The 144,179-nt window shown below is 36.6% G+C and overlaps 1 protein-coding gene and 1 long non-coding RNA gene across 4 annotated transcripts; one reads left to right on the top strand and one right to left on the bottom strand.

Annotated features, from left to right (window-relative positions):
- The first annotated feature begins 41,327 nt into the window (after window positions 1–41,327).
- LOC104481836 (sodium channel protein type 2 subunit alpha) lies at window positions 41,328–89,756 on the top strand. Its single transcript, XM_086750863.1, has 27 exons — window positions 41,328–41,600; window positions 43,893–44,011; window positions 44,530–44,619; window positions 45,509–45,637; window positions 46,092–46,183; window positions 47,244–47,480; window positions 51,186–51,249; window positions 52,547–52,688; window positions 53,159–53,365; window positions 54,222–54,512; window positions 55,055–55,402; window positions 56,870–57,002; window positions 57,825–58,063; window positions 59,875–60,048; window positions 61,232–61,588; window positions 62,661–63,113; window positions 71,132–71,249; window positions 73,074–73,228; window positions 74,352–74,525; window positions 78,482–78,604; window positions 78,870–79,151; window positions 81,582–81,635; window positions 82,424–82,561; window positions 84,971–85,075; window positions 85,477–85,747; window positions 86,117–87,062; window positions 87,123–89,756. Exons 1-27 carry the CDS (start codon window positions 41,328–41,330, stop codon window positions 87,292–87,294), a joined length of 5,886 nt encoding a protein of 1,961 aa, XP_086606989.1. The 3' UTR covers window positions 87,295–89,756.
- Window positions 55,260–116,916, bottom strand: LOC147600200 (uncharacterized). 3 transcript variants are annotated; one of them, XR_015258909.1, is made up of 4 exons: window positions 116,632–116,916; window positions 87,158–87,222; window positions 68,519–68,637; window positions 55,260–55,393 (listed from the first exon to the last, which is right to left on the bottom strand). It is a non-coding gene; the product is annotated as an uncharacterized LOC147600200 (long non-coding RNA). The 3 variants fall into 3 exon arrangements; XR_015258910.1 differs by lacking the exon at window positions 55,260–55,393 and adding an exon at window positions 62,539–62,841; XR_015258911.1 differs by lacking the exon at window positions 55,260–55,393 and adding an exon at window positions 62,795–62,916.
- Window positions 116,917–144,179: the final 27,263 nt, after the last annotated feature.

The following is a 144,179-nucleotide window of genomic DNA, read 5'->3' as shown; positions in this document are numbered from 1 at the left end:
CTTTATGCTCTGAGCAAATTAAAGAGAGTTTTTAACTTTGGTTTTTTTTTTAATGAGAAATATTGACCAATATGAATGCCTTTCAGTGAAGACTGGTTTTGCTTCAGAATAGTTCTGCTTTCTGCAAATAACACAATGAAGTTGTCAAAACACCTTGCCCATTACTGTTTTAGAAGAATGTCACATCATAAGCAGGGTGAAATCGAGTTGTTTTGTTATTGTTGTTGATTAATTTACTTTTTTTTTTTTCCTTTCCAAGTATATAATGCTCCTTATATTTCCAATATAGCCATTATGAAAAATTCACAACAGAGACTGGGAAATCCTGGGGAAAATGTTATCCAAAAGAAACTTAAAATTTGTACTTTTAAAATAATTTTTCTATGAACCGTATTTATAGAGATACCCACCCTATAACTCTGTCTCAGTATGTATGTTTCATGAAAATCCTGTGAAAGACAACTTCTTTTGTAGTTAGTTTGATTCTGAATGCAGTACCTCTAGCAATAATGGCCTAAGCAGTCACTTGCGTGCCTTCAGTGTTTAAATAGCTGCACAGTCAATTTAACTCACTTTAAAAGTATCCATCATCAGATAGTCCATTGTGGTTAAACAGACAGTGGATGTTATGCAGCCTGAATTGCTGGGGGGGAGGAAATTACGTAATAAAAATGTGATGCTAAGTAATATGGCTCATAATAAACTGGTTAATGCTATCTTCTGAGGCCATTTTAACAAAACATGGTTATATTCTGTTTATTGGACCCAGAGAGTTAATTAAGTTGTACTATTTTCTGCAGAGGCTGGGGGCTTTTCCTTTGTTCCAGGTCTTATTTGATAAATCTGTAGGTAGATTTACATTCTGTCTGCTCAGTAGATTCTGCGTGTATCACTACTTAAAAGTTACTGCAAAAACTCAGGAAGAACTTTTCCAGCATAGAAGCTTGAACCAGAACTTTTAGTTCTTAGAGGATTCCTGTTGCCATGATCTTATACTGAAGACTCTTGCATCCTTAGCCTTGTCTTAATCTTTTGTTGTCCATTTCTAGGCTGCCTTCACAGTAGGTGTCTCAGCACTCTTGCTTGTGATGTGATTGTAGTTGTAGATGCAGTGTTCTGCAGATTAGGGATCACAGCCACACTAAGAGCTCAATAGTGCATTTTTTTTCCAGGACCAGAATCTCTGCTAGTAGGTTTTCATGGGTGCCAAGAGTCAAATCAGTAGAAGGAGCTCCAAATATAAGATGGCATGGCATAGCATAGCGTAGCATGAAATGAGACAATCTAAATTTCTGTTGTGGTTTTGTTTAGTGGGGGGGCTAAGGTGGTAGCTTCTGTAGGAAACTGCTAGAAGTTGCTCCCCTTTGTTCAGTGGACTCAGCCGGGCCTAGGGCGGACCTGCTGCTGGCCAAGGCCGAGCCAATTGGTAGCAGAATGTTCTGTGATAACGCCTCTGTGATAACATATTTAAGAAGGGGAAAACAGGAGAAAAAAAAAGAGAGGAGAAGATGTGAAGAAGCTGAGCAGGGGCAGAGGCACAGAGGGGGAGGCGCAGGCCTCATGGGCCTTGCAGACCTCACCCTCTGGCCTCTTGCCAGGCGGCCGACTGGGCCCGACTTGGCCCAGCCTGCCTGCAAGAAGTGGAGAGGAGATGAGATGGATGATGTGAAGAGATCCTGGGAGGTGTCTGCCAGCCTGTTGTGAAGAACTTTTCTTGTGAGAGGAATGGCTGCAGACGCCAAGGTCAGTGAAGAAGGAGGGGGAGGAGTAATGCAGCTCCTGGCCAAGATTCCCCTGCTGCCTGTGGTGATGACCATGGTGGAGTAGGTTATCCCCCTGCAGCCCATGGAGGTCCATGGAGGAGCAGAGATCCACTTGGAGCCCGTAAGGACCCCACACCAGGGGAGGTGGATGCCTGAAGGCGGCTATGGCCCATGGAGGGCCCACTGGGGCAGCCATTCTGGAGAGACTGCACCCCGTGGAAGAGATGACCCACACCGGAGCAGTTTCACGAAGGACTGTGGCGTATGGGTGGGACCGCACAGCGGAGCACGGGAGGAATGTGAGTTCTTCCCCTGACTATGAAGCAGTGGCGTAAAACAACGTGTGATGAACTGACCACAACCTCCACTTCTTGCAGCCAGGCTGGGCCGAAGCTTCACAATTTCTGGATTTTCCCTTTGATTCTGAATGAAAACTTTCCCAGCAGAATGAAATTTGAAAAGTCTGACCAAATCAATTTTGAACTTTTCTTCAAGTGTGCTCTCCAAAAGGCTCCCAATTACATGGAATTTTTTTTGCGCATCTCTTCCATTTCCTACCAAAAAAATTCCTTGTGTATTACTCTTTCCTTTTCCTTCCAGTCTTCCTTCTGGTTTGTCCCCTCAAACTTGCTCCATACAGTTTGCCTTCTGCCAAAGAACTGCAACTTGTTCTTTCTTTCATGATGTAATCAAAATTTCATACTGTATTGAAAGCATGATAAGTAAGTGATATTGTTTAGTTTTATGTTCTTACATATGTGTACAAGTCTCTCTGCGAAAATAATAACATTTCACCAATCAGAGGAATTTATGATCTAGTACCAGTAAGGGAACTCTCTGATTTGTGTGCCATCAAAGATTATTACTGTTCTGTTCAGAATGATTGAATGCAACTTTCTGCACAAGAAAACAAAAAAGTTCTGGTTTCAGCTAAATGTGTCTCTGTCGTCATAATCCTTTGATATTCATCTGGATGCTCAGGTAAAAGGCTCTCCAGCAGGACAGCAATCCCCTTTGAAGATCTAATTGTCGTTACATTCATAGTGCAAGTGCTTAGTTTTTTTCTGTTTAGTTTCAGTTTCTGAAACAAAAGCTAGACTAGAAAGCCCTTGCTGAAAGAAAATTCCTACTGGAGAATGACTGCTAAGAACAGTATCTCATTAAGTTTCCTTAAGACTTTTATCTTGCATTTACTAGCAGAAAACTCAAACCAGCTCATAACTCTCCTACACTTGGGCCTTTAAAAACATAGCCCTTTTATGAAACAGACTTTTGGTTGCTTTTGGTTCCTTTAATATGGGAACCCTCTTTGTCTCATGGCCTGCAAGTCTGTTCTTCATCTGTTCTTCATCTCCTCTCTGAAAGTGTAAGACCAAGTTAAAAGTAAATGAGAGTACTTATTAGGATTTCCAGTTGCTGAGAATCCCTAAAAGCAAAGAGGGATGCTGTACAGATGAAAGCTTAGGTCTATTACATGAAGGTGAATACTCTATCTTGATAGTATTGAATGGGCTGGAATAATTAGCACAAAAAAACCAAACAAAAATATCACAGTTGTACTTTAACCTTGTTAGAACCAGAATGGTTGTGCCATCAATGTGTTTATCTAGTGATATGATAAGAATAATTAATCTTGTCAATATGTAATACAGTATACTTGTCAGGCACAGAAAAGAAGGTAAAGTTCACATTTGGCAGATGCTATTGGTCAGTAAAGCCTCACAGGCACTGTTGAGCCAATCACCCTGCTGTATGGCTTCCCATCCCACTGCCTGAATTGAGTGGAACAAAGTGAGAAATTTGAATGTTCAGTGCGGGAGAGAGGAAAGCCATAAGCCAAGGGATGGGCTACCTCTTCACTGTCTTCGTTCTCTCACCTTCCTCCAAATTCAAATTTTATAGCAGTCCTTTCAGCTCTCATATCAAGTTCCTGTTATTTTTATCTGTCTTGCTTATGTAGGTAAGGCATGTCACTCATTTTTGCTGCTTGAAAATAAGATGCTACTCATCTCTGGGTAAGTAGGTCAAATTTGGTTTTTTATGATTATTGACATTCTCCTTATGGCCCTGCTGTTGTACTCTTGTCAGCTGTAATGCATACGTGGAAGCACTCAAGGTAACATTAAAGATAGATAGGATAATCACTACAACCTGCTGCTGCACTGAGAAATGTAGTGCCACTATTTTTGCAATGTAGGTCAGCTTCCAGTGGACACGGGAAGCACCATCACCATTTGTATCTCTGATCACTGGTTACAATGAGTTAGTATTGAGACTGAACTATGTGCCTCCCCAAGGTCCCCCCTTATCCTGGAGATAAGGAAAGCTTGCTTTGCTGTAGATCAGAGTTTTCTATCTCCAGGAAAATCGGTTCAATGCCTTCCATGACTACTAAAAGCTCTATGGAGATAAAAAAGTAAATGAAGTAGATTATCAGTTGCTGTCTGTTGGCAGTGTGGGTAAATTGGGTGGTTTGCATGTTCTTCTGAATTCTTTCTTTTTGTGTGAAAGTGAAACAAAAAACCTGAATAACAAATAATTTGTTTCATATTTATCATACTAGTAGTGGTAAGTTTGTTAGACTAATAGTATTTATGTGCTGCTAATGTAAATACACATGCAGTTACACATGTGGTTGTCTACCAGGTGCTGATAGTAAGATTTTTTCATAAAGGTGTAACAAGGAAAATTATATAAATAAAATACACAGAAGGGAATAATACAATACAGTATGTCAGCTACTAATGATTCTCCAGTCTCAACTGTCTGTTGCTGCTGGCTTTATTCTTGCATCGTACATATTTTTTCACAGTTTAAATACTCCTTAAATACTCAAAGTTCCCTAAAACTTACTTATTTTTGATGCTGAAATTACAGACCTACCTCATATATTACGTATGCATATGGCGAAGTGGGAAAACTTGTCAACCAGTCTAGAAAAAGTGATAGTCTCAGAATTAAGGGAACAAATACACATGCATAAATACTAGTACCAGTTTTCTCTATGAAATAGTTATGAGTTGAATGGTTCAAATTTTCACTTCTGTTGGATTTGGACCACTTAAAATAACTGATGTGCATCTTGGTTTAATGAGAGCAGAATGTGAAAAGAAATCAGGCCAAGTTAAGTTTGAGGCACAGAAAAAGTAGTTAACAGTACTCTACTTAAAAAAAAAAAAAAAAAAAAAAAAAGTAAGACAAGGTAAAACAGGCATCTAAAGAAACTATTGCTCAGCTCAACACAGCAGGGACATGAAGTTCCTTTCATTTGACAGATTTCCTGGCAGTAAATTGCAGCTACTGGAACTAATAATCCTTAAGAAAGATATTAGATTGAATGAAAACAGTTTTCCTTTGGAAATCGGTAATTTTATTCCTAAAATTCATCAGAGAAAACAAATACAAAATGATCTGTGACACTAAAAAATCATGATTAAAACTTAATTTACAATTCAAGGTCAAGTCATCTGACTTTACCTTCATTCTCATTTAAAAACAATTTTCAATACATTTACCAGTCTATTTACATAGGATGTTTAAAGTGAATTATGTTTGTGACTTGAGGCATGAAAATAACTGTCATTTTTTTCATTTTATTCTGCTTAAATCAGTGATGTTTTTCTTTGAACTACTGCTATTCAACAAAAGTGGTTCAGGGATTGATTCCGATTCAGAAAGGTTCCCCTTGGTATTTAACAGGAACGACTGAAGTCTCTTCTTAAAAGTTAGCTACACTACATAAATCCGGAGTAATAACATACTCTTCATTGCAGCTACCTCTGTAACTGAGATGAGAATCAGAGTCTGTAGGGAGATAGACAAGGCAATGGCTACAGATCAGACTTCATTTTAAAGAAAAACAGAAATGCAGTGGGCACAGAGCAAAGCATATGTAACTACAGTTTTGCAAAATCAGGAAAAAAAAGTGTACATACTACTGGGAGTGACCTAATAAACAGTGGGTTTGGCAATGTGTTCACTGGTTTGGTAACACAGAAATGGTACAACTTGTCTTGCCTTCAGTGTTTTGTATAGGAAATGCTGGTAAACACTTTTCACTGATCAGTAGAAATTTGTGACAATTTCCCATGTCAGAAGAGGGCATGTCTTACGCCCTTGGGATGGATGTTGGGGACATTTCTACTTAGCCTCCTACCTTTTTTTTCTGAAAGGGTAACCAACGTAAGCTCTTCCTCTAATAGTTTTCATCCTCTAAAAATAGATGACAGGGGAGAGATTTTTACCAGTGTCGTGGTAAAGCAGCCATCAGAGTTGTTTGCTCTGTTTCTGCACATGTGACATAGGTCTCAAACACTGAGCAGGTCGACTTCAGACTTAAGGAGTGATCCTGAGGTCATAACCTGAGGAAAGTGGAAGAAAAACCCGTCTGGCGAGAAGAAACAGCACTAGTCAGAAGGGAGCTGTAGCTGATCTTCTCCTATTAGCGATTCATGTTATCTTGGTGCTAAGCTTGTGCCTGTCTCATTCCAGGGACTCTGCTCATTTGTGTTACTGTACCCAGGAGATGATAACCACAAATGATGTCTGATCTTAAAGATATTAAATCTGGGGACAGGGAAAGTTGGTCCCTGGTTACATGTAGTCAAACTAAGTACAAAAGAAAGCCAGACAATGCAAAAGAGAGTTTGCAAACACATAAAGAAACTTGTTCTGGGACAGTCTGAAATGCCTGTTTAGAAAGTCTGTTCAAACTGCCTCTGCTAAGACCACACCTGAGTGGGGAAAAGCATACTTTGCCAAACCAAAGGTCTATGGGGATAAAAAAACCCAACCAAAACCCCCTGCCCTCTTCGTAGAAACAAATCTGTTGCTGGAAACTAACTGTGCTCAACCTTCCTGGGAAGAGTAACTTCAGTTTCTGCCAGTATCCTTGGAAAATTGCACGCTCCAGCCCGTCCCTTACAACTGTGCTTGCTTCAGAAGCCCAGTCCCATTGGTGTGAACAGGTTTGCTGTGTTGGGTTTGCCCAGCAAATCTGATATTCCTAGGGAGAGCTACGTAACAGGCAGAACATGAAGACAGGAAACGCAGGGCAGCATGCCACGTGGAACTGCTGCCTTTTCTGTGGGGTGCACAGCTCTTGCTCATGCTGAACACGCACGGTGCTGCAGCAGGCACAATGCTTTCCAAAATGCTGGGGAGTGAACTGATGTAAATGCCAGCAACTCATGTAGCTGTCAGACCACTCTATGTGCCCCAGAAACATCCCAAGAAGGGCAATGGCAAAAGAGTGACACTGGCGCCATTAAATACTCTAAATAGTCAATATTTGAAAACTATTATTTAAAATATATCTTTAGGCGTTAAGGGAAGGCAAATCTTTTTCTAAGGGCACAAAACCAGTGTGCAGATAGCTTAAGGTCTGATGGTGAAGTTCTGTTTTCCTTCTGCATAAATATGGCCATCAGTATTTTCTTTTTCTAGCAACTGTACAAACTGAAATTTACTGGCCCCTGGTTGGGTTATATTGCCATTCCCCTTACAGCACTCTGCATAAACATCCAATCAGTGACTTGTGAAAGATGTATTCTAGAATCCTCTTCATCTTGTTAAACATCTCTCTTAGATATGACCATTTTACTGCTGCATTAAGTTCCCCCTTCCAAACATAACCGTATTTCACACATATTTTGCCTTTTGAAAATGTGTGATGGCTTTGGAACTAGTAAAATGAGATCTTGAAGAGAATCTAGCAGGGGATTTTTTTTAAAACAAATTCTTTAAAAGGTAACTTCTGGGTTTTTTTTGGTATATAGCAGTATTTAATTGTGGGTTAATATTTAAATAATGAACATCTTTGTTAAAGATTCTGCAGCCTTGTCTTTTTTTACCAAAGTATATTTTCTGTATGACAGTGTTCCTCAATCTTCTTTCAACCATTATTGCAAGTAAAAATGTTATGGGGATGATGAGTGATAATGTAACTTATTTGTGTTTAAGTTCCAATATGTTGACAGAAAGGCTGTAGAGGTATCTGTGAAATGGAGGACAAAGGTTTCTTGGAACTCTTCTGATAAATCTGTATGGTTCATCCACCTAAAGCAAAACTTCAGCAATACTTTTCTTAAGTAGCTGTGCATAAGCACAAATTGGATCCCAAACACTGTATTTAGATATTCCTAGTCCTCTGATTCTGTGTATGATTAACAGCCATTGTTCCATTACATCAGTTTTTAAAACAACAGAACAAAACATGTAAAAAAGAGAACAGAACTTGTACTTATTTTCAAGACTTCGTGTATGAAAGTTTAATACAGATTATATAACTAAGTTATACTGAAGTGGTGAAAAGTATTGTAGAAGCTGGCAATGTGGAGTGGATGGTGAGAGGTGTTGCAGAAAGAGGGTGAAGTCTTCTGCAGAGAGTAGTTCAATGCTACACTGGGGAACTGGATTTTTCTGTTTGCCGCTGGCACAAATTTCTACTCCGATACCTGGCAAATTGCTAAGACTCCCATTTTCACAGAGCAACTTGCTTTGCCTTTTTTTTTTTTTTTTTTTTTCAGTTTCTGAGTGGATGAAATGAGACCTACAATCTGCTTTGAAAAAATGCAGAGCTGTTACAGCTACAAATTCTCAGTGGCCATATACAAAGTATGCAAAGCAGCTGCTTAGAAAAGCTGATGTTCACCTAATTTGAGAGGATCCCCAGAGACAAAGTCTGCCCTGCCTAAATTTCAATTGCCTGTTCCAAAACATGGTTTTCCATAAAAGTGGCTCAGCCAGCCGGCTTTAACATTTTAAAACACCAACAATCGTCTTCCTGGCTAAGAATTAGTCAGAAGTGGTATTTTAAAAAAGCTTTTGAAACAAGTATTCTACTACCAGTCCAATCCACTGTACCCAAACTCCACTTCAGGTATCCAGGTAACAAAAGAGAAACCTAGAATATATCCAGTTCAACACAGGCAGTTAGGACTAGTGCAAATTTCTTCTAAGTGGAAATTGTTCTGTTCTTAGTAGCAGGGAAGCAGATGAGTGAAAATTTTGCAATTTCTTGGCAGAGCAATAGGGTTTTTTTGCAAGACGCACACTTTTTACTATGTAAATGTTATCATTGACATCATCACAGACACCTCCGCAGTAATTGAACTAGACATAGCAGCTGACACTCTTGTCAATATTGGCTCCCTATCAACAAAATTAGAAAACCTGATAGAGGATAAAACAAAGGGGGCGGGGGAATGTTCTTGCTTGAGGATATGTTAGCTAGACTCCATTGCTCCTGCTGGCATGTCTGTCTTGGGTAAATAAACCTGTTTTACTAGACAATGCTAAAAAAGCTTTGTAATTCTGGTGACCTAATTACATTATTTTAACTTTTAAACTATGAGGAAATTTCAACAAAGTTGTTTTAGGAAAACATCAATATAGAATTAATACATGCTTTAAATTAGACTTGCCTTATCAGCACTAACATGATAATTAAGATAATTTAATTGCTTTTTCTCTCACTAAACTCTCCATAGGGTTTTCTCTCCTCCTAGAGCTTTTAGAAAGGCCGTTTTATTTTTTATATTTATAGTTTGTATGAAATTCAGCTGTTGAATAAGGGTGCCCTCTTATGGAGATTGTGGGTACAAAGTCTTGTTAAAGATTTCAAGGTTTTTTTTTTTTTTTTAATGGGCTTAGTAGACATTGTTTTCTTTACAAATTAACATACTGGACACTCAATAAACTACAGTAGGTGGACAAGTAATAAAACTTGTAATTTAGAAAGGAGACTTTCTTTGAAATAAGCACTTAGTTTCTTCATATTAAGCTCCTATGAAAATCTTTCTCTTTAGGGCAATTTTGCCTTTGACTACAACAGCTCTTTCATTCACAGACAGAAATTGTGCAAGTACAATTAAAACTGCGGGAAAGAAAAATTAGTCAACCTCTGGGGGAAAAAAAAAAAGACTTAAGAAATTTGAGTAGCTGGGGAAAGACTTGATTTAAATAAATTTTTAAAAGCACCTAATCTCTGCCCACATTCATTTTCAATATTAATATGAATTGATAGTTATTTAGGGTTTAAGTCAGAATACAGGCATACATTTCATATATGTAAAGTAGATCCAACTTGATCTGTATTACTCTGTTTTCCTCTTGAAAACTGAGATAAATGCTTACATTGATGTGCTTGTGACAGGGAGATTTAGGCAAACCATTTTATAAGTGGAAATATTTTCTTAATTTCATGCTAAAAACTCATTGTTAAAAAATACTTATTTGTTTTCTTTCTACTTAAAACTCCTTTTTAAATGGCAGTTAAAATACTATTAATATTTTCCAGCTATCCACAGGTATAATAGCACACACAGCAATACAGAAGATTTTTCATGTGGATGTGTCAATATAATGTGACTGGAAAGATACAGGCAAAATCCAAGCCATATCCAGCTGGGATCTGATGCTGTGATGCAGGCCAAATTAATCAGTTATGATACAGAAATACTGTATTAATATTTCTATTTTTATTCAAAATTAAGGAGAATGGTTTGGATGTTAGTGTTCTAATGAATTGCTTAACCAAGGCTTAAACATCTTTAAAGATCTGTATTCACTGGTAACATTGAAAGCATTGAACAGTGAAAGTAGGCTTACATCTTTTTAATATCTAAACATCTAAACACCTTGTGTCAAAGAGTAAAAGGAATTGCCTGAAGAGCTCTTTGAATCACTGATGTTGTATTTTTTGTTGCTTATCACTGTGTAGCACATTTTACCTTTTCCTTTATAAGAAGGGAAATAGAAAGCAGCGTTGGAGTTACTCTAACAAACAAATGCAATTTTAGTTGGACCAGTTGTGGAAAACAGTTCTACTGCCCCCGCAGCTGAAAGACTTAACAAATTTGTCCTGGTTCTGGCTAGGATAGAGTTAATATTTACCTGAGCTGGGAGGAGAACCAGAGCTGGTGGCCCCCATGGCTGGGGCACCCAGCTGGGATAGTTTACTAATTAGCCAACAGCTGGGGTAAGTTTACTCAAATTAGCCCAAGGGCTGTTCCATCCCATGTGACACCATGCCCAGGATATCAGTGAGGAGGGTGCTGAGGGGAGTTGACATTTGTTGTAAGCTATCGTACTGTATTTGTTTTCCATCACTGTTTTGTTTTCTTCTGTTACTGCTCTTAATTTTTTTTTTTTTTTGTTTAATCTCAACCCACATGTTTTTGCTGCCTTTTGTTTACCGATTCTCCCTTCTGTCCCACTGGAGGGTGAGGGGAGTGAGAGAGAGACTGCATGGTCTGGTCCTGATCGGGGCTAAACTATGACAAAACTGGAAGTGGGCAAGAAAATAATAGAACAAATAATTTGAAATCTGGAAAATATGTGACGTGATGGTAAGTGGCTAAAGAACTGTCTGTTGAGCTTGTCTAGAAGAACTGGCTGGTCGTCAGGTATTTAAGATTACAGATGATAATGCCTCTACTTTGAACAGACAGAATGGGATTCAGTCTTCAAATACCTGGCTAAGTGCAAGTTATGACACTTCTACAAAATATGTTTTTCCATCTACTTCACTGATCTTGTCTTACTGCAGAGACACCAGTGAAGCAGCTCCTGAAACAGCAATATTTCATGACTGACAGAAACAAGGATTGCTGGAGAAGAAAACAGGATCATTTTAATTTCACATATATCTAGTCCCTGTGAGGAAACAGTCACATTAATACAAGCATTGTGACTTTAACATGGCGCAGTGCCAAGCTGGAAAGGCTAGACTTTCTGAAGCCAATTATCGACTGTCTCCTTGCTAATCATGTCCATGAATGAAAAGTTAGCACAGTAATATATTATATGGCATAATACTATTTGGCAGGAAGCGTGGGCGGAGAGTAAGTATGTTCTGTTCTTCAGGACAATCTATTGTAAGTAGCAAAGTAGATAAGGAACTAAAGGACTAAACAAGTAAAAAATTCTTTCTTAGCTTTTGGAGAAAAGATGCTGGTAACAAACCGTAGTGACTTCCATTCAGTTAACGCTTCCATTTGGCTCATTTAGACCATGACAGGTACTAAACATTTTTCTCCCAGTATGTTTATATTCAGCACACGTTTGTATCCATGCTTTACCTCTCTCATGGTATCTCTAAAGTAAGCGGCACATTGCCATATATATAGGATTAATGAGATTATAAATAGTGTGATCATTGTGTTTCTTCAACACAGCTCTCAAGAGATGCACGGATTACGAGGCTATTTCCAGTTTGAACACTGAGTGGTGCTACAGTGTTAGCTATTGCAATTCACTCGCTCGCCTCCATTGGAAACAGGTTGTACCATCCGATAAACGCCATCACTTTTCATTTATTAATTAGTTGTTGCAGTTACGATCCTATTACTTGTATTAAACAGTAATAATGGCTTTATTATTATTATGGGGTGTGACAGACTGTGTGTGAAAACAGGGACCAAGTGAGTAAATTAGCGGTAGTCTACTCATTGTCTGTGCGACTCTAGCACCAAGTAATCGCAGCTTGGTAATGAATGCAGATCCCATTGCAGGAGATGTTATATAAACAGACAGAACGTGCCCCAGCTGTGTGGGGACGCTTTTGAATGACCTATTGCAATTTAATGTAACAAATTATTTATTTAATATTAATTTAGAATTCTGTGTCGTAAGTAAATCTATTGGTTGTATAACGCACAGTAATTTTTAAAAGCACTGTTACTGTTAGCCAACTACATAATCATCATTATGTCGAATATCACAGGCCTGTCTTGTCCCGAAGACAAACATGACTATTCCAGTAACACTGGATACTGAAATATTAGAGATTTCAACATAGCCAAAGCATTCGGAAAGCAAATGTACATCAGCACTAAAATGTCAAAATTATAAGGAAAAGAAAAAAAAATAGAAACAACTTAAAAGAACATAGTAAAAAGACAAAAAAAACAACAACAACAAACCCACAACCCTTTATTTGGGCTGTGTTTTGAGAAAGGAGAAAAAAAAAAAAAAGAAAAGAAAATTCTCCCTCTGCATATGATCTCTTCCAGTTTAACCTTCAACTTCAAATGCATACAGAAACCTAAAGGGTTTCATGTGTAGTCACCAAAGTCTGATAACACTGTCTCCTGTGCTAAGTTATAGTTTCTTCGAATATGTGTTGTTTGGAGCAATCAGACGGAAGCTATAACATTACCTTTACTATACTGCAGGGAGTAAGTGCCATTTTAAAAAAAAATAATTGAAAATGAAGAGAAAACTAGACACAATCAAGAAGGTGGGCTCTGGCAGTCAGGCAGGACAAGATGGATTCTGTTTCATGAAGGCTCTGTGTGGCTGCAGCTGGTACCAACTGTGATACAGCTCGGGGAAATGAGTTAAGTGTGCTATAGAAATACATGACCCACTATCTGTGCGAAAATGAGAGAAGTGAAGAAGAAAACACCCTCTTGGCACCTCCTCCTCCCTGGCATGGTATGTTGGTGCTGCATCAGGAAAAGATTTTGGGCAAGCAAATGTGAGCACAGAAGACAGGTCATATAAGAACATTTTCAAATTTATGTTTGTGGATTTTGTAAATGTAATTTTATTTGTTCTAAAGAAGGTGAAGATTTATTTCTAAAGATGGAGAAAACAATGCTATTTCTTAAATTATTATTCTGTTGTGACAGGTATATGATTAATTTTTGTACTTTGACATCAAAACCGTCCTATGTTGCGCCTCCCTGCTCTGAAGCAGCCGGGAATTCAAGATATTTCCAGTGATTTTTCACTGTCTTAGGCTACAACTACAGATAAAAAGTACAGCTGTGACTAATTTATGCAGCTTTCTAGATCCACTGAGGTTCTAAGAACACCAGAACGGGGAACTGGTGCAGACAAGCACCCAGGCCCCAGCTGGAGGCCTTCAGGAATATGAAGCAGTGATGGTGAAAGTGCCGAGAAGCTCAGGCGGTCTGGCATTTTCAACCCACACTGAGCTGTGGCTTTGGTTGTGGCTAGCTATCCATAACGGTTTTAGATACACATTGTAAGAAACAGAGCTGTAGAGCCTCAACGCTTAGTGCTCTTCAGGTGCCTGTTTTCCCTTAAAATCTGTACAGTTGTCTCTTGCCCACACCCAAAAGCATGGAGAACATTTTTGTCACCTAAACAAGACACAACAACTCTGAGGCACTTCCTTTACTGAAATAACACACAGAATTATAGATTAGTTAGGATTGGATGGGACCTTCAAAGGCCGTTTAGTCCTCCTCTGCAAGGAGCAGGGACACCTTCAACCAAATCAGGTTGCTCAGAGCCCCGTCCAATCTGGTGTGAATGTTTCCAGGTGCTGGAAAGCATAAACTGCTTCTTCTCACACTGAGCAGCAGACTGGCTTATTTTTCCACTGCTTGCTTTCCAAAATATCATCGAAAAGTATCACAATTAGCCATCAGTAGACAAAAACGCACCAAAATATTTCTGAAAGCTCTTTAGGCAGATGTAGCACGATACCGCCCGAGGACACCAGGGAATTACTTCACCCGGGAACGCATGTAGCATCGGGCATGAACGAAGAGAAGCAAAAGAGAGCGGCTGCGGGGAACTGCTGGGGCTCCGCGTTCACGAGAAAGGGCCCACGGAGGCGGGGGGAGCCACGCACCCCAGGCCCGCACGAGGACCGCGAGCTGGCGGGGCGGCGACCTCCGCCCCGCGGGATTCTCGGTAGCGACATCCCTCACGGCGCACCCCACCCGCGGAGACCCCCTCCCCAGGGCCCCGCCCCGTTCCGGACACCGCCGCCCCCTCCCCGCCGCGGCGGGATGCGCCACGGCTCGGCCGCGCCCTTCGGCCCCGCCCGGCCCGTGGCCTCCGCCAGGGGGCGCTGCGGCGGCGGCGGGCGAGGCTCGCGGGAGGCGGCGGCTGCGGAGCGGAGGGCAGCGGGTGGGGTGTGGAGCGCGGAGCGGAGCGGAGGAGACGAGGCGGCCACAGCGGCTGGCAGCGGGCGGGCGCCCTGCAGCGCGGAGACAGCACCTACCTGTGGCATGGGAGAAGTGAGTGTTTTCTTTGCTCCGTCTTGGCTGCGGGGTTTTGCCGGCACTTTACTCTTCCTGCCGCCCGCGGGTCCCTCTGCCCCCGCCTCGCCCTGGGGGACGGCTGGCGCGCCCAGAAAATTCGTAGTGTTTTCGGGTGATTCCCTTGTCCTTCTGTTGCTTTTCTCTTCCCCATTGCTGTGGCATCTGGCTTTTTCTTTTCTTTTTTTTTTTCTTTCTTTTTTTTTTTTTTTTTTCCCCCTGACATTAGCATTTGGGGAGCTGTTTTATACCAGCAAATCTCAGGTTCTCCTAGTCTTCAGCTTGTTAAGTTCTGCTCCGTACACCCACCGAGGAAAGAAAATTCAGCTGGTGCCAAGCTACATCTGAGGTCCCACTTGGTATCTCTGTGGCAGCAAAGAAAACATATTCTTCTTAATTTGCCATGAAAGATAGTTTGCAGCTGTGGAGGTGGAGCAGGGCGAGCTCTAGATGGAGGATTTTCCTCTGTGACATCGTGTCCCCTTGGTTGCTAAGCAGTAGTGACCACATCTGTAGAAAGATGGAAGAAGCAGTCAGAGGAGACAGAGCAACAGGAAAAGCTAGGAAGAACAGCAATGTTCTCGTCCTGGGCAGGCTTATCTACTGGGTATTTGTGTAGAAAATAAAAACCTGATGCATTAATTGTTCTTATGTACCTTGTTACCTTAGCTCTAAACTCACATCCCATCTTGTACTCTGGGCAGAGCACATTTGTTTTGTTTATCCAAATCGGTGTGTTACGACTTTTATACAAAGAGTAGTAATTTAGAAAAGTGCGCTTTGTGCTTTACACATGAGTGGTACTGCTTCAAAAAAAATCTTGGTAGGAAACAAATATATACGAAATGAAAGGCAGTTCTGACACTGCCATTTTTGGTTCAATAGTGTGCGTGGGGGGAAATGTCTTCTAGCTGGACTGAAAAATCTGCTATTTACTAGAATCTAATGAGTTGCTCTGTCGTCGTTCTCGTTGTTTGCCGAACGCAGCTGTTGCAGGCAAAGAGGAAGAATCCATCCTGTGTGTTGGCTTTGATCTCTCTGTGGGAAACACAGCGGCTCCTTGACCAGTCCTGATGAAAAAGGGTGTGTCCGGGTGGGAAGGAAGAGCTCTGTTGTGTGCATTGCACACTGAGGTTCAGGCGGTTGGAGGTGTGTGCAGGGTGCTGTAAGATTTGCCAAGGGCCACACTGACCACCAGTCTGTCCAAGGAGTTTAATGTCATCACCCACACTCCATCCCTATCACCTGTCTGTGTTATGGATTCAAGGGGATAATTTTATCTAGGCTCTCAGGTTTCTTCTTCTCTCGCATATTTTTAAAAATACCATGTTTTTAAAATGGTCTTCCAAAGGTGTGTTTAGATGAAGTTTATACCAACATAGATTTGATAAAAAGAAAAGATTTGTGTAAATCTTGGACATTGATAGATACTTTTATATTACTCCTAAGAAAAACAAAAGCAAACATTGTCCCTTTCCTATTTAAAACATTAATCAGTATTTGCAGCTGAAGTTCAACAGAGAGAAATGGAAGTAAATGAAACAAATTGTTGATTTTAAAATCATACACATTAAAAGAAATGCAAAGTGCAGATAAATAGTATGAGATGTGAACAAAGTGCTGGGCTTTTAAATCGATTTTGTTAATCTAAGATTTTATTACCAGCAGTACAATATTGATATGGACAGCTTTTGTCTTCAATATTTTATTTTAAATCTCATTTGTCTTGTTTGAGGCAAAGATGAAGCTTTCAGGTAATGCTGAAAAGATACTTTTCCTTTTTTTTTTTTCTTCATATAAGCAAATCTGATTTGTTGTTAATACATACTTACTAGCAATAGGCAGTGTAGAAGACATTCCACCTTATTCCAGTCCAAGGAAACATAGTATGCCTGGATCCAATCCCTTAAGCGCATGTGTCCTCATTTAATTTTTTTATAGGGACACTAAGTTGGATGCCTTTTGCAGCATGTCCTTTGGGATTGTGTATGTGCACACAATCCAGAACACATGGAGAGAAAATTGGTATAATTTAATCTTCAAAAAGATTTTTCCCTGCTGTTGAAATAATTTGTAAACTCAGACCAGGACAAGGATGCATTTATCAATAATAATCACAGATGTCATGCTCCTTAGAGAGAGGTGAGTCATTCTCAACGTTGCGTAGTTGTGCTTGTTGAAGCACTTGTGTCCAAAGCACATTGATCTGTTACCAGGGAAGATTTCCCAGTAATTGTCTTGTTCCTCTTGTTAAGATTTTTGTCACCATTAACTAGCTGATATCGAGATGGGAGATAAACCCTTTTTCAGATTTCTAAATACAGGTTCAATTTCCTCATGCGAGGTAATAAATTTGGTGTAAATAGTTTTCTTAAAGTCTTGGAAGAAAACCGCTGTGGAAATTTAGTAGCAAAGCAGAAGTTTAAAAGAAAAGTTAAACCATCTTGCATGGTTTAACTGCAAGAATGCAAGTTGTTGCATTCTAGGAAAAAAAAAAAAACACAACAGAAATTTGAATATATTTTAATATGTGAGCAGTTAGGTTTAATACAGTTATTTCTGTAGAAGTTCTGTCAAGGTTCCTGTCAAGATGGAGCTCTTTCTTTGAAAGTCACACCATTACATTTTCTTGCCTGGAGTTCAACAAGTTAAGTAAGGGAAAACAACAACAATGCTCCAGCAAGCGTCTTTGAGAATATGCACTTTTGTGACATGTTTGTGATAGACGTTAAATGGGAATCCCTCCTGTATCTACGTGTTTGGTTGATCCTCTTGGGTTACTATTCTGCTGATGAGATTGTTGACATATAGATCTAGTTTATGTTTCTTCTAACTTGAAATGGTGTTTTTCTCAGATGATGCATTTGTGGAATCGTGATCCAATATTATCCTGAACTTTTGGACATAAAGTTCTTGTTTAAAATTGCCGTATCTTAGACAGAGTTGCCTGAATAGCTGAGAGACTTAAGGTGTCCCTCTGTGCCCTTGCAGCATTACCTGCTTCTGCAGATGGGCGGGAGCACGTATTCTCTAGCAGCTGTTCCTTGCATCCACGGGCTGGCTGCACTGTGGTGCCGTAGGGACTGGTGCTATGCCCAGTATACTTGCCAGAGTACAGAGATCTGATGCCATTTATGCTGCACCCAAAGCAGCAACAGGCAGGTTGTCTCTAGTTTTGGTCTGTCTTGCAAGTAGTCCTGAGAGACTGCCAAGTCTTGCTGCGTGAGTTCCTGGAAAAAGCTAGGCAAGCCCTTCATGTTTGAGTCACTGTTTGGCTTTGTGTCTGGACAACTGTGATTTACTGTACAGATTCTCCTGGTATGAAAATGAGTAGATAATACAGTGAGAAGATATTACGGAGGAAAAATAACCAAATAGCAAACATAATCTTGAAACCCACTTTAATCTTATTTTAAGGTGCATATAAGTTTACGGTACTTTAATAGATGCAGATTTACCTTGCTACAGTGTCATTGACAAGGGATTTTTTGTGCCTTAAGTATGCAATTTGAAATCTTACTGTGTTTATTAATATACCTCCAGGTTTCCTGGAGATACATGTCTTGGAATATTTACAACATCCCTGAGAAGTGTTTTGCCTGGATCTTTTTACTGTGTATAAATAACTGCTAGATCAGTGGCTAGGCTATTACAGATTGTATAAAGGCTGCATCCTCCCTTTCCTATTGCATTTGTTGCATTTCTCTTATTTCTGTTAGTAATTCTTGGTGATTTCACACCTCAGCTTTCTTACCATAACCACCATTGAGTCTCTACCCTTCCCTTCTTGACTTCCTCTCATGCTACTGCGTCCACCCCCTGCGATGATTGCCCTCCCAGGTTAGACACAGTTGTGCAGCTCTCATGCTGGCAGTTTAACTGCACGTGTAGAGGAAATGCTTGGTATTTGATCAGATAGCAGCTAGGAAGGAGCTTTTTGCTTCTAGTACACAAATGCTTAATTAATGTGTGTATACTTCTTGGCTATCTGGCTTGATCAACTAGCATGCAAATGGTTTATAATAGTGAGAAATGTGCTTTCTGAGCAGCTGTCCAGGTGGCGAGGAAATGCTTGTTTTGGAGGTCTGCCACCTAGCAGGGACTTGTACTTCTTTGCCCTCAGTCCATCAGTGGCTTCCCTGGAACCTGTTGCCTGGGAGCTGTGCGTTTCCTCAGCATTGAAGTCGTGGTTGGCCAGCAAGTAGTGTGTTTTCCTGTGCTTGCTAAGCTCTCCTATCTCAATCCTGATTCTATCTGGAAACCCTTCTCTTACAGTAAGGTTTATATTCAAGCAGAAAACCTCAAAGGAACTATAAAAAAAAAAATTAATTATTTGAAGATACGCAGTACCTTCAGATCTTTTAATATGTGTAGTCAGATTAATTGCTACAGGCAGAGGCAAGCAGTTACGATATGTAGCTACAATATGTTTTTAAAGGCTTTGCAGCCTTTTGTTGAAAAAAAAAACTAATTTACTACAAATTTTACTGGATTTATTTATCTGATGAACAGGGTGTTTTAAAGGTTAAGGGGTTGGTTGGTTGGTTGGTTTGTTTGTTTGTTTATTTCCTACCTAGATAGTTGATGGGGAAAGGGAAGGGTCATTATTCAGGAGCTGAAATTACCAGATAGAGTACTTCTAGTGTTGGTTGTCTTTGGATACATTCAGACCAACCGAGGAAAGAGAACGGAGAGAGTGAGACTCTAAAAACAGTCACAGTGAGCTGATACTTCCTGAGGAAAATAGTATGTGGAGGCATGACTATAGAAAGAGCAGTGGGGATGAAGGAACTTAATATTTGGAGTCATCTCACGTTAAGGGTGCCATGAAGGTGACTGCCTTCCTTACCAATCCATCAAAACCTGAAAGATCTTTATTTAAAATAGAGACCTCAGGTTCAGCATAGGCAGAGGGATCTTGTCCAGGATTAGAATCACTTATTGGGTAGGAGACAACTATTTTCATGTGGTAATCTATTTTTTTCTTCTATCCCAGTCAAAATACAGTTCCTTTTCTGTTACAGTACTTCTGTCTTGGGACTTGGCCTCCAGTTTTTGTGTAGAGCAGTGGTTGTGATAGGTTATGTTGAACTTCTGTTGATCTCACAGTCTGTCTTAGAAGGTATAAGATAGCAGCTTGCTTGACCTCTGCCTTCAGTCAGTCCTGTCACTGCTGGATTCAAAATTTTTGATCAACACAGCCTGTATTTCTTCTGTAGCCTGTGCATGAGATTTCAAAGAATGTTACTACATGACATAGTGGACCATTGAGCTCCATATTTTATACCACATTTATTAAGAAAAATATGTTAATTAACTTACATTTGGATTCAATAATAGATCCTAATTATTGGAAGTTTATTTTTCTATTTGCAGGCTAACTGATGTATTTTTAAGAAGGATTTACTATGTTTTCCCATGCTAAAAAGAGTATATAGTTCTTTTTACAAAAAGAGATCTCAAGTTATTAACACTAATAACATGACCCTCAGTTTTAGATGGGAAAATATATTTCAGAATTTGAGTGATGCGTTGGAGGACTTTTAAAGAATATGTAAGTAAGTAAAACCAATGGAACTTATTATGGTTTTTGACCTTTATAATCTTAAAGATTTAAATCTATTGTATCAATTTTCAGTTCTTTTTTGTGAGGTGAAGACTGTCATAGAGAAGACGTGATTTAAAGCTTTCAGGGTGTAGATACTTGTGCTTAATACTTAATGATGTTTCAGAGATGATATTTAATGATATTTTGTAGCAGTTTCTGTGGCTTAAAAAAAGATTATTTTGTTAATTAGATTTAATAAATTGAATGAAAGAAAAGTCCATTTGTCTGGAGTACCAAATAGGCATGATCACTTATTTTGTCTTTCTTTCCTTCACTCTCCTTCCGTCTCCCGATCCCAAGAGGCATATTTTATTTTCATCTTGCTACATCTTTGTCCTTTCCACCACTGGTCCATCATCCACTAAATTCAAGCAGATTCTTTCCTTCCATGTAGTGGTGACATATTACTTCGCAGATGATGAAAAGGAAGAAATGACTTCCAGAGACTTTGCTGCTCAAAGTAAACAGAGATTGGATTTGTGACGATCTACACTTATTAGCGGAAATATCTGCCTTTTTTTTTAGTTCTAAACAATCACCGTGATTTGCTATTTAGGGATAAGACACATACTGTTCTCATTAAACGTGTTCACCAGTATATCTGAGATGATAATTCAGAGACCAGGAGCTTGAAATGGACTTTGGTGAGGAACTGCTAAACGTGTCTCTTGTTTTCTGCTGTAGAAAGTTGATTCATTTCTTGACAAAGACTTCAGACACTTGCTTTTCGAGAAATTTTACCTATCATGAAAAGAGAGTTCATAAATTACTGTAGTTTTGTGCTTTTCCACCTTTTGGGTTTGTGGATTTGAAAAATTTTCCACAGCCTTTCAGAAATACTGCTTTTCTAAAATTACGGGCTTTCTGCTGCATAATGCTTTACTTGTGGATTTCTTTGAGTTGGATATAGGGCCAAATGGACCAGTGGTCCACAAGATTCAAACAATTACCTAATAATTTAAAGGCATGCAGAGAGTAGGAGAGTGTTTCTATTAATCTAAAAAAAAATATAATTTAACAACTGTAAGATGACAAATCATAGGAATTAGTTTAAAATCAAATAGTACTGCATAGATATGCTAAACAATTGTCTCAGAATTTTACGAGGGACATAAATGTAGAAGCAGGATGTTCTGCACTGAAATCAAAGTCACTGTATTCTACAAATGAATCTCAAGTTCTTATATTGTAAAGCGTTTCTTAGGGCTTGGGGTGTGGAGTTTTTTTGTGGTTTGTTGTTTTGTTTTGTTCTTTTTTTTTTTCTTTTGTGGGTTGGTTTGTTTTTTGTTTTTTTTTTTTTACAGCGTCCATAACATATCATTGGTTTTCACTGTAAGAAAAAAGTAAATAAGTAAATTTCTAGTTCTTGGTGGAGTTGTGACTTTTTTTTTTTTTTTTTGAGAAATGGTTGGTGATGTGGTAACTGAATCAGAGAGGCAGATACAACAGAAGGCAAATAGCATCAAGCATTTATAATCCTCATAAGAGCAACTCCCATTCTTTTAAGCAAATGCCATAATTTCTAGGGTCAAACACAGGTGTATTTATGTTTGAGAGCCAAACTGATATATTTTTCTTTTTCTCAAGCTTTTACATTGTTAAACTATTTATTAAAAACTATAGAAGTGAGACAAGGGTGTCCAACAAGAACACTAGTTGCTACTCCATTTGTATGTGTTGTTTACAAGGATTCTAGTCCAGCTCAAATGGAAATAATAAATAAGGGTGATCTTCTGTTTAGAATCTGCCCCTGGTCAGTCAGATTGAGAACAATGTTCCTCCCATTTTGGACAAATGTCTTAAAATACACGTGGCTCGGTACTTTGTAAGTAATTAAAGAAATGTAAATGTGTTTACCAGCAAATGAGCTAGTCACAAAACCCACTGCCTTTCTCACGGTTTTTGCATTATGGTGATGAGTGCTTATAGGTATCTTTAGAGGGGGGTGGGTGTTCAATTTGGGGGACTGAAGAAGTATCTGCTAACAGATTTCCTAAAAGTGGTATTGTTTTAGGGCCATTCTTCTAGTTTCTTGTGCAGTGTGAGTTTTCTGGTTCTTTTCCAAAAATCATAACATTGCTCAGTTTTAATTTTAGAACACTGTGTGAATTTGAAGATACTCAGACTTTTTTTTTTCTTAAGCTCATAGAGCTGGGTTTTGGCTAAGCTAGATGAAAAGGAAGACGTACACTTCCACCTCGTCTGGAGTTCTAAGAGATGAAAGGAAGTGAGGGGGAAGGAATGCAGCCACAGACTAATAGGTTATTCTCCTCTCCTGATGATTACTTGATTAAATTATTTATTCCTACTGTATGAGTGGGAAGGAAGAAACACAGAAGGTTTTGAAGCTGAGTGTCATTCCACAGTGCTGATAAAGTACAGTGGCTCTGGTGGTCTGGTCTGAAACAGCTGCTTTCCTTTTGCCTGAAAAAGAAAATGGTGGTGAATTAAGTAAAAAAAGGAAATTACTTTTTTAAACCAAATGCTGTACTTTATAGAATGCTTTTTAAATAATTTTTTTTTCTGTGAATGTTATGCAATTCGGTTTTAATTATATTGCAGTTGTGCAGTATAACAGCTGCTTTCTGCAGCAAGGTAGCACTTCGGAGCAAAGACCCCTTTGTTTCTAGGGAATAGTGTCCTACTGCATGTGTTTTAAGAAAAGTTGGGTGCCTACATCAAGGAGCAATAGATTAGTTCATGCATAACAGTACGCTTTGTTGTTTGTTTGTTTATTTTTACATCTAAAAAGATGTCTTCAGTCCACTGGGACAGTGGAGAAACGTGGGATCGAGTTGTGGCACTTCTCATTCTGGATTTGACACTATTTATTTTCTTCTGTATAAAAAAGTTATAAATGTGCCTATGAGTTAAGCAGTGGTAGTCAATACAGGAAGCTTTAGCCAATCACACAGTACTTTGATGTCAAGATGCATGATGGCAAATGCTATGTTGCTGAACCTTCTGAAAGTGTATGTTGGAAATTTTCACAAAGAGTTTCTAAAAGCTGTTTATAATACAAGTATTTAATTTTAATAATATTTTCACATGAAGCAGGTATATTATGATGATTTATACTAATTTCCTTTAAATTTGTTTTTTTAATCCACTCAAGAGCTTTTGTGTATACACAGTTTACCCTCTGCTCTCAGCTTTGATGTAGGGGTTGGGGTGGAGATAGGGCATCTCAAGCCCTGCCCATTCCTTCAAATGTTGCAAAAAATTTGGTTATTTTACTTCACATTTACTCCAGATTTTATAGCGAGACCCTTTCATTCAATTGCATATTTGCCTTAGGCTGATTCCAGAGCCTCCCTTAAAATGACAAAATTGCGTAAAGAATGAATTTGATCCAGGATTATGGAATGAACTACCTGCCATCTTACCAGAAATCCTTTACTTCGAATATCATTTTATGTTCCTCTAAATAATTTTTTTTTTTTTTTTTTAAAAAAAAAAAAGGCCCATTGCAAGGTAGCCTTCTTTTTCCGTTGCCGATCTGAGTTTGAAGAATTGAATGTCTGTTCCCTATATGCTTTAGTCACCATTGCTGTAGGTATATTTTCAAAGATCTGCCAATAGATTGCCTATATTCATCTGGTGCTTTGTGCTGCAAAGTAAATTATTAACAGGTGTTCCTTCCAGAGGTATTTCTACTGGCTCTGGATTTGATGATGAACAAACACTGATAAATATCAGGGAAATAAATGTGGATATTTTCTTTGCTGATCACGCTGTATTAATAAAAGAAAGACTCTATGAAGTGCTGTCATGTGTGTGAGGTGGGGGCTTGTAATGATCAAAAGGGTATTTACCTCTCTGTATTGGAGACAGGGACATCTTTCACTGGATCAGGTTGCTCAAAGCCCCGTCCAGCCTGAGTTGTTGAACCGTGCCAGGTGCTGTGGGTGGGCTTGTTCCGAGGGGTTCTGAAACACTGCGTTGAAGGCAGGGGATTCCAAGCCAGTAGAAGGTTCTGTGACTTCTGAGTAGGTATTACTAGTGGATACATTTCTATGTTTTTTTCTTCTACCAAGTGGCATACCCTGATAATACAGTGTAAACTTGGCAGATTTTTTTTTTTTTACACAGTCATGCAGCTGATAAAATGATTGAAAACAGTTCAAATATTTCAGAATTTATAAGGAGCTAGGTCAGTAAAACTGTCACCTTTGTCTCCTTAGTCTTAATCACTGAATTTTTTTAGCATGTTTGGGAAAACACAGGTATCTCGTATGAAGTAAAAAAAAAATAAATTACTTTGAAATCTTTTTATGTTGTCAATGACCAGAAAAGTGGATTGCACGAGAACACTACATTTATGTTTGTCTACAGATTATCATGAAAGAGCTCCTAGAAGTTGCTCCCTTTCTTGCTGATCATCAATAATCTTTATACTTAATTGCTGAAAATGGTTTCTCATTGCACATAGCAGTGACATCCTTTAAATTGGACTCTGAACCAGGTAAATTGGTTGCAGAATGTATTTCCTTGGTTGGATTCTAATATTATCAACAGTTAGGTTTTATTAATAACTGTCAATATTTCAATATTTTTCAACAGTCCAATGTGGTATAGTGTTTTACTGCTGCCTCTTATTCGTGTATCAGCCAGTGCAACCTTGATTTTTAATCTCTAAATTTAAATGTAGAGGGCAAAACATTTTCAGTGGAAAGAAAATAATTATGAAATTGAATTCCTACTTCAGCTTTGCATTTCCTTTTTCATTCAGCAGATCTTGTTTTCTTTTAAAGGATACTGTCATAGCTGTTTATTTGTTCATCATTTCCCCTGCAGTGGAAGGGTAACAGTAATTTTGGGGTTTTGTTTTAGAATAACTTAATTTAATCCAGGTAATCTTTTGTTGTCCATAATTGTTGTTTACACAAGCTAGAACAGGAGTGATTTTTCAAAAGTGGGTAAATACGAAAAGTAAATGAAAACATGAGAGATGTGTTTCCAGCTGTCCTTTGGAGTCAGCGGTTGTGTGGGTTTTGTATGGTTTTGTGCAAGCAGAGAAGGGTTTCCTGTTGTATTCTTGCCAACTGGATATACTGTCAGATAAATTTGAAATCAGACCTGTTTCACAATATAGAGCCAAGTAGATAGAAAGCCAAGAAGAAAAAGGGCTGAGGGAGGACAAATACTTCAGAAAATATAATGACTTTTGGATTCAAGCCCCAAAGAAAACTACTGCCAAAGCTGCCATGTAGTTCTTTTGTTCTGGCTTATGATCACATGAATGGCTGAAAATGACTGATAAGGACTAAGTGGATTAACATTGTTTACGCAAAAGACTCAGTGGTTATAGGGGAAAATTTTATTTTAAAAAGAATTACATCCTTGAACAAAACGGAGCAAAACAGATGGAGTGTATCAAATGCAGGGCTTCTTTGATTGTGTGAGAAACCTGTGGTTATCATCCTAGCCTCACCGTAATATTTTCTAACACTTCAAATTCAAGCAACCTATTTTCCAGGTTTCTTTCACAATTTTTTTTTTCCCTTTCTCTTTTATTTGTGATAGATAATAATTCTGTAGTGAAATGGATCTGACTGCTGGAAAGTGTAGGAAAATTAAAGGAAATGCTTCCTATCTCTTTACTTCAGCCACTGGCATATAGCTGGAAATAGTTTGGTTAACTTTTGGGTTAAAACCTATGATGACAGGAGTGCCTGTTTTTCTTTTTTTTTTTGTGATAAATTTGGCGTGAGGTTAAAGGCCATCAATGCTTCCTCTCATTCCATGATGTCCACTCTAACTGCTGTGCTGTTTGTTACCATGTTCTGCACGTTTCTGTATTTTTGTTTAGCTAACACCCTTCAGCTGGAGCAGTTTCTTTGAATCTCTAACATGTTTTGATTCATTTATACCCTTCTCGCACCTTTACTGGTGGGCATTCCTGTGGATATTCCACAGCTACAGTGACAAAGAGAAAGCACAATCTTACATTAGTGTTTGTATTTATAAAAAGTAATGGTTTTTATAAAGTTACAGTAATGTATGCAAGTGTAAGTGAATCTTTACTATTACTGTGCTGTATTAATTGAGTGGATCAGGACAGAATATGCAGATTACAGGATTTATTCAGTTATATTTACTGTATTTTTGCTTGTGGATCATGTTGGTTTTTGACAGTAAAGCTGGAGTTGAATGTAACTGATTTTTTTTTAATATATATATGTCATAAATAATAGTAAAATACTGTAGAAAGAGAATGAAATAATCTAAATCTGAGTTTAATCAGCAGTTCAAGCTTGATGTAAAATTTTAGTACGGTCAAAGACTTTGTTCAGTAGGTTCTGATTTAAATTCAAACTAAAAAAAATAATGTTACAATATATACAAATAGTTATTCCATGTATTCCATTTTGTCTTATGTTTTCAGCTTTTTAAAAAGTTACTTGGCTTATAGACTTACAAATTCAGAGTTTGGCATTAGTTGCCAGGCTCAGTCTGCTGCAAATTCCTGCCTCTTGTATGTTCATATTCCTGTACATCTGCGAATATCTGTTTTCTTGTTCAACGATACAAGCACTTTCATTTTCTGTTTCAAAAATTATATAATTGATTAATTACTAAATTATAACTGGGGCCAGGTTGCAGTTTCAGGAGAAAAAGCTAGCTATCATTTTTATGTTGGAATGAACTACCTAAATAAATCACCTAGGACTAAATGTCAAATAATGTTCTTTTCAGATGTTACCAAAATCCCAGAAACTTCAAAGCCTATGTCATGTTAAGGCTTAAATGTGAATTGAAATATTTTAACTGTGGCCCAAACAAGATCTTTTTACTTACAGATTAGCAAGCACTTCTGTGTTTGTCTCATATTCTTTCTATTTGGCAGTTTTTGTATGAACTGCTTCACGAGCTTAGGAAATTAGTAATATTTGTATTTCCTTATTTCATAAGTACACATCTACTCATGCAGGTTTATTTAGGGGTGCAGTTTATATGAACAGACTTTATGCTGCCTTAGGGGGAGAGGGGAGAGGAAAAGAGTAGCTGAGATTGCCAAATAAGTGAGCTTTTATTTCATTCTTGTACTTTCTAAGACCCCATATTGTCAAGATTTTGCAGGTTTTGGTGGCAATTGCTGTTCTGTTCCCGTAGCTCAGTTACCCCAGGTGGGACATGGGGAAAACTGGCATCGTTGATAGTTCTGACCAACTCCTGTGTTCTGGCTTTACTTAGGGTATTCTTAGGGCACTTCCCTGTGAAGAACTGAATATGAAACTCAGAAGTTATGCTATTATTTTCTTAGTGCTAATTTATTTTAAAATGTCATTTAAAAACTGCATTTGTTCTGCAGTTTGATTTTTGGTTTGTTTTTTTTTTTTTTTATAGTGCAGAAAAGTAAAGCTTTCTACGTATGGATTGGGTATAGTATAAACAGTGACATTAGTGTCACTCCAAAATGCCCCATGACTGTGAACAGAACTTTTAGCTGGAAGTAGGTTAGCAAGGCTTTGTCATGAGAATTAAGTTTCTCTTACATGTCTGCTTTGGTCTGTATCTCCTGTGGTTTCCCATCATGGTGTCAAGATTTTTCTCTTTCCTTCTCATCCTCTCATGTTTATTGGGAAGCAGATAGTGAACTTCGCCAGTGTGGCTGACAGCCTCAAAATCTCTTGTAGCAACACAGCACTACGTTTCAGGCTGTTCAACTGAAAGGAGTAATTGGTATTGAACTCTCATCTCAATTTTACAGGCTTATTCTGCTTCTCTGGTTTTTTAATGGATGTCATGAGTAAACGGGGTTTTTTTTTCTGATGCGTATAAAAATTCAATAATATACTGGAGGTGCTAAATCCTTTTTGAACCTGGCAGGTGAACCTTTTCAAGAAGAACATCCTGCCTTACATGTCTGTGATGATGTATGCTGATGTAATTTTCCATTTTCAGGGTGTTTGCACAAGGACATAGAAAGGATTTGTGAATTTTGCCTCTCTACCACTGTAACCCGAGCCAGGTTTTACTGCTCACCCCTAGCCTGTATCCATTTGCAGAACAGCAGCTGAGCCTCAGTAGGAAATTAGACAGGCACAAAAAGTAGACTCAGATTACACTAATGAGTCCATTAAGTGAGGTATAGGGAGCCTGTCTGGCCAGAATGAGGAACTGAAAGAAGTCTGGCTCTACTTCTTGTTTTACATCTTTTACGTTCTGTAACCAGTTTTCACCTTCTATATATGCCATGTCTGAAGTAAAAGATTTCGGTTTTTTCAACTGCAGCTAGAGAAGAAAAAAAATTTCTGATAAAATTTTTGGTACTGTATTTATAATCAGTTAAGTAAAATAAAATTACAGAAATCAGAGGGGAAAAGAAACAGTTTGCGAGGCACTTGAGGGGGAGGTAATTCCTTTTTTCTCCCCGTCCTTCTGTCCTGTATTCTCTTATTTGCAAAAAGAAAAAAAAATCTTATTATTCTGCAACATTTGGGGGAGAAAACCTGACACAATTGATGTTTGTAGGCTCCAAAGCTTGTGACAAAGCACTAACGAAGCACATTTGCTTTCTAGAATCTTTCAAGTGATGTCTGTTCAGTATGCTCTCTGACCGTTTTACAGAACTCCTTATTTACTATGTGGAAAACCAAAGTGCGGCAAAATTACTGATTTTTTTTTTTAAATAGTCGTTAGAAACACATAATAAAAAATAATGTTTATTATGTCATAACAATGTTATCCATAGCAACAAATAAAGATTGCTTCAGAATTTTAGCAATTTTCAGTTAATGGAAAAATATATCTTGTATTATACGTAAACGAGTGCTTTGCTGCCAGGGCCTAAAGAAAACAATAATGTTTTGAGCTTTCTGATAGATAGAAACCACAGTCCATGTACATTTTAAGAATTTGAGAATGTTATTTTTTACTGTTTCAAATTCAGTGAAACATAGGTTTGGGTTCCACAGTGTGCTATTAACGTGTATCTTGTTAGTTTTTGTTACATTTTCTCTCCTTTGTTTCTTTTTTTTTTTTCTTTAAAGTCTTATTATTCAAGGGGATTTTTCTAATATAAAAGTCTACCATTTTTTAAACCTTGATTTGGTGCAGCTTAAAGAGCTCTTTCTTTTTCAATTCCTCATTCATTTTCGTTGTTCAGGAGGGAAGCTTTCAGCTGCAGTTTTTTGCGAGCTGTGCTGGTTTGACATAATTTATTGATGTTGCTTTGCAGTGGTGACTTGTACGAGTGGTGGCCCAATACTTAAGCAGAAAAACAGAAAGGAGAATTTATTAACAGACCAGCAAAAACCTGGAGCAAATACTCCAGAGTTCCACCTGTTAGAATGCAAGCCAGAAAGCTGGAGGGGCAGGTGGTGCTGAGGGCTAATAGAGAGCTGGTATAAGAAGTCTGGGCTTGCAGGAGGAGCAGGTTGGAATACGGTGGGTGGAGGGTTTACTAAGGCACCTTTGGGAGATCCTGGAGAGACTCAGTGGAGGGGAATGGGAAAGCAACCATGGAACAGACCTGTTGAACCTACTGAGTTCTCAGTATAGACAATATAAAGTAGGTAACCTTAGCTTCGTTTGGACTGTCTGACTTCCAAAGGTGCTTCCCAAACTGTTTCTTTTCCCCTCTGATTTCTGTAATTTTATTTTACATAACTGATTATAAATGGAGTACCAAAAATTTTATCAGAATTTTTTTTTTTTCTTCTCTAGCTGTGGTTGAAATAAACTGAATCTTTTACTTCAGACATGGCATACATGTTCCCTGTGTGGAAAAAACAAACCCAGTGTTTTCTTCTAACTTTCATGAAATTGGTTGTAATTCACAATAATACTTTCTGCATTAATTAAAGTTTCTCTGATAGAAAGATGTTGGTACAGTCAGCCAGAGGGATCTCAGTACATTGACTTTAATCTGATAGAGGTAAGGCATTCGAGATAATTTTATTTTAAAATCAATTTTACAGTAAAGTTATTGGGATGATGATAACAAAACTTTGAACCATGTAATAGTCTAAAGTCTAAAAAATGTATAGCAAGTACTACACCTGCATGAGTTGGAATAAATATCTTGGAGATATTTCTGCAGTGTCTGAGTATCATGTACAAACTTTGAATAGTTTACGTGGAGCATTCTGATGTATGTGGCTTAACAGATGACTTGTTGCTTCCATGCTTGTAAGAGCCAAACTAATGAAAAATCCCATGTACATGGATGTGTGCATTTTCTTTGCTATGCACAGTGCTTATGTGCATTGTAATAGTGTGTGCATGTAATTTATTTATTACTGTATTAATAATTCATTAATACTAAATTATGAGGTCCAAACAAATTGTGGAGCCGTTCTGATTTGCTGTTGAGGCAGTCTCTCTGGATAGTAAATTAACTTTGAGAGGATATTATTTTAATGGATCAGCAATGGATTTACTATTAAAATTCCAACACCTGGCTATAAAAAGGTGTAAGAAACTCTCAACTTCTTTCCTCCCTCCCAGCAATAAATACTTTAAGTTAGAACATCTTTAGAGAGAGGATTATCTATCTATTTTTATGAGAGAGAGAACTGAATCTGAAATTGTTACTGAGTTTTGTAATTTTTCCATCAAAAGCTTGGTATAAGTTATTTCTCTAGTAAGTGTTTTGTGTCTTTTGTAGATATGACTGATTACAATAATTGTCCTTCTTCCTAAAAACTCATACATTTCACAATCCACTGAGTTACTTCCAAAAAACCTAAGTTTCATCTTGCTATATCCTAGTAACTACTGACAGCAGTTCTGTTGGACATGGGGATTCTCCCCAGGCGCCAATACAGAGGCTATGCCGTATGCTTTCAAGAATTCTTTCTCAAATGGCACCCTTAATGGAAAAACTAATTTATCTGAGGCATTTTGCTTCTATTGGTTATGTCCAGCTCCTCCTATGTAATGTCTTTTCATCAGTAAGAACAACCAGTCAGTAAATTTACACTGTTTTCCAGAGTCACGGGCAGAGCTCTGTAGATATTGATATGATGGTGAATGTCAGGAATAATGTGAGGAACATGTGTCTTTTGTAAACAAAACTTAGAAAAGCCATATTGTTGTTTTAGTCAGCTCTGTGGAGCCCAATACATGTTTGATGATAAATGGAAAAATATATTGGATTATAAAAGGATGTGGCCATTAGCAGTACCACTGTATAACAAAGAAAAAATAGTTAATAAAAAAAATAGATTATTGAAAACTCATACTATGTTTGGTATAATGGTCTTGCCAGACTAATGTATCATATGGATTAACTTGAAATGCCCTTTTGTTTAAGGAGTTAATGCAGATAGTTGATACCTGCCTCCTTTTATTCACTGCAACGTTTGCTGACATGGTGTGCTGCGTGACCTAACTCCTCCTCCTAAATTTACTTAATGTTGAGTTCTCTCTCAGGGCAGATACGTTTAAAAGTTCAAGTAATTTAAAAATTCAGATAGATCATGTATTTGTTTAGAAAGATATTTAATTTGTTCCTGCTTCCATTATATATATACGAAGTTCTAACTGCTGGAGGCAAGAAATTCTGCATTTATCTCTCTGAAGAAAAACAGAATATGAGTAATTTAAAGCAGGGACCTGTTTCAGAGGAAGTAATATCCTTAAGTGGGAAATCATAAACCTCTTGTGTAATAATAATTGTTTGGATGCAGAGATCATTAGATTTGTTCTTTCAGATGCTGCTGCTTTTTGCTGTGACACCAGAAAACTCTTACCTGTAGAATTGTATAGCAGTTTCTATATGCAAAAAGAAATGCATGATCCTTTTGTCTAAGTTGTTTAAAATAATCCAGTTGGCATTGTTTGTAGATACACTTCCCCAGAATTAAAGTTCTCAATGAAGTGGAGATATTTCAGAACTTTGGTTGATTGGTTGGTTGCCTTGGGTTGCAATATAACCCTGGCCTTGTCCGTGTGACTTTGTTAAAGCTAGTAATTTATTGTGAGGTTGACTCATGCCTAGAGATTTCTGATGCTCAGCTTTTTTCAGACAGTTATTGAGAAGAGCCTCTGACTTATTCATTAATATTTGTCTTAAACAGAGTATTTTCAGTCCATCGTCCTTATTCACAGCCCTGATTTTTGGGAGGTTTAACTGAAACATTCTCCAACAATGTAGTGCTGGACACAGGGCTGGTAGAGTAGCTGTGTGGGTTTTTTTTCCCTTTGGTTTTCATTTTACACAACAATAGTGAAAAAGATCTCTAACACTACACTTTACACACAAGCTGAAAACTATATTGGATTTTGAACTCAGTGTGAATATCTTTAACATAGAGAAGTGTCACGGCTGTGGTCTTCCAGTGAGGCTTCTCACAGAAGAATGTAGATGTTACGCCAAATGTTATGTATCTTGTATTCCTGTCCATTCTGTGTTGCAGGAAGTTTGCAATTCATGCATGGAAAAATGCCTCTGCTTTTCACTTACCATGTCCTTCTCCAAGCATGTACCTTAATATGTTACAATGTATTATCCTGGTTATGTATGCAACTGTAGTATAAAGTTCACTTCTTGTGAAAGTTATCATTCTCTCAAAAATTCAGAAATGTTGCTTATTGTCTCCAAATTTATAATTTCCAAATGTAGCTTCTTTGTAAATGATAACAAATGTTTTGGAGAGCTTACCCACTTTAAACATAATTGAGATTTTTTTTTTTTAAATCTCCTTCATGTGTTAGTGGAAGTTGTGGGTGCTTTGGATAAAACTGATTTAAAATTGGTCATGTAACATAGTGCCGTATACAATTAAGCTTATTCTTCTGCTGTGTGAGAAAGCAGAGTAGCTGAGTGCCTTCCGATAAATGGTCCATTACACAAAGAGGATCTGCATAATCACTTTTAGATATTATGTTAAAAGCGTCGGTTCTCATATATATGTTAAATCAAATAAGAAATCTTGACTTAAGAACTTGGACCAAATTCTGGGTCTTAAGTTTATTGTAACGTAGCATTTGACAGATAATAAATGAACTTGTGAACTTAAAAGAAACGTTTTCCCAATTTCTAATAATGTGATTTCTTTGTATATGTATGTGAATATTAAGGTCTTGTTCTGTGGATCAGAGTCCTGCTAAGGACCATATAGCTTTGTCAGGATGCCATGTGGAAAACAAACAAACAAATTTTTATTTACTACTTTCCCCTCCACAGAAGAAGAAAGATTATTCCTGGAAAAACATTATTTTCAAGCAAAAAGGTATTTTTTTTTAACTGATTTTAAAACTTGGATGATCCAAGAAAATGTGAAGTGAGCATGTGTGCTGGTGATGATGCCATGACTGCAATCTGTAAGATTTTCATAAATGTATGTGTTTTATGTAGGCAGAACGTTTTAAAGCAATACATCTGCCTTTTGTGGCAACTCTTTTTTTCACAATTTCATTTCAAGGATATGTGCTTTTCTTTTTCAGCTGGCATTCATTCAGTGAAGGTGAAAGCTGAGCCAGAGAGTTTCTGAAAATTTAATTTATAAGTACTGTAGTACTTCTTTTCTAGAAGTGTTGTTTATTGACTTCTTGGAATCATTACAGCAAATCTGTAATGTAAGAGAAATCTAACTCTGAAAAGTAACTTGCAATATTGTCATTGTCATTCTTGTTTTTCTTGTACCTTTGAGGTCTTATTCTGTAAGTAAGGCCAGAGTAAGTAGTTCTGAAAATATTTTTTTTTTATTTGAAGTTTTGACTTTTTTTAAACATTTTAATTCCTTCCTTTAAATTTGAATGCTTAATGAAACAGACACACTCCTGGAGAACTGTTTTCAATTTCCTTTTAAGCATCCTGCTAAACCTGCCTTTTCTAAATCTTTGTTCTCTCTGTTGTACAAGAATAAATATTATTTTTCCACTGTTTTCATTAACTTCACTTAGTGCAAAAACGTACAGGATTTAAATGATACAAAATCAAGTCCTGATGATTTCTGTATAAAATACATTTTGGATTATCATTTGGGGAATCTAGCAGGTATGTCCTAAACAATTCATATAGCTAAAGTAAGTTCAAGTAGTGTATTCAGTGTTGTACCTGAACACAATTATTGGGTAATAAGTACTCTATGTGAAGAAGATAAATTTATCCTGTACGATGGTTGCCCTTTCTTCATACTCTCTTTCAGGTAAGGAATGCAAGGAAACTAAACAATGTGCAAGGACCGTGATTGTTTGAAAATTCACCTTTCTTAGCTAAATCTCTACGCAGCCTCAGTATGTTGTTATGTGGTATCCATGGATATATTTAATTTTTATATTTATCTTTTAAGCGTCAAAGCAAGGAGTTAGATGCATGCTCATTTAAATCCACAGGTAGAAAGAGTATATAAAAGCTTTGACAGCTGTCTTGGCTATGAATCTATACAGAAGAATTATCCAAACTTACAAAGGTCAAAATGTAATTGATGTAATGTCGTCATCTTTGGTGTCATAAAAGAGAAGTGTTTTGGAACAAAGGTCACCCAGCACTCATTGTCAGTGCTTTGTGCTGGAAACTACATAAAGTCTTATTTTGACATAAGCTAGTTTAATGATACACAAATACAGCAGCAAATTGAATGAGGAATCTGGAGAACTGAAGAGAAAAAAGAACACAAGACATTGCAATGAAACCTTGCAAAACAGAACACCAGGATTTACAAAAGTAACATAAGCATTAAAAATAAGTTTCAGTGACTGGTATAATTTATTTGGGTCAAAGAAAAGGTTCACTGAACTCAGACCACCAGATGAAAATTTAAGAGATAGTATTTTTTACTGTAAATACATGAAAGTAGGGAGCACAAGTGACTGATGTGCTATTGAAGAATAGCATTAGTGTAGGAGCAAATCTGATATAAACTTGTATTTAGATTGTAAAAGGAATTAATAGTTTGAGGAAGCTTTAAATGAGGATTATTGTCCATGAACTTGTCTACATTACTTATTTGGGCCTAACTAGAAGCAGAGTCTTGAAATTTTCAGAAGTATTTCTGTCGCCTGGAAAAATGTGATGTAAGTGCCAGAAATATCATACCTGCTAGAATAAAAAGATATGCATGTCACGTTTCTGACAATGTAAATTTTGTTTTTCACCGGTTTTCATTGTATTGCCACCAGGAAAAAACCTTTGCAGTTCTGTATGTGCTATTGCCTCTATTACAGATTTTCTGTTTGATACTTCAGTGATTGGATTGCTTGTTTGTGAGGACTGTATTGCCAGGATCTACACTTTAGGAATACATTTTCTGACATAAAGGAAAGAGGCAGATCAGTTCGCCTAAGTGGTTGCAGATTCTAAAAATTATTAAAATGGACTTAGATAAATGTTCTTTTTTAAGATCAGCTGTAGCATCCTCTACCATTTGAAACATTTTTCCTTCCTGCAATATTAATATTTTTCAGATCTCTTCTGTGTTTTCCTATGAATTCATACATTGCAATTACAGGTTATTGAATTGAAAATAGATGGTTTGGAATAACTTTGGAAAAGATACAGGTCGTGTAAGGTGAGTTGCATATAAGAAGTTGAATCCCTAGAACAGAACAGAAATTAAGTCTGTCTTCCATAGATGTTCGTATTTGTCTTTAAAACGATATTCGTGAACAAGCTATAGAGAAAGAACCAGCTTACAAATGAAGGACATGGCGAAATCTTTTGTTTAAAATGAGTTGTTCCACGTAGTTCTATTGTATTGCCACAGTCACCTGCTGAGAAGTATCAGGGATGAAATGTGCCATAAGTCTAATTTATTCAGTCTCAGAGCAATTAATAATTCAAAAATGTTTTCGCTCTTATTGATGTTTGGCGTTACAAGTGGACAAATAGTGTATGTACTGTTAGCATCTGCACAGGAAATTATTTGAGAGGAGAAGGAAGAATTCTAGATTTTAAATTGTTGATTAGAGCAAATGCTTTCTACATTAACCCATTTTCCTAAGAATTTCTGTATTTGTATTATAGCCTGCTTCTTGTTTTGTGAACAGTCACAGAATAGAATTATTGAAGTAGCAGGGATAAAAACAGCTTATTTTCTGTAGAAACTGCAACAGTCTGAAGGCTGCATCACTAAATAATGACAATATAGTAGTTAATATAGTTGTAAAATTCCATATCTCTGAAAATACACACAAAAAATAGTATAGCAAAGAAAATGTATGTAGATTTGCTTATGACTCATCAAATTTGATCATTTGCCAAATTGAATTTCACTGTGCATCTTCACCTGACTCTCATGGTAGTAGCTTCTTATTTTAAGTTAATTTTCATCCATGTGAGACTTACGGTTACTGAGACTTAGTAATTTCATCTGGCTTCTTTAGTATGCTGAAAACTTTATTCTAGTTATTCAAATAGCACTATGAAATGTACCATAGTACAGAGAACATTGAAAATAATACTGTAAAAATTTGTTGTTATGTTATGGAATATAGAGTACTAAGAGCAGATGTGTTGTTTCTAACTAAAAAAAAAATGAAGATAAATATATTATGTCTGTATGGGAAACACATTTTCTTAGTACTTTTTCTTTATGGTTTGAGTCTAAGCTTGACCATTATTTTGTAAATGTTAAAATAAACACTTTGTAGATTCCTATAGAAGATATAAACAATGTGTTCATGCTTTTCTTTTTTAGCCCAGTGAGCTCAAGCTCAAATGCTCTAACTTTTACCTGTAAAATAATATAGGACTAGATTTAATACAACTTGGTGGAAAATGTGTTGAAGCAACAATCTGCTTATATGTCAAATGTAGAAAATGGAGTAATAGAAGAGATGTACTGTTTCTAAAATGACCTAAATATGACCCTGATGCTTTTCTTTGTACACATATTAAAATATATTTTAAAAGAAAATTTAATAATTATTCATGCTCATTTGACCATATTCCATAAGAATATATTAATGTTTATGTTAGTATCATGTTGTTATTGGCTTGTTCCTGGGCCCAGGAGTTTCCTTCTAGTGTGCTACTAGACAGTCAGTGGTATGCAGCAGTTGCCTGTAATCTTTCATTTTCAACTTGCTTTTTCTGTCCTGCTTGATGGAGAGAGTCTCCATTCATGTTTACAGGCATAATATAGCCACGTTGGATTAGAAGCCTGGTTTTTAATAGTAAGCTGGGAAAAGTTTATTTTATGTGTTGGTTCTTATTTTTTACTGTTGAGTGATTTTTTGTAATGCTGTTTTTTTTGAGAGAAGTGGTAAAAGCTTTCAGAAGAACCCCTGTGGCACTTTTGGAGGCAGGGGAGGTGTCAGGTTTGTCACAATTCACATTCTTTCTTGTTTTCTGATTTGATTTGTTGTTACCTTTTAGTTCATAATACAAAAGCCATCAAGGTTGCAGAAAAGAGAGGGAGAACATTTAAGTCATTAAACCAGTCCACCCATCTTAATATGTTGGTTTTTTTCCACTCCATTTCTTTCTTGGATAAACTGATTTCGATGAGGTAATGATATAAGTGGCATCAGTTTGCTCCACAATGCTACAGAGTTTATATATTTGCAGTACTTTAAAAAGTCATGACGAGAAAATATGGTGACTGAATTGTAACTCAAGATGTGCTTAATAGGTGTTTTTTTTCCAAGCGTGGGTTGTAATGAGGCTGCTAGGGTAAATAATTTATAGAAGAGATTCCTGTTATGTATTGTAAAAGAACCTTTTTCTGGTTTACATTAGCATAGAGTTGTGCTACAATCATTGCCTACGGTGGCTCTAGAGGAAAAATACTGGAGTTCATCTCAGACTTAGGGTACCACTTAAGCCTTGCTAAATAAACCAGTGCAATATGAACGTGCAAGCAGAAAGATTTGTTTTCGTTCTCATAGCATCTGTAACAACTCAGTAGTGATATTTGGTAAAATGAACAGTCATTAACTTTTAGTTTTACGTATTATAGACTTCTAAAGAGTAAATTTAGCCTAAATGCATATACAGACATATCAGTTAGTGACATTTTTCAAGTACATGTTTGATAACAAGTGCTTTCTGCAGGCATCATATTCATCACCTTCTGAGTCAACATTCATAAAGTTGACTAGAAAATTACTGGTAAAATTTTGTAAAATCTTTCTACACAGAATGAGAACATCCTCTGAAAGACTAGCTGAACATTATGGTATATATTTCTCTTACTCTTAGAGAGTGTCTTCCCTTTCTTTTGTTTCTGAAGATAGTAATGAAAACATGAAGTTGCATTAGTATTTCTTAGACTGCCAAGAACACCTGTACTTGTTGGTAGGCATGGTGAACTGGCCAGTGGTGTGTAGATGTACTGAAAAACCTGTGTTGTATTTAGCCTATAAAGGGCAGCATGACTGTAACAGGGCAGCACCATGTGTACAGCTCCTGTTTGTTTTTTTTTTTTTAAGATAGTTGTCCTAATGGCTGTAGATCTTGCTCCCTTGTTTCTTCACCGTCTGAAAGAGTTTGTGCAACTAGCTAACCATTTTAGATAATAACTGAGTGTGGGTAAACTAATTACATATAGCTGCATATATATTAACTGTAGTTTGCATCACTCACTACAGAAAAGGCAAGTTTTATATAGGTGTAGTCTTCAGAATCTGTTACAACACATACAGTATTGGTTAATATACCATATAGGAATGGGGTTTTTGGGAAAAACCTACTATTTAACTTAATACTGCTACCATCTTGGTGTAGGAACTGCAAGTAAGAACTTTCCTTGACTTAAAAAAAAATTATGTAAATAGGCATGGCTGCTCACACTGAGAAAATCTTTGTGAATTTTCAGCTTACAAATAAAGAAACAGACAATACTTCCCCCTCCATCCCATTTTATTTCTGAAAAACAGAGTTGTAAGCTAAATAAATTACCTAAGAGTACCAAATAATATTTGCATCACTTAGTTTAGCTCTTACCTAGAAATGAAGCTTATGGAAAAGGATCCTGGTGTCTTTCCTGTAAGACAGATCTCTCTTGCTCTTTGCTGGTGCGCGTCGCCTGGATATGCAGAGCCATAGACGCGTCCAGCTTCTGAAGGAAAAGCACCTTTTGAGGCACAGCTGGCTCCCAGTCAATCAAACCTTTAATTTAAGAATGGTGAATCACTTTAAGATGGCATGGTTTAAATTATTCGTTTTGTGAGAGAAGCCGATAGCAGGTGGAGTAACTTGTCTAAATCTGCCTGTTTTTTTCCTCTTGGGAATTAGGCCTCAGAGCACCCTGACCAGTATTCAGAATATTTCTGTACCAGGTGGCCATGGCATCACCTGTTTTGGGGGGTGCTGCAGGGGCAGCTCTGTGAAGAGAGGCCAGGGCTGCCCCAAGCTGGACACAGCCGACTCCAACCGACCCACCACAGGGCCCAGCTGAGCCCTGCAGCCAAGATGGCGGTGCCTGTGGGAAAACACATCCAAGAAAGGGCAAAACGCCACATGTCAATGTGAGGAAAAAAGTGTGAGAAACAGCCCTGTGAACGGGGGGGGGAAGGACCCATGCCGGAGCCAGGGAAAAGTGTGACAAGGAAGGAGCGGAAGAGAGGAATGGTAGTGGTCTGACCCTCGCCCCCCATTCCCCATCCTCCCTGTGCCATTTGGGGAGGGAGGAAGTATAGGAGTTGAGAATGAAGGAGTGAAGTTGAGCCTGGAAAAAAAGGGCAGGGGGTGGGAAATTCTTTTAGGTTTTGTCTGTTTCTCACCATCCAAATATCTTTTAATTGGCCGTAAATTACTTTTCACCAATCGAATCTGTTTTGCCCATGCCAGTGATTGGTAAGTGATCTCCCTGTCTTTCTCTCGACACACACGTGCTTTTTCACTTTATTCTCCCCCAACCTGCTTCCTTTTGAGGAACGGGAGCGCGAGAGCAGCTGGCTGGGAGTCTGGCAGCCACCCACGGTCGACACTGGCTACGATTCTTACCTATGCCAGCAAGCAGGACTGGATTCCATGTTGTCTCTGTTCATAAAATCAGTTTAATCTGAAGGTACTGCGCCATGGGTGCTAACTGCGCTCTCACTGTCAAAAATAGAAACCTAGAGAGACGTGATCTGTTCAAAACTTATTGTTTGTTGTAATTTAATCAATTTATTATCTGGAGATCTTTTGAAAATATATCTGGCCTCAGAGACAGTACTGTAACTTTGTGGAGAGCATGCCATGTTTTTTGTATACATCTAAAACACTTCATCTGTCATAACTTCTTCAATTGTGGAGCATAGCAACGCCACCGTTACAATTAAAAATCAGGAAGATGCAAGGCAGGAAACCCAAAAAGGGAAAGACTAAACTTCAGCCAAATTGCTTTCTGCTTCTGTATATGGCTTTAAATATAGAATGCGTTTATGTAGTACTCATCTAATAGTACAATAGAAACATTAGTTTAGCAAGCGTATTATAAACCACCAGATGGAGTAGTGTTGCCATCAAAAATGGTGAGAGTAATAGAAAGGGCTTTTTTTTTCTTTCTATTTTGCAGTATAAGTTGCAAGGTTTTTTTAAGGTACTGTCCCAACGTGACGTATGGATCTGTATGTTAGAACTTGTAAACATTGACTGCAATATATAGCTGTATTAACACATTTCTTGCTTTTTCAAAATAAGGTGTGTTTTAACTTAGTGTTTAGGCTAGGGAAAGCAAGAATATTTGTCTTTTTTCTTGCTGTGTTTTTCTTTGTATGTATCTGTGTTGACAAACTGTATGCAAGTTTGATTTTTTTCCCGCCCCCCATTTTATTTTTTTCTTTGTCTCATAACTTGTATTTGTTTGACATGTTATTACTTTAGGAAAGCTGAGCTAGTTAATTTTCTATTAAATGTCTGACAGTTAATTCAAATACTTCTTGCTACAGTGTCTTAGAAGAGAGGCAGATAATGACTATGCCAGAAGTTTTTATTTGGGGATTTTTTTGTTGCTGTTGCCCTCTATTTTCTGTTTCTTTTTTTTTTTTCTCATGTTCTCCTAGGGTCTTGCGCAAGAGCCTAAAAGCATTTAAAATTTGCAGAATGAAAAGATGGCACAGGCAATGCTGGTACCACCAGGATCTGACAGCTTCTTCTATTTCACCAAAGAATCTCTTGCAGCTATTGAAAAACGTATCGCTGATGAAGCATCTCGTTGTGACAAAGATGAGCATAAAGATGAAGGTGGTCATGAAGAAAATCACCCAAAGCCAAGCAGTGACTTGGAGGCAGGAAAGACCCTGCCATTTATTTATGGTGATATTCCTCCAGGAATGGTATCTGAGCCCCTGGAGGACTTGGATCCATATTATATCAATAAAAAAGTAAGTGTTTTATATTAAGAGTGTAATTAGAACACTGCTGCTGAACTGTAAAGTGATAAATGTTCCAGTGTGGAGGTAGTCAGAAGCCCAGGTTGGAAGTATTATGCAGTATGTGGTATCATGTTAATTATTTTGAATACACTGTAAATATGACTATATCTCTTCTGCTTAAGTTGCTTTTTTTAAAAGCTTTTCTTTTAATGTCTGAGATTTCCTTATGAAGATATTTTGAGTTAGTGGATTTTGCATTAGATGTCCTTTAATCTCTTCAAATCTGATTTAACGCTGAAGCATTTGAAAACTTCCTCTGTGCCTGGTTACTCTTTTCCTGGGGTTTCTAGGAAACATAGACAGTACCTCAGATATAGTTCAGCAGAGCAGTCTTTGTACAAAGTGCTCATTTAGTCATCTGCAAAAATGATCAACTGTCAATCATTCCCTGAAATCTCATAAAAATATTAGTTTTACAAAAAGTTAAATGTTAAGCTCTGTTTGACTAGGGAGGGACATAAGTTAAAAAAAAAAATTATCACATATTGCCAGCTTCATGTGATGTGATTTCTGTGGATTGGTAACAGCTTGTGTCACTTACAGATGCGAGTTCATTATGCTAGAGTTTGTTTCAGGACCACTGCAACCATTCTGTCTCTCATGGGGAGGATTTGATTTTTCTGGCCAGTTACATATTCCTGATGGTTTTAATCACCAGGATTATTTTAATACCAGTTCTCCAGTAAGTAATCCCTCCCCACACTGCCCCATGAGGAACATGACAACAGTACAGTGGTAGGACAATTTGAGATCATGTGACCTCAATAATATTATGTGACAGAGCAAGGAATTTCTTGAAAGTCTCTGCATCATTCCTCTTAGAATGACTTTACATCTGCATGGATGCAAAGTTTTCCCAGAAATTTTATATAAATGCTATGTTTTTGTTCAATGTAAAATAAGTTTTGTGGCTCAGTATAAGTTCAGCAAATTAGTCGCAAAAGAACATTCATCTGAGTAGCCCCACGTTCACTTCTCACATGGGACTGAGTGTAAAGACTAAAACTGTGAAAACTGTGTACACTGTGTTTCAATACTGTGTTTATGTTATAGGCCCAATATAGACCTGAAGACAAAATCTAAAGTTATGTATGTGTACTGTAATATGATTCAATTTCTTTTATCGATATAATGATAACAAAAGGAGAAAAAAGCAAGGTTGATGACTTTGCCAAGTACAGATGAAGAAGAGGTGTTTTTCTGTAGGCGTGAGATGTGGAATGATATTCACACTGAAAACAAAATAGAGTTTACATTTAAAATACAGTACAAAATAAGCAGGGAGTGGTTATTTTATTGTGTAAATAAAGAAAATGCTTGCTGAATTAAAAACATAGAACATATTCTTGACATGAAATACTGGATAACCAACAGATTAGTATCTTGTATGTAAGTAAGTGACCAGAGAGCTATATTATCTCTGTAAGAAGCAACTAGGTTAAAGTAGTGGTTTTTTTCTAGTGCAGAATGTTGAAGACTAATAATCAGATGTAGTTTTTTTAGTTATTTTAGTTTTTGTTGTTTCAACTTCACTAACGCTACTGTCAAATGATGTATTTCTTTTAAAACAGAATATCATTAGAAAACAGATTCAATGTTAAAACCTGTTTATTTCTGCAGATTAGCCTTTTGGGAGAATAATCATAAGATGTACATTGAATTAAGTTTTCATTAGATGCCATTTTCATTGTGTCTCCTAGTCAAAATAAAAAAAAAAAAATCATTGCATAAATGGTACTAGTGGTGACTGTACGGGCAATAAAGGCAGTAAAGCCTTTAAAAGCCAAGGATGTCTCACCTCAGAAGCAGTTACAAAGTGCTGAAGTGCACTAATAGTTTTGACTAATAGTAAATAGTTTAAATAGTTGCTTGTAAGCATCCAAAATAGTTAATCAGATGCCAACTTTGATCTGAAGTGCAAGTAATATAGCTGGATTTATTTTTAATGTTAAAAATGACAAATTTTGAACTACATTTTAAATGTAATTGTGTAATCCTGGAAAATGCTGAAATGCAGATTTTGTTTAAGAGAACAGAGACAAAGAATGCATGGTGTTCAGTTTTTATTGCTCATGTGAAAATTTAGAATCTGATACTTGCTTATATAATTCTACTGAAAACAAATTTGTCTACTTAGATCTGTGTAAGTGCAGCATCTATTTATGGCAAGGTTACTAACATATATCCTTAATTTCCCATTTCCTATCTCCTCCTGCCTTTTTTTTTTTTTTTTTCAAAAAGACCTTTATTGTATTGAATAAAGGGAAGACAATCTTCAGGTTCAGTGCCACACCTGCCTTGTACCTTTTATCTCCTTTCAATGTTATTAGAAGAATAGCTATTAAAATTTTGGTTCATTCATATCCTTTTCAAGTGGTTTGTTAGAAATTATTATTGATCTTTTAAAATATTCAATAACACTGTATTTTTTGGTTTAGCGTTTAAATTGTGGTGAAGGGATAAGTGGTGAATTGTTTGTTAATTGTCTATCCACTGTTGGTGTTGGGAGGATATTATTTTGATTTTGGTGCATGGAATTATTTTTTTCTTCTGTTGCTGTGTGTGTATTTTACTTATAATTAAGGGTGTTCCTGACCTTAATTCTTTCTCTCAAATTAATCAGAGTTAAGATTTGTCAATGTAAACCTCTGATTAAATTCAGAGAAGAGATGCAGAGTGTATTCACCTAGATTACAGACTTAGAGGTATAGCCATCATTATTGTGAAATGTCTTTGCATTATTTATGGCATTGCTGGTGATAGTAAACTGATTTGTATCATATATGTTGTCAGTATTCTACAGCCTGGTCAATTCCTTATGTTTTGTGTGATGCAAATTCAGCATTAAAAAAGAGTATATTCCTTAACTACAGTCAACATTGTTCAGCATGCTCATTATGCTCACTATTTTGACAAACTGTGTATTTATGACATGGAAAAACCTTCCAGACTGGACAAAGAATGTAGAGTAAGTATGCTTAAATTAGCTAATTATTTTTTTAATTGGTTTAAAAATGAAAAGCTAAATTAAGAGCTAGACCATGTAGATTTACTTACCCTTGTGTGTAATACCACTGTTCTCCTTTTTCTAGTCTGGAGTTTGATCCTAGCTGAAATTCAAAGCAGCACAGGCCTGCAAGCTCTGTGATATTGTTAACCTTTTTCTCTGAACAAAACTCTGATTAATACTTTTGTTCAGATTCTGTATACAAGTAATGTTTTTCTGCGTTCTCCCTCTTGAGCTATTCCTTTATCATTTTTATTTTAAAAAGAAAAGAAAAAAGAGAAAAAACGGGGGGGAAAGGAAGAAAATAGCTATTCAGACTGAAACTACTACTTTTCAGTGCGGAAAAGCACACTATGCTTTCTGTAGACTCTATAAAGCAACTTTATATGTGTAACAAAATCTAAAAATGGATCACATGTCCTCTTTAAAGAAACTACTGCTGAGGAATGTTGTTTGACATTCTTAAGTCTGCCTGGTCAGACATCAAGCAACTTCAGTAAACACTAGGTTTCACTTTCCCATGGATTTTATTTCTAACATGGCAACCATGCTAAATTTTTTATTTCAGCAAATGTGTTTTCTTCATGTTAGTCATTGTTATTATTATTTCTGATGAAATTTCAAAATCTTATATGCCAGAAATGACAAGAATATGTTTCAGATAAAATAAGTAAGTAAATCCAATTATCTTGCAGAAGAATGGTGGCAAAACAGTCATAGTTTATGTGAGTTTGCAATTGCTCTTACAGTATACGTACCAATCACTGGTTTTGAGTGATTTTCCCTTATGCCTGTGATGTTGTATCACTGAATGACAATCTTGAACTTTTGCTTGGATGTTTTCTTGTAGGTACACTTTCACTGGAATTTATACTTTTGAATTTCTGGTAAAAATACTTGCAAGAGGCTTCTGTATAAATGATTTCACTTGCCTTCGTGACCCCTGGAACTGGCTTGATTTTGTTGTCATTTCCTTTGCGTAAGTATATAATTTTTTTTAAAGTAAAATATCAGTCAGAACTTCTTTGGATCTGTAATAATGTGTTTGGATTATCTCAGTTTATTTAAAATGAATTGTAGCTGTATTGTGTTTCAACTTTTTCCATTTTAATATTTTACACTAATGTAGCACACAGGAGAATTAGTGGACTATACTACAATACAAAAGAGAAGTTACCACTGAACAATCCATTTTGAATAGTATTTAAGCAAAAAAAAAATCAGAGAAATGAATTTCTTTTTTAATTTGCATTCAATGGAAATACTTAAGGATGTACTTCTTAGGGAAAACTTACTTGAAACAGGAAAATATGAATGCAGATCTTTCATTTAAAGTTGCCCCTTCTGAAAAAAAAAAATAGTCTGGGTTACAGGTCCAGGTAAGTAGTATACACTCTATCTTAATTCTGAGTAACTGTGATTTAATCCTACAGGTATATAACAGAATTTGTAAACCTAGGCAATGTTTCAGCTCTTCGAACTTTCAGAGTATTGAGAGCTTTGAAAACTATTTCTGTAATCCCAGGTAAGAAGTAACTGTGTAAAATGGTAGGCGCTCTACATCACCTCTGTTTAATTTTGTGTGTGCTGTCATTGTGTTTGTGTGTGGAATCCCTCACTACAGATATGTGACAGAGTTTGTGGACCTGGGCAATGTCTCAGCGTTGAGAACATTCAGAGTTCTCCGAGCTTTGAAAACAATATCAGTCATTCCAGGTGAGAGCAAGGTTAAACACTGAGGCTGACTGGAATTCCACAGAAGCTGAACTCATATTTTAACAGAAGCATCCAGGTTTTAGTTTTAACTTCAATTAGATTCCTTTTTCTAATTCTCTAAAATGCTCAGCCTCAGAGTTTAATACATTCTTGCATGAGAAACTGAATTATATAGCCTGTGTATATTTCCATTTTGTGATGTCAAATTTTCTCTCCCACATTAAGGATAAAAAGTAATTCTTTTCATTTTTCTCTTACTAGTGTGAATATTACTATTTATTGAAGACATTTGGGATTGAAAATTTCAGTCTGTTTTAAAAGTTGAATCCCTGACAAAGGAATAAGATAATAAAGAGTAGCATGGGAATTGCATGATGTGTTGATTACCTTAAGATGCCTTTCTTCACCAAACCCCACCTCCAGTTGAATGGAATACAGTAGAATGCAATCATTAACATTTCTACTACAATGCAATTGTGTTCTGTTTTTGTTTGCTGTTATAGAACCAATATTTTGTGTATTGGAATAGAACAACGGCAAAGGTTTGGAGCAAGAGGCATCAAGAAGAAAATAAAATGAACAATTTTCTTTACATGTAGTTTACATGTATAGAGAGCATGAATAAAAAGTTACTTCTTCATTTGAAGAGCAGACACTTTGGAATGTGTACCATTCATTCCCATTCATATTTTCAAATTAATTTGTCAGGAATTATGAGACTTATTGGTATCTTTTTCCTTTGAAAAACATTTAAAGACTATTTTTGTGAAGCTGTGCATGATACTCAATAGTGTGTTGGAGTAGTTCACATAGCATTTTAGCTTAGCTAAATATTTAATATTATAATAAAAATCTACCTCTGTTTGCAGGCTTGAAGACTATCGTTGGAGCTTTAATTCAGTCTGTGAAGAAGCTCTCAGATGTAATGATTTTGACTGTGTTTTGCCTGAGTGTATTTGCACTAATAGGACTGCAGCTGTTCATGGGCAATTTGAAAAATAAATGCTTGTTCTGGCCATCAGAAAATTCAACATCTTTTGAAAAATACGTATCTCCATACTTCAATGGTACAGTGTTTGACTGGGCAGCATACATTGAGAATGAAAGTAAGAAATACTGTTGTAACTTGCTAAAACTTTTCATAGGATCATAGAGTGGTTTGGGTTGGAAGGGACCTTTAAAGGTCATCTAGTCCAATCCCCCTGCAAGAAGCAGGGACATCTCTAACTAGATCGGATTGCTTGCAGCCTCATCCAACCTGGCCTTGAATGTTTCTTTTGTGTATAAACACACACACACAAGATTACCATTTCATACTATAGGCTAAAGATAGAAATCCATTAAATAGGATGACAGAGAGTAGGGATAGTATGTATTGCATCTCAAACCCATGCTGATATGATTGTTCTTTCCATTAACTGCAGTTAGAAATGTGTTTATAGGGTTAGGTTGGTTTTAGAATCACAGAATCATGTAGGTTGGACAGGATCTCCACATTCTCCAGACCAACTGCTGTTCAGCTGCAGGTCTAGTTAGAGCAGACTGCTTGCTCAGTGCCACGTCCAGTCAAGTTTTTGATATCTCCAAGGTCTGAGATACTACAGGCTCTCTGTGCAGCCTCTTCCAGTGTTTGACTAGTCTCATGGTAACTTTTTTAATATCAATTCAGAATTTCCCATGCCTAAACCTTTGATAGTTGCCATTTACCCTTCCGGTGTGCAGCTCTGAGAAGAGTCAGGCTCCATCTTCATTACAGTCTTTCATGTGATACTTGTAGGTAGCATGAAGACTCCCCCCCCCCCCTTAGCCTTCTTAGGGCCAAACAAAACCAATTCTCTTAGGCTCTTCTTGTATCTTTAGGTTATAAATAAGAAGAGAAGCACTAGATAAGTATCAGAGATTTCCTACTTAAGATATACTTTTATTATTAGGTAGAGGTAAGAAATCTGTTGCTCTCTGGAAATTAAAGAACTCGCTCAGCAAGTAGAGATTCTGGTGGGAAAGGAGATGGTATTTGTCTGTAGGACTTACTGTTGTTACTAAGGGGGCTGACAAAGACATCTTTATCCATATATTTTTCAACAGTCTTAATCTCCGTAGGCTGAAGTGAATAACATGCAGGCTGGTTCAGAAACACACAGATTTTTTTTTGGTTTTGGGGTTTTTTTTATGTCATTTTAAGTGATAGCACCAGTAAAGTTGTACTACACAATGCACAGTGAGATGTAGTTTAACAACTTTTAATTGCAAAATATTTGATTCATTTTTGTGTTTTTTCTGGAAGTAGATTTACAGGTTATTGCTCAATAATTAATTGTAAAAGTAGTGTATTTAAGTAAAAATAAATGTATGCTAGCTTTCCTCCTCACTGACCCAAAAGTAAAAGAAAATAGTTATTCTAGGCTGACTTTTGATGAGTCATATTTCCTTACTTACTTAAAAATACACATTAAACTTCTCTGCTGTTTCTGGAATGTTCAGATTTTCTTTGTATACTTCTGAATTGTTAAAGTTCTGGAGATTCAGTGACTGTATTTACGTTTTCTGTACAATCTGTCATTTTGGCTAGTTTATTTGCCTAAGAAGAGATGTGGAAATGGAGTGGTGATAATAATATTTATCAGATATTTTGGCTGATAGCTTATAACAAAAAAAAAAACCCACTTGTGAATTCTCTCTTCAAATACAATATATAGATTCTCTATTTCCACTTCCTACTAAGTAGCAATCTAAAACTAAAAAACAGAACTAAAATCTTCCAGAATGTCAGTTGTTCCCTATGCTACAACTGTTGACTTTGCTAGGAGACTCTACAGAGTGCTGATGCAGGCAAGGAAGTTCCATCTAGTTGCGTTTGTATTCCTTCTTTCTCATATAACCTGCTCTTAATCATTTGTATGTGTCAGTTGCATTAGAATTTCAGTGGGCTTAGTTGTGGGTTCTTCTAGTATTTCTTTCAAGCATATCAAATGCTGATCAGTTGTAACTGAATGTGATACCCTCTAGTGACTTTTTGTGACGTCTGTGCATTTTCATTTGTTAAGGAAAAGGGCCAGATTCACTTTCTGAAAAGATGCACAGATCTTGGGTCCACATGTTGAAGTACTGACACCTGGCATTTAGATCAGTATCTGAACATCTAGAGTTTTGGCCAGTTCTAAAGATATTATGGAAGTAATTGGATTATAATTTTCTAACATTGTATAAGTACTGTTCTTAAATGGTAGGCTTTTGGCATAACTAGATTTGATTAAATATTCAGTTTAGAATCCTCCTGTCTTCCTATGTTCTTCATCCCATGGGCTATTTCTGACTACTACAATAGCGTTTCACCCTGGGAAAACCAGAGCCATTTGTCAGCTTGAAAGGTACATTTAGAATATTAATTGAGGATGACAGAACATTAGTTTAGTTAGGATAAGAGGTTTTTCCAGATCTCTGTCCCTTTTCCAGATCTCAGTGGCTGGCTGTCTTCATGCTGAAAAGTTTCTCATTATATCGAGTCAGAACCTCCCTTGTTTCAAATTATACCTGTTGTCTTTTGTTCTCCTGCCACACACCAGTGAGAAGAACTTGGCTCTGTCCCCTTGATAACCTCCTTGTAGTTGCTGAATGCTTTCTACCAACTCCCTGCACAGTTTTCCCTTCTCCAGGCTGAACAGCGTCATGTCCCTCAGCCCCTCCTCACAGGGTGAATGCTCCCTCATCATCTTGTTGACCTTCTGCTGACCTTGCTTCACTTTATCAATGTCTTTCTTGCATTGGAGGAGCCAAACCAGGACGCAGTATTCTAAGTACAGTCTAATGAGTGCTGAGCTGAGAGGAACAGTCACTTCCCTCGCTCTGCCAGCTGTGCTTCTGTTCGTGCAGCCCAGGAGGTTGCCAAAGCGCCCTGCTGGCTCACCTTCACCTTGCTGCCTGTCTGCCGAGACCCCCGGTGCCTTTTCTGTAGAGCTGCTCCCCAGCTGGTCAGCTCCCAGCCTGTATCATAGCAAGGGGTTCTTCCTTCCCAGATACACAGCTCTGCATTTGTATTTGTCTCCTGTTGACCCATTCTTCCAGCCTACCTAGGTCTCTCTGAATGAGGTCTGCCCTCACTCATATCAACTTCTTCCTCAATTTGTTATCATCTTTCTATCTGTGTTTTTTTTTTTCTTGTTTTTCTAAGGACAGCACAGTCGTTAATCATGAATAACAAAATATATTCCTTTATTTCTGAAGGCTACCACCTTATAATGAAAAGAAAAATGCTGTAAAGTTGTTTATAGTACAGCAGCTGTTATAACGTCGTTGGAACATCCATCTTCCTTTTAAATGCTACCTTCGTGTTTTTGAAGACAGGGTGTGCTAGTTAATGTTGCTCTGAGTTCAAAACTGTTAGCCAGCCATTTTAAGTAGTTCCATTTTAAATAAGATAGGCTTTAATTATCTGATTACAGTCTACCTACTGAATAAGAAAAGGAGTTTTATGCTTTGTGCTTTCTTCCTCTCATTTATTGAACATCAGATTTTGGAAGAATATGCAGTGTTTGCTATGACTCAAGAAGAGTATATGCAATTTATGTTGTTCTAATAATTGTTCTAGGATTTTATTTTTACATTGTGTTTTTATTTTATCCTTTAATTTTGTAACTTTACTTACCAGTATGGATATGCTAGTATTTTAACCCCTTATTGGGAAAACATGAATGAGAGATTATGAACATTCAAACCATGATAACATGAACATAGGTTCATCTCACAAAAAAAAAAAAAAGCACAAAAAAACCCCTTGTATTTATAATCATGTCACTTCCTGTTTTTTTCTTTAGGTCATTTCTATCGCATAGAGGGAGAAAAGGATTATATGCTTTGTGGCAATAGCTCAGATGCAGGGTAAGGTACACTGAAAATTACATACTGCCTGTCTAAACAAAATGTTAAAAAAAAAAATCACTCTGAACTTAAAAAGCCAATTTAGCTAACTAACTTCACAATCAATAATATGTGGTCATAGTTCATAGTAAGTAAACACTTGAATGAGTAAAAATGTTAAATGAGAAAATATTTCTCTGTAAATTTATTTTAAAAACTCTTATGTAACTAGAAAATTCTATTTCAGCAGGTAGATACTGCATTATCAATGACTTAAAAACATCTTTCTTTATTGTGGGCTTCATACCATTTCTCATCTCTAAAATAGGCAGGGGGTGCCTGGGACTTATGACCAACTTTTGGGAAGACATCTTCAGGATTCTTCTGTCTGTGGACTGCATGCATGGCACTGTCTTGCTCTTTCTTTATGACAATTCTTTACAACAAAATAATGTAATTTTATATTCTAATGATGTATCAGTCCAACCCTTAGTTTGGGTGGTTATGTCATTAACACAGATATACTTAAATCTTTTTTTTCGTAAACAATTTATGTAAATATGTAACTAAGATAATTTTATGTGTGTGTAAATACGCATCTAATATACATACACATATATGAAAATAAATCTTTATAGTGTCTTTCTGTGGAGGTTTTGGAGGCAAGAAACTCTTCTACCCTTCAAGAATGGAATCATAACTGAAACAGTGTGCCTACAATTCATATCAAGATTGGATCACCTGCTATCAAACTGATATGTACAGTTTCAGGAGATAAAGCTATCACTATGACAGTTATTTGCTGTTGAGGAATTAGTAGGATTTGTTAATTTGACTTGACTAATTCACAGACCTGAAGAAACCAAGAAATCTGATATGCCAACCCTGCTTTCAGACAGAATTCAGCATAAAATATGTATACTGACTTTATTTTTTTTTTTGCATGGAAGTACTCACCTTATGGAATCACTGTATTAAGTAAATGTGTTGTTTCCATTGGAGAGGTATCTGCAGAGGTAATACCACACTGTTGGAAACAAGTTTGATTTTGTGTATAATGGTGAAAGAAGGTAGGAGGAAAGATTTTCGTTTACTTGTTTGCTCTTTGCTGGCTTTTTTTAAGGAACACTGTTTTAATTTCCTCACTAATTTAAAAAATGTAAGGCACAAATAGCAGCCCCCCTTCACAGATTAGATCTAATGAATCTTCATTAGAAGCTCAAGGCACAATAATTTAAAAACAATTTTAGTGTTATATGATTTTTTTATATGCATTGCTTTAATTTTTCTTTCTTTTTCTTTTTTTTTTTCTTCCTAGTAAATGCCCAGAAGAGTTTATCTGTGTGAAAGCTGGTAGAAACCCTGACTATGGATATACTAGTTTTGATACATTCAGTTGGGCTTTCTTGTCACTGTTTCGACTGATGACACAGGACTACTGGGAAAATCTTTATCGGCTGGTGAGTGTATAGTAAAAATTGTGTTTAGTGTCGTACTGGCCCCAAATCAAACATGGAAAGGCCATTCATATTTTTTACATACCATTGCTATTGTTAGCAAATGGAAATGAACAGTATTTATGAAAGGAAGCAAATTCAGTTGTAGAATTAACTAGACATGGACACTTAATACAGGAATCTCACATGATTTCTGAAGAGGCACATGAGGTTTTATTGACCCATTATTTAATTTTTACAAAGTGTATTTCATTTGTAATACACAAATGAAATTGTGTATTACAATTGTGTATTACATTACATTGTATTTCATGGTAAGATCTTATTTTGAAAAACTTCAGTATTGAGTTTAAATTGTAAAAATACTCTGTGAAAGCAAAATCTGAATCTTCAAATTGAGTAAATGCTTATGAACTGTAGAACTGATGCATGTCTTCACCAGATGGATCATTTATCATCTTCTTCTCCTATAGACACTGCGAGCTGTTGGCAAAACATACATGATATTTTTTGTTCTGGTCATTTTTCTGGGTTCCTTCTATTTGATTAACTTGATTTTGGCTGTGGTTGCCATGGCCTATGAAGAACAAAATCAAGCAACTATGGTTGAAGCAGAACAGAGGGAGGCAGACTTGCAGCAGATGCTTGAACAGCTGAGGAAGCAGCAAGAAGAAGCTCAGGTATTTTTCTAACATGTTTGAATTTCAATGTATTCCTTTGCCTGCTATTCATTCAAAACAAAACTGATAAATTAAAATATTTTTAAAAGCCATTCTCTTATATACCTCACAAATCCTTTAAACTGCATTCTCTATGGCTTTTTATTGCTTTTTAAATGTATAATGTCTAAAGCATTAATTTCTGAACTGAGAACAAAAAGTACTCCCCAAATCAGAACAATAGTTTTTAAATAAATATTTCTTATCTAGGGGTAGTATCTAGTAACCTGTCATGATGTTTTTCCAAATTCTCAGCTTAGAAACAATTGCAATACTTGTGAAATATTTAACAAGCATTGACTAGAGTTTAAATATTTTTATCCTTAAATTTCTGACTAATTTTTGCTACTTGTGTTATCACCAGTGAATTAGACTGGAAATAGTGCTCCAAAGTTTTTCATAACAGCAGTTGAAGGAAGCTATTGCTTACAGTAACAGTTAAAATTAGTTTACTAAGTTAATGCAGACTTAAGTATGAATCTGTTTAGCTCTTTTGTTTGCAATTGCATTCACTCTAATAAATTTCTTAATTTTCAAGTGTTTTCTAATTAACTTTGGGGCAGAATGCTATCTACAATGTGGGCTGACTCCATTATATAGATGCAAAGTAGAGCTCTGTTCAAATGGCAACTTTCATAACTGCTTTTTTATTTTAACCAATATGACAGAATTCCGTTTGAAGTTTTGCACAAATCTATCTAGGCTTTTGTCACGCATCTAGAAGTAATTTGATAGAAATCTTAGGAAGAAGGACTATAGCTTTCTTTAAAAAACGGTGTGATTTGTAAAGCATCATGTTAAATAATTGTTGTGGCAGGCAATAGTAGCAGCTGCAGCAGAGATGACTGAGTACAGCGGTGAAAGTGGGATTGGTGGACCCTCAGATAGTTCTTCAGAAGCATCCAAGCTTAGCTCAAAAAGTGCCAAAGAAAGGAGAAATAGAAGGAAGAAAAGGAGGCAGAGGGAGCTCTCTGGAGAAGAGGATGACATGAAGGATGAAAAGCTTCCAAAATCTGAATCAGATGGCAGTATCAGAAGGAAAGGTTTCCGTTTTTCTTTCGATGGAAACAGACTTGCTTATGGGAAGCCGTTCACATCACCCCACCAGGTACTGTGAATAGTGCAGTTGTCATTTTGGGGGTTTGTGAGATAACTGCGATATCCAACAAACTTCACTGCTACTTTGCAAAGTAATACAACCAAGGAAAAATAATATTGCATTATTTTAAATTCTGACTTACTGTTGGTATTATTTTCTAGAGTGTACCTAAGCAATTGTTTTAATCTCTCTCATTTTATTGTTTAGGATCTGATGGGTCTTAACATGCACAACAGTATTGCATTTTCCTACTTAATTTGAAATAGAAATCCTGATTTTTGTCTTTAAGACAGAGATGGAAACTACTATGGCCTTATGCATGTTCATTTTTTCTCTCCAATAATTGTTTTAGGTATACTGTAAATTCACCCATTCAGATGATTCTCATCTCTAGTGCACGTGTCTGAAATCTACCTAAGGCACTGTGTTAAAAATAACACTGACAGATTCCTGGGGAATATAAATTTTTATTATTTTTTAATACATAGACATACATATTGTATATTTAAAATCTTCAGCTTGTCTTTTTTGTTTGTTTGTTTCCTTTGCAGTCTTTATTGAGTGTTCGTGGCTCCCTGTTTTCTCCCAGACGTAGTAGCAGAACAAGTCTTTTCAGTTTTAGAGAATATGGAAGAGAGATAGGATCTGAAAATGACTTTGCTGATGATGAGCACAGCACGTTTGAGGATAATGGGAGCAGAAGAGGTTCTCTCTTTTTGCCGCGCAGACACGGTGAACGGCGCAGTAGTAATATTAGTCAGGCCAGTAGGTCATCAAGAAGGCTGACAGTGTTTCCCATGAACGGGAAGATGCACAGCACTGTGGATTGCAATGGAGTGGTTTCCTTAGTGGATGGACGACCAGGTCTTTTGTCACCTACTGGACAGCTCCTGCCAGAAGTGGTAATAGATAAACCGACAACTGATGACAATGTAAGAAAGTTTAAAGTTACTCCACATTTCATGACCTTTCTTTATTGCACCAGATGATGTTTTTATGGAGGGAGATGCTTAGAAAATGGTTGAGAAGTTGTGAATGTTTCGCATATCTTACTGTAGTTAAATGGGTTTACAGTGATTCACTCAAAAGTGGGGTTTTTTTTGTATACCTGCAGAGCAAGGATATGCATGCACCTGAGTAGTGAATCAAATTAGTAATGTTCCATTGCTAAATCTGGTTTAGAACCCAAAATAGGGTGCTTAGCTTTCTAGACATTCTGCATATTATTATGTTGTTTTGATTTTTTTAATTCTTTATGGTTTTAGTCTCCTCTTAAATGTATTTCCTAAATCTCTTATCAGTAATCTGCTGGTTCTACTTTTTTCCCCCATTCATATATTTGGAATCATGCAAAGGTAGCATAGCCTTTAAGATTAAGTTGACATTTTAAAAGCTCTCAGAGCTTCTTTCTTTTTTTTTCTCCTGGGTCTCAGAGATGATCTGAGTATCTCACTTCCTAGGGTCCGGGCTTTTAAAAAAAAAAAAAAACAAAAAAAAACAAAAAAGTATGTGCACATTCCTCCATTTCTCCCTCGGGTCAGTTTTCCCTTAGTCTGCTTTAGGAATGGAGCAGCGGGATCTGTTGCATGTTTTTTCCTAGAAACCTTTTATTGAAACAAAAATGTTTACACAGGTTACAGCATCTGAAAGTGTATCAGCCAGATTGCTTACAGTTATAAACTTCTTGCAGTTTATTATACTTTCATTTTCATGCATTTATTTAATTTACTGAAAAAAAATCTGCCCATGCTCATACTTCCAAAATTTCTTTATAATTGAGGTGTGTTCAATGATAGAACTATAATACAGCTTTTCACAGCTTTTTTTTTTTAAAATCCTTTTTTGGGTCAATTGAGTTGGACGTCTTTTGTTTCTTCATTTGAAATTCACAAAATAAATCAGATTATAGCTATTCAATGTAAAATATATCTTTTAAATAAGTTCTGAATGTGTATAGATATCAAGACTGATCTATAAAAATTACTTTTAGAGAGTAGTTGTTATTGTCGAAAACTTCCTAGCATAAGTGACTTTTTATAAATAACTTATGATTGAACTAGTTTAGAAGTGAAGTATTGGTATATATAACTATAATGCAGTGGAAATCTGGGAAACAAATACCCAAATCTTTTTTTTTAGTATTTTGTAAGTATTAACAATAGTCAGAGCTATAACATGAAAATAGCCATTTAAAAAAATACTAGGCTTATATTATATGTATTATATGTGTAATAGAAAAAATCTGATGTAAAAGCACTTAAATACAAAGCTTTATATATATAACTGAAATAACTGAAGATTCTTTGATACCTGTTTTACAGTATTTCTAAAGTTGAATTTATGCCCCCCCCCCTTTTTTTTAATAGAGCACTACTACAGAAATAGAAATAAAAAAGAGGCGTACAAGTTCATATCAAATACCGATGGAGTTGCTGGAGGATCCCGGTTTAAGGCAAAGAGCTATGAGTATAGCTGGCATTATCACAAATACAATGGAAGGTGTGTTATAACTGCAGATGCATGAATTTTCTTGACATAGTCTTAGACTTGCTTGAAGGTATTATATCACAGTGCAAATACAGAAGACAAAAAATATTTAGCCATTGTATATGTATAAACTCAACAATAGAACAACAGTGCATGTACATAGTGAAAAAATAAATGAAGGCATCTGATAAGGAGGCTAACCTAAGAAACACGTTCTAATTAAAATAGATAACATGCATGTGTTTTATAATAGTTATTCATGTTTAGCAATACAGTTACTGGAAGAAATGCCTTGTGATAAATTTTCTACTAACTGTACCATAAAAATGCTACAGAGAATTAAAGACCAGGCCTTAGTTAATAAGGAGAGGGGAATTTGTAGTGGGTTTATTTGGAAGAGTGAAATTATTACTAGTTAAATTCTTGAAAAAGCTTGAATAGTTTTCAAAAACCTATTTATGGTGAAATTAATGAATACTTTTCCCAAAAATAAATAATTAGACATTTGAGAGGACTATGAAGTTTGAAGTTTTACTGAGAAAACTATCCCTAAATTTAAGCAATAAATAATTTTCTTTTTAAAATGAGATCATATGATATTAAAAATAGACAGCTTTTTCAGTTATTACCTCAAAAGTCTTGAGATTTTTCTTCTAGCCTTCTAAAACCTTTTTAGTCAGCAATAATAAGTTACATTCCTGGAAATCTGAGGAGGTTCCTCCAAACATCTTTAATGGTTCTACGGATAAAGATTAAAACCTGAAAAAGCAGGTAAACAAAAATTTATCTTCACTTTCTCAAACTTGTTCACTGTATATTTTTTTTTTTCCCTAGAACTTGAAGAATCCAGGCAAAAATGTCCACCTTGCTGGTATAAATTTGCCCGCACTTTCTTAATTTGGAATTGTTGGGAGCCCTGGTTAAAAGTCAAGAGAGTAGTTGAATTTATTGTAATGGATCCACTTGTTGATCTGGCTATCACTCTTTGCATAATTTTAAACACACTGTTTATGGCCATGGAACATTATCCAATGACTGACAATTTCAGTAATGTACTTAAAATAGGAAATCAGGTACGTCCGTCAAACTGTATAATTTGACATAGTTGGAACTTGGTTTGTCTTGAAATATAATTACTTTTATGATTTTTATTATAATCCCATAAAATAAATGTTAAAGGTTTAATTGTGCTAAAAATAGTATAAAAATACTATCTGAGATATGTTGTATTTAAGAGTTTCATTTCTATATCAAAATTTTGGCAAATAGAGTTTTCAACAACCAGAGTTTGAATTACACAAAATCAGAATCTTGCTTGGTTTTGTTTGGTATTACCAGCAAAGTAGGAGCCAAATTAGGTCCTTTCTGCTGTAAGTCTCACTGATGACACAAGAAGAATTGGATGGTTTTTTGGATTATTATTTTGCACTGTTATTTTTGTGTTATTTTTCTCTTTCTTTGAAGAATATTGTTTTGATTGGTCCATAACAATTTGTAAGGCAAAGAATGTGTGAGGTATTCCAAGACCATCTGTTGATACCATTGGGTTTTGTTCCCTAGTGGACACAGTCTGTAGGTCAGGTTTGGAGTGGTTTGTTTGTTTTATAATGGCAATAATACAGATAACATTATCTGCTATACTTCTTAACCTATGTTTATTGTAAGTGATTCTGGTAGTTAAGATGATTATGATGTATCAAAATAATATAACGATTTGGTTATTAGAATATACAAAATTCTAGTACATGCTGGTAACATATTTGACTTTAAGTCCAGAGTTGTTAATGTGTCAACATTTAAATCGTATGCTGATATTTTTAGCCTATACAGACATAGTTCAATGTTTTCACCTTAACCTGGAGTCAGAGATCATTGTCTGTGGCGAGTAATGTCATGTTGCTATTTAAAATAGAGTCAGCATGTATTTGAGAAGAAAGACAGGGAAGGTCTTTCCTTTGGATAAGCGATGATAGGTGAGGATCAATAGCTGTTGCAGAGGGTTGTCTTGTGATAATGTCTGCATGTTTTTCCTGGGCAACACAACCATTTTTTTCCTTCCATATGTAATGAAGTAGCTTAATATTAATCTAATTTTGAGCTGTGTGAGTATAAGTATTCCTCTGTGCTGATAAGAATTTGTATTTACTCCTAGTTAGCTATAGGTGTAGTTTCAGCAGTTGATTTCTTGCTGTTTGAACTGTAGCACTATTTTTTAAAGACTTTCAGTGCTCCTGATTTTTTTAAAGTTTGTTCATCTCTCTAGTAAAAGATAATAATTTATGCAGTTCTGTAGATACTGGTGTTCTTACATCTACAGTAAATACAATACATTTACTCCCTTTCCAGAGGCCTTGTTTGCCTTCTGCTTCAGCAGGCGTCAGAGGCATTCAGAAGAAGAAAGGAGTTTTACTTCAAACATGAGCCTTGGCATAATTGGACCTTTTTTTTTTTTTGGCAGCTAGAAAGAGAAGATATGCTTACTGTATCTGTGAGTTCTCATGAAGACTTCATTTAATAGCACATCAGTCTCCAATTTATGACCATTTCATAGTTTTCCACACACCTTTGGTAAAGCAGCTTGCAAGAACAGCTGAGAATAGTTCCTTTAATTAGATGGATCACAGATATCAGGAGGAAACAGGAGGCGTGTAGGAATAGTTTATTCTTTGCTTGTTACTAAATGGATTTCACATTTAACTGAAGTTAACAGTTATGCTACAGCTCATTTTGATGTTGCCACTTATCTTCTCTGTTAGGTTCAGCTTGTGATAATTTTCTTTACTGCTCTAAGAGGGTTGTTACTTCCTCTTGTAGTTGTTCTTTGTCTGCTGGTTCAATTTATTCATATTCATCTATAAAGTAACAATAAACATTCTTCCTTCAGGTTTTTACTGGAATTTTTGCAGCAGAAATGGTTCTCAAGATAATTGCCATGCATCCTTTTTATTATTTCCAAGTTGGCTGGAATATTTTCGATAGTTTTATAGTTACTCTTAGTTTGGTGGAGCTTTTTCTGTCAAGTGTGGATGGATTATCTGTCCTACGATCATTCAGATTGGTAAATAAATTTATGATAATAATATATCTGCATTAATTAAGGCATTATATTTGTATTTTAACTGTAGTCATGTAAATAAGACACTTTTTAGTAATATTATGTGTATTTTTTACTGAGTGTCACAGGATATCTCTGCAAGCATGTTTTACAAAATTATTTGTATTATCATTTAATAATGTGTGCCATTCTGTGGTTCAGAAGCAACTAAATATTTTTTCAAGGGAAAAAACTGTAATTTTATTGTAATTGTTTTAACACAGATGAGTAAAGCACAGTGAAGTGTACCATTTATTTACTGCATATTGAAAGATATAAATAAATAAAACATTTGTAGTTTTCTGTCTACTTCCATATCTGGAAATTGCAAAAAGACTAGAAGTGTTGTTTTAAAATGTAGAGGTTATAAACTTATTTTATTTTTTTTAATTTAAAAAAGATTGCTTTTTCTTTTCCCACTTGGCAAAAAAAAAGGAATGCTTTATTTTATTAGAAAAATATTTTTATTTTAAAAATGAGAAATGAACTATGAGACATTCTTTCCCTGTGGTCTCTTTCCTTTTTGCATTTCCATTTTACTTTTATCTGAAAATAACAAATATGTAATACCATTTTTATTTTGAGTGGATTATGGGTAAGAAAGAGAATGAATTATACATTTTTCCCCTTTGTAAGTTGAGATGTTTGACTTAGGGCTTGTGTTTGGCGCTTATTTCCAGACTGTGGATCTGTCTGATGCTTTTTAAATTTGTTGGAGGCAATATTCTTTTGGAAGACCTCATTCTTCAAGGATTTCAGAATCCTTTATTTTCCTTCAGTAGAATCCTGTTGAGCTTTGTTGGTTTTTTAAATTCATTTCTGCACATAATGGTTGATGTGTGTGCCATGTTTAGAATTCACTATCTGAAGAAATTCAACCAATGCGCTGTTTATTTCATGTAGAAAATAATACAGATATAGTACACAAATAAAGAGCAAAGTCTAAAATTTGTATATATTTAGCTTTACGCTTTAAAAGTGTAGATTTTGTGAAACTCCTGTTTCTGTGTATGCTATGGTTGTTGGAAGCATGTTGAAGTTTCTTCTTTTTCTTATTGCTAAGAGTCACTAGCTCATAATCTGTTGTTTGTTTCTAAAGTGTTTTTGTAACTACTGCAAATAATGTCTCTGTATTTTTGTTTTTCAGTTGCGAGTTTTCAAATTGGCAAAATCTTGGCCAACACTAAATATGCTGATAAAAATTATTGGCAACTCAGTGGGGGCTCTGGGGAATCTGACCCTGGTGCTGGCCATCATTGTGTTCATTTTTGCTGTGGTTGGGATGCAGCTGTTTGGGAAAAGCTACAAGGATTGTGTCTGCAAGATCTCTAAGAACTGTGAACTTCCACGCTGGCACATGCATGACTTTTTCCACTCCTTCTTGATTGTGTTTCGAGTGCTGTGTGGAGAATGGATAGAAACGATGTGGGACTGCATGGAGGTTGCAGGCCAACCCATGTGCCTTACTGTCTTCATGATGGTCATGGTGATTGGAAACCTAGTGGTATGTAGACAAAATAATTTGAGAATTCATTTAGAGAAAGAATGGTAGTAGAAATTAATTAAGTTTTTAAGCATTATTAAATGTGTTATTTAAGTATGCTTTTTATGATTTTGAATTTGTTACAAGTATGGGTTCTGAAATAGAGTTTTCAGTTTGTTAGTTTTCTAATCCTATATAGAATCCTCAGCTTGGAGGATGTGCCTGTATTGTCTTATAATGAAGAGAACTGTGAAATTGGTTGACAAAACTAAACGTCCTCCTTAAATAATTTTCTAAACTAGAAGATAGATCTTTGTGGAATAAAGTATTCACCTCTGTGAATTTTTCCACAGTATTTTCAGTATTCTGATTTTATACCATAGCTCTAGTCGAATTCCTTACATGTGTAGACAATCCCTGCTGTATGTTCAGGGCTCTGTTATCCAGATTTTTTTGTGTTTCCAACACATAGTTCTGTTTTGTTGTCTTCAAAGATGTGTAGAAGAACTGATCTGCAGGCTTTAAGAGCTGCTACTCTGTTTCTTTGGGTACCCTAGTACCATTTGAGCTCCTGGTAAACTCTGGGCTTGTGTAACTGATATCTGTTCTGTGTTTTGTTGTGCCATGGGAAGAGAATGACTTGGAACTTAGGAGATGGGGTGTATCTCACATTTTCTAAGTTGCATACAGCAAAATATTTGTGTGAATTTGGACCAGCATTTAAGAAAACTGTTTTCTGCACAGATAATCTTTGTCTTCTGTTGCAGAGTGTTTTGCCATACCAGAGAAGTAAACATTTTGAATCTTTTCAGTCAGTACCAAAAAAATTGTTTACTTCTGACCTTCTACAAGCACGAGCAGAAAAAGAATTTACAAGTGTCTTCAAGGTCATACAACAATGCAAAACTACAAAAATCCTACATTGGGGCAGGTGTTGTGCTTAAATTGCATTTACATTTTATTTACTGTGTAATTTCCAGATTACTATACGGCAAAGGAAAACATGAAGCCCAAGTTGTTTGTGATGAGTGACAGAAGAAGCATGCAAATGAAAGTGAGAAAATTCAGCTGTATTGTCTTTTTTTTTTTTTAGGTATTGAACCTTTTTCTGGCCTTGCTGCTGAGTTCATTTAGTTCAGACAGCCTTTCGCCTACAGAGGATGATAATGAAATGAACAATTTACAGATCGCTGTTGCAAGAATTCAGAAGGGAGTAGATTATGTAAAGAAAAAAGCAGGTGAATGTGTCCAGAAGTCTTGTTGGGGGAAACAAGCTGTTGTAAATCAAAGAACAGCAACAGATCAGTTGAACGATGAGAGAGACCACTACATTTCCAACTGTACCGTCACTGAAATAAGGATAGATACGAGTTGTCGCAAAAACGAGAATGGAAGGGCCACTGTTATAGGTGGCAGTGATTATACCTCATTCATAAACAACCCAAGCCTTACTGTTACAGTACCAATAGCTGTGGGAGAATCTGATTTTGAAAATCTGCATACAGAAGAGTTTAGCAGTGACTCAGATTTGGAGGAAAGCAAGGAGGTAAAATTTACATATTTTCTGTTTTGTATTAATGTATTATACCAATGGTATTCTTTCACAGTGTGACTCTTCCTGCTTAGAAATAGAAAACAATTGTGATTTGAGGTTGTTGAACTGTACTGAGAGTGAACAAACTGAAGTGGGAAAGTGGAGCTAAAGAGGGTAGGAAGTCCAAGCAGAACTGTATAAATATATACAAAACCATTTATAAAAGGGTTTTGAAAAACAAGCTTTTCCAAATTTTTAGTTGAAGAGACAATCTAGTATATATGTGCAGAATAAACAGAGACAAAGGACATGTTTCCTTTTATATAATCATAATATTTCTGTGAAGAACAGATGAAAGCAAACTGCTATTTAAAAAGATTAGAGGAGATATTAATAAAGAATATTAATACTCTTTGCATCTGATTTTTAAAGCTCACTGAATTCTGCAGAAATCAGCATTATTTGTACTGGACAATCTAACAGAGATGCTAACTGAAGCTAAGGAGAGCAATAACAACAGTTTTTGAGTTCTGAAGTTAAAATGATGGGGGAAGCCAAGGGAACGATGTCGGTATTATAAGGTGGATATGTAAAGTAAAAATGATAAGAAAAAATAGAATCACTGAATGAAAAAATATTGTTTTCTCGGATGATTCTGGGAGTTTTGAACCAGTCAGTTCAAAGAACCTTCGAAAGGACCTTAAACTGGGTCAGCTTTAGGAAAGCAGTCAGTTGTCGGCAGCTGCAGATTGAGAGGGGAAGCAAAATCATGGATTTCAGCAGGATCCTGGGAGACACTGAAAATTCAGATTGCACTGGAGCCACAGCACAGCAGACTGTGTCTGCTGTCAACTCCCCTGGCACCTGAAGACACAAGGGCATTAATGGAGTGTATCTACTTGTGCAGACAGCCTGGATTGCTTTGTCTGGATTGTTTTATTTTCTTTTGGGGTTTGGGGTTTTTGGTGGGTTTGGTGTTTTGGTGGGTTTTTTTTTTTTTTTTTTTTTTTTTTTACTATTTGTTGTGGGCTTTTTAGGTTTTGGGTTGTTTTATTTTGAACTGTCAATGAATTTACCTATGTGCTTTCCAAATTTTAGAAAATATGTTTATTCTAGTAAAGTGTAGTTAAATTAAACTTAAATTTGAAAGGTATAATAAGGTGACTCTTTAGGAGGTTCTTTGATTGTAGAGTGCAGTGTTCAATAGTATTACACTCATTTGTTATTTCAGCACCTCATTTCCTGATGCTTGATTTGTTCTCTCTACTTTTTGGAGGTTCTGTTACTCCATGTATTATGGTGACCTCTCAGTTGAGAAGACTTTAGGTTACTAAGAGGCCTCTTAAAAGCAAAGCAAACAATATTCATAACTTGCTTTAAACTGTGCTTTGTAAGGAAGTGATAATGTCTGCTCAAGAGCTGCAACATCTTTTACATATTATTAATCTGAATAAAGGATACTGGCCACCTTAGTATGTTTTAATAAAACTTGGTTTTGTGGAAGCAATGTCTGATGAATCCAGGTAATTTATTCTTGCTCTGGTAACTGTGTTAAATCTAACCCTTACCTGGAAACTATCCAGCCGTTAAAGACACCTGGTTCTTCACTAGTTTATATGTAAGAATTGGGTAACAAAATCTATGCCTTCTCGCCTCTGATATTCAAAATTAAAGATCAGCATTGGCTGTTTATGGGGTATTATTATCTAGTATTAATTTTAACCAGCTCACATTTGTAAAAGTGGCTAAGGATTGACATAGTTGAAAGACAACCATAGGAGGATACGTAAATTAATAACAAAAACCCACATCATGTACACTAGTTCATAGTCAGTAAGGAAATTGTCTTTCATTTTGGAGATTATTTCAGCTTGCTTTTTCAGACTTTCCCTTTAAATGGGAGAAGTTTATATTGCAGTTGTTAGAGAGCTACATTTTTTGGTGAGCCTTTGATAAGTCGTTGGTGAGAAGTGAGATTAGATTTATACCAGACTAATAAAACATAGATGTGAGCTACTTCAGGAAATGACATGTTCATTGCTAGGCATGGGTTTTCATTTTTGCATTGCTGTCTCTCTGTTACAATCTATAATGCACCTTAAACTATTTGAAATACCTATTTTTTAAGTCATGCAGTTAAAAAAGCTAACAATTCATTGCAAAATTGCTTGCCAAGATGTTTTTATGTTTGACCTGGTACGATTGATTTTTTTCTGTTGTTTTGCCTGCAACTTCTTTAAGAAAGTGTATCAGAGATACATATTTAGCCTCTAGTGAAGACCAGGAATAACCTTGAAAATTAAATGCAAGGAAAAATATGTATCTGTTATTTTTAAAGTCTAATTAGTACCATTTAGAGGATGCTTAAAGCTGTAATATATGTAGTGTGGGTGTATCTGTTTGTCGTTTGGGTTTGGGGGGAGATTAGGGGGGTTGGGGAGAGATTTGGAGATTTAGGGGTGAGGCAGTTTGGGGTTGGTTTGTTTTGTTTGTTTGTTTGTGTGATTTTGTGGGTGGTGGGTTTTTTTTTGTTTGGGTTTTTTTTGGTTTTTTTTTTTTTTTTTTTAAATTTCAGCCCTAAGTCCAATATACATCTAAGAGGTTCAGATATTCTGCTAATTTTAGCTCTTTCAGTATGTCTTTGGATATGCTTAAAGCTCTAATCAACAGCTATAAATGTTATGTTTTGCAAATGTGTGACTTATCTAGAAAACACATTTTTACATAAGTAGGAATCCATACTTCTGCTGTTTCCAGAACTCAAGCAACATAAAGGGTACCGTGTTTTAACATCATTGCGTACCATTCTTACTTCTCGCAGGAGTAAAATCAAGCTGGATCAGTCAAGAATGCAGATCTGGTGCTTTTTAACCAGGCAGAGCAACATGTCAGCACGTTTACACAGGTTATCTAAATAAATCATACATATAACGATCACCTTTGAGATTGATTGGCCTGCATGCTACTCAGCTACAATCTATTTTTCCCCATCCATTGCAATGTAGTGGAAACATGCATAGTCACTCTGTAAGCTGAGTCCCATGACTCACGTCACAGCATGGTTGGGGGCAACCCCAACATGTTGTTCTTCCCTTGTTACATCTTTGGTATTTTCTGTACTAGTTTTGTGGCATAACCTGCATGCTTTGTAGGTTTTTATTATTGTTAACTGAATTATTAAGCATCAAGACTGTTCAAGTTTAAAAGAGGTTAACAGCCTATGATTTTATTAAAATTGACAGGTAAACTTCGTTGGACTTTTTCTATTCATCTGTTGAACCATATTTTTAGCTGTCATGTAATTATGAACATTTTCTGATCATGTTCATTTGACCAATGCCTTTGTAGTATTACATATACACAATTACTTATATGCTAAAATGTTTATATCTTTTGATATAAATTGTTTCATGTTTGTTCACATTGTCTTTTATAATTTACACTTCAGTTTTCTCATATAAGAGAAGCTAAAATATAGGATGACAAATTGTTCCCAGGAGTCTATCAAACTTTTTTTGAGTACGTGTGCGTAGTCCTTTTGAATATGGATGTAATAGTTTAGTTATATTCTACTCATGAAGTTTGTGTATATTTATATTAGTTTTCCTCTTCATCATCAATAACAGTTTCTTTGTGAACTTAATCCACTTACTTTATTTTTAGACGGATATAAAACATAATTTCAAGCAAAAATTCTATGTAGGATTCTATGTAGGTGTCTAAATAAATCTAGGTGTTTTAAAATTATATAAATAAGGAAGTTCGAGAACAAGGGGTAATGGTTTTAAAATAGAGGGAGGTAGATTTACATTAGATATTAGGAAGACATTTTTTACAATGAGGGTAGTAGAACACTGGAACAGGTTGTCCAGAGAGGTGGTTGATGCCCCATTTCTGGAAACATTCAAGGACAGGTTGGATGGAGCTCTGAGCAACCTGATCTGGTTGGAGATGTCCCTGCTTCTTGCAGGGGGGTTGGACTAGATGACCTTTAAAGGTCCCTTCCAACCCTAACGATTCTATGATTCTATAAAAATTAGGAAAATCCAGGATAAGGCTGAAATTAAGACAATTGTTAAAAAGACAAAATAGGAACTAATACTGTCCTAAACCTCTAAACTCAGGAACTCTTGAACTATAAAACAAGCCTTAACTGAGCCAAGCTCATGTTTCTTAATGATCTCTTCTGAATAGCTAGGCTTGCCATTTAGGTGTCACTGAAGTATTCCTTTTCCAAATACAATTTTTGTTCACATGATTTTGTTGTGGAGTCCTGCATTGTCTTTCATGTATTCTTTTGCACTGTGTTATATATTGTAAGTATTTCAAGTCTCACTTTTCTGCCCAGGAGGCTTGTAAGCTATTCAGAAAGATAAAATGGAAAAGTATCTTTATAAGGATTTTTCCAAACCATTTCAGAAAAGGCACTTAAGTAGGGGAGAGTAGAATGTGGTAGTATACCATCCTATTGGTGGAGATGTATTGGGGGAATGATTCTGATTTGATGGATATTGTTTGTGTAACACTGCTCCTGCTTCAAGCTGCTGCTGTCATGAATCTGGGCGGTGTAGAACAGCATGCGAAATAGTAAACAAGGGGCTTGTAATCATTTCACTCAAAAATACTTGAATTATTTTCATTGTCTTACTGTAACCTTCCTTGCATAATAAGGTGATGTTTTTTTTCTTTTCGTTTTTTTTTTTTTTAATAGATATGCATGCCTCTTTTTTTTTTTTTTTTTTTTTTTTTTTTTTTTTAATTACACAAGACAATGTTTCCCTTTTATTTCTTATATTAACAGCTGTATTGCTGGTACATTTGCTCTTTGCTTTGGAGGCTGGGAACCATATCAGATAGTCCTTTACTATTTGAATATCAAAACGGGAATGACTTATAAGTGGAAAGCACAGTTGGTTGCAACATGTGAATAATCAGTGACCTACTTATTATTAGCTCTTATTACGGAGTTTTCTTTGAAGTTATTATTTGCAATTTTGTGTACAACTTAATTTATTATTTTTAAGATGATATTCAGTAAAGATTGACCCTTTACTAATTACCTCAAGAAATCCTAAGTGGCTTCAGTGGGACAATTTATAGTAGTAACATTATTCTTGCAAGTATTTTTGCCATTATACCTTGACTCCTTCAGGAAAAAAAGAGATCCTGAGTCCAAATTTTGTCCTTATAACAGTATGGTGGATATTTGTATTGAAAAAATGAATATATTAAAAATTTCAATAGCTTTTCACTGCCAACAATGAAAAAGAATAAAGGTATTATATTGAGGGAATTTCCTCCAACAAAAATGTTTTAGCTCCTGATTTGCAATTATCAAGGCAGCTAATAAACTTTGGAGTATATGAGTTGACCCATCCAATCCAATGCTTAGAGTATATACAATAAGACATTCTTACCTTAGTTTGGTAAACTTTGAACAGCAGCGAAGTACCCTGGAAGGTGAAAGATTAATGTTTCTGTCTGTCTTAAATGTCCTGTTCCTGGAGTGATTCACAAAATCAGATCTCTGTGAACTCTGTATGTAGCAAAGAAACTAAATGAATTTTAAATTAGAACAGGAAAATCTTCTATTCATATTGTGGTTTACAGTCTGGATTTTTTTGTTGTTTGATACATTCATCTTAGTGAAAAATATGAGCACACCACATGAAAAAGAGAAACTATGTTTAATCAAATTTCAAGCACAGGATTATATCCTACACTGTCCTTAGAAGAAAGAGGGAACGAGGCTACCTATCCTTTATATAAAAATAGTTCATTGGGTCTCTAATCTGATTTCTAGAGTAAAGAAAATTTCCTTTCTTAACTAAAAAATAAAAATACTCTAATCTCTGATTGAATGAGATATATAATGTCATGTTCTAAACATATTGATTCTTTTCAGTTTCTTTTCTGTTTATTGTTGTTCATCTTTTAATGTTGTTCATTCATAAAAATCTGTATTCTTTATGTTGAATTCATGTCATCTGCTCAAATGGTGTACTAAGTAGCTTACAGTTCAAATGATCCAGGGTACTTCACGTTGTTTTAAATTTTTATTAGCAATATAACATAAAACTTCTTACTCTTAAAAAAAAAAAATAATAAAAAAAATTGATTTATAATTCAGTTTATTTCATTTTACCCACTACTGCTGCAACATTTTGCAATATATATGCTATGTCACGGAATGATGAAAGCGGCATATTAATAAAATTACGGAGGTATATAGTGCTATGCTCAGATTCAGTAGAATTAGTGACAGGAAAATGTTTGCTGTGAATATGGATATTTTAAAATTAATACTACTAAAATTAAAAGAGATGTTTACATTAAGTAATTTGGGGGTTCTATTCCAGATAATAAGTTTCTAAAGTAGCAGCAAAGTTGCAATATTACTTAATCATTTTTAATAAAAGTTAGTGCAGAACACTGGGTTACTTTTTCTTATTAAATTTTCCCTGTCTGCTTTCACAAGCATAGCAAAGAAAATTATTTGTTTAATACCTAAAATAATTTTTTCCTTTCACATTTTGTAATTGACGTTATATGTAGCTTGATTGGATAGTGCCTGTAACTTGTCTGCTTTTATATCTTAAATGTCTCTTAATCATACAGGTCTAGCTAAATTAACAAAAAAGGTGTTAATTCTACAAAACTGAGGCTGTTTTACAAAGTGTGCTTACATCATTCCCTACAGACATTTAGTTGTGTGAATTCATTACTGATATTATATACTTCTTGATATTAATATTGTAAAATGTCAGAATGCTGTGACCAAAACTACTTTGACTTAGTTTGGTACTCATACTCAGATTAAGTGTACAGGACACCATATCTTCCTTTAAAATCTCCAGACTATGGATTTTTGCAATGCATCTGCAGATTACGAAATAAAAAAATAAATTAAGGCTTATTCTTTTGTTACTAATTTTTTTGTACTAATGTGACTTACGTAATTTTAATTATTCAAACTAAACCAAAAAAAGTTCCTTTCTTTCTGGTGTTAACTGTACAGATATGTGTACCAGAGTAATGGGTAGTTTCAGAATGCACAATGTAATACATATGTGCATTAGCAAAAAAAGAATGCAAATTAATGCCAGTTGAAATGTATTTATCGTACTTATTCCTCTTGGAAACTTACTAGTATATATGAAAAAAAAACCATAAAAAGTGTTCATATGATAATTATGGATTAAGATAGGGCAGATTTAATTTGTTTTATGAATGTGTTGAGAGTAATGTTCAAATTTGCATCTGAAACAAGGTTTTATATTATTCCTGATTTTACTTAAGCATTTTCAAATCTAGGTCATATCTTAAAATGAAAAATAACTAAATTATCTGTGGTTAAAGGTAACCAAATTTAATAATAAATTGTCATATATTCCAGAAATTATTAGTTTGTATCATATGGATGCCAGTGAAAAAGAACTGATAATTCATTCCCTTTATTTTTGTATTATGAATAATGGGCACTGAATTAAAATAACTCCTTAAAAATCAGCTATATTTTCTCTTTTGGGCAGTTTACCCTGACAGTTCACAATTTCAAGTTTTTTTTCCTGTCAGGAATTACTGTCTTCAGATTGAAGAGAGTGCTCTAATGAAAGTAGCTACCAACATACATAATCTTAAAGTGTAGAGTATAACTGGTATTCATTTAAAATGTAGCAAAAGAAATTATAGTAAGACAATAACAGTAGAAAATGAAATGAATAGACTATGTATAAGGAGATCTACCTGTAATAGTTAAGTTTGGTGAATGATAATGCTGTACTATATTTAGACCAGAAATTCTGAAATTCCTTGAAAGATTACATGACGCACCTTGTAATCTCTAGGTAGAAAGTGGATGATTTATGCACATTTCAACAGCATTGACTGCTATATGTGGATGTTTGTGTGTATTTCTGGTGACAAATATTGTTCTTATTACTTGCACAGTGTTGCATGCTTGAAGTTAATTATGGTTTTAATAATGTAAATATTAATAAAGTGTAACTGTTACTGAATTTTATTTTCAGAAGCTAAATTTTTCCAGCTCATCTGAAGGAAGTACAGTTAATTTAGCTCTCTTTGGAGAAGAAAAAGCTGAAACTGAACCAGAAAATGCATCAGAGCTACAGGCATGCTTTACAGAAGGTATGTTTTACAGAAGGTACGGAAATAAAATCTGGGGTTAGCAACTACATTTTGGTTGTTTGCAACAAGCATTGGCAGTTCAAGGAAGCTATTTGCTACAGCAGTCCCGGATCAATTTTGCCTGTTGTAGATAGTTATACTGAAGTCTGTGGAGCCGTTTGTGTGATGCAAAGTTAAATATGTGTGTAATGGACCGTTTATAGTATTTTTTAATAAACATTCATCAATTCGTAATCCTGTTGATTTACATTACATTTTCAGTAGTGAAATCTACAAGACCAAAGTTTACACCAGGTTCACTCCACTGGGAAATTTAAGCCAGAATCATGTGATCAGCCATGGTCCCTTCATAGTGCTAGAAAGCAGTTCAGTGGATGGTTCAGACCTTGAAAAGTTTGGCTCAATGAAGTTTTTATCATGACATGCCCCATTAATGGAGGGAGTGAGTGTGTAAATATAATGTGGCGTGCAACAGGTGAATGACAGCCTATGTTTTTATTCAAGTAGAGAAGTCTTAACTGCATACTTGCAGGTCCTTAGAGGCTTCAATTTACTTTAGTTCTGTATAGCTGTATCCTTTAGGGGACTACTGAAATTTACTGTATAGGAATGTATTTCCAATATTTGTGATATTACAGATTTTATTTTCCTTTTAAGTAATGATTAAAATCATTCAAAAGAAAATATGTTCCAGGATTAACTCTCCTATCCTATCCATGCTTTTTGATTTACAAAGACACCCTTGACTTAGGCTAGGACTCTTGTCCTTGGAAATATTATTTCACTCATCTTTAAAAAAAAAAATGTTTAGGAATCTGAGGCTGTACTGAATATATCAAGCTCTTGATTAAAATAATAAAAGTGCACTTCTGGAATAATTTCACATTATATTACAGTTCTTCCTTATCCTTATATTATGAGATGTCTATCAATCCTTTGGCATAAGATTAATTTTTCCATAATATAGGCATTTTGAGTAGTTGAAGGTAAGGTAATGCTCTTAACGGTGGTAGCTGTTTTATCTGAGCTGATGAAATATGGTGTAACTTACTTGTGACATATAAACTTAATGACACTCACAGAAAAACTAAAATACTGCCTTTGGGACCTATTAAAATAATTTTAAGTTGGTTACATTTCTATGTGATTAATGATTTTTAAAGATCCTGAGGTTCGTTGAAAATTGTGCCTTGGGGATAAGGTAGGGAGCTCTCCAAGGTGAGACGGAATTCTGTGGATGGTTGCCACAAATCCGTACCGTATGAAAAAGCTCTCTCAATCTCTGGTGAAATCAATAGTTTATGTCATGAAAGATGTATCCTTAGTCACTCTTTGAAGCAGAGGTCATTCCTCAGTATAATAAAATAGAGGGTGTTTACATCTGTGTGATTAATTTGAACCTTAGCTGAGAGACAAAAGTACTTTTAAAAGAAGCTGCTGTACTCTTGAACTAGTTCATGTGAAAGTTGCTATGTGTTTACGCTTTTTGTTTCTGCTCATTGACAGTTCTCATGAGTTCTCTGATTATCTATATATAAATGAAAAATAATTTTAAAATTGTTTATAAATAAAAGATTAGCGCAATTAGATGACTTCTTTTGATTCTAAGCTTGATGTAGCATTAAGGTAGTAGAAAAATTATGTATATGCAAATTTTCCTGCATCCAAAGTATCAAATTGAGAAGGTAAGGATGCTTTAAGTAGCATGCAGTAATTTGAAGCCCTGACTGTCTCACAAAACAGGAACTAGTTAAGAGTGATTTTGCTTTTTCAGGATAATGAAAATTCTACCATATATCAATTTATCATTGTTTGTATTATTAGCCTGTATACAGAAGTTTAAATGCTGTAAAGGCAGTATGGAAAGCACAAAAGGAAGAATCTGGTGGAACCTTCGAAAAACCTGCTACAAGATAGTAGAACACAACTGGTTTGAAACATTCATTGTCTTCATGATTCTTCTCAGCAGTGGTGCTCTGGTAAGTAAAGCATATACCCATAGAAACATTACCTATAAAAATGTTTTATCAAAGATAGTATTATAACACAGCTATGTTCATTAGGAAAAACATACAAAGTTGCCTTGAGAGAGCTTGGAACTAAATTCCCAGGATATTTTGGGTAGTGCATATAAAATCAGTCATTAAAGTTCTGCTGTCAAATAACATTCTGCAGATTAATTTTTGGTGAATACAAGGTGATATGTGTGTGAGAGGGTACTTACGAAAAGGATTACCCTAAAAATCTTCTTTAGGAAATTATAAAAATCATACAAAGTGAATTGCATGCAATAACTGGAACAATTACTCTACTTGAATTCCTTTATACTGTTCTTAGTGACATTTAGTCCTTCACACAGCTACTAAGTATTGGGGTTTTTTTGGTTGTTGTTTGAACTAGAATTTGGTATATAGTGTAATTATCTTTGCCTAGCACCTGAAGCACCATGTCCCTTCCTTTCTCTCTGACCTTGGTGTTTACAGGGTAGTTTCTCTCCACTTTTTTCTTCAGTTCTCATGCTACCATGTGGTATTTTGCCTTTACTTAAATATGTTCTCCCAGAGGCACCACCAGCTTCACTTAATGGCTCAACTGCTTCCTGTGGTGGGTCCACTGTGGAGCCAACACAGGGCAGCCTCTGGCCTCTTCTCACAGTGGCAACCCCTGCAGCCTCCTGCTACCAAAACCTTGCCACCAATGCCCGGTATTAGGATTCAGTAAGGATCAGCAGCAACGTACTATTTGGTCACCGTAGCTCATTATTCACTTTTGTTAGTTGAATTTATTATAATCGGGAGACTGCTTTCTGGCTGAGCCTGACTGGACTTTTCAGGGTGACAAATTGTAATTCTGTGTTGACTGTTATTGAAATTTCCAAAAATCTTTTGGCAACTTTAGTCATTATATTGTACTTCAATTATCAGGCAGTAATAAAATATAAAACTTAAAAAGAATGCAATTGTAATCTCTGCTCATGCAGGGTAAAGCATCCAAAGTTGAAAGTGATTTTGCTTTGCCATTTTTAATTCAGTTCTTTTGGCTAAATTTGTAGTTTGCAAACACCTATGAATATCTGACTTACCTGCAATCCATTTTTTACAGGCTTTTGAAGACATATATATTGAACAGCGCAAGACTATAAAAATCATACTGGAATACGCTGATAAAGTCTTCACTTACATCTTTATTCTGGAAATGGTGTTAAAATGGGTGGCCTATGGTTTTCAAACTTACTTCACTAATGCTTGGTGCTGGCTGGACTTCCTAATTGTTGATGTAGGTACTATACTTTCTAAGTGAATGTACAGTGAAGAATATAAATTTGGTTTAAAAGAACAGAAAATAACATACTGGTGAATAAGATTCTGTTGTAATTATTCAGTGAGTAACTAAATCTGCCTTTATATTTATGCTATTATTGACTCCATGTGTTCTGTCTGTGTTTTATTGTGCTGGGTCCCAACCAGTGAGTGAGGACTGTCAGCTGATTGGACTTCTGTCTTCTGGATTTGGTGACAGAGAACAAGGAGGAAGCAGACACAGAAGGGAAAGGGAAGTTTAAGTGAGCACATGAGGCTGTGGTAGGACAGTTGATCCTGGGCTTAATAAATCACTGGCAAAGAACTGCAGGGGAGAATGGTATCAGGAAATCAAGAAGGCAGCAAAATATGAGGGGTGGGGGCAAGGAGGCAGCAATTGAAGTAAAGGACTGAATGAAATTGGAAATCATGTCCTATGGATCACTACAAAAAGGTGGGAATTATTCATTCGCAATCCTCATTTTGATTGTTATGACGCTGTGTACTAGGCTGCAAGGCTAATTTCAGTGCAGCTCTTCCACTTTTCATTGGCACGTGACTTTCTAAAGATTATTTTTTGGAAGCTGAAAATGTTTTGGTTTTGTTTGGCTCTGTCTCGGATCATAGAGAATGGCTCTCGTTGCCTCTCTGAATTCTCAAATCTTATAACAGAAAAAAAGACAGATTTTAGGTGACAGAATTCATGTTTTTCAACAATTACGATTAAAAGTAGTGTTGAAATTGCACTCCAAGGAAATTAATGAAATTAGTAACATTGCATGGTATGTTCTTATAAAGGAGTTCTTTCTCTTTGCATAGACATTTGAGTGGAAATTCAGCAAATGGACAGGGGAAAATTATTAATCACATGGACTCCGGAATCTAGGACAGAAACTTTGTCCCCTGTGAATAGAATTGAAACCTACCTAATGCTCTTTTTTAAATATTTTTTTTTTTTGAGGGAAAGGCACACGTAGAGTTTGTTATGTCTTCCTCACTTAACTGTGGTTCTCTTTAGTATCAGTTATAGAGTGAGGGCGCAGAATCCCCATTCTCAAAACTGGGCAAAGCCAGTAAAATGAGACATAACATATGTTTTCTCTGGAAAATGCAAATTTTTACCTTCTTATTTCATATTCTCTCCATTCTTTCTGTTGTGAACACCTAATATGTATTTACACAAAGTTTAAAGTCAACATATATTCCCAGAAGAGATGTCTTGATCTCTGAGAAACTTCAAAGTATAACAAGTTCTCCCCTTTCCTTAAGAATAAATTCTGCAAAACAAGATACCCTCAACAAGGCAAAGGAAAAAAAAAGTTAAGACTGTCTTTAAGTGACGCTGAAATATATGTATATTTTTGATATATTTGCTTTCTTCATGGATGCCATAGACTTATGATGTTTTTATAGCAACTCAAATGTTAAATGAAAAAATATGACAATTTTATAATTAATGGGAAATCAGCAGCAATCATCCAAGTGGATTTTGTCGTCTTTGCATAAAATTGTTGATGCTATGCTTTAGTCTGATTTCTCCTTAGAATTCCAAGACAGTGTGTTTCCAGAACCTAGTGATACTTAAATTTGCATTTCTGTTTGTCCCTTAGAGGTATCATTTGTGAAACTGAAAGAAAATAAAAAATAAGTAAATAAATTTATTACCATTGAAGAAGTATTCATAATTAGTATCTTTGTACAAGCCTGTATTGTGAAAGGTTGGTCTTGAATTGTGTTTCAGATAAATTATTCTTAGTAAAGCATACTGTATCTCCATATGGATAGGTATGGGCTATTCCTTTTTTCAGTTATTTCAGTGCTTTCCTGTAGCCATTTTCATCTCTTGCTTTGAGTGCCTACATCTTATGACCCTATAGCAGCAGACTGTAGGATAATTTAGGCTGGAAAGCACCTTTGGAGGTTTTCTGGTCTAGCTTCTTGCCTTGAAAACAGGTTCAGCTTAGAAATTAGCTCTAGCTCAAGGTTGATTAGGCTAATACTGGTATTAGTCTAGTCAAATGTTTAACAGTAAGGCAGCGCCTTACAGGATTTTTTAGGCAAAGTGTTCTGTACCTATCAGCCTAAAGTCTGCATCTGTCTTCTGTTTGGAAAAGAACTTATAGCATACAAACAGAAATTCCTACCTACTGCGATGTTTGCAGTGTTTCTAGAAAAGGATAGTTAGCCCCAAAACAAGTACAAATGCTGGTTTTGCTCAGCCTTCCATTTGCAATTTCAGAGGGTATAACGAAAAAGAACAAACATGGGATTTTGTAGTGTTTGATAGCTTGCTTGCATTACCCTTAGAGGAAAGAAATCTGCATAAGGCTTCCTCATGTGTACATGCAACAGGAGACAGCCATCTGGAGTGGAAGACATGGTGAGGTCAGAAGTTATTGACTCCGACCAGAAGACAGCAGGACAATCAGCTTTTGAGCTCTTAATGCAATTGTACTGAAGGTTTCAAAAATTCTCGTGGGTTAGACCCTCTCTTCCACAAGAGTAATGTTAAAGGAGGAACTAAATCTCAAGGCACATTTGTTGTCCAAAACACAAGCAGTTTAACAAATCCAAAGAAAGATGTTTCCACCTTAGGTTAACAATGTGCTTTTGTGCAAATGCACTATTTGGTAGTTACAAGAACAGAAAGCTGAAGTGAAGCTGAGGATGGATTGTGTCCGACATGTATCATTACAGTGTGTTTTTTAAATTTCCCCTTCTTTTTGTTATAATATGGCTTTTGAATTTACTGTATTGGTGAAAGCATATAATATTATTTTCTAATTTTACATCTTATAAATGTTATAGTTAGCACTTTTATATGTGGAAGAAAGTTTGGAGCTGGTGTCAGGAGTTGTCCAAACCACAGTCATACATATGGAAGAGGAGGAAATTGTTTATTAAAAAAAAAAAAATTCAAAATGCTTGCATGCACACATATCCACAGATGATACCCAAAAAATTAAGCTTTAACTGCCATCAGTATCATGTGATGGAATGAACTATTGTCTCTCACCTTTCTGCCCTCCAAAAAAAAGCATGAAAGAGCAGTATGTTAAATTGTATTTTAGTTTCCAAAGAAAGATAAAATTATGGGATCATTAAGTAGAGATGTGCTAATCTTTCAGGAAGAGGATTCCTTGCAATGCAAATACAGTAACTGCATTATCTAAGAAAATATGGTTATCTGATAGGAATAGTTGAAACATATTTTCTCGGTATCTTCTCTAGAATTATGCAAGTAAGGCATAATGATCTTAAAGTCTCGATGGATTCATATGCATTAATGCTTTCTGTGTGAAATGTTTGCCTAGCATTTGAATTTAAAGAAGGAACAGTCTTCTGAAACTGTTCTAGTTGTGTTTATATAGGAAATCAGATCAATGGCATAAATGAAGATCCTTCCATTCAGTGAATGTATTCTTTTTCTGGATCTTTTCCTTGTTTTCTTTTTTTTCTTTTTTAAGTGCAATTTTATTTTCTTGAACTACATGACCTAGTTATAATTACTTCAGCAGCTGAATTATCTAGATTTTTTTATGGGCTATTTAATAAATACAGGTATAAATACAGTCATCCATGATAAGGCATTGTAGTGATTACTGACTTGTGTTTCACATATTGCACAGATATATTTTATAATGTCCCATTGTTTAGCCCATTTCAGTACTCTAAGGTGGATAACTCTAAAACAGTTTATTGAGAAAATAAACTTCTATTTGAATTCTTTTTATCCAAATTGCCCTTCATTTTGCACAGGTATTATGTGTATTCTTCTAACTAGCACTCTGTGATGAAAATGCCAGAGATTAAGCTTAGGGTCGTTATGAACTATTTTCTGATATCTAGATCAAAGTTTTCTTACTCTAGGCCTTGCATTTGTATTGTGAGGCTATTAAAAAAAAAACTTTTCTTTTGTTTTGTTTCCTCTAGGTCTCCTTGGTTAGCTTAGTAGCTCATGCCCTTGGTTTCTCAGAACTCAGCGCAATTAAATCCCTCCGAACATTAAGAGCTTTGAGACCTTTAAGAGCTTTGTCACGCTTTGAAGGCATGCGGGTAAGAAAAAAAGAAATAGTATGTGAACAAATCCATTAAAATATACCTAATTATAAAATCATGGAGGAACACTGAACTGCCTGTCTGTTTTCAAGGCCAACAGTTTTTGATTGTATTATGTTTGTTATTCCTTTTCTGTTGACATTACTTCAGTGTATTTTAATGTTTTACATTAAGTCTTTTGCTATATTTGAAAAGAAAGAAATCTTCTTACTACTCTACATAGTATTTTTAAAAAGTTTTTTTTTCTATGTTTGTTTACTAGGTGGTTGTGAATGCTCTTACTGGAGCAATCCCATCCATTATGAATGTACTTCTGGTTTGTCTTACATTCTGGCTAATTTTCAGCATAATGGGAGTAAATTTGTTTGCTGGCAAGTTCTATCGCTGTGTTAACACCACAACTGATGAGCAGTTCCCACCAGAGGAAGTCAGTAATGCAACTGTGTGTAAAAATCTTTCATTCACTGCTGAGGATGTTCGGTGGAAAAATGTGAAAGTAAACTTTGATAATGTTGGAGCTGGTTATCTTTCTCTGCTTCAAGTAGTAAGTTTATAAATTTTGATAAATTAATTTTCCAGCTTTACGTTTTTAGTAGTAACATTCAGTTCCATATTTTTCAGTGTTATTTCACAATATATGAGTGGATATGAGATTTGATTTTATAGTTGTGTTCTCTGAAGCTAATTAATATTGATTATGGTAAAAATCTGCTACATTCTGTGGCCATTTTGGAAGAGCAGAAATATCTAATATCTGCCAGATGGATATAAAGTTCCTTTGCACCCAGCCACTAATACCATTTCAAGTTCTACAGAAATACAGTATCGAGTGAAAAAAAAAATGCAACTAGGATTAATTTTCTCTTATTTACTTGAGCTGTTAAGGCATGTTGATGTAGATTTTTACCATGTTAGTCGAATAGATACATTCTGGGGCTTATTTAGTCTTCAAACAAGAAGAGAGCCAACTATTGATTGAGAAAATTTTTAAAATTCACTTTTTCCTTTCTTTTCTTTCTCTTTTTAGTATACCTACTAGTCCCACTCCAGTCATTGTCTATTATTATCAACTGGTTTTTTTGGAGGTAGTTTTTAGCCTGTTTACAAAATCTAGATGAGTAGTTGCAGAATTTAATAGTGCTAGATTTCTAGCAAGCCTTTTTAGAGGCAGGGTCTGTAAATTGGAGCCAATAGGAAAGTAGTATGTATTCCTAATCAGGTTCACTTGACAAACTGCTTCTGGGAAAATATTTGTGCTCATAAGCACTTGGTAATTATTCTGTCTTTAAAAATCTCCAACTGGTAGTATTTAGTAGTTAGTATTGTGCTAGCAGGCTATCATCTGATTGCTCCAGGGAGTAAGAGTAGCTGTTGCTAAACAGGACTAGGCAATTGCATAAATTACCAGTGTAGAGGACAGCAGTGCTGTTAGCTTTTATAACATACCTTGCATTGAGTAATACAGCTATGTGATGTTTGCAGTAAACATACCATTTATACCTTGTTTATATTTAGTATCATAGCTCACAGTTGTAGGTTTGATGGAAGGCCCACTAGACGCATAAGGAATCAGCTGGGTGACTGTGTCCAAAGACTTACAGTCAATGGCTTAATGTCCAGTGGAAACCAGTAACAAGTGATTTCTTTCAAGGGTCTGCCCTGGGACCAGTACTATTTAATAGCTTCATCAATGACAGTGGGATTGAGTGCACCCTTAGCAGTTTACAGATTACACCGAGCTGAGTGGTGCAGTTGATATGCTTACAAGGATGGGATGCCATCCTGAGGAACCTTGGCAGGCTTGAAGAGTGGGCCCATGTGAACCTCATGAAGTTCAACAAGACTACATGCAAGATCCTGCATCTAGGTCAGTTCAATTCTCAGTAAAGACTGAAGGATGAATGGCTTGAGAGCAGCCCTGCAGAGAAGGACTTGGGGATACTGATGGACAAAAAATTGGATGTGAGCCAGCAATGTGCGCTTGCAGCCCAGAAAGCCGGGCTGCATAACAAGAAGTGTGGCCAACAGATCAAGGGAGATGATCCTCCACATCCACTCCACTCTTATAAGACCCAACCAGTACAAGAAAGACACAGACCTCTTATAGTGAGTCCAGAGGAGGGCTAAGAAAAAGATCAGAGGGCTGAAGCACCTCTCCTGTGAAGAAAGGCTGAGAGAGTTGGGGTTGTTCAGCCTAGACAAGAGAAGGCTTCAGGGGAACTTTATTGTGACCTTTCAATATATAAAGGGAGCTGATAAGAAAGATAAAGGGTCTGTAGTGACAGAACAAGGGACAGCCGTTTTAAACTGAAGGAGGGTAGATTTAGATTGGGTATAAGGAATAATTTTGCTTGTTGGTTTTTTTTTTTTTTTTTTAGTGATAAGATAGTGAGACAGTGCAAGAGGTTGCCCAGAGAAGTTGTGGAAAGCCCGTAACGGGAAGTGTGTGATGTAGTGAAAGATATTGCTGTCCATGGCAGAAGGGTTGGACTAGATAATCTCTAAAGATCTCTTCCAAGCCAAACTATTCTATGATTCTATTATTTTCTTAAGATTTCTTGGGACTACTTATCTTCTGGCGTTTCTTCTAGGACTATTTGCATATTCTGTCTGAAAAATGCCAACCCATGGTAGCTGATTTTTGGAGTCCACCTCCAGTTTTTTGGTAGTCAGAAAGTTAGAACTGAGAGCCTTCTTATAAATAGCAGTCTTTTTGTTATGCTCAGATATTGATTGCAACTCATCTCATATAGAGTTTATGAATTTGCATGAAGATTAGAATTTGTTCAGTGCTAAAGTATTAGGAAGAAGTATTCCACAGTAAATTACTTCCTGTGATTACTTCATTCATGTCTTACCAGAATTTTAATATTCATCTTTGTGGGTGCAAATACATTGCAGAAGATAGTGTTTCATTTAGAATGATTACAAATTTGGAGCTTTGATAGAAAATATTAACAAACTTTGTTTTTAGGCAACATTTAAAGGATGGATGGACATCATGTATGCTGCGGTTGATTCTAGACAAGTGAGTGCAATGTAAAATTTACTGAGTGAAAACAAATGTAAGGTTGATGTAATGCTTCTTGAATGACTGTTGAAATAAAGTAAAATATAAAGAATAAAAATGTAAAACCTTGATAAATTTTCTATATAAATCTATGCACTATAAATTAGTTAAGTGCGGATACTTTTAATAGGTAAAAAAAATTATAGCAGTAGATCTACATAAAGTATTTCTAATAAGTCATCTGTAAATAACAAAACTAAGGAAATCTGGTTTCCTATTAACTGATGTCACTGAGATCATACAGATTAGGAAACAAGTTTTTCATGTGTCTTGAAAAATAATCCATCAAGTGACATCGCCTACAATAGCTAATCCAGAGCTGCAGACCCTGGCAATCTCAAAAAAAAAAAAAAAAAAAAAAAAAAAAGGTAATGCTGTTATTTGCATTTCTCCTTTATCTTACTCTTGATTTCCATAAAGTCCATAGGAACTGAATTGCTTTTGAGAATTGCACACTTCTGTCAGATTTAGTAGGAATTACATGAAATGTCAAATGTCATTTGAGAGGAACTGGCAAACAGAAAGGGGAGGAATAGCAGATCTGTGTGTGTGCTTACAGGCACCTGTATTAAATAGATTTTCAAGTTCAAAGATAAGGCAAGTGAGGGTATGCTCCAAAACAGCTGTTTGTCCCCACTTGTCAAGGAGTTGCTGTCCAGCTGGATGCAACTTCTGTTCTTGCTCAGTATTCTCTAATTTATCTTAACTGTTATTTGTGATTATTGCTGTTTTTCTATGTTACATAGACAGGGCAACAGCCCAAGTACGAGGACAACCTGTACATGTACCTGTACTTTGTTGCCTTTATCATCTTTGGATCATTTTTCACCCTGAACTTGTTCATTGGTGTCATCATAGATAACTTCAACCAACAAAAAAAGAAGATAAGTATCACATGTTTAATTTTCACAATTCATTGTTATTGAGCATTCAGCAAATGTATGTAAGGATGAATATGAGTGTCTAAAATTTCTCATAGTAATATAAAGAAAAATCAGCCATTAATATTTCCTTTTATTCTATTCAAAATGATGAAATAATAGTCTTTCCTTTTTAAGGCATTTGAAGTAATCTAAACTTACACTGATTGTCTGAGTGTTCTCTACGTCCCTGTACATCAGAAAGTTATATTGTTCTCTGCTTACCCTTACAGTGCTGTGACAAAGCTAAGTGGAAATGCAGATGACATAATTCAAGCAAACAGATGACAGGGAAGAAGAGAATGTGCAAAACTACAAATATCAAAATTGATAGATAATGCATAGCAGTACTGTGAAGGCCTTCTTACAAAGAGACTAATACAGACCAGCTGGATGCTGGAACTACTGCTCTGTATTGTAAGATTAGAGAGGGCTGGGACACTGTCTCATGAGTCAGCAGTGAATTTGCAAGAGAAAGAAAACTGTTGACATTTAAAAATGTGTAGTTTTTCTTTTCAACTGTTATTTAAATGAAGACAGGATTGTGTGAAGAACTTCAGGAGCATTTAAATGGATTAAAACACAGACTGTGATGGCAAATTAAATTGTACTTGCTATTTAAACTATAAATGCTGTCTAAGACCTACAATAGTCTTATTTTTCTGTACACATTAGGAGCAGAATCACACTGGAATATTGATTTAAAAAAAAAAACAAGTGAGCTAAGTAATAGCAAGACAGTGCGTAATTTATTCATTTGTGATTCTAGATTGTTTCTCAAGTTTGATTCACTGTACTGAAAAAATATGTTGTTAGACTTAGTGCAGTGGAAACTTCTGGTAAATCTTTCTACTTGAGATTGGAGTATGCAGCTTCATATGTTGCTCCTTCAGATCCTTTGAGTCTCTTATCTGCAGACCCACATGACAGAAAGGATGAGTTTGTGGTTCCAAACCTGATGACATCTTAATTCTCCAGGATGTTTGCACCTCCGTTGGAATAAATGTCAGGGGCTTCCAGTACTTAAGGGGAAGGTGGTTCTGTTTCTTATCCTTAGAGAGGAGACTAAGGTTATATACATGCTATTGGCATTTTTGACTGTATGTAACAAGGTGACCTTACTCAGTAATGAGGTGATTATAAATTTGTTAAGTTCACTTGGCACATGCTGTCTGCTGGAATCATTGTAACTCAAAATGTAGAGAAGGGTTCCTGCTAAAGGGCTTTTTCTGGCAGCATGGTATACACTGGCAGCCATTACGTCAGCGAGACAGCAGAAATCCCCAGTTCCTTCATAGCTTTTTAAAAAAATTCACACTGGGTAAAATCTCCTGACAGAGTCACATCACATTTCCACTATAATCAGCAAATTAATTTCCTATTTTTCTTCCAAAACTCTGTTTTCTAAGAAATTAATTTTGCTTGAATATTTGGCTTATGAGGACAGCATCCTAAACAAGATCTCTTTTGACTTCTAAGTCTTCATGTCTAAATTTAGCCACAGCTGAAAGACTCAAACACATCTTCATCCAGATTCATCATTGCTTTCTCAATCAGATTGACAAAGTCAGTGTGACAAAGTGACAGAATCACCTGTGACTCTGAAATTCATTTCTAAATGCCACTGCTTTGGCATCATGCATACCTGGAATGCATTAAAGGAAAAAAAAAAAAGAAGTTACTTGTTAATATAAATTGTATTTCTGACAAATGTTTCCATATGCGTATTACACATACCAGTCTAGATACTCTTTTACTCAGACTGCTGCCCTCTTATTCAGGCAGAAAACCCCAGAGTAAGTCTATGCTTCTAACAATCTCTGTACAATGTCAGGGGATGATCAAGCCTCAGTTAGACTGTGGAAGTATTATTGTGGCAGAAAAACATCTGAACTGAGATAATTGTACTCACATGATAAAACATGCATCTTGAAAAGTAGCCTCAGTAATTTTTTTTCCTCATATGGTTTTCTTGAAGGCATATCAGCTCTCAGTGAAACTTTCTACCTTTGAAGCTTTATTATTTCCAGTTGTTCGATTTACAATGTGGAGTTTATGACATTAGATTTATAAGTATTTATAGAATGCATATTTTTACAAGGGTTTTTCGGTACATATTTAATTTAATTCATCAGGTATGTATTTTTTTAATAACAAACAGATAGCAGTTCTGTATTTTTTCTTCGTTCATTAATTTGTTTTATTTTTCCATCAAGATGTGTCAGATATTTTGATAATCTTTGATATAATTACTATGTTTTAGTAACAATGTATAAGAAAGAATACATGGTTCATAAAAATCATGTTCTGCAATGTTGTGGATTAATTCATTCAAAGGCTTGCCTGTAATCGGTGCTGGTTTTATTATTTTACCTTGGAGGTCAAGACATTTTCATGACAGAAGAACAAAAGAAATACTACAATGCAATGAAGAAGCTAGGATCCAAGAAACCACAAAAACCTATACCTAGACCAGCAGTAAGAACGTGTACTATTTTTGTATCATCTGCATTTGGGAAGAAATTGCAGCAGTACATTAACTATCAAAAATTATCTTCCTTATCTCTAAAATGCTTTAGGCCTAACTGAAGTTAGCCCTTCTTTCTGAAATGAAACATGTACATATTTCTGTTCTGCAAGAAAAATCTCAGTAGACAATCAAAGAATCTGAGGAAATAAAAGCCTGTTGATTTTGAGGGGCAAACTTACAGCTGGCAAATAAAGTTGTTACTGGACAGTGCCTTTCTTAGATTGTTGGGGTTTTTTTCAGCCTTTTGCTTGGTTGTGTATTTTGGGGGAGGAAGATGGAAATGGGAGTGAGGAAAAGGATGTTTATGATGTACAAGATACTATCACCTTTTCTTTTTTTCTCCCCTCAGAACAAATTGCAAGGTCTGGTGTTCGATATTGTAACAAAACAAGCATTTGACATCACCATTATGGTTCTCATCTGTCTTAACATGGTCACCATGATGATAGAAACAGATGATCAGGGTGAACTTATGAAGAGTATTTTATACTGGATTAACTTGGTCTTTGTTGTCCTTTTCACTGGAGAATGTGTCCTCAAACTGTTCTCACTCCGTTATTATTACTTCACCATTGGCTGGAATATTTTTGATTTTGTGGTTGTTATTCTTTCAATAGTAGGTAAGAAATTCTTATATTCATAATATACTATATTATGAAATATAGTAAGATGTATTAAATGCTTTATCTCTTTAAAGTTTTGCAGATTAGAGGAAATACTTAATTTCTTGTGATTATTTAGGAAATGAAAAGCATACGTTAGAGTAGTAACTTTCTTACTAATTCTGCATACGTTTTAATACTCCTTTTTTTCTTTTCTGAGTGCTGGGGAAAAAAAGCTAAAATTACCTAAAAAGCACATAAAATATATCTCCAATTATAATTTTAATTAATTCCACAGGTAGAGTTGTTCTTCATTCATACTTTGTTTGGGAAAATGCAATCTGTGATAAAATGCTACCCATTATATTTTATTTTTATGTTTCACAGGTATGTTTCTAGCTAAGGTGATTGAAAAGTACTTTGTGTCCCCCACTTTGTTCAGAGTTGTACGACTTGCCAGAATCGGTCGCATCCTGCGTCTCATTAAAGGCGCTAAGGGAATCCGCACTCTGCTTTTTGCTTTGATGATGTCTCTTCCCGCTTTGTTCAACATTGGTCTGCTGCTGTTCCTGGTCATGTTTATCTATGCAATATTTGGCATGTCCAACTTTGCCTATGTTAAGAGGGAAGCTGGTATAGATGACATGTTCAACTTTGAAACCTTTGGCAACAGCATGATCTGCCTATTTCAAATTACCACATCTGCTGGCTGGGATGGTTTGCTAGCCCCGATTCTTAACAGTGGGGAGCCAGACTGTGACCCTAACAAAGCTCACCCAGGGAGCTCCGTTAAAGGCGACTGCGGCAACCCTTCCGTTGGGATTTTCTTCTTTGTCAGCTACATTATCATATCGTTTCTGGTAGTGGTGAACATGTACATTGCTGTGATTTTGGAGAACTTTGGTGTTGCTACTGAAGAAAGTGCTGAACCCTTGGGTGAGGATGACTTTGAGATGTTCTATGAGGTTTGGGAAAAATATGATCCAGGTGCAACACAATTCATAGAATATAGCCAATTGTCTGATTTTGCAGCTTCTCTGGATCCTCCTCTTAATATACCAAAACCAAACACAAGTCAACTTATTGCAATGGATCTGCCCATGGTAAGCGGTGACAGAATTCACTGCCTTGACATCTTGTTTGCTTTCACAAAGCGTGTGTTGGGGGAAAGTGAGGAGATGGATGCCCTCAGAATACAGATGGAAGATCGATTTATGGCAGCCAATCCTTCTAAAGTCTCCTATGAACCAATTACAACCACATTAAAACGGAAACAGGAGGAAGTGTCCGCTACTGTCATTCAGCGTGCTTATCGACGTTATCTTTTAAGACAGTCAGTAAAGAAACTTTCGTTTATGTATCAGAAAGATGGGGTTGATCTGCTTATCAAAAGAGATATGTTTATTGGTAAGCTAAGTGAAAACTCACCTCCAGAGAAAATGGATATGTCTGCATCCACTACATCTCCGCCTTCTTATGATAGTGTAACAAAACTAGAAAAAGAAAAATTTGAAGATGACAAATCAGAAAAAGAAGACAAGGGCAAAGACAGAAAAGGAAATTAAAAGACATAAAGAGATTGTCCATAGTGAATGTTTACAAGCCTGAGAAGATGACATTTTTATCAACAGCACTCTTATTGGAGGATTATGCCAAAATTTCAAGTTTTTACATATTTACTCGCTGCTACAGTCAGTGCCTGTACTGAGACAATGACATTTCACTAGCAAACTCTCAGTCTGTAGCAGGGAAACAACCTTACCAGAGAGAAATAGTTTTTATTATCAGCTGGCACTAATGAAGAGGAGACACAAAATTTCTACTTGGACTGTAGGAACCCTTAATGGAGTGCAAAATTACCAGTCCTAATAAGTCTGTATTTTTGTGGAATAAGTGTATCCACTGTGTACATTTCATCTCCTATGTATGTCCTATGTGCCTCCATTTTTTTTTCATGATCTCATTTGCTTTAGTTCACATCCAGCTATTTGTAATTGTGCTGTGCTGAGAAAAAAAAAAAAAAAAACATACTCTTGCAGAGGAACATAAATGTCAGGAATACATAATTATGGCATCATAATGTGAATGTAGTTCTCTTCAAGCCACTTCTAAAAGCAAAAAACCAAGATTCCAGATTACTGAACCTCAGGATCTAGATCAAATCAACAGCCAATGATAAAAAATAACAGAGTATAGATAGAGAATTTATCAGAAAACAAAACAATGGAATAATTTTCACTGAAAAGAGACTGGTAGTTTAGTCTCATAGTTTTAATATGCTTATGTTTAATACCTTTTACTAATTCTTAATTATACAGTCAATTTCAGATACAGTGATTTAAATAAATGATGCTACACACACAGCCCCTGTTTTGAAAAATGTGAAACTATGAAAAAAAAACATCATTACTTTCAGAGTCCAAGATATCTTGTAATTCCTGAGAGATTTAAACAGCTCTTTTCACAGAAAAGCTATGAATGCCAAATTGTGTGCCCAAGGAATTACTGAAATAAAAAAAAAAAGTTGTAATCTTTTTTTTTCTTTTTTTAACTGTAAACCCTGTAATTTCATGAGTAGCTTTCACACTTCGTTCCAAAGTCTGTTTCTGAATTCATTATTTCCCATGAATATCTCCCACTTAGGACAATAATCAAAGCTACGTGTATAAATTGATAGTGAAGTACCTTTGGGGACAAGTACTACCTTAATGTATACCTCAGGCTTAAATTTCCGTATTTTGAAAGGATGGGTCATGCCAGAGGGTCATACACAAAATACGTACATCAGAGGTGGTTTTAATCCCCTATGGCACTTTAGTCAGGTTTCCACTGTATGTACTGCAATCTTCCATAGAAAGCTGAGGTGACTAAAAGGATGCACTTAAATCAGCTTTGCCCTGCATTGTGGTTTAGATTACTTTTTTATCATCCAGTCTGACACTATATATGTAAGTAAAATTCCCTATGTTATTTAATCAGTTGTTTTATGCAGTGGTACCTGTTTGAACAAAGAGACAATGACCTAAGTACTGTATTTATTGAGTCAAATACGTACCCTAGTAAGTGTAGCTTATAACATTTCAATAGATAATATGATATATTCTGTAATACTCCAAATAATTGGGAAGCTTTAACTGATGCATGCTTGCTGCTATTATCCTACAGCTATTAAAGTCTAAGATGGGAAGACATGTGAGTGGTAAAAAGAAAAAAAAACTATTCAACAAGACCATCATTCCTCATACCAGTAAGCAATAGTTTGCTGCTATTATAGATTTTATTTCGTTTGAGTTTTGTAATCAGCAAATACGCAGTAAATAACCAGACTACACAGGACAAATATATTGCTTAAAAAGTGGGGCTAGAAAAAAACTTTTATAATAGATATCTATTGATCTATTATTGTTATTTTGAAAATAATTTTATTTTATAAAATTTTATACTTGCTATAAGAAACTACACATATCTTCATGTTGTTAGTAATTTTTTTTGCTGTCTGTCTGTGACACCTTGTTGGGAAACCTAGGATACAATGTGAATTGGTAATTGCAAGTTCCTGCTAGTTATATTAAACTATTTTAATAAGGAAAAATTTTAAAAGAAATGGACAGTACAGTTCTTTTTCAGATCAGTAGGTAGGTCTTTGTATGTGAAAAAAGATAGAAGAGTTTCTTTTGAAATTATAATCTATCTGTCAATTTTCAGTTTAATCTTAGTCATAGAAACATTGCTTTTTCCTGGTGTTGGTCTTGCACTGCTTTTTCTTGTTGATTCATACTGCAGTAGAAGCGCTTTAAATATAATTTGTTATTCAAAATCTTTCTTCATGAGAATGAATAGTGAACTTGAGCAATGGACAGTGGAATACACTGCATTTCTTACAAAAGAGCTAGAATATAGATGGGCTCCTGCTTTTATAGAAACTCTTGGCTCATAGCATACTGATGAACTGCATGCAGGAAGTTGTTTTACCAAAAATAGCTACATTGCTAACAACCCAAAAGAATAAAGATAACCTTTTTATGTACTTGGTTTAGTCTTTGTGGTTTTATTGTATGAAGTTTATACAGATTAATAAGTAATGGTTGGTAAAATTGAGGGGGAGCAACTTTAGCAATGAGGAAATGTGTTTTGACATCTAGATCACATGTCACTTTATGATTCAGATCAGTATCATCTTGTCACTGTCTGGATGAAATGAAATGCTTATGTTGTCTTAAATAGAGAAGTTTTCCTATAACTCAGAAAAGAATCACATTCCAGCTATCTGGTTTTTTTTCTGTCAGATTTTTGAGTTGCCCAGGAAGAGCTCCAGTGGTGTCCTCTTGTAGCCAAGTCCAGTGGAGGCTGGCTCCACATTCTTGCAGAGCAGTGGATCCAGCAGACGCTGCTCATCCTGGGGTGGGTGGTCTGGGATCTGTCACCACAATAGCCCCACAGGGGGATAACAAAGTCACTTAAATCTTATTCCCACTCAAGAAACCTATGCTTCCCAAGAGAAGGGAAAAAGACCTGTTAGAGGTGTTAACAGTCACCCATAGCTGTCTTCAGGCAACTGATGCCTTTACAGAGTCTAACAGGCATGGTCCCTGGCATGGATGGCAGGATAAGGGGCAGGGTGTGGGCAAGTGGACCTGTGTGTGGAGTAATTAATGCTTTTTTTTTTTTTTTCTTTCTCATTTCTGTTGTGAAGAGTAGCTGCTGTATACTTGGGTGAGCATAGCCAATAGAAAAAAACCTCAAGTATGCTATGCTTTGGAGGACAATGTGTATGTTTTTAGTAACTGTATCTGATTTGAATTAAAATGTCTGCGTGGTTTTTTTTTTTCTTTTGATCCAGAATAGTTATTGTTTTAATATCTTAGTTGCTAACAATAATTGCACAAAGTAATGCTTAAAAAAATTTTGGTCATGCTCTTGGATTGCTGTTTAAAGAACTAAGTTGTTTTAAGTCAATGCTGGATAGGTACGTAGTTCACTTAATTTTATGTGTAATAAGCATGAAATGATAGAATCATAGAATAGTTTGGGTTGGAAAGGAACCTTTAAAGGCCATCTAGTCCAACACCCCTGCAAGAAGCAGGGACATCTCCAACCAGATCATGTTGCTCAGAGCCCCGTCCAACCTGGCCTGGAATGTTTCCAGGAATGGGGCATCGAGCACCTCTCTGGGCAACCTGTTCCAGTGTTCCACCAACATCATCATAAAAAAATGTCTTACTTATATTTAGTCTAAATCTACCTCCCTCTATTTTAAAACCATTATCCCTCGTCCTATCACAACAGGCCCTGCTAAAAAATTTTTGCCCGCCTTTCCTCTAGGCCCCCTTTAGGTAGTGGAAGGCTGCTATAAGGTCTCCCCGGAGCCTTCTCTTCTCCAGGCTGAACAGCCCCAACTCTCTCAGCCTGTCCTCATAGGAGAAGCACCTCATAGGAGAGGTGCTTCAGCCCTCTGATCATCTTTGTGGCCCTCCTCTGGACCCTCTTCAACAGGTCCACATCCTTCTTATGTTGGAGGCTCCAGAGCTGGATGCAGTACTCTAGGTTGGGTCTCACGAGAGCAGAGTAGAGGGGCAGAGTCATCTCCCTCGACCTGCTGGGCATGCTTCTTTTGATGCATTCCAGGATGTGGTTGGCCTTCTGGGCTGCAAGGGTGCATTGCTGGCTCATGTTGAGCTTCTTGTCCACTGGTACCCCTAAGTCCTCCTCAGGGCTGCTCTGATCCATTCTCTGCCCAGCCTGTATTTGTTCCTGGGATTGCCCCAACTCGTGCAGGACCTTGCACTTGGCCTGGTTGAACTTCAGGATGTTTGCATGTGCCCACCTCTCCAGCCTGTCAAGGGCCCTCTGGATGGCATTCCTTCCCTCCAGTGTGTCGACTGCACCACACATCTTGGATGAAAACTTCCTGAGGGTGCACTCTATCCTGCTGTCCATGTTGCCGACAAAGATATTAAACAGCGCCGGTCCCAATACCGACCCCTGAGGAACACCGGTCTCCACTTGGACATTGAGCCATTGACCACAAGTCTTTGAGTGCGGCCATCCAGCCGAGTGGTCCATCCATCAAATGAGTATGTAATATATTTTTTTTAATATTTTTTTCTACAAATTTAGTAGTGTGTAAAAGTATATGAGATCATTTATAAAATCATTTTACCCTATAAAATTTCTGTCATTGTTAAAGTTATGTTTCTTGAAACCATAATCCAATTGAAGTGACTCTCCATTTTTGTTGACTCAAATTCTAAAGTTTTTGGTCCTTTCCTAAAAGACTAATATATTTGCAGATTTCAAGTGTACATATTTAAATGAACTTGTATCATTTATATTTCTTTGAAATTATTCCACTATACCTGGAAATTATTTGCTTTTATGAAAGACAGTTGACTTGCAGTCTTCCTCCTTAACCTGCAGGTATAAAATAATGTTGATATGAGACAGATGTTTCAGTGTAATGGGTCAGTCATATATCAGTATGCAAAGCATCAAGCAAAATTTCTAGAACAGGAGGATGCTGCACTCTCTTACTGTCCCAGTTCACAGAGAATGAAAAATTACTAAGAAAGGCTCCCTTAAAATTTTCACAGAAATTAGGTTTTGTTTTTTTTTTTTTAACTGCCTCTTACCCACCCAGGAATATAAGTGTATTTTATTTTATGAAGGTAGCATCAACACCACCTCCCCTTCCCCCTCAAAAAAAAAAACAAACCAAAACAAAACTCAAACAACCAAAAATATATTAGGACGCAAAAGGGGAAAATTTCTGGTGACTTAAAATCTTGGCCTTGCTCTGTTTCACTTCTAAGGACAGGACTTCTGCACCCAACATACAAAATTATTTGTCTTGTAAAAGTATAAAAGGGAAAGATGGCAGGGGGAAGACAGAGGATATTGCTCATTCGCCTATTTTGTAAAGAGGCCTGAAATATCCTCTGGGGGTTGTCTGTATTATTTTTGAAGCAGAAATGTGTGTTGCTGAGTGCCACGAAGACATCAGGTTCGGTAAAAGAGCATCTCTGCCCTGGCTGCGAGCGGCAGAGGATTTGCAGCAAGCCCCGCTGCGCGCAGCAGAGGGCAGCAGCCGCTGCCGGATGCGCAGGGCGCTGTGCCCGGCGGCTGCAGCCGCGGGAAGGTGGGAGAAACGGACATCGCCGGCCGGCTGGGGCACAGGGGCGAGCTTAGAGCTTTCTAGAGAATCTATAGATTTCATACTTGTTTTGGTCTAGTGAACTAATGAACTACAACGTGGTAACTCGGCTTGTTGCGTAAAGATAGCTTGTTAGCAATACTTTTGTGACTGGACCAGCAGTTTTTGGATTTAGGTTCTGTACCCTGCAGGGCATGTGGCCCTGTATCCAGAGCTGACACCACATCGCTTAGGAGCTGCCACCCTTCTCTGTGCTTACTAAAACATAGCTGAAGGGTGTTGATGCACTGTGGAATTCCACAGATAGCTTTATCTTTACTTTTATTAATAGGCATTATTCATTTAATTCCATGGTGCACCCATGAAACAGCCCCAGCCTTCTAAAAGAATCACATATGAACCTGACACATTTTCATGGCAAATGGTCATAAAAAACATGAAGTATTATTAAAAATGCCATTTTTTTTTTTTTGGACACAGAAAATTACTGTGATACTGATTCTACAGTATATATTCAGAAAGGCTTATGTAGTTTTTATAATGCATTGCGAGAAATAACCTGAAGTATCTGCAGTGTAGGAATTTTTAATGGCTCTCAAACCTCTGCATTAGCAACATCATTTTCAGTGGGGGATGGGACATATTTTTTTATTCTTTGAGCACAGCTAGCTTTTGTCTATGTGATGCAGCATGCAGTCTCTGTAGCTAGCTGTTTTATTTTTCCTTACTGATCAGTGGGAGCTGTTTCACAGTGAAACAGACATATCCTAGTGCTTGCCTTAAAAAAAAAAAAAAAAAAAAAAAATCATACCGCAGTGCAACCCAAGCAACATAAACTGCGGCACATTGTGGTCACTCTGGAGAGGGAAAATTGCATGCTGAAGTACATATGATCTCTGCTGCAATAAAAGCTTTTGATGAAAATAAGAAATGACACTTCATAAACAATTTATAACAACCAAAACCAGCAGTGCCAGACATGCTCTGCACTTGTTTTCTATTGTCTTAAAAGCATGTTACTTTAACAGCAATCTTGATAATAATCTTTGTAGAATCTGACAGCTGATTAAAAAAACCCCATAATATGTTTTTCAGAAAATGTATATCTGACACAGAATGTAATAAGCTGTTTTCAGAGTAGTATCTATCTGTAACATTCATGTTCAAAAAATGGTCAGAGAATTACATGCTGTATTGCTGTTCCCAGTATTGCTTTATAAAAAAGTCACGCTTGCAGATACCATAGCAACCCTGTCATGTGGTACTTCTTGATTTCAAAACTATACAGTAGTGTTATGCCCATATTCTGCAGCAATAGTTGCATTAATTCTGTATCTAATGTTTAGTAAATACTGCATCGGCATCCACCACAATAGAGAAATGGGACTATGCTGGCTGTGGTCATGTTCATGGTCTCAGGCAGGCAAAAAGTTAAAATACTCTCTCCAATAATAGGCATTGTGAATCCCTGTAACCTTTCTCTTGTCTTAACTTCATTATGGCCTTGATGGCTCTCAAATGTGATGTATAAAGGTTCATGCAGCATTGCTGCAAATACTAGTGTATTTATTTTATACAGATGGAAAGCAACTGCTCATACCCTAACAGTGTAAGACTGGAAAATTGTATGTGATTTATGAAGTGATGAATAGGTGGGCAGATAAATGCAGGCTCCTGATAGCCTCTGTCTGGAGTTGCATGTACATCGAAGAAAAAAAAAAAAAATCATTTGGGAGTGATGCTCAAGAGCACTGTGAACTCACTGGCTTTACTGCTCTTGCTTTCTTGTTTATTTGAAAAGCATTTACTTGAAATTTCATTTATCTGACATGCTGAAACAAGCTTTTAGAATTTTGTTACTTTTGTATGAAAAGTAAAAGAATAAGGAAGTGAGAATGTTTGTGTTGAAAGGAGAGTAACTAATGGCAGATATGGAGAAAATATAATAAAATGTTAACATGATTTTTCTACTTTTATTTTAGGATTAAAACATTTATGTCACAATTGAATTCTACCCCATATAAGGAGAGGTTCAAACACAGGAAATTTCAAAAGGTACATAGAAGAACTAAAGACAGGAAAGGAAATTACAGTGCAGATATTACTGAAAGGTTATTAATATAAAAATCTTTTGCAGAAGTTAATTGGAAGTTGATGCACTCTATAACTAAAATATTGCACCAAAGAACAGAGCAGTGAGAGAAAACTGCAGCAGAATACGATTAGAAATGGTTATCTTGGCATAAGTGAATCTGTTTTGCTTCTGTGATCAGAGAGAAAACTTCATACTAAAATCTAGGATCAAAAAATACTTTACACACCTCTTACTATCCAAAAGGTACTGGCAACGTATGCCATTACTGCTCATCTTTGATGTAAAACATATAAAAAAGGTTCCAGATTTAGCATTATTATTTCACTAAAGATAAGTAGAATCTGGCAGAGCCTAATCTAAATTTCTGGTCTTTCTGAGCATAGCTGAGATGCTGGTCTGGAAAACCTTCCTGGGAGATCACCAGCTGATGGACATTTTGGTGGTGAGAAATCTTGGGGCACCTTTAACGCCAAAAAGTTAACAAAGGTATTACCAGGCTAATTGAAGGCTTAGCTTATTCCTTGGATGAGAGACGGACCAATCTATTGCTTTCTGATTCTTCCCATCCTGTTCATTGCTGATGCACACGGTAAGTCACCGAGCAGGTAGATAACTCTGCCTTTCAGCACACCACAAACAAGAGCACACACTATCTTAATCCTTCAATAGGTCTGTTTATGAAAGCACAGCAGTTAACAAGTCATTCCTCCACCCTGCACATTGTGGTGAAAGCCTTGAGTGCAGAACTGGCAAACTCTGTTGTGAATGAGGTGGGGTTTCTCCATCGCACTTTTCTTTTCTTTAGTGTTTACCAGGGTGTGAGGTGAGGGAAATAAGGGAAGAGATGGAAAGGATGAGGAGAAGGACCTCAGTTCAGAAAGCTCACAAGGAGGTGGCCAGGGTAGGGATAAACACAAAGGAAAGGATCAAAACAAAGCCGAGCAGTAGTTTTTGTTCCAGACTGTTGAAGACTGAATTAGCCAAACTGGTTTATGACTAGTATTATAGGCAATCCTGGTTAATTATTATGGGCAAACTGCTGATTTAGCATTAAGGCAAATTATGTAGTAAAATCACGAGTCCACTGAAAATATGAAAACTTTTCAACTTAATTTCAGTGAGGGAATTCTTTAGGATAAGGGGTATTGAGCAATTGCACTGCTTTCTTTGTGTTTATAAAACACGTGTGCACAAGAGTTTCTGGGTGCATCTGATAGTGCAGTGTATTTCAGTTAGCATTCCATATTGCTATCCTCTCCTAATCTTAGTTGTTCTTAGCTAGGAGAGCAGTTGGGTCACTTCATTGGTTTTATCAGCACTGTGCCCTAATACCTTTAGAAGCTCCAGAACTGTTCTGGCCTTTCAAAGCAGATTAAAAACTTGGGAACATTTATATTCCAATGTAACTGAAGAATATTATAGGTGTCTTGAGAAATCTGCTAGGATACACTGTCAGTTTAGCAGTTCTTTCAAAGGTAGGCATGAAAGTTTTTCTGAGAAAGCCTTGTCAAAGTGTTTTTGAGAAGAATTTGTTATAGTGCTGTTTGGTAGTTTTTATATTCCGGGTTTATGTAAGAGACTTATTAACACAGCTGCTAGACAGTAAATGAACACAGAGAAGTTAGGGTCAAATCTTACCAAATAAGTGAATTTTCCTGAAGTTGAGTGATCTAGGAAGAAAATTTTATTCCTTACATGTTATCAGTGCAAAATTATTCTCTTATTTTCCAATATTCCAGTTTCTTTCCTTGAAATGTAATGCATTAATCTTGAATTTCCTGATTCAATGTGAATATAGTATGAGTAATGCTGGCAGCCGTAACTTTTATAAAGCTAGTTATCAAACAATCCTCATTTCACTTAAGTGGGTATGTTTTATGTATCTGTGGCTTTCTCTTTCCTTCTTTAAAGTTCTTGAGAACTCTTTGGTGAGTAAGATCTGGTGTTGGTGACTCACTGTGATTTTTGTTTCCGTAGCACTTCTGACAGCTGACATCTCTGAAAGTGTCTCATCCTTACTAATTGTCAAATAGAAGGTCTAAATTAGGCCATAGTTTCACAAACATATTTAACTGCCATAAGCTTGTAATGTAAGTGAAAGAAGCAGCTCTGCCCTTCCCTTTCCCCTAGCTTAGCACAACCATTTATGTTGCCCTACAACAGACTAGACTGGAGAACTAAAAACTCGGTGAGAACAAAAAAAAAAGTGTATCTTTAATCTAGGTAATTTTCCTATTCAATTCACTATATGGCTGTAAAAATGCTTGTGGTAGATCGAAGGGAGGTAGACAGCAGTTGTACTGTCTACAGTACACAGTAGACAGTCTACTGTACTAAGTTTGTATTTGTGAAAGCATGGATTTGGATATCTCTTGGTGGTCCCTCAAGCTTAAGCCTTGACATTTTCTTTTCCTTCTAGAAGAGAACTAAAATTACAAAGTAAACAAGAAAGCATCCATATTATGAGAATTAAGAATCAGGTTTCAGGCCTCGTGGTATCCTACGTTGAAACGGCAATGTAGGTCAAACTCAAACCTGCATATGTTTGGTTTACAATACTCTATACCATTGACATAGTCCGTTCTTAAAACCAAGAAATTTGTTCACTAAAATTGGTAGCTTTTCACTTTTGTAATATGGATGAAAATTCCATTTTTATCTCCACTCTGCTTCACTTTTGTGTATTAAATTCATTTTGCCAAAATAGAACTTTTTCATATCAGCAAAGATAATATTCAGTGAAATTCTCAAAATAATATTTAGTTTGAAATTAATATTTGATTAATTTATTTTGAGGTCTTTTATTTAAAATGGTACCCAGTTGCCAGTTAAATCCACTAAGAAAAACTCAATGGGCTCAGAAGGTGCCGCATCTTAAAGCAGTGAGGGGTTGATCAACTGCAGGATTCTGCCAAGATGTGACGCAGCAGCTCCCACTGAGTCCACAGCTCAGGAGAGGCCAGAAGTCAGGTATCGCTAGTTAACCTACCTCACCATCCTCTGATGATCCTGTGATTCCCAGGAGCATGACTACTGCATACTGCTCGGCATACAGCCTCATGCTATCTTTGACTCTATGCAAATGCTTGCTGACTTGCAGATTGAATATCAACTAATATGGTGTGTTGTTATATTTTTATTAATTATATTTGTCTACCATAATTTCTTAGTTATAAACTGACGCTCATTAAAAAAAAAAAAAGAAAAAGAAAAAAAAACCACCACAACCCCCAAAACAAAAACAAACTACAAAAACTAGCCAAACAAGAAACCAAGATGACATTTATGGAAACTCAACACCGTTGTATTAGAACTTTCATGCTTTATGACTAGTGAACATCTTGTTTATGGACACCTAAGTTTCAGTTTATTCTTTAACTTTCTGTTAAGATTATTATTTAAAAACCACCATTGTCTAGTAGTCTATTGCTATAAGCTATGTCAGCAGCATAGATAAGTCCCTTCATAGCAACTCTTATGTTCTTCTCTAAGTTTAATCACAATAATTAAAATGTACTCAGGAGTAGCTTTTGCTTACATAGCTTTATTTTCCATGCCTTCTGCTGCAGCTAGTTTTATAGCCTCAAATGCATGATGCAAAATTTCTTAATTGTGCCTTTCAATCATTTTACTTTCAGCACAGGAATTATTTTCTTAAAAGTTTTGTCTAGCCAGAAAATCACTTCCTTGTTCTTTCTACATCTTGGTCACAGTAATCCATATATTAGTCACCACCAAAGTAGATTACTCCATATGTAGCTATTGATTTATCAGCCGGTCATTTTGTCTACCCGTAAGAGAAATAAAAGATGTGTAGCCAATCAATTTCACTTACTTCTGAGTGAAGTTTTTTAAACCTGGATCCTTCATAGTCCTTCTTGGGAGTTACCTCTCCTTAACCAATCTTGCCACAAATAATCAGACAAAAGTATGACTACAGTGCAGTTAATGAATAATATATAGTGCCACCTCTTAAGATGTGCTCATTCTGATTATTCCAGTTTCCAATGCCACTGTTTCTTGACAATGAATCTTAGAAGGGACATAGAGGTAGAGAAACCCAACACAGGCTACTTCCATTTCAGAAGAAGAGGACTTTGCTCCAGTTCCAAGTAGAGGAATTTCATCTATTCCTCAGTTGTAGTATATACAACTCTATTTTTTTCTGACATGGAAAGGTACCTTGGCTGGAGGAAAGTGAAATGGCAGCAGGGTGGATGGGTTAAGGCAGAGGCAGTGACCTGGTGAGGTAGAAGGAGAACCCATCATTGCGGCTTAGCTACAAAATGTCTGGGAGCAAGTACCGTAGACAACTGAGGTGATAACTTTGGTATGTGGTAGTTGTATAAAATCCAGGGTCAGAGATAAGATGTCATCCATTCAGTGAACTTATTGCACTTTCAAGTGGACTTCCATCTTTTGGTTATGTCTCCCTGTATTATTTATTCCATGAAGATCTGGAAAATTTTAGACTCATTGAAAAAAAAAATGTGTTAGGTTGGGTTTCTTTCTGGATTTTGAGCATAAGAAATTATTAGTGAAGAATACATAGAATCTGGGGATTAATATGATTTCCTCTTTAGGATTTGCATAACTTGAAAATGCATCATGCATAACTATCTTTGCCATAGCCATGTTTTCCAGGGATCAGAAGAGATTTCTTTTTAAGGAGTTTTTATTCTATTAAAGATAAGTCTTTGAATTCTATAGATCTTTTTATAAAGCAAAATGTCTCCATGACTTTTTTATAAAGTAGACCACGTATATATTTATTACCATGCAGCTGATTTTTATTTTTTTTTCATTTCTACACTAATTGTTCTTAAGGCATTTAGAGTCAAAATTAGGGATTTCTATTTTTTTGATAATTTCTTGATGTCTGACAGGACAGATAATAATATTAAGACATAATGTCCCATGGGGTGTTTTTCTTTTTAGCATCTTGCCACTCCAGCTATAATGGCTTTTAATCACTTTTGGCTGCCTCAGCCTACCAACCTGAGTCATGCTGTCAGGGAGCAGATTGTATCTAAGCTAAATGCAAGGATTCCCAGATAGTGATTTTTTTTTTTTTTTTTTAATTTTTTTTTTAAGTCAACCTGATAGAGTTATCTCATATTTGTGAGCAACTGTGAGAAGTTCTCCCTCAAAATATTTCTTAATCATTACATTTAAGAAATTCAGCTTTTAGCAGCAATAAACCTTTTGATAAAGAACATGCATAAATTCGCTGCTTTGAATAACCAGTTTCCGATATGAGTATCTAAGCTATGCATCCAAAAATAATTGATTAACCTTAGTCATACATATATCTAGTTATTACATATGCCTCTTAATCTAATATGAGAATACAAATATACTTTATTAGCTTTAAAGGATTTAATCAAAGCAGTACTCCCCTACAAATGAGTAGAATTGTCCTCCCTCATATTTAGGCTCTCTGCCAAGGTTCCTAAGTATGGCAAAAATTAGACTGAAGGCTTTAAAATTAGAGCTCACCTGTCTCTCTACAAATGCTGATGAAATGGAAAAAAAAAACCCCACTCACTTGGATGCCAGGCTCAGCAAATGTATCAAGATTTGGGGGGCTAAAATGGAGAAAGGCTGGGTTAATTCTGCAGCGTGCTTACTGAGCAGGGGGTTACATTCCTGCAGCAGGGAGCCGGCGCGCTCCGCAGCGGTTTGCAGGTGGTGTCAGGACAGCAGCCTTTTGCAGCTTGTGCACTCAGCAATCCACTGATTTTGATGATGCCTCTTAAGAGAATATTGAGAAATTCAATAAACTCCTGGTTCCTTAGGGGCTTATGAGCATAAATTAACACTATGAAGTCCGGAGGTATGAACTGACTAAAACAATGCCTTCTTCACTGTACAGATTCAGGAAAGTTTTGATGTTGTTGCAACAAACCATAAAAACCCTGCCAGTGCTATTGACTGCATTTGTAGGCACAGAGATTGGTAGTGACTCTTTAGCTTTTTTGTGGGTTTTGTTCCAAGCGTGGAATGTAAACTGATCAAATAATGAACTTCAGTATTAAAAACAAAAAGCTAATATTCACTGTCATAGTATTTTGGGGAGTAAAGGGGAGCACAACAAAAACAAAATAGTGCCTATGAATTTATTATTTTAAGGTGAATGATAGACATGTGCCTATTAGCAAATTGGAGGACTGATTACCTGTCCCATCAAATGAAAAGTTGGTGCATGGTAACTTGAGGAACAGCCGAGAATGGCAGTAAAACCCTGCAGGCTGGTGGCTGGTGTAGGGGGTGAAGTCGTTCACTACTCTGGCTGCTACATGATTATTAAACAAAGTGTGAAGTTATCAGCATGTAAACAACGCTGACAGACATTACTTTGCACCTTATTCTATAGATAATTAAAAAGCAAGCTAGCATAGGTTGGGAGTTCATTTCTACCTGCCATATGGGGAGGGGGGGCACGTGGGGTTCAGAGAGCCTGAGCCAAACAATTCTGTGTTACAAAAAAGGGCTTGTTCTCTGGAAGTGACAGCTATGGGGTGGGGTGTAGCACGCGGTGCAACATCTTTTCCAAAAAGCCAGTGTCTAGACAAGCCTTCAATATTTGGTGACATAGACCTAAGTGTGTTTGTGCTGTTCTGTGCACAAACTCCATCACACTCGGAGTACACAGACATGTGGGAGTAGGTCTGCAGGGGTTCCTTTGTCAGACTGATGTTATTTACCCTGCCTCAACACCACCCCTTTCCTGGGCTCAGTGCAAAAGCAAATGGGTACCTTTACAGAACGCTACCCTACTGCTCCCATTTATTCCATTATTTAGATAATGAGAGAGACAGTGTTTTGATTTTTCATGGCTGTGATAGAGATAAGCCTGATTTGCTCCTTACCAACTGATACAAAGGTGAACCTGTTGTTCTGTGGAATGATGTAGGCACAGGGAAACAATTTCAGATGAAATCTTTTTTTTTAAAGAATTTTTTTTTTTTTTTTTTTTTTTTAAATTCTGCACAGCATGAAGTTCCTCCTGTCTCCTGGCTCTGCCATCCAAAGAATTACTGGTAAGTAAAAACTGAATGAAGTATTCTTCTACTTTGTTTAGGTTTTCTTTAAAAAGCTTTTCATACTAGTATTTTTTAAAGCTAATTTTGAAGAGGATGAATAGATATTACTGAAGAATTTTAGCTACTGCCAGTTATACTATACCTATGTTCCTCAGCATTTCAGAAAATGACAAGACATGCTAACTGAAATAAAAATTATACAGCTAAAATGCAAACAAGTTACTTTAAACTCACTCATTATGGAACATAAACAGAACTCTGGCAAACAGCAGTTCCTCTAATCCTACGTGCCATATTTTTGGTGTACCTAACAAAACTTTTATTTACTGGAGTAGTGTTATTCCAATTAAAAATAAAGGATGCTACTTCATTCTGATGATTGAAAATGAGATACAACCCCCACTTCTAGCTTTAGAATGTGAAGCCAGCAGTCTAAATCTCGCTGGCATTTTAGTTATTGTGAGCAGTTACCATCTGATGGTCATTCAGCAGCCTATGTGAAATGCATTAGTGATTTGTGGGGCAGCATAAACAAGCCTTCATTGCTGCTCTGCCTGTTCTCTATATAAATAGACAGGAGAATTCTCCAGAGATGTCAGCCTGGCACCTCTTGCAAGCTTTGCATTTACTTACTATTCATTATTAATTGGTAAGTGCTTGCAGCACACTTAATACTGTAAAAAGTACAAAGATACAGTCCTGCCTGGAGGATGCTTACTTTAGAAGATGAGCAGAACTGACTTATTCTTTTCCTTTTTCCAGTTTACTTGGTGTTTTGTTCAGATTCTCTAAAACTCAGATAATATGGGCTTCAAGGCAGGTTACATAACATTTCTTTACTGACTTTCACATTACCCAGTCCAGAGTGAAAGAACTGTCAGAGCATACTTGGCTATATGCAGTGTGACAGATTTCACTGTTCTGAACAATTGGTCCCAACTGCTCTTATTTCTTACTTGAGGTTTCAAACCATTTTTGAAAGCTATCAAATTCCATGTTAAGCTCCTCAAGAGGAGAAAAAATGAATCTCTGGATGGGAAGACAGAGCTAATGCATACTGAATAGCAGGAGAGGGGTAACATGAAAAGCCTCTGACTAGTCTGTGTTCCCTTCTTGATAAGGCAGAAAGTTTTATCATTTTGCTGAGGGGAAAGAAAAGGGGAATTAATAGGTTAAGCAAAGGTGGCATTCTCTTGAAGAAAGAAAGTATATACACTGCCCTGCATACCTGCATATTATAAATAGAACACATGGGTTTGTTTGTATGTGTTTTCCTCTTGGGTAAGAATTAGTCCCTGACACAGTTGGGTTTTTTATGTCCACAGTTGTACTTGCTTCATCCCATTCACTCCAGGATCCCAAGTGTAGTCACCAGTTTTTGGAAAGCATCATAACTAGTAACAAAGTGCTAAATGTTAAGATGTGGGTGGATGATGGGGAATTTTGTAACTAAAAAGAAAGTATTAAATGGAAGAAAAAAAAACAGGTGAAAGGAAGTGTGTGACCTGAAGCAGTCAGAGAAAATATTCTGAAAAAAATAGATAGAAGAAAAAATGTGCTCCAATCATTATAAACACTAAGCACCTCTGCAGTAGTTTCTGAATACTGTATGTTTTGCTTGTACAAGGCTGGTCTGTGTTGTTTTAATTTAAACTGGACAGTAGATTCTAATGAAGGAAAAAAAAAAGGATTGGAAGTGGTCAATCTGGGGGTGCCTAACTGGAGGGCGGTTGAGGTACCAGGTCAGAACAAATGAGTTGGAAGACCCCTGGCTTGGCTGCCTACAGATCCCAACCAAAGTAACCTGGTGAGTTGGTGCCTGGAGATTTTCAGGATTATGGGAATGCTGGCTGCAAAAAAAAAAGAGGACTGTCTTCTAAGAGCTGCTAAACTTCCTGTCGAGCATATAGGAACTTAGACCATCTTGAGATAATGTTTTAACCAAATAGATAATCGTGTATACTCTTCTTAATCTTTTCCCTGTTGATACCTTATTCCTTCTGTTAAATCAGAGTTGCCTCGTCACTATGCACTCATCAAGTTCCCAAATGGGAGACCTACATATGTCACTCTCAGCTGGAATAGGGTAAGCACAATTCTGAAAAATTAAGACACCGCCACTCAGCTCACTATGATTTCACTTTTCAGTTCAGGATACCACATACTTCTCTTTGACATTTACAACCCTTTTTGTAATATTTAGACCCTTTTACAGAGATGTATTCGAGTCTATGTATCAACAATCTAAAAACATCACAAATATCAACATATACTGTGCAATAAGTGTGGTCCAAAGGGACTTTGACAAGTTCGTATTTGTTTAAAGGAATAGGCCAGGAGGAATACCATGCTGATCCAAGTATAGCTTCTTTTGAAATGTGGCTAATGGGAGGTAATCAACTGATGAAAAAAAAACGCAATTGAACTCTGAAAGTGCATTAGAATAGGCCACAGAAGCAAATAACAGGTTTAGGATCGATATTTCAGACACTTATCAACAAATTTAAGCAAAACTAGCTTAGATACTGTATACTAAAGACAACTTCAATGTAATGACAGAAACACAGATATTCTCCACGTTCAAAGCTCTTCACTGTCTAGTCAGTTCTTAAATTAAACATCCTGGATACCATCTGATCGTTGTAAATGGAAAGTGAGAGGAAGGAATCTTACTTTAGTTGTAACCATTTAGACAGAGCACTGAAAGGCAATCAACATCTACAGAGTGCTGGAAAAAAAAGAGTTTTTAATTCTTCAAAAGGCAAATTCTTATAAAGGCAATTTATAAAATTAGGCCTAGGCTTCATTCCAACATACAAATGTGTTTTTAAATTCCATTGATATTTATACATTAAAACGGTTAGAGAAAACGCCTTTGGGCATGATGGTCCATCAACCCAGTGACTTTGTATTTGCTAACTGAAATTATGAATAACAATAGGCTAAGATCTTACAAAACTTCCTTTGCTTTGATTTTCAAATTAATGGAATATATAATGCTTCAATCTCCTTGAAAATAGAAATACAGATACCAGGCACATTTGAAAGATGAAGAGGTTATTATGATAAATAATATAGCATGCATATACGCTTTTCTCTAGAGACTCTCCTATACAGAAGCACATACATATGCCTTTATTGCCGCTGCACAAAATTTCCATGTTTCTGATCAGTTCTTATTTCTCATGATCAAAAGAGTTCCCATTCCCAGCGTATCTCCTATGCTGTGTTATCTGGATACAGTTAAGACAGGTTTTATCTGCAAATCATTTTGGTACAGGCAAGGAAACACCAAGAAGTAAGATTGTAGAAATGCTGCTTAAGTTCCTGTGCAGGGAAATTGGGCTTTGTAATCCTGAACTGTAACATGTAAGCACAGAGCGACAGAGGAATACCTATCTAGAAGTGAATACCTGTCACATGGAAAAAAAATATTTTTTTGCAAAAGTTTATTATTTGATAATGCCTTTTGAAAAGGAATTATTTGGTCAATTTGAAATGTCTGCACCGAAACATAGTAGGTGCCCAGCTGTACTGGTTAAAAGAATTGTTAATGTAAGCAAGTAAGCATATTTCATTCACTTTCATTCCTGTAAATCATTGTGCTCTTTTCTGCCAAATTGTAGGGGAAAAAAAAATCATGCTTGTAATGGCTTCAGACTTCAGCCTGCAAATGCAATCCAGAAAGCCAAATGCAGCAGAAACAGTAGGCAGCTTCACATGGGTGCACAGGAGGAATACCTCAATAAGCAGTTAACACTTCAATAGCAAAACCTTGAAAACTGAGCCACATTCATACCGAAAAAGTCATATATAGTTTTATGCCAGAGTATTTTTTAATAATAAACTCAGGAATTTTAATTTAGCAAAACAAATACAACTCTAAGGTTTAAATGTTATAATTTTCTATATATTGTATTTTATTCAGCTATTTATCCTGGTTTTTAAAAAAAACAATATTTGAGGACTATAATATTTCCCTGCTGATAAGTGTTTCAATAGGCCAGATAATGGTTTAGGCTGAAGATTTTTATTATATTTTAAAAGACCATTATTTTGTTTTCTTTCACAAATTTAATCATTTGTTCTGCACTTCGCTTGCAGGATTTTGGTTGAAAACTATCTAAACTGTCTTTGGTAATTATTTTCCTTATTATTATAAGCTGAAGATCCTTTGGGATATTGTTACATTATATGTCTATAATTATTTCAACTCCCTCCTGTTTCTGTTCAATAAAAATTTAAGATCAATAGCTCTTGGCACACAATAGCTATGCAGAGCTCCTTGTCTGCATAGAAATCCCAACCTGTATAAATGATGAATCCTCAGCTCCACAAAAACCTGCATTAAGTTGTCTATTTTCACCATTGATCCAGAGATTGTATGAATCTTCTTTCTCTAATAGTTATATATTTATAGCAGATAGGCTGCAAAGATATCTGGGAACAGGAGGAAGCTATTCCAGGGAGCATGCTGAAGAAATCTTGGAAATGTTCCATAAGCCTAATGTATTCTATTGGTTATTCCTAGCCAAAGAAAATGGTGATTCTAAGACTTCAGGCTCCTGTTGAATAGAAAGTAGGCAAAGCAAGGCAGATATAGGTATTTGAATCAAGGCAAATGTAAGGTAGACAGATCAGAAAAGAATTCTTCTGTTCAAAAATTTATTTGTAATGAAAATTTTTAAAATTTGAAACATTAACAAAATAGCAAAACAAATACATCTGGGAGACTAGAGACTCATTTAACTCCAAATTATCAAGAGTCATGTCTTAGCCATGTTCTGACTTGCACTGGCCTGCTGCTGCTTGTTATTTCCCATTTCAAATCTCAGTAAAAATATTGCTAAAACTACAGACAATATTTTCCTATTGTTATAATCTTAAGAAACTGCCACGTTTCACTTAAGGCAGTTATACCATTCCTAATGGGGTGGCATGCAGTGATGTGACCCCCAAAAGTTTGGCTCTATAAAGACATGTGCTTAAATTATATTTTAAAAAGGCGTGAGAACCCCAAAGTATTTTGTGAGAATTTTCAATATGGTCCAAAGATAAACATGTGAATATTACACTCAGTATTCACAGTACGAACAGTAGCCCTTGTGACTGTTAAGGGTAGATTGCATTCTACTGGAATAGCACAAGAAAGAAATATAAGCAACATATCATTAGCACAAATGAGAAGAAAAGGAGAGAACAAATACATAATTTTGTCTTTGGTATTCTGAATGCTGCCTCGACATATCAGGCATGGACTGCATTTTATTACTGTATATCAAAAGTTGAAAAAAAATATATTAATCAGTGAAGGCTTGATGAACAATAGTAATAATCCTTATTGTTAGCACAACTAACAGCAGGCCCTAGAAAATGTGACATTCAGAACACTGGAGGACTGCCAATCTTACTCCAAAATTATAAACACTAGAAATGACATTTTGAAGAACTATTGATTAGTTACACGGGTGCCAATTCCAAGTAAAATAATGAAGATTTTTGAAGTTGAGCTACAAAAAAATTAGAGGCTAAAGTGATAATTACGGAAATCAGCACAAAGATAAATCTTGTCAAATTATTCCTTTTTTTAGCAAGATCATAGATCTATTAAAAAAAGACATATGTAGAAGCAGAGTGGGTTTTTTTAAAGGTACTAAATATCATGCATTCATTAAGCACTTATTTATTTTGAAGTAATAGAGAATATATTAGGTGGGCTACCACTTGGGTTGATGGATTTTAAAATATTGCTAATGGGAAGATGTAACTGAGTGGTATTATTTCTAGGAAACACCCTCTCTGAATAAGTCCTTTATTTGGTGTAATTAGTATTTTTGTCAGCTATACAAACAATACTGTCAGGATTTTGGTAGTAAAGTTTGCAGATGACATGAGAAAAGAACAAGGTGAACAAGGTTAACAAGGTTGCTATTTCAGGGCAAGCTGGCTAGTCTAGTTTAAAAATGTGACTTGAAAACATTATATTTTAATGTAGTCAAATGCAAGGTACAACAATTGGGACTTCAGAATACAGGATAAAAAAAAAAAGTTCATCTTCAAATGCAACAAGAATGAAAGATTTTAAAGCCAAAACCACCTCAAAGTGAGTGGCCTGGGAAAGAAGGCCAGTGTGAACCTGTGACCGGACTGGGGAGCAGTGAGTAGAGGCAAGGACGTGAGTGTAGTGTGACTTGGGACGTGATGCACTGATGAGCTTTCTTTGGGACATTCTACCTTTTCTTCAAGAAATATTTTGAAGCTGTACTAACAGATTGTGGGAGAGCCACAAAAGTGTTTTGAGGGACTGGCAATGAGATTTAAACCAGGCTTAAAGAATGCAGCTTATGAACTTGCTGAAAAGAAAATTAAGAAGCACACGTGACTGCTAGAGAAGATACGACACTGCGACTTCCTAGCATGTCTGGTGATCCAGTAATACTACCTAACAACCAGCAGTTGATAGGAGATGAGTAAAATCTTGTAAAATGCAGTTTGTTGTAAATAAGTGTTGGAACAGCTAATACAAAAGGCAGTGGATGTAGAACTGGTCTGGGCCTTTAATTCAGATTCAGAGCAAATCAGATTTAAACTGTTTACTTCCATCTTGGAATTTAACTTAGCAATTCCTCTTTTCCCTTCTTAAAAGAGTATTTTCCTATGACTAATAGGAAGAGTTCTGCTTTAAGATTATTATGTCCTTTAGAGGTCATGAAAGAACTTGTCCTTAATGCATAAATTAGTCAGCTGTATTCTGTTTATTCTTTTTTTCTCTGAATTGCTTTGAGGCAGTATAAATTAGCCACCAGGGATCAGATAGTTTTTGGAACATACCTGTAGTCTGAAGGACTAGTGGGAGTGAGCCAGCTGTATCTTCCTCATGAACCCAGCTTTAAAGTGGTTGTGGGGCTTGGGGCTACATTTCAGATCAGCAGAAAAAGGTTTTTAAAGGGCTTTTCCCTTCCTCTCTTCGGCAGCACAGGACATCTTGATACATTTCGCCTAGCAATCCCTTAATCACTTCCCCGCAGAGGCATTTACAGCACTGCTTTCTCTTCATTCTGTGCCCTTTGTTACCCAGTTATTTCATCTCCTCCTGATTTCAGTCAAAATAAATAAATCTTGGTTTCATTAGAGGAAAGGAGGAACTGAGCTAAATCTGGTGGAGTGTAGCTCAGACTAAGCAGTCTGGCCCATGAGGCCTGAAGTTCCGTGAAACAATGCTGCTTGTATTTTCTAGCTTTTTCTGCTTAAAGTAACTTGCCTATCTGAAAGTGGCTACAACTGAGTGAAGTCATCAGGGATTAGGACTGATTTCTACATTGCTATCAAAAATGCTTAAGATGAGCTCTCAGCAATGGCAGATTGTACCATACTGTTCCAGTTCTAGACTGCTGTTGCTGCTCTAGCTTACTCAGAGTAACAAAAGGTGGGGCAGAGGGGGCAGAAGGAAAATACCAATATAGCCCTACAACCAGTATCAAAGTAACCTTGCCTAGGCTTAAGGTTAGGGGAGCAGCAATTATATAATTCCTGTCCTCACGGAAGTCCTATGTTAAAAAGGGAAAAATAAAAAATTACTTGATCCTGCTCTTTTAGTCTTGAAGGAGAGGGTATGAAAGTTCAGTGGAAAACTCATTGTTTTCAGGAAACCAGTGAATCAAAATAGATATCCCAGGGAAAGGTTTGAGACAGCAGAGCTGTGGTTATAGGCAGAAAGTCCTATTAATGTTTCTATTTGTGTACCACAGGAATCCTCACATCCCCTGTGAGAGAGCACTTGATCTCTTTCCCAAATGACTCTGCTTAGACCTGGAGCTTTGAGGTGGCTTCAGACACTTCTTCTTAGGCAAGAGAACAGATAGATTTGCATTGCTTGATGTCCTTTGCAAGTCCACCTTTAGACACAAGGAGACCAAAATCTGCATTTTGCAAGACGATGATTCCAAATTGACACAAATTGAGATACTGGTTCTGGGAGGAACACGGTCACTGACAGGACTGTGATAGGCATCCCAATACTGCACTGTAAGTGACTGAAGAATGAAGAGTAGAGACATGTCTTTCCCAAGGTCACATTGCCATAGCTTCCAATAAATATGAAAAACTGTTGAAGAAGTAAATATGCTGAAGTAAAGAATTTTGCTTCATTAAATTGCTATGAAGAATAGGATTTGCTGAATTAATCTGACATGACTTGGACAAAATAGGAAGAGAAAAGTATTTTCCCTCATTGACCTCTAAAAACTTAGTGATTTGAGTATAGCTATCACTGAATCTTGAAGAATGATGCACTAGGAGTGATTGAGGAAAGGAGAACTTCTGCAATAGATTTTTGTGAGATCTCACTGCTTTACGCAGTCCAAAGGATATTAATAGAAAGAGCTAATATCTTTTAAAGATAAGACATTTTATACACTGCTTTCATCAGTTTATGGTTTGTTTTTTGGTTTTTGGTTTTTTTTCACCCTGATAGTAAGGCACAGTGGCTTACAAGGACATTCAGTTTTCTTATTCACACAAGGGAATGAAAGAGAGACAGCTGCGTCAAAAAGATAAGCAAGATAAGCAAGGAAAATGTATCTTTTCAAAAATAACACAGAGGTTTTGTGTTTCTTTGTCCTGTTAATTTGTTTTAGTTGAGAGTTTACTTAAATGAAAGATCAATTAATAATGGCCAAATAAAAACTTATTCTGACAGGTAAAACAAATGTTTAAAGAAGGCGGCATTCTAGGAGTTACTGAATTTTCTTTACAAGAGGTAGTCTTCAAATCTTTTTTAAGGCTTATATGTCGTGCTTCCAAGCTCAATGCTAGACATGGGAGCCCTTAACCTGTAAGTGAAACGTGTATGCAAACTGAAGCGTACAAAGAGCTTTGGCAAGGATATATCTTGCTATATAAGTAAATAATACACAGCTTATCACTCAGCAAAGGACTGAGCTGGAGAACCTCAGAACATGGGAGCTGCAGAATATAACTGACAGCACCCTGAATCCTCCTGCTCTGCAGGGCACTACCCACAACTTACAAAGAAGATTTGGAAGACCTGGCATGTTTGGACCATTGTGTCTCTCGGCACCAAATGCAGGTTCCATGTTAGGGTCAAAAGCATTGACTTGAAAGAACTCTCTCATTCTTACTAGTCTTTATCTTTAGGTTCGTGGAGGAGAGCTGAAGATAGAGGTATGCTCTGACCTAAATACCTGCGCGTCATCCACATTTAGCTCTGGGTATTGTGAAGGCTGAATAGTTTTTTGCCTTTTAGTGCTTGTAGTGTGCAAGTCCAAAGTTTGGATGTGGAATACATAGCCTGAAAAGCTTTGATTACTGCTCAGTAAGTCCTCTGTGGAAAACAGCTACAGATGCTAGAGACTTGAAAAGTTGCCGGAGATGTGGGGTTTTTTTTTAGGCAATTGTGAGTTCTTATATTGTAAGCTATGCCCAAGCGACTAGGAACCTTTTGGGAAGAAAAGCAAGAGATCAAGGAGAATCTGTGTTATTTCCTGGAAGCATCCAGATGAGGGAAATAAGAGGGACAGAATACAGGAGCTGGAACATTTTCTTTGGTGGGAACCAAATAGATCTTTTGAGAGCATTTAACAGGTCGCCCACGCCTTTGGTACCCTGCAGTTATTATTTCTAAAATTTCTGACTAAACAAAATACAAGAAGTATCACTTTTCTATAAAGAACCAAATGTGAATTCTTCCCCCCCCCCCACCCCCCCCCCCAGAAGTATAGACATTTCAAAGAGATTAAAACCTAATGAAGGCTAAATATAGTTTGTTTGTAGTTTGTTTGACAAGTCCAGGTCCCATGTCAACTGAAGAAAGACAAGAATAAACTATTTGGATTCAGAATGAATTTGAAATGATGATTTTATGACTTTTAGCTAAAAGATAGTACTGATTGTATCTTCACATGTTGCTAGAGGGGATGACCGGTCTTTTGAACTTGTTCATTGCAATAGGTCTTTCAAGATTTTGTGTTAGGCAGTTCTGTGTTTGTTTTGAATCAGTACCACTAATGATGCATGCTGTGGGCTATTTAGGAGAGGTTTGGGGAGGTGGGGGAGGGGGGGAAGAAGAAAAAAAAAAAGAAAAAAGAAAGGCACCTTATTGCTTTTAGTGCTAATGGTCCATTAATTATGCTGAACCATAAGTCTGTGTTGCCTGACATAGTTCTTAGGAATCAAAAACTCATGGCTTGAAGTTCAAGGTACTACTACTATAATTTGTAGAAAAATTTTCATGGATGGCTTACAATTCAAACAACTTAGTCTTCAAAACTAAGTGTGTATTGTTTCTTGCTCTGTAGCTCATAAGAGCTAGTTTAGGCAGATACTATAAAAAATTAAAATCTAAATTCAGCATACTGAAAAACTGACAGAAGAAAATTCAGAAAGAAAAGCCTGCCAGTACTGATTTTTTTCAGTTGATAAAGATCATTCATTTACTGAAAATAAATAGGAATATTTATCAAATGCTTAATTAACTGCTTTTTAATTTTAACTTCTTTCTTTCCTCCTATTTTTGCCATTCTCTTTTAGCATTAATATGCAAAACAGCAGATGGGTTTTGTATGAGATAAGTACAAAAATAGTGGCTTGGGAAATCAGTTTATAGGCACTTTCAGAGGTATAATAGGCAGCCCTGTGAATCTTAAAAAAAAAAAAACTGTGAAAGGAATTAAAAAGGCTATCTTAGCTAGTTTTATTGCAGAGGAAATTATGTCAAAGAGAAGTCAAAGAACAGTCCATGAATATTAAGATTACTGTGACCTTGACCTACTTAATGTTCATAGTTTAATTGTAGAATTCAGTTGCAATATTGATAAGGTAACATCTAAGAATAAAAGAATATTTAGAATTGTACTTCTGCCTATTTGAATATTGGTATCAGTAAGACACTCCAGGAAGTCTAGTCAACTAAAGGAGAAAAATCTTCCTCTTCAACTAGCCCTCCAATGATCCTCATTGTGATATCACTGAGTCAAATAATAAAAAATAGATGTAAAGTAAATTTAGGTCTTGAGCTGTTAGATAATACTTAAAGAAACAAAACAAAAGCTTTCGCTGTCTGTTTCAAAAATGAGATATGAGATGCCTTTATTGTTTTTGCTAACAGAAGTAGCACGTACATAGAAATGGCCAAAGTCTTCAGAGAGACTTGAGTAAAGGACTCGTGGGGAGGGGGGGGTGGGGGGGAACAAACTCAAACCAGATTTATAAGAGTATGCAATATCAGGTCTAAATACAGGGTTTCATTTGGTATTTGGTTTTATTTTTTTTTGAAGACTTTAAGCCACTGTTTACACATTTCAGCATGAATCCCTTGTGAAAGTTGTTCAGGAACACAAGGGAAAATTATTTTGAGAAAAGAAAGCAAGGTCAGAGAAGGATGGAAAAAAAACCAAAAACCTGCTCCTCAAGATACTGTAGGCATCTCTTCAGTCAGTGATACTGGAGCATTTTAATGTTTCATCAAATCCCAAATGGAATCTATCTTAGCATGAGCAAACCTTAAGTAATGATTTATTTATGTGCAAAGCATCTTAAGAGCAAGGTGTCTAAAAAAAAAAAAATCCTCCTCTTTACTTAAGGTTGTTGGCAGGAGTAATGTCTATGAGATACTGCTTCCTTCATTTTAGCATGGAATAGAAAAAGAACCTTGCAGACATAAACTCAGCCAGTAAGTATAACTTAGTGATAAGCTTTGTTAACTTCTCTTGACAAACATTCCATAAAAGAAAAATTCCAGGACTTGTTTCATAGGCTTACAATCTTCTATAAAACATCACTAGCATTATCTTAGTGAGATAGCAAAAGAGTCTGCACCGTTTTGTACTCCTCACATTAAACTATCAAACATTCATTTTTTCATCTCTGTTCGTATGCAAGGGGTAGTCTAGGCCATTCTTCTTTTCCAATTGGCAGCTTTGTTCTACAGTCATTTGCAAAAGGATATAATTTTTGAAAGAATTTTTTAAAAAATGCATTTACTTTATTTACTTTCACAGAAATATTTCTAACTACTGGGGCATCCAAATAATAATTTGATAGCTGAGAGTGACATGGACGTGACACATTTGCTTACCACTGTCAAGCATTAAACTTGACTACTCACATTACCAGTGCAGCTGGCTCAGAAAAGTCTTTCACTAAGCGTCCCACATGTCAGCAGTTTCTGTATCAGTTTGTGTTAAGATAGCCTTGACTTGCCAGCAGATCAGACTAAGTTCATCAAGAGCAAAAATGCTTGTAAGAACTGTTGTAAACCAAGAAGTTTTGTGGCTCAATGGAAGAAAAAGTTGGCTAATTCCTGAGAGAAGTAAATAGGTTTTTTTTTTTTTACACTCCAGACTCAAACTATGGCTTGCAGGTATATTCTGAATCATGATAACATCATGTTTACAAATTATTAGTTTGTATTTCCTTATCCTTATGACAAAAGAGTATAATAACAGTCATTGTTCTGCAATCAGACATACAGTTTATAGGCAATATCATAGAAAAAAAGGCTGGAAAATCTTTGGGGGAATGTTTAGTTGATAAGTTTTCTCAAAGATGAAATAAGCTGTATCAAACTTAAAGAAGCTTGCCTGAACTGTAACGTTAAGCAAACTGCATATTGTCTTTGCAACGCTGACAGTTGTCTGCTGTTCTGTTCATTTAGGTGGCATTTTCTACTCAATTTCCATGTATTGGTTTGGTTTAGCTTTAGTTTAACTACAAACATTATTTTTCTATCAGATGCTGTCAACATTTGGTTATCTGTAGGTAGATTACCCTGGTGATGCATTAACCGTGCCATGGCTGTGGAGGCATCTGAGCTGGCTTTAGATGAGTAGTTTGGCTACTTTGCTGTTTTCAGTGCTGTGATCAACTGAATCGCCAGCCTTTTGCACCTTAATTAAACTATTGTCATACACTCTCATAGCCTAATGCAGGTCACTGTATTTTCTACTCTTGATTAACCGGGGTACAGTATGTAAATAGTTTTTTTGTAAGCAAGTACTCTTATTTAACACTTGAAATATAAAAGTTAGAGGTAGGTACATATAAATTATACAAAGTTTTAACAGGGATTACTCATTAACAGTCAACACCAATATGTGAAAGAGTAAATACAGCAAGATGTTTTAAATAATATTTACTGATGTGATATAAATAAATTGTGCTGATTGGATAAAAAGTAACAAATTTTAAATACAGCAATAATGGTTTAAAAAAAATAATTCTCAAATTATTTTTCCCCTGCATATTTTTTTTTTGTTTCTTCATTATGCTTCTGATATTTTATTTTTTCTTAGTTTTTTCTTTTATTTTTAAATTTTGTCCTCAAGAAAGCAAAAAGAAAATTGTTCAACAAGGGACCAGAAAAGTGTATTTCAAAAACAGTGACATTCAAGTATATTTTTTTTTACCTGATCAAATTTGTTAGAAAACTCATTGTATGCATATTTGTAAAAAAAAGAAATAATAATTCAAATAGATTTTGTAAACAAAAATTGGATTATTTTTATCCCTTTCACCTTCACCTTGATTTTCCCATTTGAGATCAGAAACCAAATCATGTTTACTCCGCTAAGGGCATAACGAAGTATAATAGTCCCTGTACCTAAGCTGACTTCTGTAAAACCCAGCCAATGTTCCACATTGATACTAAAACTTTCAGTGAGTTTAGTGGCCTGTCCTTTGATGTTGCCACAATGTTGTTGCTGAGTTCCTCTTTCTTCTTGTATTTAATGCATCCCATAATTTTAACTTGGCAGGTTTCAGACCTGTAGTGAAAATTATGTCCATTATTTCACTCACTCACCCAAACCCATTTAATTTAAACAAGAAGGACCATCAAATTCAGCAGTACTTTCATAAAATGGAGCACTAAATATTATTAAATGATATTTACTTTATCTCTCAGTTACTATATTTATTATCAAGTTATAATGATCTGTGACATTAGGAATTTGTGTCCAGTTGCGATTATTTTTGATTATGCCTAATTAAGCTGTCTCACATAAAACTAGAAAACTTAAGATGTCCCATCTTAGTGAAACCTTTGCTTTCTTTTGTAATGAGAAACAATATCACTCAAAATATTCATTGAAGAATGATTTGTATATACATTATCAGTATTTAAGGCTCTTCACTTACTACTCAAGTATTCAAATGAAATAAAATATGGAATACAAGTTATACACAGTGATTTTAATTAATATAAAGCTACTTTTTGTCAACAACAAGGTTGTATAGGTTTTGAACTGCTGGTGAAGCCTGGATACTTGTTTCTCCTCTCGTGCCCTCCACAGAGGAAATGCTGGTATGACCTAAACAGTAATAAACTAAGAAAATAGCAAAGAAATACCAGAAATTACTGTAAACATCTTCACAGCCAGGAATGTATCTTACCCATTGTTTTCTTGAAAATATCAAAATGTCTGTAATACAAGCAGTTTAACCTCTGTAACACCAGGTAAAACAGGTAAGAAATTATTTGTTATTTTTCCAGAAAGTAACTTGCATGCAGTAAGATTTATTTAAGGGAATAGCACTTCCCTTTGGAAATTAATCACAGCATTTTGTCTTATACCATTGCTTTTCTTCTACTCACCACACTGAGTAATATGTAGATAAATCTGTGCAGCAGCAGTCTGTGTCTCTCCTTCCTTTGCCTTGCTGTAGCTCCCCGATTCGCTGTAGTTATGCGGTTCTCTAGACACCGTGTGACAGGAACTCTGTTACCTTGATAGTAGGTACAGATGCGGCTCCAGCACTTGCTGTGTGGCCCACGGTTGTAACACCCTCGCTCCTTCCGGTCATTCGTCCCAGGAGAGGAATGACACCAGCATTTCTGAGCTGTTCTTGTGTTTTCTCCCAGAGCACTCAGGGAAAGCAGACTTCGTGATCTCCATGCTAACTACCAGCCTGCCTGCTGCCAGTTCTCCCTACTTCTGCCAGTGATGACATTCAGCTTGCTCCTCCACACAGGATACGGCACTGATTCCTCATTATGTAAGGCAGTCTAGGTCAAGTGTAGGAGAGAGACTGCTGGCCTGAGCAAGCTCGTGGATTGCTCCTTCAGCTTCATGGGGTCTGGAAGCTGGATCCTGACCTTTGCTACATCTTCTTGGGTAAATGTTTTTGCATGATTTAAATGGTTACTGTGCTTTTTCTATGCAGCTAGCTGTCAGCCATGCTGTGAATTGCAGAGAGAATTTGCGAGGTGAAACCAGCTCTGTCAGCATGATTAAATTTACAGAGTAGTAGTTCTTCTAGGCATCTCAGCTTTAAGATGCTTTACAAATAAATAAATAATAAATTGGGTTTGTTTAACAAACATCTTTTTGAACCATATGGGGATTATTGTTAATTTGACTGATTAAGCAGTGAATGAAATCCATTTGCTTGAAGGTGGTGTGGGAAAGCATTATTGGATATAGCTATTAGCTCTGAGAGGTTTACTGCAGTTCTGGCTGTTGCATTGTTTTAGCCTTGTAAATTACAAACATACTTCTTTTATTAAAAAAAAAAAAAAAAAAAAAATTAATTTTCTTGCACTCTTTGGTTATTTTTTGCAGTAGCAATTAAATCCAGGTTGCTATTTGCTATTTACTGCATGAATGCGTGAATCTATATGCTTCTGAAATATGTAAGGTGAATACTGCAGATAAAATTACATTTAGTGACTGCTCTGCAGAATGCCAGAACAGTACATGTTAGATTTATATTAGAGGGTAGCTTTTTTTCATGCACCATGTGGAATTCAAAGAAATTTTTTTGTATTTACACGCTGCTGAAAATCAGTCTGTACCAAATTATAGAACAGGTTTGTCCTTAAATGAATTATACGTACTGAGCATTGTCAGGTGCTGGAACGTCTGATTATACTGGAATGCAGCAGAAGAGGCCCTGGAAAGTAACAGCATAACACTGATACTGCAGTATCATGTAGGGAATTTCAACAAGGCTAGTTTGCTTGCTAGGGACAATTACTATATAATAAATTTGAATGTATTTTTAAGCCATTTGAGAGATTAATTAGAAAACTCGTGTTTATGTACAGCACCTTGGACAGCAACTCTTTTATTTCGTGGTGCTGTAGGGACCTCATGGGAGTTAGCAATTCGTAAAAATTAAATAATACAAATTTAAGATGCATTAATTAATTCAAAAATATAGGGGAATTTATTGTAAAAATACCAGAGAGAAACTCTGGTCAGCATTGTATCAACGAGTTATATTTACCTACTACCAAGATTTCATTTAATATATTAACTTAAAAATAGTGATGTTTGTATTGAATTATGTTAGAGTGTCAAAACAGAAAATTAAAAATGCAAAATTATTGTCTATTGGCAATATGGGATTTACAGGATTGTCATGTCTAATAGATAATTGCTCACTCTAAGAATAAATACCAAGGTCGCTTTATTAAATCAAAATAAGATTGACTATTAATATAAGATTATGTATTAATTTCACATTAGAACTAATTTTGATGGGAAGAGTGGAAATCCTTTAAATGTAGTTGTTTTTTTTTTCCCCCACTAGAAACTAGTGGTTCTCACAATGTTCTGGAAATAACTAACAATTTAATTTCAACACTTGTTTGCAAGTGAGTTGAATTATTTTATGATTTTCGTTTCATCTTTAAAAGCTCTCTTATTCTTGAGAAGAACTGCCAAGCTGTCAGTTTTCTCTTCATCATGGTCTTACCTTACCAGTCACTAATTTTTTTTTTTTTTTTTTTTGTAGCTCTATGCTGTTATTTAGTAGAAATACCAGACTGGTGCCTTCATTGGTCACATTGTGAAAGAAGTTAGGTTCAAGAAAAGCTAACTAATTTTCAGTATCTTGAAAGCACCTCTGTTACAATGCACTATATTATGTTGTATAATATTTTCTAGATACCATTTTATACTTCAAAATACAGAAGCATGTCTTGCAGACAAAGTCTTAAAATAATACATAGTATAGGAACTTAGAACAAAACTGCTAGGTACCACACATTAGTGTAATGACATACTTCAGATTCTTTGCTTCTTGCTGCCTGAAGTGTTCTAAAATAGTTATGGTGTTATAGATGAGTACACTGTGTTCCATCCAATTTCAAGTGTGGGTGCTTGAGGTATTCTCTTACAGGCTTAAGGAGTATTAATAACCTATCTATTCAATTAAAAGGGGAAAAAAAAGACTTATTCTCTTTAAACGTGTGGTGGTTTTCTGGAAGTGTTGTTTTTATTTTTTGCATTATGGTTCATAGCAGGGCATGCAGAGTACTTCTCAGCACAGCAAGCTGCAGATACCACAGTAAGATACAAAGTGCTTAAAATGGTGTTTCCTATATGTATTTCTATATCCTATATTCTAGTATATCACTTTGAGTCTCAGAAATTGAATCTGGATTGTAAGGTATGTTTTGAATGCACTACAATGCAGGATATGCACCATTTGTAGTCAGTGTCGCCTCCTGGTATTTTCCTGTGGTTTACTGGAATTGTCCAATCCATGGCTGCATCAGTAGCTTGCTTTCAATGTTCTATATATTCCCTCACATCACAATATGCAACTTGAGTTTCTGACAAACTTTTCTCTTCACTTTTCCTCACAGTACTAAAGTTTTCTGTTCTGCAAGGGAGTTGCTGTGCTCTCTTCATGGAAACGTTACTAAAACTGAGGACCATGGAAACAGTATGAAAGTGTGTGAATTAAATTATTTTAGAATAACGTGTTTAGCATAAGCAATAGTGAGATTAGTTTTTGTTATGTGTAACGTAAGCAAAGTCTAGGAGTATACATTAGACTATCAGTTTCTATAGACATTTATATCTCAGATTTTATCTGCCCATTTACTTTGAGTAGTTGAGATACATATTGTGATGACAATCATATGCCAAATCAGTGCTAAGTTGAAAAAGAAAGACTACAAACATCTGTGTTTTAGTTTACCTCATGTAACATTTAAATGTAAGACTGTAATATTATAAATCATAATCTTTCCAGGTAAGTTTGGGCTCACAAATGCAGATCTTTCACTGTCCAGAACTTCCAACTTTTATTTGCATCTAGTACACAAAAGCATTCCAAATGTGACAAAAATCTATTGCTGTAGAAATGGGCTGTATCTGTTCTGAAGATACCTGTTTAGAAGCTCTGTTCTTGTGCAAAAAGTTATTCTTTTTATTCAGCGATTTTCCTCACTTTTCATTGAAACCGATTGGATGCAACCTTTTGTTCTGTATTGCTACAGTCCATGTCAATCTTCCAGGACCTAGTTCTTCATGATGATGGTTTTTCATCCTTAACTGCTTGTTTAGCGCTTCTGTGACTGCAGTACAACTAGTTCACAAGTTTAGAATGAGAAAATTCCCCCTGGATTATCATGTTCACCTGCTTGTCCATGGAGGATCTTGGATGGCTCATTCCTTACATATCAGATGCATTACTCCATTAACTGTTTTCCACACCCACAGCAATTCACAGAATTCATTCCTGGAACACTGGAAAGAAATACTGTAAAGAATCAAGGGAGATTTCCTAATATTTTGGTAAATAGAATGTACCACAGACATTGTCTTTTTTTTTTTTTTTTTTTCCTCTCTTAACACTATTCATTATGTACGTAGAACACACTTTTCTCATTGTCGCGTGCATGGTTTACTGCCATGGCTAAATGTCTAAGCTTCTAAGGTTAATTTTTAAGGTTTCTGTAGATTGTACAGAAGTATAACATTTACAGCACAAATACTGAAACAGGATAGTGACAAAAAGAACTACATTCTCTTTTTTTTTTCAGCTGCAGTTCATTATAGATCTTCTTCAGAAAGGGAACTGTGCTGCAGAGGATCACCAGAGAAGGACTTCCAAATGAATCCTTTAATGTGCTGAAGAAAACCAGAAATCTTCAGTGCCTGATGATCAGTAAGGGTGGGCAGTTCATGGCACTGGAGCCAAAAACTTTCTGGGCTATTCTTCACCATTTGCACAGTATTCCTGCGGCAAAGCCAAGAGTAGGACTGGTCAAAATTTGCATGAGGGCAAGTGAACCACCAATCTCCATTAATGCAAAGTTACCAGGTCTGCAGAATTGGAAATCTGCAAGATTGCAAGCTCAAGGCTGCAATGGAAGTTTGCCTGGCAACTCTGTCCCTGCTGTGCAGGGCAGGGAGGTGTTCTTCGGGCCCATTGGATAGTTGCTTCAGCCCATTAAGATGATTGCTCCTCAGGCACTCAGGAAGGGAGAAGTTGTCAAAAACTTCCAAAGTAAATGCAATGAGTATCCTAGACTTGCTTGGTTTTGAAAATTATTTGCTAGCTATTAGCAGAGTCCTATTTGTTTAGAGCCAGTAAAAAGGCAGGTAGGATTTTTGGGGGGAGAGGGAAGGGAGACCATGTTTTATTTACTAACTTTACATTTCTCTTATAGTTAGAGCAGCTGTGATTGAGGAATTTATATCTTTTTTGTTTTCTGCAATGGTGATGCAATCTTTAAGTTTAAAACATTAAAAATATAAGAATTCAAGGGATTCAGGTCTTTAGCAGTTGGAAAGAAGTTGCTATTGTCTAGATAAAGTCTTCTCTCTCTAACCCCATATCAAGTGACAGTCTGGTTCAAGTAGCCACCAAAGGAGCTTGTTAAGATAGTCACAAACTCTATGAATGTTTCTGATGCTGTAAGCTGCTGGAGCTGAACTTGGGCACCTGGTTATACCAGTGTGACCAGTGAAATCTGAGCCATGAGAAATGCTGCTTAAAAAAAAGCTTTCAGTGTTCTGTTAACGATGCTTGGACATTTCTTAAACTCAGTGGTCATATTAAGCATTCTATGCTGAACCTCTAGTGAGGCTTAAGGAAGGATGTTTTAGGACTTGAAAACTGTATGCTTTCATAATAAATTAAAATTATGTTTACGCGGAGGGGAAATTTTGTGTGTTCAGTGTTAGTTCAGGACTAAAACTGTAGGCAGCTGAGATCTCACAGATTTTTACTACTTGGTGTTAAACAAGCTATCCAGATTCCTAGTTTATAATTTTCTTTTGAGGTGTTTATTTCATTTTAAAATGCAACATTTTAAAGATGCTATGTTTGCAAAATGTCAAACATGTCCAGATTGTACCAAAGACTGGAGGGGCTCATATTAAAACTTCATGCTGAGGAGTAACTCTGCCTTTTAACGTAGTGATAAATCTGTATTTATGAACACGCGGCAATTCATCATTTTCAGAAACATCCTGCATGAACAGAAAAATTCTGGGAATGATCAATTGGCATCAGCAATAGTATCTGAACATCTGTTCAGTATTTAAAATTTTAAGGATGATTCTGAGTCAGGGGTTACTAGCACTACAAAGTAATTTGTCACCTGCAAATGCTCCTCATGACCTCAAAGAACTTTGCAAATGTACAAAAAAAAATATAACTCAGCTTTTACAATTGTACCTAAATAAGAATCAACCAGTTGAAGAGTGTGTTACCAGCTGATAATAATAAGATAATGGTTCATAGATCTTTCTACCTCAAGGTCATAAAATTGAACTACATTTGGGTAGTGGTGCCTGAGCTATTTAGCAGCCTACCAGTAGAGTCAGCAGAAAAGCTAAATTCAAAACTGAGGATCATGGCAACAGTGAAACATGAAAGCATGTGAAGTCTTTCTGAATCGGTGGTCAGGCACATTCAAAGGAGCCAGGTTGCGTGGTTGTATCCAGCTTGGTCTTGCCTTTTGTACGTCAGTATTAGTATTTGGATACATTGTGGTGTGTTTTAACTAAATATTTAGAGTCATAAGGTTGTTTGCTGTACTCTTTTAATCACTGTAATATTTGCAGAGAAAATATTTAAAAATTTATGAGATTAGATTTCATTGTTAGAACAATTGTTCATAACATTCTGTGTTGAGAAATGCTTGAAAATTCGGTATTATACTGAGAGAGTCCAAGTGTTTCATGTGAAGGGCCAAGCATGTCAGGCCGCCACTGAGACATGGAGAAATTCAGCTTCACATAGCTTGTATTCAAGCAAAATTTAAGCAGTCACAACCTCATGATGTAAAAATACTTAAAAAGAACATCTCAGAATGATACTGCAATTGACTCTAGGGGATCAAATTCATTACAGATGCCTGGGGTCACTGAATCACAGCTTAACCTGTTAAGTATCTGTCATAGATGACAGCCTTATCGCATGCAGGTATTAATTAGGTTTATTTTCTTTTGTATTTATGTGCCAAAATTGTATTACACAATGAAAGAAATTCAGTATTATTTTTGGCCCATCTTTTGTGCACCTCTCACCTTCCTAGTCACTGCCCCATTCCTTTCCTGCAGTACTGCACTCACCGCCCTCCAGCGTGGCTGAAACCAGAGTTTTCAGAAGTGTTTGCTGATGGCCATCCCAGTTCCACTTTTTTTTTTTCTTTTTTCATCAAGAAAAAAAAATGAGAAATATACAATGCTGTCTGATTTAGCTCAAACTGAGGCTGATCCAATGCAGCTGGAGTGTGTTGTGTTAGCAGTTACTGTTACTTAGCAGTATGAGTTTTAAAAAGGAGCATTTTTTTTGTCAAGGTTCCAGATTTGGCTGCGCAGCTGTCATCTGAATACACCGGAAAGTATAGATCTGACGTGGCAGTCGTGTACCAGGCTGCATGATTGGCAATGCAGTCTGTAAGAGATGGACACGTCATAGGACTCTGGCACAGGAACTCTTTTTTTTTCGGTTGAGCTCATGACTGAAGATCATAGAATCATAGAATGGTTAGGGTTGGAAGGGACCTTCAAAGGTCATCTAGTCCAACCCCCCTGCAAGGAGCAGGGACATCCCTGACTAGGTCAGGTTGCTCAGAGCCTCATCCAGCCTGACCTTGAACGCTTCCAGAGATGGGGCCTCCACCACCTTTCTGGGCAACCTGTTCCAGTGTTCTATAACCCGCATTGTAAAAAATTTTTTCCTAATTTCTAATCTAAATCTACCCCCTCTATTTTAAAACCATTACCTCTCGTCCTATCGCAACAGGCCCTACTAAACAGCCTATCCCCATCTTTCTTGTAGGCCCCCTTGAGGTACTGGAAGACCGCTATAAGGTCTCCCTGGAGCCTCCTCTTCTGCAGGCTGAACAGCCCCAACTCTCTCAGCCTGTCCTCATAAGAGAGGTGCTCCAGCCCTTTTATCATCTTCGTGGCCCTCCTCTGGACCTTCTCCAACTGGTCCATGTCCTTCTTGTGCTGGGGGCTCCAGAACTGGACACAGTACTCCAGGTGGGGTCTCACCAGGGCAGAGTAGAGGGGGAGAATCACCTCCCTCGACCTGCTGGCCACGCTTCTCTTGATGCAGCCCAGGATACGGTTGGCCTTCTGGGCCGCAAGGGCGCGTTGCCTGCTCATGTTAAGCTTCTCATCCACCAGCACTCCCAAGTCCTTCTCCTCAGGGCTGCTCTCAATCCATTCCTCGCCCAGCCTGTATTTGTGCCTGGGATTGCCATGACCCAGGTGCAGGACCTTGCACTTGGCCTGGTTGAACTTCATGAGGTTGGCACAGGCCCACCTCTCCAGCCTGTCAAGGTCCCTCTGGATGGCATCCCTCCCTTCCAGCGTGTCGGCAGCACCACACAACTTGGTGTCGTCGGCAAACTTGCTGAGGGTACACTCTATCCCACTGTCCATGTCGCCGACAAAGATGTTGAACAGGGCCGGGCCCAGCACGGACCCCTGAGGGACGCCACTCGTGACCGGTCTCCACATGGACATCGAGCCGTTGACCACCACTCTCTGAGTGCGGCCATCCAGCCAACTCCTTATCCACCGAGTGGTCCATCCATCAAACCCATGTCTCTCTAGTTTAGAGAGAAGGATGTCGTGCGGGACAGTGTCAAAAGCTTTGCACAAGTCCAGGTAGATGATGTCAGTTGCTCGTCCCTTGTCCACCGATGCCGTCACCCCGTCATAGAAGGCCACCAAATTGGTCAGGCACGATCTGCCCTTGGTGAAGCCATGTTGGCTGTCACCAACCACCTCCTTGCTCTCCATGTGCCTTAGCATGGTTTCCAGGAGAATCTGCTCCATGACCTTGCCAGGCACAGAGGTGAGGCTGACCGGCCTGTAGTTACCTGGGTCTTCCTTATTCCCCTTTTTAAAAATTGGGGTTATGTTCCCTCTCTTCCAGTCATCGGGGACCTCACCAGACCGCCACGACTTCTCAAATACGATAGCCAGTGGCTTGGCAACTTCATCCGCCAGTTCCCTCAGGACCCGCGGATGGATCTCATCAGGACCCATGGACTTGTGCACCTTCATGTTCCTCAGATGATCCCGAACCTGCTCTTCGAGTACAATGGGCAGTTCTTCATTCTCGCAGTCCCTGCTTGCACCTTCTACAGCTTGGGCGGTGGGACAGGAACTCTTGTCGGTGAAGACTGAGGCAAAAAAGTCATTGAGAACCTCAGCCTTCTCCACGTCCTGGGTAACCAGGACACCAGTTCCCTTCTGGAGGGGGCCTACATTTACCCTGGACTTTCTTTTGTCCTCTACGTACCTATAAAAGCTCTTCCTGTTACATTTTATATCCCTGGCCAGATTCAGTTCTGCCAGGGCTTTGGCCTTCCTTACCTTATCCCTGGCCACTCGCGCAGCCTCTTTGTAGTCCTCCCAGGCTACCTGTCCCCACTTCCACCCTCTATAGGCTTCCTTTTTCACTTTCAGTTGGTCCAGGAGCTCCTTGCTCATCCACGCCAGCCTCCTGGCCTTTTTGCCCGACTTGTTTTTCATCGGGATGCACTTCTGCTGAGCTTGGAGGAGGTGCTCCTTGAATATGGACCAACTTTCCTGGGCCCCTCTTCCCTCCAGGGCCGCCTCCCATGGCACTTGGCCCATCAGGTCCCTGAAGAGGCCGAAGTCCGCCTTCCTGAAGTCTAGGGCAGAGAGCTTGCCGTGTATTTTCCTTGCTGCCCCATGGATCTTGAACTCCACCATGTCATGGTCGCTGCAGCCAAGGCTGTCCTTTAGTTTCACATCCCCGACCAGCCCCTCCCGGTTGGTGAGCACAAGGTCGAGCATGGCACCCCTCCTTGTCGGCTCCTCTATCTCCTGCAGGAGGAAGTTGTCATCCACGCATTCCAGGAACTTCCTGGACTGCCTGTGCCCTGCCGTGTTGTCTCTCCAACAGATGTCAGGGTGGTTGAAGTCCCCCATGAGGACCAGGGCCTGTGACCGTGAGGCTGCTCCTATCTGCCTATAGAGCACTTCGTCCGCTCTATCCTCCTGGCCAGGCGGCCTGTAACAGACCCCTACCGTGACGTCCCCTGTCCGTCCCCATCCTCTAATCTTGACCCATAAGCTCTCTGTCAGCTCCTCCTCCATTCCCAGGCGGAGCTCCACACACTCCAGACGGTTGCTGACGTAGAGAGCGACACCCCCTCCTCGTCTCCCCTTCCTGTCTTTTCTAAAAAGCCTATACCCCTCCATGTTGACGCTCCAGCTCTTCCTGTTTATTTCCCATGCTGCGTGCATTGGTATAGAGAGACTTCAGCTGGGCCCCCGACAAAGCTGACTTCCTGGCTGGAGCTACAGGGGTGCTATTGGACCGCAGTTTAGGTTCATTTGCACTTATCTGTGATCCCTCCTCAGCTTCTGGACCCTCGGTGCTGGCACGGGCGCCATGCTGACCGCAGTGGGCTGAACTGTGCTCCCCCTCCCCCAGCATTCAGATGCTGAATCCGCCACTACTCTTCAGTGGGGAGGTGGAGAGACAGGTAGAAGGACAGGTAGAGAGAGACAGGAGGACAGGAGAGACAGAGGACAGGTAGCATTTCGCTGTGGCATGCCAGGGGCTGACCTGGAAAGGTTTCTGGTGCTTTCATAGCAAACCACCCTTACTCAAACTATTTCCTTCTCATGTTTTCAGAGACAAATAGTAAACAGAAAATAAATGAAAATTAATGAAAACTTTTACTTGTTTAACACTGGATAAAGAGATTTACTTCTTCAGTGCAACCCCTGCCCTTTGTCCCTTGCTGAAGGAACACAGGGCTGTAGATTTCCAGACTCCTTTACAAGTCAGAAAATCTTGTACAAAGCAATCTTTTACAGCCGGTTCATTTCTTTTGCCGGTAGATGGGGCTGTCCTTCAAGGTGATGGCTCAGTATCTTTTTTGTTTTCCCCTTTTTTCTTTCTTTATCCTCATCTCTCTCTCTCTTTTCCTCCATCTCCCATCCCTCCTCTTTTTTCTTTTTTTTTTTTTTCTTCACACCCCCCCCCTTCTCCCCCCCCCCGCCCCCCGCTATTTGCTGATTTGTATTAGGTACCATAGGTACCATAGAGTGAGCCTCTGGACAGGAAGCCGAGGATGAAGCAGAGAGGACACTGCAGAGGTCTTTTTTTTTTTTTTTTTTTTTTCCCTTTCTTCCCAATGAGAATGCAGCAATTTATAAATCGTTGGTAATCTTTTGGAACTAGGAATCTGAACAAGTTCATTAGAGGACATTTCAAGCATTTCATCATCACTATCTCTTGGGTTTTGGATTTTTTTCCCCCTTATAATACATTTGAAATTTATGCTTTATCAGGTAAGCCAGAAAGATGTTAAATCCTAGACCTTTGTTCATTTATGTTAATTGTCTGCATGGGGGGGTCCTCCTCCTCCTTTTTTTAAAAATAATTTCTGAATGTTTGCTTTGTAGTTATTGTTAAGCATATAATTAAGGAGAAAATCCAATTTTGCTGTTTTAAAAAAATGATTTAAAAGCTGCAGTCAGTTATTTTTGGCAGCACAACATTTTGTAACAAGATGGATTTCACTGGCCTTATATTTTTGGATGTTTGCCAGTTTGTTGAGGGAGGAGGTGTTTAAATTATTATTCAAGATTTTTACCGTAAACTATTTAGAAGTTGTTCCTTCACATGGAAAATATTTTAAGGACTAAAGCAAGCAATGGTGTAGTTGAAATCCTAGCATTGCAGGAGAGCGTACAGTTTTACTTCCCATAGGGAAGCTCTGCTTTCAAGCTAAATGTTTTACGCAAATGTTTGAGGTTTACCGGAGAAAGAAGGGGCTTCCTCCTCTGTTTTCTCTCTCTATATATATCCCCAAGCCCTTAGTCTTTCTGATCAGGTAGATGGCTAGAAGCTCTTGCTTTCATTTACATACTGATCAGGAATGGTTGTAATGCTGTAGATATAATTCGGTTCATAATCTGAACCGTCTTGCTTTTTCAAACAGCACAAGAAATTTGCCAGGTGAACATCAAGCTCTATCAGCATCTTTTCTAAAATGGATTTCTTCTCTGCTGCTTGTCTGAGGTATGTGCTTAAAAGACTCGCACTGAACTAATTTACCTGGCATTGGTCTATCTGTTCAACCCACCTGCACTTTGTCCCCACTTTGAAAAAGTTGTTGTTGCTCATTCTGCAGTATTTGAAAATGGATTCATATTTGCTATCAATGTTAAAAACCTGTTCAATTGTTCTTATTCCAGAAATACTCATTTTATAGTTATGGGTCAAACTCCTGAGCTAAATTGACTGATGTTAGTTTTGCGTTCTTGAAGTGCGCCTACTTTTCTATTGTGTTTTTGAGGCTTGACCGATGTGTTAATATAAAGTACAAAGGAAAAAAGACTGCTAAAAATGGCTCTGAGAATCTCATGTGAAAGAAAACAGGATGACTGCTGTCAAAACTGACACCTTGTTAGTTTATTCTGTTGAGACTGGTTTGTGTGATCTTGAATATTTGCTGAAGTATTTAGACACAAGAAAGCAAGTAAGAGACAGGCAGCCTTAAACTGATCGTCCTCAGTTTGCTATGTAGACACAGAAAGTTTTCATTATTTTAAGGAAAGTATCAATGATGGGAGGGGAGGAAAGTAAAAGCGTTAGCCTGCCTTGAGGGATGTAATTTTTATTGCATAAGGCGTAGTATAACCAGTACAATTCTAGGGAAATTCTAGGAAGACAACAGCAATTTGCATAGCATCTTGTACCAGACATAAATAATTTTAGAAGTCTGATGATAATGACTTACAGGAAAATTATATAGATGAATGTATATCATGGAATCATATATCCTATCAGCTGTTTGAAACAACAATACATCAGAGGCAAGAGTAATTTATTATTGAACACTGAAATGTACATTGAAATTGTTATAATATAACCTAGAGTTGCTTCAGAAGTTTCAGAAGTTGTAAAGGCCAGCAACTGAAATAGCTGAGAAGGTAAAATAAATGACAGAATATTTCATTCTTAAAATCAAGGTGGCCTTGAACTAAAAAACCTTTAGAATGTCTATGAATATGACTCGTCTTTTCAATGCACTATCCCAATGCCAAGCACTTTAAGGGGCAGCTGATTGTTGACTTCAAAGGATGGCACCACTGATACTATCCATATCACACCACATTCTCCCAGCATGAGAATTCTACTGTAAGAGTTTTGTATGTTAATGACAGAAGCATATATATTTATGGGATGAAACAAAAAAGCTTAGCATTGGATTTTGTTCCTTAAATACTATTTTACTGATCCTTCTCTATAACTTTTGGCTACCTTAAATTGAAGAACTGAGATTAAAGAAGTGTGAAGATTTTCCTGCTCTTGGTTGTGAGAAATATTCTGGCAGTAATCAGGAGAAGCAGGTACTTCTTTGCAAATTTTTTTTTTAAAAGGGGCAGAAATTTTTATCTAATTTGTATATGTGTTTAGAACAGTGATACCCTTCTGGATTAAAGTATTCTCTTTCATTTTATTAGTTTTCTGAAAGCCAGTACCAACTCATCTGTAGGAAAATATGCTGGGTCTTTTGGACTAAACATCATGAAGAGATTTGTTGATTCTCTTCCAATAGCAGGAACATATTCTACCTTCTTTTTGTCCATTGAAGAGAGCTGATATACATAGAGGCAATGGGATTCCACAAGAGATCTGTATTTGACCTGTAGGCTTTCTCTTGATGCAAAACCAAATGCAGCAGAAGACAAACTAAATTAAAAATTGAACAATATAAATTTGCACTTGCAAACTGAGAAAAACAATGTTATGCCATTAGTAAGACATACGAGATAGGATACCGTTAGGCTTTTTGTAGCATAATGTTTTAGACCACTTAAGAGATCAAATTGCTCAAAGAGAAACAAAGTCATAAAACTGAAATATTCAAAAATGGGGGAATAAAGGAGCCTTTGAGTAAATTTTAACCATTAAAAGCTGCCACTGTTATTTCTGACTAAGTCTAATATTGCAGGGAGATGTAGGGAGATGGGGAGTATCATGCAAGCTCTCCAAATGTTTTTTCCCAAAGCTCAGTAGTTCTGGCATGTCACTTCTACTTCTCTAGTTGTAGGTTTATTCTTTGTAGATTCCTATCCATTAAACCATATAAAAGTTGGATGGAAACAACTGAAAGTTTGGTATGGGTGAAGTAATTAGTTAAAAGACAAATATAGACTTGGAAATAGTCACCCTTTCCATAGTGGAGTTAGTCCAATTTGTGTAAAATGTTCCGGTCTCCTCTTATTCAATATTAGTAATATTTATTTAAAGAATCACTGTTATATCTTACTGAATACATAGATGTTCAGCTCTTTCAGTCTTCCTGTCTGTCCTGGTTTCAACAAGGATGGAGCTAATTTTCTTCTCAGTAGTTGTTGTATTTTGGATTTAGTATGGATTTAGTATGGGATTTGGTATGCAAAGAATGTTGATAAACACACTGATGTTTTCAGTTGTTGCTAAGAGATCAAGGACTTTTTTCCAGCTTCCCAGATTTTGCTAATGTGGAGGTGCAAGAAGCTGGGTGCGGGATAGCCAGTACAGTTGATTCATGCTGACCAAAGGAAGTATTCCTTACCATAAATGTCATGCTCAGTATACAAAGGGAGGTTGGTCAGTGGGCAGCTCACTCGCTGTCTCAGGAAATCGTTGTTCTGAGATCACTCGTGGTTCTGTTCCATGATCACTGCCCGGGATGGGCTCTTATCAGTTGTTTGTTGACAGGTGATGAGAAATTGTGCATCTTTCATTTCTTATATTTTATTATCTCTATCATTATCATTATTTTTATATATATTATTATTATGATCTCTGCCTTAGTTGTCCTAGTAAACTGTCTTTATCTCAGCCCATGCACTTTCCTTTGTTTCTGATTCTCTCCCCCATCCTCACCCTAGGGAGGAGCAGGATGAGCGAGCAGCTGTGTGGTACTTAGTTGCCAACTGAGGTTAAACTGCGACACTGTCTTTGACTGATTATTGTGTCATCATTTCTGTCTCTTCCATTTCCACCAGTGGGTGTGGTTTTAGGCCCCCTTTCATGCTCTTCTGATGTGCTATTTAGCTCTGACAAAAATAATTTATTTTATTTTTCACTTATTACCAAAATTCTGGGTCACACCCTTCCCTGCCAGATTAAATAACACTTGAAAAACCACATTTCTGACTCAGCCACCATGCTATTTATTGTTTGCATTTATCAGACACAGAAGCATGTTCTCTTTCTCCTTTCTTTTTGTGGTAGGAAATTCTCATTACATTGCTTTTTCTGAATGCAAGTTTCCATCACTTTCTGTCTCAGCATTATCCAGTGCATCTCTGACCATCCAGTGCTCTATTTTCAAGTGTTTCCATCCTTCTTTTTATTAATTTCCTCTTTTTTCACAAGAGTCTGAGGAAAAAAAAAAGGACATAATCCCTCTAATTTTGGTCTCAGAAACATCCAGCTCAGTTTCTGTTTTTAAGCTTTATTCCATCTCGTGCCCTCTATCTTGGTAACTTATTTCAGTACCTTGTAAACACACAGGTCAATCTTTTTCATCTTTCTCTTGCTCCTTAAACAGATTCTGTATTTACTTCCAGTTTTGGCTTTTTAAAATTACTGTATAATATGATTCAAAACACTGAAGATCATTTTGCTAAAACAAAACAAAACTCCAAATCCTGTCAAGGTCAGAAAGAAAAATTTAGGAATAAATGTAGAGGCTTGTGAGACTCAAATAGGTTTTATTTAATAGTGGTATTGGTCAAAGGTGACAAAACTAAGCAGCAACTACAGTACTTTTTAACTTAGGTAATGTATCTAAAGAAAGCTTTCAAATGCTTGGTTATTTAAGTGCATTTTAAGCCAATGACTTGACTGTCTTCCAGATGTATTTGCCTGCAATGCTTCTATCTTCTCATCCATCCCTGGACTCCATTTTCTACTTACTCTTTAATGGTGTTTCCTTCTGAGTGAGGTATTTCATTTTCTTTAATGATTTAAAGTGTCTAACATTTTTTTTAAATTTGTTATTGAATTTATTTGCCACGAGGAAATTGTGACAGATATTTCTGAGGCAGATGATAGGTGCTTCTCCTAGGAATGTCTCGGCAGGGCCCTTTCAGTGGCTTTGCAGGATTCCTGACGTAGGTCTACAGATGAAAACAGGGGGAGGAAGCTGGTGAATCATTAAAGGCTGAATACTGAAGATGAATTCTATTATTTACATCCATAGTGGGTGGGACAGGAAATGAAGACTAAAAAAATGGGCTCATCCAGATGAGATACACAGAGGAACTTTCTAATAGAGGCAATAGTGAAAAGCTGCAGTAGAATGTCAAGGAATCTGAAATTTGTCACAATGGTTCAAATCTTATCTAGAAACCTCACATCTGAGTATTTTTGCCCTCAGCTCACCTTATTTTCTCTTTACATGCACACTGGGAGACATAGACCAGAAAGGGTGACCTTTTACTATATTTTCAGAACTTCATATTGTCTCAAAATAAAATTTATTACAAATCTACTACTTTGAATTAATAAAATATTTTATCTGAAACAAAAATTTGCACTCCAAGGAAAATTATCTATGTATTACACTGAATTTTTTCTTAGTCATTCTGGCTCCATCTATGCCAAGACTAACTGGCATTGAGATACCCTGCATCTGCAAAGGGTCTTGTCCTTAAAAACCTGGAGGATGTATACGCCCTGCCAACAGATTATGCCTTCTGATGTGAGATAACTCTTGAATCATGTCCCAAAACTCCTTGGAAAACTACTAACTAAAACAAGTGAAAATTGTACCAGGGTCAGCTCTTAACAAGAGAGGTGATCGTGTACCCACATCCAGGAGTATTTCTTACCATTGATTAATGCATTGACTTCTAAGCTACAGGCCAAACAAAATAAATATTGCTCATATAAATATATATAATGTTATATACATATATATTTACCTAGAAAGAAGTAATAACATATTATTGGGCAGATAATTTTTTTAGAGTATGGCTTTTAAATAAGCTAAATAAATTCACAAACTGGAATAACATGTTAAATGAGTAAATAAAAAAAAAATTAACTTCTGCATTAACAATTGCAAAGGAAACAGCACAATATTGTCTTGAGTGTCCTTTAGGAACAGTTTATAGTTGGGAAAAAAAATTTGAAATGTATAACTTTTTTCTTCCATGAAAGTCAAGTTTATAGAGGGAAACATCTTCAGATAAATTGTTTAATTATAATGCTAATTAAAAAAATTGAATTGTAGTGTAGAAGATTGTCAATCAATACTTACAAGAAATGTGAGACCAATTTTGAAAACATCTTGCAAATCAGATGCCAAATTAGACTTAATTCAAACCAAAACTTGTTTTATTTCTTTTTAATAATTCTGAATACTTACATGGAAACCAGTGTACCTGAATCATTAAAAATACATTCCTATTTAATGGCAGACTAAATTAATTTTGTTTAAGAAATGGTGGGTAAGACATATATAAAGTCTCAGTAAAGGAAGATATATCAAATATACTTAAAATCTACTGTAAAATAGTGTATTTTACTCCATAACACTCTTTTCTGGAACCAGGGAGCTTTATAAAACTGTATTTACTGACATATCTAGATGAGGAAGGCTTGCCAGATGTTATTTCAGACTGTTTCAGTCTATTTTGCTGCCTGCTTTTTGATGAGCAAATATAAAAGTGCCTGCAACTTTTTATAGAAGCAGAATTTACACACACCAGAGCTTAGAAATGTGTGAGAGAATGTAGCAAAATATCTTTATTCTAAAACAAAAGCCAATCTCCAGAGGTGCCTTTCCACCTCAGCCAGTCTGTGACTCTGTGATTCTATAATACAAACCCACATCCTAGGAGTGCAGAGTGGTGGAGGATGTCACTAACATATTCATCTGTAATAAGGAGCAGCTATGCACCAAAATACAAAATATGAGAACATAAATAGAAATATAGATAGAAATATAAAATAATATATGTAATACATAAAATTTAAAAAATATTACTATTAATAGAAATATAAAAAGCAAAATTTGGAAATGCTAATATAGACACAGTCTTGTATCACCACATATGAGTTCTGTACCTGCTCTGAAGTGAAAACATTGTCATATTTCATGAATGGAATATACAGTAGACAGACGTTTACAGCTTTATTAATAACATGTACAATAAGATTAGGAAAAAAGCTTAAGTAGCATTCCAATTGAAGATTACTTATGTTCAAAGAATATTTTTAGATTTTTATTTTGGGATTATTTTTTGAATTTTTTTTTTTTTTTTGCAACATTAGTAACAGTGGTGCTACCATTTTGTTTTGCACACAAATTTCAATCCAACCTAGAAAGACCCATTGTCTCCTTTAGTTTGCTAACAACAGCATTTGCTTAGGTTATCACTACAAGTTGAAAATGAGCAACAGCTTAGAAGAGCATACACTTTTTGTTGGTTATCTTTTTTAAATTGGTAATTGTTATACATAACGCCAATCCCAAGGATTCTTACAGTTTATGGGAGTTGTGGTAAAAGAAATTCTCATATCTTTTAGACAGTATGTCTGGTAGTTTTGACTCCAGGTTATGTGCTGCCTAGCTGCTGCACAGGCTGGCTGTGAGTCTGTCACTTGTGGGCATTGACCTCTGGCTTGCCCTCTGCTGTCCCCTCAAGACAGATTTCTATACATCTGTGAAGTCTGAGTTCAGACTAACCAGCACTAAACAATATTTAATGACTCTGCTGGGAGAAACAGAAATGAATACTAGTCAAGAGTGAAAAATGATAAATTACAAGACATGCTAACAAGAGAAAGCAAAGTAGCTGATACAGTACCCCCTCTCTGCATGCCTAATTCTTAGCCAATAGTTAGCATCGAGTTTCTTGGGGAAAAATAAAAAAAAAAAAGAAAAAAAAAAAGCTGGGGAAATATGAATCAATTATTTTTTTTAAAATACAGAGGAGCAGTGAACATTCAATTTTATTTTTAAAAGCTATTTCTCTGTTCCAAAACAGATCTGTCTTCAGTACATTAAGTGCTATTTAACTGTCTAATACTAATAAGAATGTTTTATTCAAAATTTTCTTTCCCTTTTTGTTTGACCTCTTTGCACATAGTATTTCTATGAGTGTTTCAGCAGTGACATTTATTTCTCAGGGTTATATGCTTTGTAGGATTCTGAAATGCAGAAAACTGGTCAATTTTGGCAATAGTTTTTTTTTTTCTCTCCTGTGATTAAAGTAAGATTGACTATGATATAAGGCTGAAATTTCATAAGATAGGTCTAAGCTTATGTATTTAAGTCTATATGTAGGTGCTTAGGCAAAAAGTACGATGTTCCGAAACAGAGTGACAAGAATTTGATATGACATTTTTGTGAATTCTTGATCACTTAGCACTTTGGAAAAGGATGGCTTACACCATCTGAGCTGTCTGCTCACATAAATTCCAGGTATGAAATATGAACTATTTACTCTCTTTTATGTGAGAAAAGATTGTGAAGATAGCTAAATAATGGCTGTCTGTAGGGAAACTGTGATTAGCATTATCCAAAAGCCCCCATAGTAACCCATTTTCCCTTCTCTTTAGAGGTCTGCACGACTGTTTTTCTCCGGTAATTCAGGAGAATTTCTCCGTTCAAATTCAGGTGGCTTTCCTGAACAGTAATTATTACCTGCTTTGAGAGATTGAAACAATAAAGATATTTATTGAAGTGTTAATTCAGCTAAAATACCATATGGCAGTGTTGGAGGGCATATTTTTACTTCTGGAAGTTTCAAGAACTTTGTTCTTAAAAACTTTCTGGCCTACTTTCTGGCTCTTTCAGGCTCTAGTTCACAATGCATTCCTTCATACTACTCCTCTAAAGTACACAATCTTGACCTTTAACACCTCTTAAACTCTAGATTCTTAGCTATAAATTGTTCTATTTCAGTTTATGTCCAGTACTACCTATTGCCTCGCATACATATGGATACTTTTGTATGCCTGTAACAGGTAGGGGTTTCCATAGTGAATCTAGGACCCCAATCTGTATGTGCTGTTCAAACACAGAGAGAAAGGGAATCACTGCCCCAGTTAGCATACAATCTAAGTATAAGGGAACATGGTCAGATGGCACAGAGAGAAAGGAGATCTTTAGGGTGAAGAAGTAGTTTTGGTAGCTGAGCAGCCTAACCACTGCAGAGTTTTGGAAGGTATCTTGAAAAGTAAGAATTTTAAAGGAGGATAATGAGGGAGCTTTGCAGATATTTGTGTCTCCTAAATGTGAATGGGAATCTTCTTTGAAAGCACAATGTTGATGTAAATTGAAAATTTGAATAATGGAGTTAACATGTGAAAAATGGAATTTGAGGTAATGAAGAGAAGCTGCAATGACCCTCTGAGAGGACACTAGTCATCTATTGTCTAAGAGTTTATACAGCAGGATAAGATAGCCTAAGCAGCTACTTAGAAAATCACCATAGATATGAGCAAGTTTTGTTTGATAAGGCCAAAGAAACTTGCTTTCTTGTACGTATGACGGAAAACAGAAACCGTTTGACAGTAATGGCCTGGTGGATGGCTAAGAAAGACTGTATCTGAGGTCTGTATGGGGAGGGGGAAAGTACAATAAGATTTAGACATAGCTTGGCTCCAAAACTTAGATGAGGACATTTGACACATGTAAGAGTTGGATTTATCATGACTGCTAGTAGCATAGACACCACTAACCTCAGCAGCCCTTAGACTGGGTTGCTAGCCTTTCACGTGCCAAGCTGCTGTTATGCACTCCTAGATGGGGATGAATCACTCCACTTAGAAATTGAAAACACTTACAGCAGAAATGGCAGTGGAAGGAAGTCTGAAATAATTAAAACTGGGGTCAATTGGACTGCATATAGGATAAATAGCATGTTTCTGAAGGGAGCTTGGAGACCAACATAGCTCCAGCCATCCGTTCTGCCCGCTTGCAGCAGAGCCCATGTGGTTTGAACAGCTCTGATGCTATTCTGAAAAGGTAATCTTCAAAGGTGAGTAAACACATTTCCTGCGGTGTGAATACATCTTGGCTGTCTGCTGTTCAGGGCACAAGGACAAAAGTAACTCAAGAGAGACATCTTCCTAGAGAAGCTCAGATTGCTGCTGCTGCAGACTTGGAGATCTGCAAGCGACTTCCCTCCCAAATCCAGAAGGACTTCCTATGAAAGGCAGTATGGACAGTTTCATATTGCCTCAGGAGCAGCTTGTGACGGAACGCAGTTTTGGCTGCACGCTGTCAAATATAGTAAACGGAAACAGATGTTTCAGACACTGCTTAAGAAAATTAATCTTGAATTAGTAATGTAGATTGCCAATAGAAGGGATCCCTGCTCTGAGCAAAAGAAAACAAGCAGGAAGATTGCTACTCTGTACTGCAGTCATTTGCTGCACAAGATACACTGCAGGAAAAAAAAGTAAGTATGGAATTCATTCAGCTTGGTAGCAGCCCAGTAGTTCTAACCTATTAAATGTATTTGCTCAGATGAAGTAGTAATGCAGATGCATTGTGACTTGTCCCATTAAATTATTTTTTTCTTTCTGTGGAACTGCATAACTAATTTTGCTTTTTTCCAGCTTTCTAAAATAGAAATGGCTTGGTTGAAGCTAATGGAATTAAACTAGCAAAGCAGGAAGCAGAAGCAATATATTTATTTTTAATCTAAAGCAAAGCCTCATAGCTATATTTTGGTTTAGAGATGCATTAATTAAATTTAAAAATGTAATGAGAATAGCAATCTCAACAAAGCATACATATGTATGTAACTAATAGTGATTAATAATATGCTGTGTCCACATCATGTGGTTTTCTGGTGTCCTCTAATCAAGAAACAAGGATAGCACTGAGAACCTAGGTATTAGGGGGAAAAAAGCTGCAGCTACACAAAAGTCTGCTTTGGCTGCCAAACCCAGCACACTGCAGCAGACAGCAGCTCCTGGTACAGATCGCTCACAAGGAGCACTCTTGTTTTCCCAGCATGGTTGTTTTGCTTGGTTAGCTTATTTTGTTTGGGGAAGGCTTGTTGTATTTTTGGTTTATTTTTCAAAATTGAGGCTTGTATTTTCTTCCTGAATTGAAGAAATTAACTGGGAGTGAAAACTAGAACTAAACCATCTTTTCCCATTTTTTTTTTTTTCTTCTCAGCTATGAATACACTTCAGGCAATTTTCAACTGACTCTTCTCAGTGAATTTATTAGATATAATAGGTCCAGGGGCAGGGATCAGAAGCCATGATTGCCTTCCCAAATGAAAGCTTACCATTAACATGCCAAGTTCATGTTTTCTTATGGGCTTTCTTCCTATCCTGTTAATCTTTATTTCATTCTTGCATAGCAATGGCAGAGCACTGCAAAGAGAGATCAGATGGTCTGTTGCCTGTGGTGGTGTAAGAGTTTTGCTGATTGATGGAAGATGTGGCTCTGAATTCCCTGGAGCTGATGAAGGCGTTTAGTGTAGATACTCATGTAACGAGATGTAAGCTAAGCAGTTATACAGCAGCGTGGGTATCACAGACATCAGCTGTATTTCCTGTCCCTGCCTTCTGGCTGTTGGGCAGCCTAGACTGGGGCACTAAACTGCCTTCCTAAATCACATAGCTACCCACAGCTGCTTGCAGCTCTGTGGCAAACTAAATAGTCACCCTGTCCCCATATCACTCCCCTTCTATGCCTCTTTCCCTGTGCCAATAACCTTGTATCAGGTTAGGTAATGGAAATATCTAGCTGGAAAGCTAGCATATACTTGAGCTAGTATATACTATTTGATTGCTTCCAATATTTCAAATAATTTATAGCTCAGTGCATATGTATCTACTCTATTCTGATATCTGCAGTATTAATGTACCTAACTTTTATTTAAAATTAATATGCATTAAATAAATACAGTTAGCCAAGTCCAAGTCATCTAATTCAGGCAATTCCTTGTGCTGAGATCTTCATTATCCATGCCGAGAGGGAACATCAAGAAGCTGGTGAAAAAAGATATGGGACAACTCTATCATCAGTCTGGTAATATGCATGTGTTCCTTATAAAGCTGTCCATAAGAATAAAATTTAATTTTATATATGAGCTACAGGGATTCATAAAAAGTTGCATAGCCCAAATATTCTAATCTGATTTCTGTCCTTCTGCCAAGTGTGCTGCTTTGGATATCCTACCTGCCTTGCTACCTGTAGAAGCCCTAAAATAGAGTTAAACAGGCCAGATACAGGCTCAGTTCTGTGCAGAAAGAAACAAGAATTTCTCCTTAGCTAAGGCCTCACGTACAAAACTGCAGTAGTTCACCACACCTTACTTCCTCTCGTCCTAGAGGAAGGACACTTTGAGGAAGGTAACTTACATTTATTCTGAAGACAAGAATCACACTGAGTAGTAGATACATCAAAAATAATGAGAAACTGTGCTGGTAAACAATGAGAAGTAATATAAAATAGAGATTTGGGCTCTGTGAGCTTACATTTAGATTCACTGATTTATCTTTATTTTATAGTAGCTGTTTGTTGTGGTTTAACTGCAGCTGGCAACTAAATGCCACAGCTGCTCTCTCATCCTCCCCGGGGGAATGAGCGAGAGAATCGGAAAGAAAAGGAGAACTTGTGGATTGAAGTAAAGGCAGTTTAATAGAACAGCAAAGGAAGCTATAATAAATATATATAAAAATAATTGTTATTATAATAATATTAACAAAAATAATAAAATATAGGTATTATAAAATATACAAAATGAATTATGCACAATTTCTCCCCACCCAACAACCCGATGGCCGATACAGCCTGTCCCAAGCAGCGATCACTGAATGGAACTGAGACTGATCTCAGAATGATCCCGAGCAGTGCAAGAGCTGCCTACCAGTCAACCCTCCCTTATATACCAAGCATGACATTTATGATATGGAACACTTCCTTCAGCCAGCTTCTGTCAACCATACTAGCCATCCCCCTCCCAGCTTCTTGTTTCTGCACATTAGCAAAACCTAGGAAGCTGGAAAAAGTCCTTGATCTCTTAGCAACAGCCAATAACATCAGTCTATTGTCAACATTCTTTGCATACCAAATCATGTATTAAATCCAAAACACAGCAGCTCCTGGGAAGAAAATCAGCTCCATCCCAGCTGAAACCAGGACACTGGTCTGTTAGTTGTGCCTTGAATCAGCCTGGTCACATTCCCTGGGCATATCACTGATAACCTAGCTAATACCTAGTTAGTCTCTTCATAAAAAATGAAGTTACCGATGTTACATCATTTCATCTAGAGCAGTTCAAAATATTAATGCTGCTGTTTACTATTCTGATGCTTTTTCAAAATAGTAAGATGCATGATTTTTAATAGAACTGATTTGTTAGTTTATGCCAAAAGCAAAAACATAATGTGTGTCACAGGGCAAGGGCAAAGTGAAGGGCAAAGATTACATTCTACTTACTCTAGCAGAATTCTCTTGCCTGAGTTTTCCCTTAGCAATCAGTTTCACAGGGCTGGGAAGTACAAGGAAACAGCAGTCTGTATAGACATTTAAGGGTACCTTCCTGAAATTCAAAGGGAGATTAACCAGGCAGTGAAAACAGTCCAGTTTCATTTGCTAATTTCTTAATATTTGATTTGATTTAGTGTCATTTTTATTTTCTATTGGTAGTTAGAGATTACTTATTTCTTACATTACTAAGTGTGACAAATCACATTTTGTGATGTATATAATGAAGGGTTGAGTCATTAGTTCTGCAAGTAGCAGCACAAAAGCATGTGCAATGTATTTGTTGAAATATTCATGTGCGTTCCCGTTTGCGCTTATCTTTCCACTTCATCTTGGATGCACATTCATGTCCAGCAAACCAGAGCTGCACTATCTCGGATTGCATTATGTAGCAGTGTGCAAATGTAGTCTCAATGGCCTTTCACCAAATCAAGAAATTGGAGAATACAAAAAAAAAGTGAGGCGGGAAGGCGTAAGTATTAATTCACTACTACTTCCAAAATATGCAAAGCTTTACCTACAAAAGTAAAGAACATAAATTATTCTCTAGTTATTCTCTAGAGCATATTCTCTAGTTCATGCTTGTCATATGTTTATCTGTGTGAGACACGACTAGGCCAACAGAAGAGCAAAAATACCATTCCTGGCTATTCACTGTGTCTGTACATTAGAAACATGTTTACATCACTCAGCATCTGCAGTGTTAACCATAGAAGAAACTGAACATCTATATAGTATCTTCTAGAAAGTATGACACATGACACATTGCTATATATGAATCTGAGAAGCTATAGGGTTTTTTTTTAAGTTAATCATATTGCTATGCTAATTGAATAAAATTAAATGTTGGCTAATATTAAAAGTTATATTGCCAAGAATCTTGGCACCTAAAGGATGGAGGCAGAGGTAGCAAAAAGATTGTTTTTTAGAGATCAAGTTTGATTTCAGCATTCGGATATAAAGGTGATAATTGAAGGCTTTATATAGGTGTTTATATAGGTGAAATTATAAAGCTGATCCAGATCTCTTGTACCACAAGCATTGTTGGAACCGGTCTGTTACAATCAAATTCCTACATTTCTAACACATAAGGTCCAATGGAACTTCAACATCTCAATATTTAGTATATTCTTGGCAAATGCAAGCTAAATTTTAATTAATGGATGTTGTCACAGAAGATCAAACATCAAAGCATGTTATGCTTTTAGATTTAAGTGTATGGATAATATAAATTAGCTTGCTAAAGTTTAGATATTTGCAGTACTGTAGTTCTCCATATATGCTAAGGTCCTCCTGACGAAATTCTCCAGAAACTCTTGTCAGTATTTGTTATGAAGGCATGAAGAGCATGAAAGCTAACAGTAAACCAGATGCTTATCAGGTTAGGATATAATCTCCTTGTTCAAACCTGTCTCTTTTTCAGAGTTATGTATCATCTAATTGACTTCTTCAAAGGCTAGTGTGCAACTGGGTTTGGATTCATGGTTAGACAAGGCACTATCTCTGTATCTATTTGCTGACATATCCCTTTATTTTGGCTAGAAAATTTATTTAGGTGAAATTTGAAGACCCTAGAAATTTGAAGAAACAGAGGATATCTGACAGCTTGAGTTTTTCTCCAAGTATGGATAGATCTGCAGCTACCCAAGGTGTACAGTAGATCACATCCATCAGGGAACTACTGAACCAATTGCATGTATATTGGTCAGTGTGTGCATAGCTAGTCCAGCGTAATTCTAGATGCTTCGGACTTAATGTGCATGGGCAGATTAAGTGTGCATTGTGCAATGAGACAGTTGCAGCTGAATATATTTTGCTTGGGAAATTTCAGAAGAAACACAATGATTCCTTTCTCAAATGTTCTAAGTACCATATTTTCCAAAAGTCTAAATGTTGTTCTGTTGAATTATCAGTGCTATGCTAAAGAAAAAAAAATCAGCACATTTGGATCATGTAAGCAATCAGTAGTTACTCAATATTTAAGAAATCACTTGATAGAAATCAGAAGGATATCAGTTGATTAACTAGTCTGGTATCCGTCCCCTACACAGATAAATGAGAATAAATGAATCTACTATAATAAAGGAAATACACTGTGATGTGATGTGATAGATTAAAGTGTTTTGGGATTAAGACTGTTATGAATTCTGCATGTATTTAATACTGAATTTTAAATATATAGCAGATTTCTATTTGTAATTCTGAAGACTTATAATCATGGAAATACATGAAGAAAAGGAAAATGTATCTGGAATATCATCCTCTAATCTGCTAAGTAGAGGATAAAAAGTATTTAATCTTCATAAAGTCTTGTGAAAGATTTTGTTAAGTACAGCCTACTTAGATTTAGGTGCAATAATATATATCTGACTGGCTGCATGTATGTTTGGCAGACCTGAGAACATTCTAGGATTAATTACAGAAAAATAATGTGAAGTTCCTTTCTACACAAAAGAAAAATACAGGTATTATCAGAAAATCCCACAGCATTTGCTGTTTTTAAACTCAGTATGTAAATACAGTAGTGGAATAAAATGTTTTTGCAAGGTAACGAAGGGCCATGACGTAGGTTGCTTCTGCGCACCTGCAGGCCAGTCCCGCAGGGTGACCTCCTCCTCCTGCGTGCCAGCTGGGGACACTTAGCTGAAGAAAAAGGTGATCCTGACAGAGCATCACAGGGCTTCAGGCTTCATCTTCTCTGGCTTCTCGCTGGCTGTCCATTTCCTGCCTCTTCAAAACACGAGGGTGCCCTGGCTACTGCACAGCACCTCCCTCCCGCTCTGCCAGGACTCGTCTGGCTTGCTGTGCCCTCGCTGGCCGCCATGGCAGGGAACGCTGACTGCCAGGTACAGCGGGGTTTGGGGACAGTGAAGGGAAAGTGGCAAAGGGGAAAAACAACCTCCTGATCTTCATGAGGAGGAGGAGAGGGAAAGGCAGACATTGTGGTGTAGCCTCATTTGCTGGTGCCCATGGGGATTATACGTACGCTGAGAGAGGAGAAGAGGCGGCCTGGCAGTCTCCCTTGAGCCACTGCATCTCCCTGAGGCCCACAGAGGAAGTAGTGTCCAACTGCAGTTGTGGCTCCTGTAACATTTGAATGGTGGCTTCGTATGAGATCTGCTTCACAAATTACGGTGCCACTTACGTGGACCAGTTCAGGGATCAGCAAGGTCAGTGGTGTAGCTAGTAGTTTGTTTTTTTTTTTTTTTTTCTTTCTTTCCCGATATCCAAAAAGTGTGATTGAACACTAAGAAATAAGTAATATCAGAGTGTACAAACTGTGAGTTTATAGCTGTTCAGTAGTTAAGAGACGGAAGAGTTAATTCCCTGAAGTATGAAATGGGGAGCTGTGGGATCTGTCTGTGTGGACAAATGGAAGATCTTAGATCCTCGTTTGTTGAGGTACAGTTTCTTAC

This window comes from Chlamydotis macqueenii, chromosome 6, assembly GCF_036417535.1.
Source record: "Chlamydotis macqueenii isolate bChlMac1 chromosome 6, bChlMac1.mat, whole genome shotgun sequence".
Classification (NCBI taxonomy): Eukaryota; Metazoa; Chordata; class Aves; order Otidiformes; family Otididae; genus Chlamydotis; species Chlamydotis macqueenii.
This window is presented reverse-complemented; position numbering and strand designations above follow the sequence as displayed.

What these genes read in the sequence shown, in the direction of transcription:
- LOC104481836 (XM_086750863.1), top strand. Translation starts at nt 41,328, where the DNA reads ATGGCACAGGCAATGCTGGTACCACCAGGATCTGACAGCTTCTTCTAT. An exon ending in GGCAATAGCTCAGATGCAGG is followed by an intron (nt 51,250 to 52,546) that starts GTAAGGTACACT and finishes TTTTCTTCCTAG; the next exon opens with TAAATGCCCAGAAGAGTTTA. An exon ending in TGTTATTCTTTCAATAGTAG is followed by an intron (nt 85,748 to 86,116) that starts GTAAGAAATTCT and finishes TATGTTTCACAG; the next exon opens with GTATGTTTCTAGCTAAGGTG.